Below are 130,352 nucleotides of genomic sequence, written 5' to 3'. Positions count from 1 at the left end.
TAAGCCCACCCCTTATGTAATATCCCCTAACCGGGGTGTTTAAGGTAATAAAGTGAAGTGATAAAGCCGAGACCACACGTACGCTTGCGGACGCGCGCAAGCTCGCGTCTGCGCGCCTGCCGCGCCTCGCGAGTAATGGTGGTTTGCATCCACAAAGACACGCGACCTCACTGCATGGGCTCACTCACACATGCCTTGGTAGGCGCCACTTCGTACTTTGGTATCGACAGTGTTTCGAAATGCTCCGATATCTATAAACGTGATTTTTATATTTTTATAGCTGTTAGAGCAGCGCAAAAAAAGGAAAGAAGAACCACTTTCCTGCACGATGTAAATCTGCTTCACTGAGGGTTGAACGTTCCGCACCGCAGATGCGTAGCCAGGCGCGCCGACTCGAGGCAACCCAAGCGCGCGATAACAGAGAGGAGCTGTTCCCCGAGACCACGCCGCGTTTCGACGCGTACAAGCCATGCCGCACCGCCTGCGCACGCGTGGGCGCGTGAACGCGAGATTGCGCGCGATTGCAAGCGTACGTAGTACGTGTGGTCTGGGCTTAACATGTATGTGTCAGGTATCCCCGCACAGTGCATGCATTAAATGGTGGGGCAGGGGAGGTAGTACCGAACGTCAGATATCAATAGGGGAACGCGGCAGGTGTCTATATATATATATATATATATATATATATATATATATATTCAGTATTCAAATCGTTTGAGTAAGCATAATAATGATAAAGAAGCTGTCATTTTAACTTAACAGGATATTTGCACCATACTGCCCCTCGGCACACCCTCACATTCGCGGGGGCATCAAGGCATAGGGTGCCTCGATGCGCGCGCGCTCTCGGAGGGTGGAGCCATTCTGTGAAGGGGTCAGTGCCGCCTTCCAACCGCCGGCCGCCATTGCGCTCCCCACATTTCGTTACGGCCGGTCCAGAGAGACACGTGCACGACGTTTTCTTGTCCGAAATGCCCGGGTGTTGCGTGCCCCGGTGACCGAACCACTCACGGAATGACTTGAAAATGTTCCGATCTCCTAAAGAATCGAAAAGACGACTCCTCTGGCTGGTTAAGGTCAAGCGCGACAAGTGGCAACCCACGGACCGGTCGTGTGTGTGCAGCGTAAGTTATGCCATTTCTGCGTTCGTAGTTATTCGTTCATTTGTGTGCTTTTTCCCGTAGCGTGTTCGTCTTGTATTCTTGATATCTGGTACATATGCATACGTGTGTAACTCGTTTATTTCTGGATAACACAAAATGCTTTGTTTTTAATCGTTTGTTGCACACCGGCTGCAAGAGCGTCAAGATGCACAGTACGCGCACGTTGTGCGCTCTTTGTGACCGGCGCCTCGTACAATTTGATGTTGTACTTAGCTGGAAGTGCATACGCATGGAGCAGTAGAAGGTAAGGTGAGCTTTAATCTTGCCTTTCATGTAATAACATACGGATCGTGTTGACGTGTTTTCCCGGCGTTATTCTTGTGCCGCTGTCCAACTCGGGCGGTACTCGGTTTCCATGCGTGTGTGTGATCATGCGTGCGTTTGTGTGTGTGTGTGTGTGTGGGAGGGGGATGAAGCCTATGACCACGCATGACGCATGTATGGTCATGACAAGCTTATGTGTCATGTCACGACTCATCATGACTGATTTAGTGACAATTAATTGGTGGCTACTGCTATGTATAGAAGCAACGTAGTTGTGCATTGGACATGAATAACTTGATCATGCATTGTCTATGCGTTCGCTATTTTTTCCCCACCCAATGATCGGCGAATTATTCGAATATCGGATAAGAGATGATTGATGAGGATTTCAACGCTACGTGTCCGTTTAGCGACACAAATTTATTTTGGGCGGTGACAGAATTAGACGAAAAAGAGAGCTGTTGTGTTTGGGCTCCGTGAACTTTGTGGACAGCATGACGACAGTGTTGACCTACAACATTGCCTTTTTGAGCATACATATAACAGGGTGCCACTTTTTATATTTAGAATGATTTCTTAGCTCACTACCCTTGTTCCACCTGTCAGTATAGGCAAGAATCTTTAATATTTTAATTTGGAAAGCGCACACGCCTTCAGTTCATATTGTAGAATTTCCTCACACTGTCCCTGTTTGTTCAGAGAAAGCCGACAGTCTTTGGCTTCTTCCTGATTATATTTTAGCGAGCCCATAAATTTCACTTATCACTGTTCGTGAAAGTCCCTGTGTGTGTTAGTTATTTTGGGCTGTTTAGAAGGTTAGCGTGAAGCCTTTTCAATTTAAACACTGATAAGCTGGTGTCATCATTGCATGCTTCCGTGCTGCAGGCGCATTTTCAAGAAATCGCCTTTGAGCAGAACCGGGCGGACGGCTGGAAAAAATTGAAGCCCAATGCTGTGCCAACGCTCTTCTCGTTCAGAGGTAAGAAGCCACATATTTTTGCACTAAGTAAAGTTCGCGGAGCTTGTTTCTTAATTCTGTTCCTTCTTGCAGTCTTTGCCGGTTTGTTGCTCTAGCTTAACACTGTTATGACAGGCCATCCTTAGTCACTTGGAGCGATTATCCAGGTGTTTCTTCAGAGACAGAAAAGACGCAAATTACAGCAAGATGCTCTGCATACCACCAGTCAATGAAATAGCTCGTTTCCTCTATTTTTATGGAGCGATGAATCAACCGCGCCTGCCATCCAGAGGCATGCTACTGACCATTTCATATTTTGTTGAATTTCCATTCTATATGTACCATAACTCGGATCAGGCACGTACCTAGAGGGGGGGGGCGCACCCACCCCCCACCCCCGAAATCAAGTGGCATACCCCCCCCCCCCCCCACCCACGCCACCAGTCCTCACACATTCCTAAAGCGCCGCCAGATTAATGTTGCGACTTGGCAGCTGTTCATCGGTCAGCCTTATGCTGCCTTTTTCACTCCTTTTAGATGGCGGCAGTTATCGGCATCTCTTGTAATGTGAAGGACAGTTTTCTCATAGATTCCGCACCCGCGCGATTAACTCGAGATGCTTTCAGTTGTCACCATCTATTCAACCGTCACGCGCATAGCTGTTGCTTTTGTTAGTTCAACCTTCTTTCTTTAGGCTGATCCTGGGACCAGGAGAGGGATGCGGCTGTTACTCAGCTGGTCTGTACTCTCATGGAACCATATGCGGCCGGAAAAAACGCCAATTGCGTTTAACTTTTCCCTTTGCTTCATTATTTCCTTGAGTTACGGCTCGCCGCGACGCTGGAAGATGCTCGGAACCATACACACGTGATATGGGTTAGATAAGGTGGGAAATAAAATGATGTGAAAGAGCGTCCATCATGAAACCCTGCAATAACCCTTAAACCCACAAGCAAGATGACTGTCGCCCGTTACCTCGTCTGTTTTGCCTTAATTGTATAGCACTTTTCGTGCAAAATTGGAAACTGGAAACAAAAGTCGCAAGGAATTGAGAAATTAAGCGATCTACTAAGGGAGAGAGCCAACGTAACAACAAAACTGCAAGCAAAAGCGAATAATAAAAATGTTAACCGTTGTTTATGAGAATATTTATGGATCAACATATTTTTATTTAAAAAGGAAGTAGAGAGAACGCCGCCGGAAGTGGAGAATAATTACTTGCTTTGAATGACGCTTCTACAGTTATCGGTCGAACCGCCTCACGTAGCCACTTCTCTGCTGTGCTTATGTGGGTGTTTTTCTAACCTTTCTCGGTGAGCGCAGTACGTCTAGAATCGCAGAGTCCTGCGCTCTACGTGGTTGTATGGGACTGGCGGCCGCACAGCGTTACGCAATTCGCGGAACTGTCAAAACTGATCCACAAGGCGAAAATACCTGATATTCGAAACTATAACATGAGAAAGACTGAAGAAGCCGTAAAAAAATGAACGCAGCCTGAAATCAGTAAAAAAGAAACCTGGCATAGGACAAACCATGATGTATGCACTAAAAGACAAGAGGGATAATATCATAAGCAATCTCGAAGATACAGTAAAAGCAGCGGAAAAATTCTAAGCTGACCTGTATACAGTACCCAGAGGAGTCACGATACCTCACTTAGAAACAGTAATGAACAGGATACAGAAACTCTCCTACAACTAGCGATGAGGTCAGAAGGGCCCTGCAAGACATGAAACGATGAAGAGCGGGAGGAGAAGGTGGAATAACAGTCCATTTAATCAAAGATGGAGGAGACATAATGCTTGGAAAACTGGCGGCTCTTTATACGAAGTGTATATCGACTGCAAGGGTCCCAGAAAACTGGAAGAATGCAGACATTATACTAATCCACAAAAAAGGAGACGTTAAAGAATTGAAAAATTATAGGACCATTAGCTTGCTCCCAGTATTATATAAGATATTTACCAAAATATTCTCCAATAGAATAAGGGCAACACTGGATTTTCTCAACCAAGGGAACAGGCTGGCTTCAGGAAGGGATACCTTACAATGGATCACATCCATGTCATCAATCAGGTTATCGCGAAATCTGCAGAGTACATTAAGCCTCTCTATGTGGCTTATATAGATTACGAAAAGGCATTTGATTCAGTAGAGATACCAGCAGTCTAGAGGCACTACGTAATCAAGGACTACAGGACGCTTACGTAAAAAGCTTGAAAAATATTGCTACATGCGTGTGGTATTTGTTTGTTTGAAGGAAGTGCGTCGGTGCCATCACTCCAGAAAAGAGGAGGAAGAACGAACTGGGCTCGCGCTGTGATTCTAACCGGTCAGCGCTGCAACCGTTGTTGTAAATATAATCTGTAAATAGTTTCTTGTCTTACTGGCTCGTCCTTCGCGCAAGAATATATACAGAGGTTCTACAGCTACCTTAATTCTACACAAGAAAAGCAGGGGATACGTATAGGGAAATGGGTCAGACAGGGAGACACAATTTCTCCAAAGCTATTCACTGCGGGCTTAGAAGAATTCAAGCTATGAAACTGGGAAGGCTTAGGATTAAAGATCGACGGCAAATATCTCAGCAACCTTTGGTTTGCCGATGACATTGTTCTATTCAACAACAATGCAGACGAGTTACAATAATGATTGGAGACCTTAACAGAGAGAGTGTAAGAGTGGGGTTGAATATTAATGTGCAGAAGATGACGATAATGATAAATAGCCGGGCAAAGGAACAAGAGATCGGGATCGCCAGTCGGCCACTAGAGACTGTGAAGGAGTACGTTTACCTAGGTCAATTAATCACAGGGAACCCTGATCATGAGAAGGAAATTCACAGAAGAATAAAAATAGGCTGAATCGCATACGCAGACATTGCCAGCTCCTGACTGGAAGCTTACAATTATTATTAAAAAGTAAGGTGTGCAATCAGTGCATTTTGCCAGTGCTGACATATGGAGCAGAGACTTGAGAATGAGTTAAGGACCGCGCAAAGAGCGATCGAACGAAGATTGCTAGGCATAACGTTAAGAGAGAGAAAGAGAGCGGTTCGGATCAGAGTGCGAACGGGTATAGACGATATTCTAATTGACATCAAGAGGAAAAAATGTAGCTGGGCAAGTTATGTAATGCGCCGGTTAGATAACCGTCGGACCATTAGGGTTACAGAATGGGTACCAAGAGAAGGAAAACGCAATCGAGGACGACAAAACACCAAGTGGAGCGATGAAATTTGGAAATTCGCGGGCGCTAGTTGGAATCGGTTGGCGCAGGACAAGGGTAAATGGAGATCGCAGGGAGAGACCTTCGTCCTGCAGTGGACATAAAACATGATGATGATGATGATGATGATGATGATGGAGGTGGTGCCCCCCCCCCGAAAAAAAATCCTGGGTACGTGCCTGACTCGGATCATGTTCGTTCATAATGATAAAAGAATGTACCCGCTGAGATGCAACGTCTGTGGTTTCTCTTTTCTTCAGCGATGCCTAAGCACAGGAAGCCGCCAAAAGAAAGGCTTTTACCACAAGGGGCACTTGCGGCAGAAGAAGGAACACATACTCTGCAGCATCGACCCAGTCCTTCTGATACCTCACCGACAGACATTTAAGACCAGCATGTCAACGACGTGGCTGATGGCTGATGTGGCGACGAGGTGCTGAAAAAGAAAGTGCGCTGAAGATGTTCAAGAAGAAATTGATGATGGCGAAATTCTTTTCATTGAAGCACTGACTTCAGTTGAGTGCAGCATTTTGCACCATATTGGTGGCTTTCTTGTGAAAGGAAATTAAAAAAAAACGAAAAACTGCGAGCAGTGCAGGGCTGTAATGCTGAGCTCGACGAGCCATGAGCATGCATATTTAACTGCACTAAAAGAGTATGTTCATGATGGTAAGAACTTATGTTATCCGAGCGGTGAAGTTATGAGCTTGCTCACATCCTGCGAAGAGCACTTTAAAGGAATCACGTCCTGGTCTGACAACCTGTTCCCCCTAATGTCTCCTCTAAAGGCTGTGACAGAATATTTAATCATGGGGGCTCAGTGCAGTCTGGAGGCATGCCAGTGACACAAGGATTTTCTGGAACACATATTGATATCAAGTTATGCAAGAGTAAGGCTATGCATTCACCTGCGCCAGCTCGAAGCTGCGAGAATTAGTGGGCATAGAAGCAAGACATGCGCTGCAGTTAATTTGCAGTGAGTTGTAGCGCTTGTTGTTTTTGAAATCCTCAAAGTTCCCGACCAAATAAACAAGCTATCACATCGGAAATTGCTATCTATTGAATGCACTTTTTCTCAGTGTTGAGAAGCCGTATGGCCACCTTATTTTAGCCGCATCGATGACCGGTTTATAGCAATTACCTGTTGACAATATATTCGTGCAGAAAATATGCTAAACAATCCTTTATAGTCAGTTACTACGTGAGAGTCGTGATTTAGTGCTACATACGCCACATAAAAGGCACCAAATAATCTGGTATGCATTCAATATATTGTTTACCCTCATCTGCATATTTACAGTAAGGTAAAAGAATTCAAAACCAAATTAAGAATAACTATGGAAGCTATGGGGCTGGGGTGCCGAACGCACCCCAGCCCATTTTTATTTTTCTGAAATAATCAGAAGAATAAGAATGGGCCGGCGTGCGTTCGGCAGGCATTCTCAGATCATGAACAGCAGGTTGCCATTATCCCTCAAGAGAAAAGCGTATAACTGCTGTGTCTTACCAGTACTCACCTACGGGGCAGAAACCTGGAGGCTTACGAAAAGGGTTCTACTTAAATTGAGGGCGACGCAACGAGCTATGGAAAGAAGAATGATGGGTGTAACGTTAAGAGATAAGAAAAGAGCAGATTGGGTGAGGGAACAAACGCGAGTTAATGACATCTTAGTTGAAATCAAGAAAAAGAAATGGGCATGGGCAGGACATGTAATGAGGAGGGAAGATAACCGATGGTCATTAAGGGTTACGGACTGCATTTCAAGGGAAGGGAAGCAGTAGCAGGGGGCGGCAGAAAGTTAGGTTGGCGGATGAGATTAAGAAGTTTGCAGGGACTACATGGCCGCAATTAGTACATGACCGGGGTTGTTGGAGGAGTATGGGAGAGGCCTTTGCCCTGCAGTGGGCGTAACCGAGATGATGATGATGATGATGATGATGATGATGGAAGCACTGCTAAACAGAATACGGCCACAAAATAAAATAAAACGTTCAATGAAAGCGCATGCTATATACTCAAGCTAAACATAAAAAATGCGCCAGAAATGATTCATTTCGTAGTATTAGTGTGTAATATCCCACATAACAAGTATAAATTACGTTTCGAACTACAATGAAGCAATACAATCGGCCCGGATGTATAGGCTCCGTAGTTATCGCGCTCGAATGCTGATCCTGAGGACGTGGGAGCCAGCCAGCCGCGGCGGCCGAGTTTCTATAGAGGTTAAACGCATGGTGCTGTGTGCTAGTTCGGTATCGGTGCATGTTAATAAAACCTCAGGTGGTCAAAATTTCCGATGCCCTCTACCACGGATCCATCACACCCGATGCTACGAAATCGCAAAGAAAAGCTGTGGATGTGATATTGGTTGAAATATGCGAAGTTAAAAAATTCGCAATTATCAGAACAGGTAGCACAGACAAAAACAGATAAGACAGACAGGTAACACAAACACAAATGAAAAGCTGCCACATTCACTACAGTTTCCATGGCCCCGAAACAACCATTCAACATTGGTAGAACATCACTTACACACGGCCTCGTTTCAACCGCAGAGTGGTTATTTGAGTGTTACGACCATTGCTTTCTACTCAGCGTTGCAGCATTCAGCCCGTTAATGGGCTAACTGATGACTGATTCGAAAACAAGATTTGAAAGTAGGGTGTGCGATGACAATTATTCGTTTGTCCCGTGGCGGCACGTGGTTTGTGAAACAAATTCGGGTTTCAGTTGGCAGCCAAACAGTCTTTACGCTTTGGTTAAAGGCACGAAACTCACGCACAGACACAGCGAAAGACGGCGGGACTCGTGCTTGCGTATGTTTCGTGCCTTTGACCAAGGTGATCCAAGGTGAAGCCAAACAAGACGTTCTTTTAAGGTCTGCGCGGCTGGCGTGGACGGCAGTTTTCTGCTGCCAGCAAGTCCAGTTGGAAATTCCGCTTTAAAAATACGAATGACAGAATATTAAATTGATACCTTCACACTGCTGATGCGAAGATTTCGTGTTCTCGACATATCATTAAAGCAGCACACGCTATCAAAGCTAACTGTACATGCAGCTGCGCGACGCCCGTTGACTGCCTACGGAACGGGCATCATAATGGCGGATGCCGTAGAAGATGACGTGGTTGTATTCACCCTGCACGGCGGCGGAGGGAAGCGCACGCATCGGGGCATTCTACTTTAATGCGAGTAGGAGTGCGGTTACGTGGTAGTTTCCATATTTCACGGGGTTCATTTATCAGTCGGGAAAATTAGTACGCAATTTGTACGTCACTGAAAACATCGCAGTTAGATGTTTCTTGATTGTGCCTACAGATGCCTCATTATTATTATTATTATTATTATTATTATTATTATTATTATTATTATTATTATTATTATTATTATTATTATTATTGCAATACTGCCGCTCTCAGCCCAGAGCTAGCCTAGCAGACGGGCATGAACACTTTCTTTTCCGTGCATAAATACACGTGCGAGCTACACAAAGAATGAAAAAGCAATGATATTCAACAAAATACAAAAGGTAAGGTAGATAAGGTATACAATAGAACACTAAACAACGCAGAATAAAATGAACAACAACCGGGGCACATCATAGACAAAGCAAAAATGTGAAATATTTGGGAACAAACAAGTGTTCAATTTTTTTTTCTAAGTACTGTCAGTTTAACAAAGAGAATAGGGAACAAACATTAGAAGTCGTTAATAATCACTTGTGATGAACTCCAGCTGTGAAACGAACAGGGATAGAGAGTTTGTCGCTGTTAATGACGAGTTAATTTCATTCCATTCTCTGATTACCCGAGGAAAGAATGAGTACCTGAATGCGGAAGAAGACCACATAGGGCGGACGTGCTTCGTGTCGGCTCCGCTACTTTCCTATGTTTTTGGCGGATTACCGAACTTCTCGTGGAAATTCTTCTTGCCAGCGACAGGCGGAAGCTTCAGGACTCCCTCGACATCAAGTTCTGCCAGGTGGGCCCACATTCTGGCCGATAGGCAGCGCCTTTTGCCCGCCACGCAAGCGGGGCAAGCTAAGCCTATATAGCATCTCCACGTACGCCACCATTGCCCGGCCGCCACGGCGGCGGGGCTTGCAAAGCCTAACTTGTCGCCGAAGCTCATTGGGGCTCCCAGTCGCCGACGGCAACGCGCCAGGCCTTTCCCGGCGTTAAATGGAAGTTGTCCAGGTAGACGGAACAGAGATCAGGCCGGAAGATTTCGGCGAGGGAGCAGGGTGGTGCGATGTCAAGAGGAAGAAACAGGCCGACGGTGTGACCGAGTCGGCGTATAACCAGCATGGGCACATGCAGCGACGGACGGCAGCCACGTCGAATACGGGAACCACCTCAGCGCAGTACAAAAGGAAGTACGCCCGACAAGTGCATCAGATTGCCATGGCAAGCCGAATGCCAGAGTTACCGCCGGACGATTACAAAATCGTCGTACGCCCCCGAGGCAGTTTCAACGTACGCGATTACGGGACGGATCGCATTTACTGCTGCCTACGTAACGCGGCGGGTGTAGGCAGAGAAGCGGCCGGGGAAGATAGCATCTGCCTCAACGTTAAACAGAACGTTGTGGTGCTCAGCACGCCGTCTGAAGACAGAGCTAAACGTTACGGAGCTATTAGCAAGCTTTACATCGGAGACCGAGAGTTCGAGGCGAACGCCTATCAAGCCGCCCCGGAGAACACTTCCAAGGGCCTGATCAGGAACATTACAAAGACCGAGAGCCCGGCAGAGGTCATCGCTAATCTAGTGACGCAGCGCCACCCCGGTGTGCTGCACGCCAAGCGCATGGGCAACACAGACAACATAATCGTTTTGTTCGACGGTTTCCACGTACCGAGATACGTATATTACGGACCTATGCTCGTCAGATGCTCCCTCTACAGGAAGCACATTGACGTATGCTACGAGTGCGGGAGGATGGGACACCGCGCCGACGTGTGCCCTAACCCCAACGACAAGATTTGCCGTGGTTGCGAACGCAACAATTTGTCGCCTGACCATCGATGCGAGCCGCGTTGTCGACTATGCGGCAAGGGACACTTCACGGGAGACCGCAGGTGCAAGGCGCGATACAAGACCCCGTACATAGTCAAGCGCCGCCAACTAGAACGAAAAAGACAACAAGAGGAAGAAGCGGCCGCAGAGTACGGCAGCTGTTACAACAGCAGCAGCGACTGTAATGGCAACGGATGCTACTACCTGAATTACCCAGAGATAGACCGTCACTTAGTCACCGACAACCGAAGAGGACGCTCGGCTAGCCGCGGCGGGAAGGGCGCCGTGGGAAAATCCCGATCCCGATCCCGCTCTCGCAACCGGCCACAGCGGTCGAGAAGCACGTCGATGGCGCGCGGTGGTGCCGGTCCGGGCATCGCAGCTGTCGGCCACATCAATCAACAAAGTCAGCAGCAGCAGCCGTGGCAGCAGCAACAAGGTCACAGGAGCACTGGGCAACAGGTGAGCTGGGCGGCTGTCGCCGCTTCTCCCGGCGGCGGAGGCGCTCCGGTGGGACGCCCTGGCGGGCCCGCCGTCGGAGGCGGCGGTGGGAACGAGCTCGAGCGAGCGATAGAGCGAGTACTACGACAATGCCTAGAACCATTAGAATCGATGATTGCCGAGCTTAAACGCGAAAACGCGCTCCTTAGAGAGGAAAATTTCAAATTGAAAGGCGAGCCTACACAATCGCAGCAACCACAGCAACGTCACACGATGATGCCGCCATCCTCGGTGCCTCGATCACCGACTCCATCTCGGCCTGAGCCGGCCGGGTTGGACACGGATGACGAGGGTAGCTCGATGGAGACGGCGGATGAACGGGATAATCGCCCAGTTACCGCGAAAAGGATCGCACTAGATCCCGCAAGACCCGACACCAAACAGCCATGCGGCCGTTACGAGAAATTAGAGAAACGAATAGACAGCATCGAGAAGAGCCTCGAGGAACGTTTTGCAAAACAGACGGCACATATGAACGAAATGGTTAATAACGCGGTGGCTAAGCTCTCTGAGCAAATAACACAAATGCTCGCCGCGCACTTGGCGCGCATAGACGACATAGAAGCGAGGCTGCCGCCAGCTGCGGGTAGACCAATAAGAACGATGAGCAAGCCGTACTCTAGACAACAACAACACAATCAGCCGCAGCAAAGCACGCTCACAGACGTAGAGACACAACCGCAGCAGCAACCAAGTCGCCTCGATGGCGACGGGTTAAACTAAACACAGGCATCATCATGGCTACACACGCAATGAACCACACTAACACTGGGAAACAACAACAATACACCATCTGGCAGTGGAACTGCCGGGGCTACAGGAGGAAGCGCGCTAATCTCCAGCAATTCATACGCAGCCGCGAGACGAAACCGGACGTCATCCTTTTACAGGAGACAAACCACCCGGTCAAACTAGCTGGCTACAAAGCCATAGATGCGACCGCGACGGACAACAGACAAAGAAGGAAACGGTCTACACCCCACGTGGCAGATGGCTTGGGTAAAGCCCCTCAATTTTCCAAAAGTAGCGCCATTCTTAGATCTTTCCGCCACCCCGCTCACCTAGGCGCTTCCTCCTCCACCCCTCCTGTCGCCCCAGCCTCCTCCGCTCCCCCATTGGCCAATCTGTGTCACGTGAAAGCATGCCCCGCTCTTTTGTATATTTTTTTCTTTCCGGCGCAGAGCAGGCGCCCCGCTTTTGTATATCTTTTCTTTCCAGCGCGCTGCGACCCCCATTCTTGGGCCTACGCGACGAAAGTACGGCAGGCGGTTTGAAGGAGCGCGGTAGTTTTATACAATGTGTTAGGGCCGAGTGCTTAATTGCGATGCCGTGCTGCTGCGCCTACGGTTGCCACAACAGACCCAGTGACGGCAAAAAGCTTTTTGCTTTAGCATCCGCCGGGCACAACGCAAAACGAAGAAAAGTGTGTATTCACAAGATCGGGCGGGCTGACTTCGAGCAAGTGGCAAAGAACGCGCGGCTTTGTGAAGTAAGTGCCACGGCTCCTCCAACCTCTTCTTTTGACGCCCGTGTCAAAACGGGCCCGTGTCCAGTGCATTGGGGGTGCGTTAAAGAACCCCAGCTGCAAAAAAAAATTAATCCAGAGCCCCCATTATGGCGTGCCTTATGAGATCGTGGTGTTGGGATGTAAAACCCAAGAATCAACTTTTCTTCTGTCTTGTGTGCCTTGACTGTTCCAGTTAACGCAACACTGCTTCCTTGTGAAAACTTACAACGCAAAAGAATACAGACGCACGTAGTATACAGAGATAAAATTAGCACTTCAACAAAAGTGTTGCTGGTGCCAATGAGGGAGGGGGATAATTATTTTCTGAACCTCTTTCCAGTTGTCCCATCAAGTTCCTTCTTTCTTTTCTATCAAATTCTAACCATTTGCACTGTAATAAATAAATAACGATTTCATATGCTGGTAAGTTGTTAAAATTATCTATACCGCCTATGTGTGAAAACGTTGCTCATGGCCACCACAACCTGTGCATGAGCTACGTACATCTGTAAAAGGCGCGGAACAGAAACGGCCCTGCTGCCAGGCATTGCTGACCGCAGACAGTCGGAATCTCTCACGCGCCGGCCGAACAAAAGCATCCTGCAGGTACGTAAATTAACCTACGAAACCACGTGCACATACTTTCACGCTGTAAAAACCTGAAACTCTGGTAATTACTCGCGTGTCTGAGCACACCGCGTGCTTGTGTCGTGTTTCAGCAACACGAACTTTCAACGTGCGCGCGATTTACGCCTTAAATACGCCTTGAATAATGGTGCTTTTCTCTATTTCTTCCGCAAATCCGACACGACATTCTTAAGGCCAGTTACCGACTGACAAAGCAAGATCTAGATTGAAAAAACTGCTCCGCAGGACTCGAACGAACTTTTCCGCGGATTTCCTCCCGTAGCGTGTTAGCCGTCGTCTGCTACGGCAGGCCCACTGCCGGCGGCGCCACCGTCGAGGCCGCGCCGAGCGGAGGAGGAGAGAAGTGAATGGCGCTACTTTGGGAGATTGAGGGGTTTTAGCCCCGCCCGTTGCCGGTCGCCGCCGTGCTCGTTCGGCGTAACGTCACTGTAGCGCAGCGCGAACTTCCCTCCGTAAAAATACCTCACGTATTCGTAGAATTCATTCCTAAGAGTGGCCGCGGACTCTTCGTCCTTAACGTGTACAGTAAACCCACGCTGCAGCACAGCTTCGCGGACCTGCTCCGGGGCGCGCGCGCGGCTTCCGGCGGCGAGCCTCTAGTTGTTGCGGGCGACTTTAATGCGCCCCACGGAGCCTGGGGCTACGCCCGAGAAACACCCAAAGGCAAACACCTTTGGGAAGACTCTCAAGACCATGGGTTTGAACTGATCGCGAATCCCGCCGATCCCACACGCAGAGGGAACAGCGTGAGTGTCGACACGCTACCCGACCTCGTGTTCGTTTCGAATGTAACCACAGCAGGGGCGTAGCCAGGGGGGGGGGGGGGGGGCTTATGGGGCTTCAGCCCCCCCCGAAATTTTTTCGTGCTGTCCACGCACCGCCGACCAAAGCGACCCCCGGCGCCGGAAATCACTCTGGATTTTGTCTAGAATGTCTTTTTGACGCTCGATAAGACATTTAACCGCGAAGATTGCAAACTCGGGCTGGATTTCGTGGCAACGCCCATACACCGGGAGTCACATAACGCCAAGCAGTCCCATCCGAGCACAAAGTTTCAAGGGCGCTTTGATGGTGAGCGGGCTCGCCGCGGCATCTCGCTGAGGCCACGGAATCTATGGAGCGCATGGATATCAATTGCGAAACTTTATGGGTATAAATCTCATAAGCTCTTGATGTGAAAGGCGCATTGACATTTCCAAAGTTGTGCTTTAGATTTTCAATTGCGGAACTTTGTGGGTTTAATGTTGTTATAAACATTTGACGCCAAAGGTCTATTGACTTTTCTAAAGTCTTACATCGGAACATACAACGAGACAAGCCAAATCAACACACTAGCAGACGAGTTGACAAAGTAGGCAGCGAGGTACAATGAGACGAAGCGTTGGGGTGGTTCATTTGTGCCGTCATGTCACATAAAAAAGATATCAACATTTTTTTTAACCTACGCCAGAACATCCATGTCAACACACTAAAGCCAGCCAAAGTGACTACGTTCTCATTTATTTTTCCTACTTTGACTTTTATTCGCGAAAACACAATGAGCCTCTTCTTTTTTTTTTTTTTTTTTGTTCTCGCTACCCTACCAGCGGGCTGCCAGAGCCAGCCAGAGCGCATACGTTTTTCTCGTATGGCCCCGACCACCGTGCGATGCACTTCGGTGCGCGTTCGGTTTGCTCTGGCCGAGTGGATTTTCACCTGACAGAGTTTTGGACGCCTTCTGGCTAGCAGACGAGAAAAAAAAAAAACAATGGTCGCTCGCCGCCATCACTGTGGGGACTCGAAGGATTGCACCGCATTCCTTGAGCGGAGCCTTTCCGGAAAATCTTGTTTCGCCGCTGTAGGATACTGAGCAGTATGCGTATGGTTCTCAGTGGACCAAGCGTCTCATGTTTTCTTCGGTATTCCTTCCGTAGCCCCATTAGGTGCCCGAAGTAGGCATTCGATTCTGGCCAACATACTTTCCTATGCGGTTTTTTTTTCATTTCGGTGCCTCCGCCTCACAGAAAAAAATACATTATTGCAGCGCAGCGAATTGTCGCATGGTGAAAGTTCGATTTTGATACTTCTTTTGCGGAAAGTAATGGGCGACGGGACGCTTCAGTTGCCGGATACGTTTATTATATTATTGCGAAAGCAATTATATGGACACTCCAGGCGCATTCCTGCCGTCGCCGTCGCCCTCATGTTCCGTATAAAGTCCAAGGGTGATAACATCGTGACCACGCGCTGCATGCTGTATGTGCGAGTGAAAGCGTAGGAGGGGAGGTGGAATGGGTGAGCCGACGATGGTGGCTCAGTCTTGTGTGCGCAAAGGAGAAAAGCGGGGAGCAAGCGCGCCGCCTTCCGTCGCGCGCAATACATCGGGGGGAGTGGATGGAATGGGTGCGGAATCTAGGATTCTGTGAACCTATGATTGTGCAACATGTTTATTTGCCTTTTTTTGACGCATTATATACAGTTACTTCTTCTTACGTACATAGACTCATTGGAGACTTATACGTATACCTAAATATCTTGTTGCGAGGTTTTGTGTATACATGCAGTGAACTTTGTTTCCAGTGACACTTTTTGTCCTTTATCAAGCCGTATTTTCGCATTTGTATATCCCATTGTATCTTTGCATTTCTAATGTAAGAGGGCGAGTCAAATGAAAGTGAGCATACCCTAACCACGCAATAATGGTTCGGTTCACTATCTGCGAGGCATGCGCGTAGGAGAACGGCATGTCTCATTTACAAAAAGTGACACGCAGGTGTGAAGATAAATGTTCTTTAATGCTCTCATACTCTGGGTTAAATATGGTTGCGTCACATAATGGACACTTCAAAAGTTGAACAGCCCGGTGCCGCGAAGTTTTTTCACAGCTGAAGGTGTTTCCAAAACAGAAATTAATCACCATATGACTGCCGTGTACGTTGAACACTTCATTTCATTAAATAAATAAACCAATAAAGAAAGAAAGAAAGACTGTGAAGCGTTGGAGCAAACGGTTCAAAGGACGTTGCAAAGGCATTCCAAGACCGGGCCAAAACCATCGTTTTGGCCCGGTCTTGGAAGTTACAGAAAGTTAAATCCTAGTGTCTGTTGGAAACAGAACTTCGATTTAGGGCCTGAATTTTGTTTAAAATATTTTGAAAAATTCGAAAGTTTGAAAAAATAGAAGCACGACGTTTACAAACTAATAGCTATGCATGAAGAACAGATATTGTGGTTCTGTAAATGGCATTTATTATAACAGTCAAAGCAAACAAATTTGTTATGTCAATTTGTATCTTACGTGAATTGGTTACGTTGTGTACAAGGGTTCTGCAAAAGCCGTATTTCCACAATACTAAATTTTTTTGAGATTCATGTGTAGCATATCTATTTTGTCCGCTGTAGATGTACTATTAGATGCAATTCACAGAATTGTGATATCATTTTTCATTGTTGAGTCACGGAGATTTATTCTTGATAGTTTCGTTTTCTGAAGATTTTCAATTTTGGCCAATTTTAAATAAATAATTGACCACCTAAATGAAAAATTCGAAACCAGTAGTCACTAGAATTAAACTTTTTCTTTTAAATGCAACAAACCTCCTCAAATTTGGTGAAGTGGTTGCAGGGAAAAACGAATTCCCCTGCTACATGTACTTAAATGGGAGCACCCGAGCTAAAGCTTCCTCTTAAGGTGGAGGCTGAGCTGCAACGTGCAGATGTATATATATATATATATATATATATATATATATATATATATATATATATATATATATATATATATATATATATGGATATATATATATATATGTATTGGGCCAGTGGCGTAGCCCCCCCCGAACAAAATTTCTGGCTACGCCACTGAACCACAGCGCACTGGCAAAACACGCAAGAAGATTTAGGAAGTGACCACATGCTGATTGAGATGACGATAGGCACGGGCCCGAGTGGTCGTGGGTCTAACCCTGTAAGCAAAGGCCGTAAACTCAAACTTGTGAAGTGGGACGCGTTCCGCAAGAAACGAGAAGAAGCGGGGCGAGGCGACGAGCCGATTACGGACATAGACAAGTGTACCGAGACGCTCAGAAGGGATGTGGACGCGGCAACGAGCGAAGTTCCGCCCGAGGCGAACCTTGAGATAATTGACAGCAGGCTGCTACACATGTGGGAAGCAAAGCGAGCACTTCTAAAGAGATGGAAATGTCAAAGACACAATAAGGCTTTGCGCAAACGCATAGCACAATTAGACAGAGAGATCGAAGAACACGCACTCCAGGTATCCAGGGCACAGTGGGAAGACACGTGCAACGGCCTCGAGAGGCAGATGGCCGGGGCGGGGCGAGGCCTATTAGATCCGGAGGAAACTAGGGCCGCTCAAGGCCACAAGACTCGTAGACTAGTAAGAGATTACAAAGGTGATAACTTCTTCGACGCAATACGTGATCGTTACTTTAAGAAGGCCGAAAGCATCCAACATGCTGAATACGACGGCGTCGCAAACGAGAAATTGGACGCGGAATTTAGCGAAGCAGAAATTCGGATAGCCCTGTTCGAACTAAACACCCGATCGGCGCCTGGCCCGGATCGGGTTACCAACAAGACTCTCCGTAACCTAGAAGATGAGTCGATCTCCCGCCTCGCGACCTACGTCAACGAGTGCTGGCGAGGGGGCTCCCTTCCCGAAGCGTGGAAACGGGCCCGCGTTATCATGATTCCAAAACCCGGCAAGCAAGTTACCCTCGATAACCTAAGACCGATTTCGCTTACGTCTTGCGTCGGCAAAGTCATGAAACACGCAGTTCTCACCCGCGTGACCGACTTTCTCGAAGATCGTGACGAGTTCCCGCACACCATGCTAGGATTCCGCCGCAACCTCTCCTCACAGGACGTATTGCTTCAACTTAAACACCAGATCGTAGACGACACTACCAGCTCCACCAAGGCAATCCTCGGCCTAGATATTAAAAAGGCCTTCGATAACGTTAAACACGAAGCAATCCTAAAAACAATTAGAACGTTAGGACTTGGCCAAAGAACATATAATTACGTTAGAGATTTCCTCGCCTGCAGGCGTGCATGCATCGTCGTTGGCGACGAGGAATCGCCGGAATTTGAGACGGTTCCGTCCGGCACGCCGCAAGGATCCGTCATATAACCATTACTCTTTAATTTAGTTCTACTCGGTCTACCCGAGAAATTAACAGAAGTTGAAGGATTGCATCATAGTCTATACGCGGATGACATCACCCTCTGGGTTCCCGGGTGTGGATGTGACGGTCACGTCGAGCGAACGCTACAGGCAGGGGTAGATGCGGTCCAGAATTACTTGCGTGGAACGGGCCTCGAATGCTCGGCTACCAAGTCCGAACTGTTAATCTACAAACCCACAAGGAGAGGTCGTAAAACCCTGCGCGACGAAGAACGGGAATACTCCAAAATACGTATTATATTGGCAGATGGTACTCCCGTACCGCACGTAGACAAAATTAGAATCCTGGGGTTACACCTGCAGGCAAATGGCCATAACGGAGAGACGGTGCGAAGACTTCGTCTTTCGGTAGATGACACGATCCGACTCTTGCGTCGCATTACGAATAGACGCAATGGTATGCGTGAAGACTGCGCGATCCGTCTCGTGCAGGCGTACGCGATAAGCCGCATAACGTATGTTGCCCCCTACCTTAAGTGGATAGGGTGCGAAAAAAACAAGGCCGAATGTATGATACGAAAGGCTTTTAAGAGGGCGGTCGGCGTTCCACTCAACGCGAGCACCGACAAGTTTCTGGAGCTCGGGCTCCACAACTCACTTGACGAGTTAATCGAGGGGCACGACATTGCGCAGTACGAACGATTATCTCATTCAAAGACGGGTCGATGCATCCTCGAGACACTCGGCATCGCGTACCACACTCAGCATGGAGAAAAGATGGCGATTCAGGCCTCGGTCCGCGACCGCCTGATCATCCCGCCGCTTCCAAAAAACATGCACCCGACGCACCACGCCGCGAGACGCAACAAACGAGCCAGAGACCTTCAGAAGAAGTTTGGCAACAACAACGAGGCGGTGTACGTAGACGCTGCGCGATATGAAGGAGAGAAAAGCGCACACGCGATTGCGGTTGTTGACCGCACGGGTAAGTGCCTCGCGAGCGCTACAGTGACCACAGGACACACGGAGGCGGCCGAAGAATCCGCAATAGCCCTAGCACTGGCCACGGTGCCTAGCGATACGATCGTGATCAGCGATTCGCAGGCGGCAATCTGCGGCTTCGCGCGCGGTCGCATCTCGCGGGAAGCGGTCCGCATACTCCAAATTTGTGACGACGGCGGCTCGTCATCGCCCTCGCAACCCCGAAATTCTACAGTCTTCCTCCTCTGGACCCCGGCACACACCGATGTCCCGCTCGCGGGCAACGAGGCGGCCCACGCCACGGCTCGAGGTCTCACACGCCGAGCCGCCGCTGATTATGTGGCCGCCTCCGCCCCCGAGAGCGGGGCATCGGATATGCCGGATCGGGACACTACAACAGAAACACAGCAACAAGAATCACAATGGGCGTGGGGCGATCGCCTGACCACGTTCAGAGATCTCACCCAACACTACAGACTCCAAAGACGCACATTCCCGCCACCACACGATAAGTTAAACAGGAATGAGGCCGTAACTTTACGCTTGCTCCAGACGCACAGCTACCCTAGCCTCGCGGTCCTACATCACTTCTACCCAGGTTTATATCCCACAGATGCCTGTAAAGCTTGCGGACAGCGAGCAAGAGCAAAGCTGCGACATATGCTCTGGGAATGTGCCGGCAACCACGGTAATGGGACCACATCCGTTCGCGACGCGTCCGTAATCGCGGCCGTTACCACAGTAGGGGAAGCCTCGAGCTCGCTTCTCCCCGACGCCGCCCCAGCTGCGCGGCCCGCCGGGGACCTTCTCCATCGGCGTCGCCGCCGCTGGGAGGCGGCTCTCAAAAGTTCAGAGTTGGCAGACCAACTCTGGGCCGTCCGGCAAGCCATAGATGCCGCCCAAGTGCAAGGACTTGGAGCCGCCACCTGAGGCCACCACAACGAAATTGCCGGCCATTCAATAATAAAGTTTCTTCACTCTCTCTACCTGAATGCGTCATTAGAAAAGGAATACTAGGTTAGCGTAGGCTCGTGTTGATGCCATGTTATTCTAGATTCTAGATTGCGAATATGAAATGTACTGGGTGATATCAATGTTGTACTGACGGTGCAGAATTTGAAACAGGAATTTTAGTCGACCTTCTTTTGCTCTCGTCGATGATGTGTTGAGGCCTGAGGAAGCTAAGAGACGTGAAGGTGAGTCAGTAGAACGATATTTGTTATGAATGAACCTTGCAACTTTTCGTTGTACAGCTTCAATTTAGCTATGTTAGTTGCTGTTTAAGGAAACCAAATTGTGTTAGCGTATTCTAAAATAGGTCTCACAAATGTTTTTTTAGGTCAGAAGCTTAATGTTCGTTGGAGCGATCTTTAGGCGTCTTTTTAGATAAAATAGCTTTCGCAGTGCAGTAGTTGTAATATTATTTTTTTGTGTTTCCCAATTGAGGTTTGATGTCAGCGTTATCCCTAAGTATTTCTGTTGCTCAACCATCGAAATAGGCGCTCCATTAACGATATAGGTGAAATGATAGGGTTGCTTTTTTCTTGTTAGTGTCATTGCCACTGATTTTTTAGAATACAGGCCCCAACAGTTTGGGGCCCCAAAGAGCTTTGCGGGTGTTATCGTCGGGGCACGCAGGAGTGAAGAGTTTTAGAATAGGGTATTGCGTTTGCTGATAGCGTGTTGCGCTGACAGCGCCACTACGGCGTCAAAGAAAAGCTATTACGAATAATTAAATAAACTATACCATTTTATGATAGGAATAGTAATTATGACTTGCGTGTATTCGCATTTAATTACAATTTAGAGGGTATTGTGTAAGCAGCAAACAATTAGTTGCGCTTAGTTTTGAGCAAACCAATTTTACGTGCCTTCACAAGCCAAGCTTAGCCGTGTTAGGCCTACGAGCCATAAAATCCACAATCGAATTAGGAATCAGCGGCGTCTAGAATCAATCTTCATAACGCACGCTAGTTGAGAGAAAGCGATAACCGCAGTCACTTCTCCGAGCTTGCGAAATTCACGCGTTATACCAAGAATCGAACCCAGTTTGGTGCTAGGTTAGAGCCGTCGCTTCGATGGGTGCCGCCATATTTGCTGACGCAAAGCTTTTGGGGCCGTTATTTGGGCTCCCGCTAAATCGGTGAAATAGCGTTCCCAACGCGAAACCCAAACGCAGTTTGCGTCTCGCGCATGCGCAGTGGCTTCGACGCTATTTCTTTGGGGCCCCAAAACGTTTGGGGCCCCTATTCTAAAACTGACATTTGCCACTGGGAGCACCACTCGGCTAGCGTGTTAAGGGAATCGGAAAGATCGAGATGGTCGTTATGGCTGTTAATTTCTTTATATATCACGCAATCATCCGCGAAGAGTTCGATTTTGCGCGCTATATTATTGGTTATATCGTTAATAAAGATCAGAAATAACAGCGACCCGAGTACCGAGCCTTGTGGTACTCCAGATGTGACAGGAGCGACATCATATGGCATATGGTCTAACATAACAAATTGTGAGCGGTGTGTTAGAAAGGCTGTTATCCAAGCAGAAACTTTTCCCTTCCCCGTGGCTTGCTTGACTTTTGCAAGCTTAGTGTGACTCACGCTAAAACACGCTGGCGGGCTAGTTGGTTAGAATCCATGGTAGAGTGCATAAGCGCGACTGGACGAGGACGAAGAAAGAAACAGATACACAGACACAGCGCTTCACTTTCAACTATATGTTTTATTTTCGCACGCATCGATAAATATATACCGTGCGAGCGGAAACAAACGTGACAGCAAAAAAGAACATTGAGTGGTACATTTCGTTGAACCGGACACGTGTGCAAGGCAAGGGCTTCTCTGCCCCTGAGCGTCTACAGAAGCTATGCAAACAGGTTAACACAGAAAATAACAAAAGGCCCTCATGTTCTACCCAACATCGCCAACAATTTGTAACCTGTACTCATAACGTTGTCTATGCCATCCCACTTTCATGCGGAAATACGTACATGGTCAAACCGGCAGATGCATCAACGAGAGATTAAGGGAGCATCAATACAATGTCAATAAGGTAATCTCGGGTCACTTGGGCATTCACTGCCGAGATTGTTCCTGCAAGCCCATGTTTGAAAGCACTTCCGTTCTGTATAAGGCTCATAGCAGGATGACGAGGGAGATTGTAGAGGCATACGAGATAGCAAAATTACAGCAAAAGTGCGTAAGCAAGCCTTCGGTATCACTTTCGGAAAAGGAGATACGATTCCTTGGTTTGTCTTCGTGACAATTGTAGTAGATGTTTTTTTTGTTTTTTTTTCCCTTTTTTCCCTTGCCTTGCACACGTGTCCGGTTCAACGAAATGTACCACTCAATGTTCTTTTTTGCTGTCACGTTTGTTTCCGCTCGCACGGTATATATTTATCGATGCGTGCGAAAATAAAACATATAGTTGAAAGTGAAGCGCTGTGTCTGTGTATCTGTTTCTTTCTTCGTCCTCGTCCAGTCGCGCTTATACACTCTACCATGGGTGACTCACGCAATCAAAAGCTTTAGATAAGTAAAATCATGTCAATTTGTTAACTATTATTAATACTAAGAGCAAGGTCATGAACTACCTCTGCAAGTTGAGTGATGGTTGATAAGCCATATCGAAAACCGTGCTGGCGAGGTGATAAGATGTTTTCGCGTTCTAGAAACACTGTCATGTGTTTTAGAATGATGTGTTCTAGTATTTTGCATGAAGTTCTGGTGAGAGATATGGGTCTGAAATTGGCAACATTATTTTTCTGCGTTCTTGTGGATCGGTATTATTTTAGCCTTTTTCCAGTCGTGTGGTAGATCAGTAGTTGCTAGTGACTTACGAAAAATCTGCCCCATATATCTACTACACTACTCAGCACATTTTTTAATGAAGTCGTATGTAATTTCATCAGGGCCGTTTGCTTTCTTAGGGTCAATGTTGAGGAGAAGATTGTGGATTCCGACGTCCGTTATTATAAGGGATCAAGCACTGAGGTACAGGATGGTGGAAGAGGGGGAAGTGTACCATTGTCTTCCGTGGAGTCTGACTTGAAGAAATCGTTATATTTATTTGCCCTCGCACATTTTTCTTCTTCGGGTAGTTTGGTTGTTGTCTGCTCGGTATATATAGTGCGCAGATGTTTGCAGAATCTTTGTGGGTTATTTTTTAGGAAGCTAGCAAGAGTGACATGTAGTAGTATTGTTTCGAATCTTTTATTTTCTGCTTGAAATGCATACCTGCAGATTTTAACTTCAGGGTTGTAGATGGTTTTGGGTTATTCTTGTTTGCCTTACGAAGCCGATTTGCGCGCCGTTTAGCATGGATAACTTCGATCGCGTGTGATCCATGGATTCTTAAGGTCAGTCAGTCAGTCAAGAACTTTATTGAAGTCCTGAGGAGTTTCAATCCGTTGGAGATCCCATGCGGGGAACTCCTCCGGCAGAAACCGTAGGCGACACCCAAGTCGGGACGGGAACGTGGTGACGCTCCGCCAGTTCTTGGGCCCTCTGGACGGCCTTGAGTTGTAGTTTGAGGTCCGGGCTTTTGAGGGCTTCTTCCCATTCGGGCTCACTGGAGAGAGGGCCCTTTGGTAACGCGGTACATTGCCATAGCATGTGCGAGAGTGAGCAATAAAGTTCTGGGCAGTCTGGGCAATTTGCCGGGATTTCTGAGTTATAGTGACTTAGAAGGCCTCGGGACGGATACGAGTCCGTTTGTAGCATTCGAAACGCAGCCGCCTGCGCGCGTTCGAGTTTGGCGTGTGGGAGCGGGAATTTGGTTCTGCCTTTCCGATAGTGGGAGGTGATCTCTTGGTATGTGAGCAGCGGGTCATTAAACTGAATGTCCAGCCCCTCGTAGGCCGTGGGACCGTCGCGGCGGGCAAGTTCTCGCGCACGGTCGTGGGCCGTTTCATTGAGGTTAGCTTTTTGCGGGTGAATGTCTTTCCCCATGTGAGCGGGGAACCAGGAGAGGCACCGTTTGCTCTCCTTTGAGCTCGCTAGTAGTATACGCGCTGCTTCTTTAGATACGTTGCCGCATTCGTAGGCCCGAATTGCGGCACGCGAGTCCGTGAAGACATAAGTAAATGTGGGGTCTGCCATGGCAATGGCTACGGCTATTTGTTCCGCTTTAGCGCTGGTGCTCGTTTTAACCGATGCGGATGATCGTAGCGTTCCGTTGCCGTCCACGACCGCTATTGCGAAAGTGGATGTGCTGCCGTACTGGGCTGCGTCCACAAATGCGGTGGCTTCACGATCCGCGTCGATGCGGTCGAGAATTGCGCGGGCGCGGGCCCGGCGCCTACCCACGTTGTGTTGTGGGTGGACGTTTCTGGGAAACGGTGAGACTTTGTATTTGTCTCTAATTTCGCTCGGTAGGGTAACCGCGTGCTCGAGATAGGGAGACGGGGAGACATTGGCGTCATTTAGGATTAGCCTACCGGCTTTGGACGAGGATAGGCGGAGTATTTGCGCCATAGTCTGAGCCTCGATCACTTCGTCGATGTTGTTGTGCATACCTAGCTGGTCAACCTTTGCTGTACTTGCTCTTTGTGGAATTCCCAAGACCTGTTTGATGCTTTTGCGCATGAGTGTGTTTAGCTTCGTCTTTTCTAGTTTCGTCCAGTTGTAGGCAGAGGCGACGTAATTAATGTGACTCATAAGGAACGCGTGGTATACGCGCAGAAGGTTATCTTCGCGGAGACCCTTCCTGCGCCCCGAGACTCTGTGGATGAGTCTGATCATGTTTTCGGTTTTGGCGGTCAAGTGTTTGATCGTGAGTCCGTGGCATCCGGTGGATTCGATTAGGAGCCCAAGAATGCGTATGTGGTTGACTCGCGGAATCTGTTGTCCGTCTCTTGTGTGTAGTGCGAGCGGAAGTTCGTCTAGAGGTGTTAGGTGGCGGACTCCTTGGCAAGACTTGCGAAATAGTAATAGTTCCGATTTCTTTGAAGATAGTTTCATTCCTGTGTTTAGAAGGTACTCTTCCGTGGCATCAAGGGCAGACTGTAATGCCTGCTCCATGTCTCCCAGGGAGCCTCCCGGGCTCCAGATGGTAATGTCATGAGCGTATAGTGCGCAGTTTACGTTTGGGATGTGTCGTAGTTTGTCTGCAAGTCCCTTCATCACTATGTTAAATAGTAATGGAGAGATGACTGAGCCTTGTGGTGTTCCGACGGAGCCCAGCGCGTAGGGGTCCGACTTAAGGTGCGAGACTCGCAGTCGGGCTTCTCTGTCTTTTAGGAAGGAGCGTACGTACTCCTGAAATCTCTGGCCGAGGCCGAGGCCTGCCACAGACTCCAGTACGAAGCGGTGCGAGACGGTATCGAATGCTTTCGTGAGATCGAGGGCGAGGATGCCTCGAACGTCTCTTGTTTTAACGTCGAAGATCTGTCTCTTTAGGAGTAACATCACGTCTTGGGTGGATAGGTGGGGTCGAAACCCTACCATGTTGTGTGGTAGGAGTTCGTGTTCTTCAATGTAGCGTGACACTCGGTTTTGAATTACGTGCTCGGCTACTTTACCCACGCATGACGTAAGAGAGATGGGTCGTAAGTTGTCGAGGCTAAGTGGTTTGCCGGGTTTTGGTATGAGGACCACCGTGGCAGTGCGCCATTGCGTTGGTACCTCTCCTGTTTCCCACACGTGGTTGATGTCTTTCGTCAGTAATGTAACGGCTTGGTCGTCTAGGTTACGCAACAGTCGGTTGGTTACACCGTCGGGTCCTGAAGCAGACCTGCTGTTTAGATTGTGTAGCGCCTCTCGGACTTCTGCTTCCGTGAAGGCAGCGTCTAGTTCGGGAGTGGTTTCGCACTTTATGATCGGGTAATCATTGGGGTGAGCGACGCCTAGCGGAAGATACCGTTTGGCAATTTCTTCCAAGAAGGACTCTTCCGTTCCCCCTTTCCCTTTATGTGAGTGTAGAAGTCGGTCTAGCGCGTGACTTTGATTATCCTTCGTTTGGCTGTCGTCTAACATGCGTTTCAGGAGGTTCCACTTACCTCCTGTCCGCATGCGGCCGTCTACTGCCGAACAGAGTTCGTGCCATTGGAGTCTTGTGAGCTCCGTACAGTATTCGTCTATGTCTCGGTTGAGGATCGCGATGCGTTTGCGCAGGCGTCTGTTGAGACGCTGCTTTCTCCATCGCGCAAGTATCGAAGCCTTGGCCTCGAGTAAGTGTGCGAGGTGAGGGTCAACCCTTGGGACTTCCAGTTCCGTCTCTATGGTTTTCGTGGCTCTGGTAACGTCGCCCTTTATCGCAGAGAGGAGTTCCGCGAAGGAGTCATACGTATTCGTATCTTCCTTCCGTAACTTACGGAAGGTATCCCAGTCTGTGAGGGTGAAAGATCGGGGTGGGGCCGTCGTGTTCGGTATTTGTGTGCGTATGACGAAGTGATCGCTGCCCAGGTTCTCTTGCGTGTTCGTCCATATGTAGTTTGCAACATTTCGGAGTAACGTGAGGTCTGGCGTAGTATCGCGCTGCGTCGACGTACCCAATCTGGTGGGGAACCTGTGGTCCGTCACCAGGGTGAGGGACAGGCCGTCTATTGCGCGCGAGAGGTTGTTGCCGCTAGGCCTGTTTATGGGGTAACCCCACGACGTTTGGGGGGCGTTGAAATCACCTGCTATAATGAGCGGTGAGTTTCGTGCCAATGACGTGGCTTTAGTGAGGATCGCGTGGAAGGATTGGTTGTAGTGCGCGGGGGAACTATAGACGTTTAGTACAAAGACACTTTGTTTTAAGAATCGGTTAGGGACGAGCTCGATTAGGATCGCCTCGATGCGACTGTTTTTTGGTGGGACGTCGTGAACGATGTGCGCGAGCTTTCTACTAACGAGCGTGGCGATGCCTCTCCTGGCGTCCCCTTCTCTTTTTGAGACGGTGCAGTAACCTGAGAGCGTGAGGGTTTCGCATAGGGTTTCCTGTAATAGTATTACGTGCGGTCTTTGGGGTTGAATTTTGAGGTACTGTTGCAGCGAGGATTTGCGTTTCGCGTAGCTAGCGCAATTCCACTGCCAAATTTCTAAAGTATCCCGTGTCGTGTTAGCCATGATGGTTTTGTGAGGAATTTATTGGCGCCGAAGGCTGCGAAGTCGTGTCCATTTGTTGTGGCTGGCTAGCTTTGTTTTTAATTTTTATGGCGACTTTGTTTTCGACAACCTCTACACGATTTGCTAGGGTACGAATACTTTGTAGGTTCTCTCGCGTGAGGCGCAGAATTTCATCTAGGGTGTCTTGCGGTACATTACACTCTTCTTCCGTCTCTGGGAGCGGAGGTGGTTTGCGTTTCGCTGTGCTTACTTTTACATTTGTCTCCTGGGGTGGTGCCTGTTTGGGAGATTTAAGGTTTTGAATCTCCTGTTTCGCGTCATTAAGCTGTGCTGTAAGCACTTGTATGGTCTCTCGGAGACCCGCTAGTTCCTGTCGTAGGGCTGTGACTATCTCGCTCTCATGCTCGGGCAATGAAGACCGCGTTACCTGTTTCATAGATGAGGCGTCCTGTTGCTGCTGCTGGTGGTGTTTCCCTCGCACTCGGTCGGCCCACGTCAGTTCGGTGTGGCCGGATGTAGGGCGCCCCCTGGAGCGGGAGCGGCTGTTGCGTCGTCCCCTGGAGCGGGAGCGGCTGCTGCGGAGGGCGCTGCGGCGCTCGGGTGTCGGCGTGACTGAGCGACTCCTTGTGGTCGCTACGGGAATTCCCGAGGTGGCGCTCGAATCGCGGTGACTGGCGCCGCTCGGTCCTCGGGAGCGGCTGCGGCCGCGTTGGTTGCGTCTGCGGCGGCGTCTCTGTCGCACGATGTAAGGAACTTGAAACTTGCGTTTGCAGTCCTTGTCGGCGGTGGGGTGTGGTCCACCACACAGAGTGCAGTGAGGAGTACACTGGTGATCTTCTGGTGGTGTTTTGAGGCCACACTTACGGCACCACGTGGTGCTGGGGTTAGGACAGACATCTGCGCGGTGACCGATGTTGCCACAGTTGTAGCAAATTTCGGTGTGCCTGCGAAAGAGCGTGCATCGAACAATGCTTGCTCCGCAGTAGATGTAACTTGGTACTCGCATTCCTTGGAAAAGGATTGTCACGGCCGTGGTGTTCTTGATTCTCTTCACCTCCAAGGCGTTGGGGTTGCGCTTCGTGACGATCAGTTCTCGGAGTTGGGAGTCGTTGAGCTCGAGGTCAATGCCTCGGACTACGCCTTTGCAGGTATCATCGGGTGGGGCCGGGTATACCGCGACCCGATACGTAGAGTCTTTCATGCGAATCTGTTGCACCGTGGCGTATGCTCTTGCGTTACGTTCGCTGGGGGTGCAGATGATGAAGATATTCTGAGTAACGTTGGGGCATATGGAGTCTTCCGTGAGGTCTTGAGGAGCCAGGGCTGCCGCCATTGCCAGGGCTTGCTCAACCTGCACTGGTGTGGATTTGGCCACGTTGAGACCGTCTCGGGGCCTTACGATGATACGGAACGTGTCCCTCGGTAGCTGAGGGAGTCTCGAGGTGGCGACGAGGCGCTGGTATGCGCTGTTCGGTCCGGCGGTGCGATCGCCGTCCCTTCGTCTGCCACGTGTACATGACGAACTTGCTCCTTGGGGTTGACTGGCCTTGCCCTTGCGTGGTTTGCGGTTATATGCCGCGATCCAGCCCGGGTCATTCGCGTCTTCCGGCGATATCGTCTCACCGGGGACGATTTCCATGTCGGTAGTGAGTGACTTGCGTTGGTCGCCCTAGGCCTACCTGCCTTTGCACGCCGAGGTTGAAAATTCCAACGCAGAAAATGTTGAGAAAGGGTCCACCCACCGAAATAAATCCGGTATCCACGGAATCCGTGTAACTTGCTGCCTTCGTTGGTGCGCAATTCACGTCGATTTGGGCTGAATAACCTCGTGAAATCATTGATGATATCGGGAGCCGATGTTTGCTTGTCCGCACTAGTCGGCGCCCCACTACATCATCCATTCTTAAGGTGCTATTTTTTTCTTTTGCGTTGGAATATAATTAGTTATACAGTGCAGGACAATGCTCTTAAAATGTAGCCACAATGCATCTACATCAGTAGATTCCAGAAATGCTTTTTCCAAAAAGGAATCGAATTCATGCGACAGATGAGTTAGCATGCTGGCGTCATCTGCTTTATGAAAGTTTAAACATTTTTTTTACTGTAGACAGGGTAGTAATACAATGATCAAGCTGGAATGTGCACATAGGTATGCTGTGATCAGATATCCCTTCAATAATGTTTATTTGTACTCGACTTGTAGAAAAATGGTTGCTAAGAGGTATGATGTCGAGGATATTTTTCGTTGAGCCTTGAACGCGAGTAGGACGAGTGACAATTTGATGTAGGTTAAAATTTAGCGTTAAGTCTATTAGCACTTATGAGGCTTCTGATGTGTGATGCATTAATTGTGGGCCAGTCTACGTCAGCAAGGTTAAAGTCGCCCGCAAGAATAATCCTGGATCGATAGACATGACGCTGCATATATTCTTGAATTGCTGAAACCCTAGCAAAAATTATAATAGAAGTTTGTATTAGACTAATACAGTTTGTATTAGTTGTATAAGTTTTGTATTAACCAATAGAAATTTCTATTAGTTGTACTGATTTACCTATAAGACCAATAGAACCTATGTATTAGACGTATTAGTCTTACACAAACAGTGTTGCTTGTCTGCTAGTTTCTTTATTAGACTGATACGTCCTATTGACTTTATACAGATTGTTGCTGGTCTGTTATCCAACATGTATTGTTGAATTCCGTTGCCCCTGTTTGCTGCTTGTTTAATGCGAGGGTGAAAGTTTATGAAAAATTAAGTCTGTATTGGGGACCATTAGTTTACACCCTGATTCCGTAATGCCTCCATGACTGCTGAGGTTTCGACAGAATCAAACGCTTTCTCGTAATCAATGAAAGCTATATATAAGGGTTGGTTATATTCCGCACATTTCTCTATCACCTGATTGATAGTGTGAATATGATCTATTGTTGAGTAGCCTTTACGGAATCCTGCCTGGTCGTTTGCTTGACAGAAGTCTAAGGTGTTCCTGATTCTATTTGCGATTACCTTAGTGAATAGTTTGTAGGCAACGGACAATAAGCTGATCGGTCTATAATTTTTCAAGTCTTTGGGGTCCCCTTTCTTATGGATTAGGATTATGTTAGCGTTCTTCCAAGATTCCGGTACGCTCGAGGTCATGAGGCATTGCGTATACAGGGTGGCCAGTTTCTCTAGAACAATCTGCCCACCATCCTTCAACAAATCTGATGTTACCTGATCCTCCCCAGCTGCCTTCCCCCTTTGCATATCTCCTAAGGCTTTCTTTACTTCTTCCGGCGTTACCTTTGGGATTTCGAATTCCTCTAGACTATTTTCTCTTCCATTATCGTCGTGGGTGCCACTGGTACTGTATAAATCTCTATAGAACTCCTCAGCTACTTGAACTATCTCATCCATATTAGTTATGATATTGCCGGCTTTGTCTCTTAACGCATACATCTGATTCTTGCCAATTCCTAGTTTCTTCTTCACTGTTTTTAGGCTTCCTCCGTTCCTGAGAGCATGTTAAATTCTATCCATATTATACTTCCTGATGTCAGCTGTCTTACGCTTGTTGATTAACTTCGAAAGTTCTGCCAGTTCTATTCTAGCTGTAGGGTTAGAGGTTTTCATACATTGGCGTTTCTTGATCAGATCTTTCGTCTCCTGTGATAGTTTACTGGTATCCTGCCTAACGGAGTTGCCATCGACTTCCACTGCACACTCCTTAATGATGCCCACAAGATTGTCGTTCATTGCTTCAACGTCCTCTTCCTGAGTTAAAGCCGAGTACCTGTTCTGTAGCTTGATCTGGAATTCCTGTATTTTCCCTCTTACCGCTAACTCATTGATCGGCTTCTTATGTACCAGTTTCTTCCGTTCCCTTCTCAGGTCTAGGCTAATTCGAGTTCTTACCATCCTGTGGTCACTGCAGCGCACCTTGCCGAGCACGTCCACATCTTGTATGATGCCAGGGTTAGCGCAAAGTATGAAGTCTATTTCATTTCTAATCTAACCGTTCGGGCTCCTCCACGTCCACTTTCGGCTATCCCGCTTGCGGAAGAAGGTATTCATTATCCTCATATTATTCTGTTCCGCAAATTCTACTAATAACTATCCCCTACTATTCCTAGTGCCTATGCCATATTCCCCCACTGCTTTGTCTCCAGCCTGCTTCTTGCCTACCTTGGCATTAAAGTCGCCCATTAGTATAGTGTATTTGGTTTTCACTCTACCCATCGCCGATTCCACGTCTTCATAGAAGCTTTCGACTTTCTGGTCATCATGACTGGATGTAGGGTCGTAGACCTGTACAATCTTCATTTTGTACCTCGTATTAAGTTTCACAACAAGACCTGCCACCCTCTCGTTAATGCTATAGAATTCCTGTATGTTACCAGCTATATTCTTATTAATCAGGAATCCGACTCCTAGTTCTCTTCTCTCCGCTAAGCCCCGGTAGCACAGGACGTGCCCGCTTTTTAGCACTGTATATGCTTCTTTTGGCCTCCTAACTTCACTGAGCCCTATTATATCCCATTTACTGCCCTCTAATTCCTCCAATAGCACTGCTAGACTCGCTTCACTAGATAACATTCTAGCGTTAAACGTTGCCAGGTTCATATTCCAATGGCGGCCTGTCCGGACCATTTGCAGAGAGGTCTCGACTATTCGCTGAATAAAAGAATTTTGCTGTACAAAATGTGCAGCACACAGCATTCGCACGTTTGTGTTAGTTTCATCGCACTAAGCTAGTGAAACTGGCCCCTATCTCTCAGCGATATACACGAAAGCGATCGACGCGCGCCTACATGGTTTGCCAATTTTGCTTCACTGGCGACGTCTCACAATACTATTATAGGCCTCTGTTCAGCCTCGTCGCGATGAGTCCTGAGGAAACAGCTAGCGTTTACAAGACAGCAAATACTTCGCCACGAAAAAAAAAACAACGGAACGAACAACCAGCCGTAACGTACAAGGCGGAGTCGCGATGCCGGGTGGGTTTACGAACGATGGTGCAATCGCAACAACCATATTTGTTTGCCACTGAAGTTTCGTTAGTCCCGTATCCTCTGTTGAAGTGCGCATAAACTTGTTAAGTATAAACCCCATGCAAGCGATCTTGCACGCGACAGCGACAAGCGACGCGATGGAGATGGCTGTCGCGTTCGCTCGTCGCCTACAAGTTGCACCCCATGCGAGCGACGACTTCGAGCGACGTCTCCCCAGCGTTGCCGGTATGAGGGCAGCAATATAGGCGCCGAAACTAGCGTGACGCGTGCTTTATTAACTTAAGTTGATGTATTTTACTGTAAAAAGCAGCATAAAATATTTCTGAAAGTCTTGCAGTAGGTTCTTATCCTTGCACGTATAAAAATTCAATCGTTTGCTCGTTCCGTGCGACAATCAGAAGTACTGAAGTTATGTACATCCAGTTCCGGCTTTGCGCTATTGGCTAGTCGCTCATAGCACTTCCGGACGACGAGCGACGAATTCTAGATTTGCAAAACCGAGCGATCGCGCGACAAGACCGAGCGATCTGTTCAAGCGACGGCCCGATCCGTCGCGCGAACCCGTCGCTCGTCGCTGTCGCGCACAAAATCGCGTCAATGGGGTTTAGCCTTTACCCAAATTGATAACTTAATACCGCATATAAAAGGCCGTAATATTTATTAATATCAAAGAGCAGTATCGCAGAGAAGGGAACACGGCAGGCGGGAAGATCGCAAAAGTGCGACCGTAGTCAGCCGTAGTTGCGCACAGCACGTGTGCATTCGCGGCTGCCACGGAGAAAGGAAACTCAGGAGAGGCGCTGACGTCACTCTTTGTGAAGCTAAAGTGAAGCCGGAAGTTGGCGTTGCTCATGGCGTTGCTCCGCCTCTCGGGCCAGCTCTCCTCTGTTGTTTACATTTCTCGCGAAACCACGCCGCGCTGCGCGCAACCGTGCTGCTGGGACCCGCGCGCTCCGCAGCAATATCAAACAATCGTTAGCACGTTAGCATGATTCCGCCAAAGAGGGCAAAATTTACCGCGGATATTCCTTCGTCCGTTGCCATTGCCGTGGCGCCGTACATTGCGTACAGCATTGCATGCGCGTTCATTTCACGAACTTTAGTACCTCCTTTCCCACCTGGCCACAGCAACATCCGGTAGAGCATGGTACAGATAACGCAGCGCAACAAAACACGGAGACCAATGCAAACCGGCCCGCACGGCGCCTTTGCCACGGTACGAAACCTACGGAGCAACACGTGTGAGCGCACAGAACACGGAGGAAGGGAACTCAGGAGAGGCCCTGACGTCACTCTTTGTGAAGCTAAAGTGAAGCCGGAAGTTGGCGTTGCTCATGGCGTTGCTCCGCCTATCGGGCCAGCTCTCCTCTCTTGTTTACATTTCTCGCGAAACCACACCGCGCTGCGCGCAACTGTGGTGCTTGGACGCGCGCGCTCCGCAGCAATACTAAACAATCGTTAGCACGTTAGCATGATTCCGCTAAAGAGGGCAATATTTCCCGCTGATATATTCCTTCGTCCGTTGCCATTGCCGTGGTGCGGTACATTGCGTACAACGTTGTATGCGCGTTCATTTCACGAACTTTAGTCCCTCGTGTCCCACCTGGCCACAGCAAAATCCGGGAGAGCACGGTCCAGCTAACGCAGCGCAACAAAACACGGAGACCAACACGAACCTGCCCGCACAGCGCCTTTGGCACGGTACGAAACCTACGGAGCAACACGTGTGAGCGCACAGAACCAAAATAAAGCCGCCATTGTGGCCCGAAAGGCGTGGCTGCAACGGCAAAGAAATAAAAAAATCAGCAAAAAAGAGGTGAACCTACTGCGTCATTTCTTCCACATTTTTCTCCTAGCGTGCGGAGGGGGTAGAGCCGCTGCTCAGTTTCCTTCCTCCATGGCACAGAAAATATAACAAAGCCGCCATTGTGGCCCGAAAGGCGTGGCCACTACAGCAAAGAAATAAAAAAGACAGCAAAAGAAAGGAGAACCTACTACGTCATTTCCTCCACACTTTTCTCCTAGCGCGCGGAGGGGGTAGGGCTAGGGTGGCTAGAAGGGCCTTCTAGCCCTTCTAGCCACCCTAGTATATAGGGCCTCTCCTCAGTTTCCTTCCTCCATGGCGGCTGTCATGTTGCAGTGTACTGTAGCCACGTCAAGGCGAGGTGTGCGAGATTTTTAGTGAATGAACGATGTCTTTTTAAGGAACCCGAGGGGTTGGCGTCTGCGCAATCTTATTCCTGCAGTGGTATATTTGGACATAGATGTTAATTGTGTGACTTCAAAACAACGGCAGGCAATTTTTCTACCCCTGTACTTCGTGGCTTTGTGTATCTATCGGCGTGCATCGATGTGATGTGTTTTCACCGGCGCCGATTCCCTACCATTCGGGGGTAATTATTGTACTTATTTATGCTTCTATAGTGTTGTATAAAGTTGTTTCTTTCTTTTTATCCCAATGGTGGATTCACTTCAGTACAGTGTCATTGGGCCGATTGTTGTGCGCATAGCAGCAATGACATGCCTGTTTCCGGCAATGCTGTGCAAGATTTCTGTCTAGAGTTGTTCCTTACCTGCCTACAGTTTTGATGTAACACACAGAACATCTTAGGTTCATTTTATGTGCTGTCTAATTGTTCTGTCGTATCAGCCCCTAGCAAAAATTCTAATAGAAGTTTGTATTCGTCTAATACAGTTTTGTATTAGTTGTATAAGTTTTGTATTAGACCAATAGAAATTTCTATTAGTTGTACTAATTGACCTATAAGACCAATAGAGCCTATGTATTAGGCGTGTTAGTCTTATACAAACAGTGTTGCATGTCTGCTAGTTTCGTTATTAGACTGATACGTCCTATTGACTTTATACATATTGTTGCTGGTCTGTTATGCAACATGCATTGTTGAATTCTGTTGCCCCTTTTTGCTGCTTGTTTAATGCGAGGGTGAAAGTTTATGAAAAATTAAGTCTGTATTGGGGACCATTTGCAGAGAGGTCTCTGATTATTCGCTGAATAATAAAGAACAAAATGTGCAGCACACAGCATTCGCACGTTTGTATTAGTTTCATCGCACTAAGCTTATCTCTCAGCGATATACACAAAAGCGATCGACGCGCTCGCCTACATGGTCTTGCTAATTTTGTTTCACTGGCGACGTCTCATAACTAGGCCTCTGTTGAGCTTCGTCGCGATGAGTCGTGAGGAAACAGCTATGTTTACAACGCAGCAAATACTTCGCCACGAAAAAAAAAGCACAACGAACAACCAGCCGTGACCTGCAAGGCAGAGTTGCGATGCCCGGTGCGTTTACGAACGATGGTGCAATCGCAGCAACCATAATTGTTTGCCACTGAAGTTGCGTTAGTCCCGTATCTTCTGTTGAAGTGCGCATAAAGCAGTGTTAAACTTGTAACCTAAATTGATAACTTAATACCGCATATAAAAGGCCGTAATATTTATTGACATCAATGAGCAGTATCGCAGAGAAGGGAACACGGCAGGCGGGAAGATCGCAAAAGTACGGCCGTAGTCAGCCGTAGTTGCGCACAGCACGTGTGCATTGGCGGCTACCATGTTGCAGTGTACTGTTGCCATGTGAAGGCGAGGTGTGCGCGATTTTTAGTGAATTAACGATGTGTTTTTAAGGAACCCGAGGTGCTGGCGTCTGCGCAATCTTATTCCTGCAATATAATACTTGGATATGGGTGTTGTGTGACTTCAAAACAACGGAAGGCAACTGTTTTTACCCCTGTGCTTCGTGGATCAGCGTGCATCGATGTGATGTGTCTTCGCCGGCGCCGATTCCTTTCCATTTGGAGGTAACTATTGTACTTATTTATGCTTCTATAGTAGAGTATAAAGTTGTTTCTTTTTATCCCAATGGTGGATGCACTTCAGTACAGTGTGATTGGGCCAATTGTTGTGCGCATAGCAGCAGTGACATGCATGTTTCCGACAATGCTGTGCAAGATTTCTGTCTAGAGTTGTTCTTTATCTGCCTACAGTTTCGATGTAACACACAGAACATTTTTGGTGCATTTTATGTGCTGTCTAATTGTTTTGTCATCAGATGGCGTCATTTTTCTTTATGATAAACATATCGAACTAAGCATATCAAACTTTGTCCTAAAATTAGTTTGGAAATTACGGGGCCATATTATTCCAATTTAGAAGCAAATATTGCCTGCTTAAACATTTAGTGGTAGAACTAGCACCCCTGCTTTTAAATGTTTCTATATGTGTATGTTTCTGTCCGGGTTTTTTTAACCTATCAAAAGGACGTTCTCTGGTCGAAGTGGTGGAGTAAACGCTCTGGCAATCAAGACTGCTGACCTGACGAGGATCTCGAAAGAGAAATCTGTAAAAAATATTTAATGTGGTAATAAATGCTTCTAGCAATTATGCCTGTTTTTCATTCTGTAACTGGTGCATTTCAAACTTTTCTTTCACACCAATATACCTAGCTATTAGACTAACACGCCGATAGACCAATACACCAAATACATATCAGACTAATAGGTAATACACCAATAGATCTATTACACTAATGCACTAATAGACATAATAGATTGTATTAGTGTCAATAACCTCATAGGCTATTAGTTTTTGTATTATAATTTTGCTAGGGTAAGGCATGCACTGCCAGAGGAAGGGCTCCGATAAACGGAATCGGTTACAATTGACGTCCCATCGCACAAAACTTTGCAGAAAACGGCTTCAGCGTTGTCCACCTCTGGAAGAAGGACAAAGCGGAGGCAGTTTTTTATTAGTAAGGCCACTCCTCCACCCCGTGAAGGTCGGTCTTTTCGGATGATTGTGTACTTTGGTGGAGCTAAAGCCCCTCCATCCACGCGCCACCGGCGGAAACGTGTATGGAGGGGCTTTAGGTGGAGCAATCTCGTGGTCGAATATAGTGGGTGATAAATATCGGGCTCGTAGTCGACTAGAAGGCTTTCCAAGGCTTCTGTTTTATTTAGGACACTGTGGGCGTTTACATTTATCAATGTTAATCTTTTGGTTGTGCCGCTTGTGCGGCTCGGTGGGTTATTCGCCGGTTTGTTACTGTGTCGTTTTTTTTTTTTTTTTGCATCGGTACTTTGTCCTTCTTCTCTTCGTCCCAAATATATGCGCGTTTGTTAATGTAAAGCTTGTCAAAGGAAAGTGATACTTCTTCCTTTTTTTCACGGTCTGATTTTTGATTGAGACTTTGATAATTAGGATAGCACGTCTATTCGTACCGTGACGGGAGCCATGATCAATTTGAAAAGTGTGCTAAAACCTCGCTTAGCTGGCTCTGCAGACAAAGTGCCACTGAGGCATTTTCCGCCGGAAGTGACGATTTTATCGCCATTTTTGCGGCTTTGCATCCAAAAGGCCTGAAGTCGTGCCGAAAGTCAATCCAAGATTATCCCATGCCAAGCCGCGCGCACAGCCGCAAATCTCGAAATGCGCCAAATGTGCTTGTGTTTTATGCCTGCGCCTACATGACAGATCGCTTTTTTCGCAGGCGTTGTGCTAGTTGCGCATGTCAATAGCGCAAGTTGGTCATAAATCCTAGTTAGAGAGAAAGGGCTTCGTTTGTTCTCTTGTGCGAAGCGCGTCCGCCGCGGACGGGAATGATGTTCCCCACACGTGACGTGCCGGTGTAGTTGGTGTAGTTGCGGATACCTGCCAAAAACAGTCACCATTTGACGTTCGTGTCATATTTCAGGTGGGGAAGCTCTTGTATAAACGCACTTGTAGATCAGCGTCTGTGTGTGTTCTCGTCATTCATGTTTGTGTGAACATCTCTCCAAGTGCACGGCTTCAGCAAAATCATAGTAACTTGTCAGTGTCATAGCCCCCTATGTAATATGTCAGTGTGTACTTGCCGTGGTGGCTTAGTGGCTGCGTTGCGCTGCTAAGCCCGAGGGTGCGGGAACGAATCCCAGCCACGGCTGCCGCATTTCGATGGGGGCGAAATGCAAAAACGCCCGTGGTACCGTGCATTGCGTGCATATTAAAGAACCCCACATGAACAAAATTAATCCGGAGTCCCCCACCACGGCATGCCTCATAATCATATATGTTGGTTTTGGCACGTAAAACCCAAAAATGATTTTTTTTTACTTTGTCAGTGTCGGGCCATATTGTGCTGTCAACTTTTTGAATACCGTAGTGCGATTTTCTTATTTATTTTGTATTTCCGTCAAGGCCACGGGTATGCAGAGCGGAGTGGTTTTCGGGAGGAAACAAGAATGTAGTATGTATTAATAAAAAGAGGAAATAATTTTTGCTGCAGCTATACAATGTTAGCTACAAACAAAATAAACAATGATGTTCCCTTCAAGCTGTCGGATTTCTTTCCCCGCACTCTCAGACGCTCGTGTCACCGAAAGAATGGAGGAAGTTTCTGCTTGATCAAGAATAAATGTCATTCGATTACTATCGGCAACACGCTGTTATTCTGCCTTGTCCCAGCATAGCTTGCTTTCATGTTCACTTTACACTTGCATTATCCCATTAGCATACTCAGTCTCCGAAAGGGAAACGGAGAAACCTACGTGTTCCTGTCATTCCCTTTCTTGCTATAGCAATGCATATATTTAGGACCAGCGTCCACTTCCCTCTGGTACACATGGCTTCTTTGCATCAATATTGCTGCTGAAAGCAGCAATGCCATTTGCTTTGCTTTGTGCATTTCTTAGTGTGCAGGCGGGGCATTATGTCACATGCTTGCTGTTGTAACATCCTACTTAATTTGTTGTTTTCAAAATGAACTTTTAACTGCGAGTCAATGCTGTGTTTGTCACCTTCTTTTCTGGTCCGGGTCATTTTGTGTTTTTAAAATGATGGTAACATACTCTCATGTCCATTGCAGAGTGCTCACAAGGTGTCACAATAGCGGAGCCCCTGTTTGCATCCAAGACCATTCTCCTTGCCCCTTTCATCCTAGTTGCTTGCCTCATCATCGACTGTACTAAGGTGAGTGGCAGCTGCTTCCTTTTCTTTTTTTCAGAGCGCTTTGCCCTTGGCTACCAGCTGACTGCCCTGACACACAGCCCGAGCACCTAAGAGACGTAGTGACTTCTCATCATCTTAGAAGAGGAAGAAAAAAAGGGACACAATCCACTTGCAGCCAAGCATTGTAAGTGTGATGTTACTTGAGGTTGCAGACACATCAAGAGCCTTGCTGGCTGAACCACCACGTACAACTGAAGAAGAGTTACAACTGTAGTATTCAGGTCTTGCTGATGCTCTTGTGCTGCACCAGCTTTCTTCATCGTGCTCTTACAGTAAAGTGCTAGCTTCGAGCCACTTGCAGGAACATGGTCCAAGGACTTGGAAACACTGTTTCAACGTGGTGGCAACTTCCTTGCTGAGTATCACATCAGTCAAGAAATGGTGGACCACGTTGAAGGCTTCACAGAAGGACAATCAAGTTGTCCAAAGTGGCTTGCATATCGTGCTGGCAGAATCGCAGATTCTGTGACAAAATGTGTTAAGCCTGTGGGGATGTCGCGGCTAGCGAAGGACGAATCCCAACATAAAAACGCAACGCGTCTTTATTCGGCGAACGATGTCAGCGGACGGGCGTACCAAGCTACGTTTGTCACAGTAGCTGGTGGTAGAAGGCGGCTTTTATCATCCAGGCAGCCTGTTCTTATAGCCACCGTCGGTGACGCATACCTCGGGTGACATGGCGGTGGCGCTATGCTTTATCGACCATGCAATCCAGCGTGCAGCTGTGGTATGCTTGGCCAGATGATAAGATGGCAGGTGCGCAGAAATATGCGCAGAGTGTGTCGCCACAAGCCATAGCAGCACAAGTTCACCTCTGCATCGACAACATAGGGACTGGAGCATAAGCATGGTGCATTCACGAGCTTTGTTTATGAAATCGTGCTGCATCATATTGACTTTCAATACTTTGGGCCAAAAATTCACTAGAGTACACAGCATTTACATCTTGCAGCAACACCAGATGCTTCCCTTAGCTGTATACGTTGTGGCAAGGGTGTTGAGGTTAAATGCTCTTACACACTGGCCAAGAGAAGCATACAAAAAGTGAGAAACGGCCCAGATTGTTGTCTAGAGAATGTGAATGGAAAGCAGACATCGAAATGGGCACACCCATACTACTTTTAAGTTAAAACACAAATGGCAGTATGCAACAGAACATCGGGATTTTGTTGTTTGGATTCCATCATCAGGGTTAACAAAGGGTTACTAAGGATGATACCTTTTTGGATTCCATGCCGACTTCTACAGAGAAATTTTTCACGCAAGTGATCATGTCAGAACTACTTGCTGAATATTTCGCAAGGAAAACTATTGAAAGCAGCCAAAACAGCAGAGATAACGACTTGTACTTTTTCTGCAGAGGGCCTGAATCTGGCAACTGCTGGCATATGAAGGCCAAAATTGCAAGTGTAGATGCTATCACTGCGTTTGTACATTTGAAATAAAAATGGTGGTTTTACTAGGACTGTGTCACTGACAAGAGCCTACAGAGACTGCTTAGCTTGACATAGCAGCAGCCCCATTCAGCTGTTTGTCAAACATGGTCGAGACCGCCCCTGGACTGGCTTGTGCACTGACAAATGTAAGCACTTAATGCTTGATGCAGCGACGTCTAGCCAATCATTCTTGAAAGTACAGCAATAAATTTTGTACAGGGAGAGTATCTATAACTGACAGCGTACAGTGACTTTTAAACGTAGAGCTAACTACAAAGTAATTAATGCAGAAAGTTTGGCTAGTTGGTGTCGATGCAAGCACATAATCCTTCCTAAATGTAGAATAGCTTTACTTGAACTTTACGTGTGTGAATATTGATGTGCTAATGTGAAAGCGAACAGATTATAAATGGCATTCTCAATGTGCAATTATCAGGAAACATATTATGCAAAGTGGAGCTGTCTCATAAACAAATTGCCAGGAGAATATTGTTCAATTTTATGCATCTCTGCCTGCTGCCACTGCTGCGCAGAGCTAATCGATGAAGTAGTCTAGGCGACGGTGAGTTAACGAAACATTTATGTACAATGTGTACAAGGGCATTAAATAGTTGGCCTAGAGGCTGAGAGCAGAACGGGCTTGCACTAAGGCACGCTGTGATGAACGGCAGGGCGTATAGCTTCGCTGCCTCTTTCTGTCTGTCTTCCCACTTTGTGTGGTTTGTTTTTGGTAGCTCCAGGATCCATTGAAGCAGCCAGCAGCTTGGTCATTGTTTGAATTGGACGAATGGACGAGAGGGCTTGACGCTGGTTGCTTCACACACTCCGCTGTAAAGATGACTCATTAGTGTGGTCAACGCCGAAGGAGATCATAACTTTGAAGGAGAACGCTTTGAAGGAGATCTAAAGCTTGCACACGCCTTAACACCAGCCCTTCGACCAGAAGGATAGTCATATACAGAATGTTAACTTGGGCCAAACTTTAAAAATATGCAGATGCTTCGTAGCTCGACATAACCAAGGTAATGTTGTTTGCCATAGTTTGTAGATACTCAGGTTATTTTTTGCAGTCTGCCTAGTTAGATAACTTGTCTTAATTAATTAATCAGCTTCTAAATTATTATAATTAAAAGAAAAGTGTAAATGAGAAAGTCGGGGAGCAACATGAAAAACTCCCGATACAGCTTTCTGTTGCTCAATACGTACTACATATAAGTGTTTTTCCGAGCGTGAAGCAAGCTCGCGAATACACGACTACTTGGTCTATTTGAATTAGGAGATAGGTTCATGGTTGACGAGGCATTCAAGGTAGATGACTTTCTGCCACTTGGTGTTGTCCTTCATGTGCCCCCATTGTGTATTCCAGAAGTGCAGATCAGCACTAAGTACGTTGAAGCTACAAAACATGTTGCAAGTGCACGGGTGCACATTGAAAGGGTCATAAGAAGAATCAAGAAGTTGCATTTATTGGACAGACCCCTTACCTATAAACATGCTAGACATAGCAGATGCAGTTTTCACAAAATGTGCATTGCTCTCAAACTTTAGACAACCACTAATAAATAATTGGAACCTGCCGTGGTTGCTCAGTGGTTATGGTGTTAGGCTGCTCAGCACAAAGTCGCGGGATCGAATCCCGGCCACGGCGGCTGCATTTCGATGGGGGCGAAATGCGAAGACACTTGTGTACTTAGATTTAAGTGCTCGTTAAAGAACCCCAGGTGGTCTAAATTTCTGGAGTCCTCCACTACGGTGTGCCTCATAATCAGAAAGTGGCTTTGGCACTTAAAACCCCATAATTCAATTAATCTTTTAAATAAATAACGGGACGGCAGTGGAGACAGACACCATGTAACAGAACGAGAAAGCGTGTGGTATATTAATTCAGAGCACTTAAGAAGTGTCATGCAACAAAGCTTTATGTTGCAAAGGAACAGTGTACCAAAGAGCATGGAGCACATTGTCATAAGGAAAGGCAACTTTTACTCTTGGTTTCAACAATGCTTCTTTTGAAATGGGACACTAAAGTGAAATATGATTTCTCTCGTATCATTAAATTACCCTTTTGCCACCCTTCTTTTTCGCCAACCTGTTTCAGCCTGTATTGTCACTGTGCGTGCTGTAGCTTCTGATATTCATCTTCAAAGTGTCCGCGTCGCATTGCTAAACCAGATAAAACCCCAGAGCATACTTCTTGTAGGACACCTAGCCTGCACCTGTGGTATAAAGATATCCAAGTCGTCGGATACGTCGTGTCATCAGTTCTGGAATAATAGCAGCCTTATAAAAGTAGGCCAGGCCCTGAAGGATGTCTTGCCAAATTTCTTCGTCAAAATATGTGCTCTCCTCTGATACGGAGTGTTGATGGTCAGCGTGGTCTGTGAAGATAGCAAAGTCGCCCCGTGGCTTCTTTGAGACTCCCATTTGTCCTCGCGCTTGATAATAATTATGGTCTTTTATTGGGGCAATCTCATCATTGGTTACCGCTGAGTAGAAACCTTTATCAGAGCATGCATCAACAACTCTTTGGCCAGCTTTCGAAGTGGGGCACTTCACTTCTAGAAGCCCATTCTCACTGCCATCTCTCACAAGGTGATCGGGTGACGCGGCAGTGAAAGAAGGTAGTTTGTGAATGTGCAATCCTGTTTTCGGGACATCAATATCTTTGTCATACAGTTGCATCACTTCTACGTATTTATCAACTGCTTTTGATTCATTTTGTATACCGTAGAGTCTGGGGTCACTATTCTTCATTGTTTTGCTGTGAGGGTAAAATACTTCTCTAAAAGCGCTTCCGGCTTCAGGCTGTGCAGTATCTCGCGGAACTTTGAAGCAGTTAGCCTGCCAGATCTTTCTGTGAGCAATGCAGGGTTCTGATTCTGGCCTACAGTTTTTGCAAAGATGTTCACTCTCTGGGTAGCTGTGAGTGGCACCTGGTTCTTGAAATATTTATTGAACAATGCGACACACTTCTACAAATTCATGCCCTCTTCATTCGTAATGGGGCTGACATTTCTCACTGGTGCTGGCCTCGGTTTAACAGTTTCACACCAGCTCAGGTGCATGTGTGGCAATGGTGCTCCTAAACTTCAACAATCTGGACTGCCCAGCTGTTTTCAGATGAGGAGAATGCTCTCGTTTAGCCTTAAGGTCCACCGTCTTGTTAATCCGCACATGTTTCTTAACGGTGATGTCTGCCAAGGGTTTCGTCATCAGATGGTTTTGTCCCAGAAATAACAAAATGTGAGGACTTGTATACAGATTATACCACGTTGTACACAGATTACTGGCCTAGATCTGTTTTGACATTGGATTCTGTATGCAGTTATGTTGCACTAATGATGGACGCTGCAAACTGTTGTAAATCTGATCAGCATGCTAGCTCACCTCTCTTCAGATAGATTCTTTCTGTATCAACATGCTTACATTTACGTTGAGGTATCATTACAAGGAAAAGTACCAATACCAGACCAAAGCTACTTTATGAAGTCGTTTTTCACATTGTCCTTTGTTCTACTGCAAACCTCCCTATTCTGTTTGCTGCAATTTACCTACTTAACTTATAGTGTTCTGAATAAAAAAATATACCTTGTGTTTATGCCATCCATCTGCACGGGACACTCATACAAGATGCCCTCTGGATGCTTCGAATGGCAAACAGCAGTGCACCTACAGTCAAACATCGATATAACATACTTCAATATAACAAAATTCTCGATATAATGAAGTATTGAACTTCTCAAAACCTCTTGTCCATAGAACACGATGCATTTAGAACCTCGGTATAACAAGGTGTGTTTGTATGCAATTTCAGTATAACGAAGTTTCATTGCCACCACAAAGGAATGCCGAAACAGTAAATGGAAACTTGTGCCGACGCAGATGGTTAAATGATATAATTACGAGCGGCTGCTTGCTGCATGTACAAAGAGTGGGCGTGCCAAAACAATGTGGCACCATGTAACATGTCTTACCATGCGTGTAGTATTAAAGGTTGTGTGATTTTGAATGAGTGTGGCCCTCCTCTTAAACTTAGTGTCATATTGGGCATCGTACAACATGTTGCCATTATAGAGGAGAATGTAGACAGCACAGAGAACCGTGGCCACATCACAAACGATGCTACAAGAAGAATGCGCAGTGCCAGTACAAATGAAAACAAAGAAAAATGTTTAGACTTGGGATAGAATTAGGCTCAGCACATGCAGCCAATATAAGCCTCGAGATCACTGTAACTGAAGTCTGCTATTCAAATTGCGCACATTGCGGCATTTGTTTAGGCCACTCGAATTTCAGCGTTGATTGTAATGTGAGGGTCAACTTCAAGAAACAAAAATCTAGAAAAAAAAGAAACTTTTGTTACAGTTAACTACAGTACATAGTTCACGTTTTTCTCATACAGTACATAGTGTAGCTTTTAGCCTTGAATGCCTTATGTCATTTCTGGAAGAGAAACACTGCTGTCTTTACTAATAACTCCTTTTTCAGCAGTACTCATCTTTAGTTTTATATGTACTTTTACGTTGGAGGATTTTGTCATGCTCAGTTCCTCCTCCACTCGTTTTCATTGTTTTGCCATGTGTTGAGCTTCTTTCTGAGCTCTCTTTTTTTGCGCTCAACCGCTAGCAACGAGGGTGCAGTGAACATTGAGTTCAAGATGTCAGTTGTCACGCCAAGTTCAGAAAACATTTGGAAATGTGTAATCACAGAAGGTATTAGTTTATCTTAGAGTGCATTCTTTAGGAAAACCTGTGTTATATGGTGTCTAACAAAATTTTTAATCAAGGGGGACATAACTCTTAAAGCTATCTTTCTTAATTTTTCAGCAAAGTTGATGAAATTGGGTATTCTGATTACCTTCGTTAAACTGATTTCACATTTGTAGCTTTTTTCCACTAGACCATTTAGTTCTGATGATAAGTGAAATTCATTGTTCATCATTTGCAGAAACAACAGAAAAATGACCGTGCTACAAAAATTCATGTTGGAACTTGCCTAGGTACTAGAAAACAAGGAATGCAATGTTAAAGTACTTTTTTGATATAACAAATATTAGGAATTCTTCACTGTTCGAAATGTGGGTACCCTACAGGCTGATGTAAAGCAGAAATGAAAAATGTTAAAACATAAATTCCAGTCTGTTCCTAACATTGTGGGCTTTGCACATTCAGCTATAAGCCATAACAAAAATGGCTCTACCTGCGTTGAAGGCAGAGATATTGCTGCTGCAAATCAGAAAGAAGTAAAAAATTAGTGTTTTGAGAAAACGAGAAAAAATAAATAAATTCACTTTAAATCAGAAGTGCAGAAAAATATTTGCAGTATTTTGCAGTGAATGTGGCTAAAACCCACCAGGAATGTAGTCACTCTAACTACAGCCACTCAAATAGTGTTTTCTGAAAGCATTCTGCATGTCCGTAATACTTTTGCGCTTGTTTGCAGATGCCACTGCTTAGCGGTGGTCTTTTTCCACCATGTGTTTCATGCTTGGTATTCCAGGGTTAAGGTGCAGCTCTTTCAGTATTGCTGCAGAGGTTGTCTCGCAGCCAGTGTTAAATTTCATCACTGCCTCAGCCACTGCGGCTTGCACAGTGAACAGTGAAGCATGCTGTTCCTTTGGAGCCAGTGCCCATATCAGTGAGTGGAGAGACTCGTTGCTGTTTTGAGTACTGCCCCATTGGAACTGCTCAAGGGGCCTTTCATCAGACAGGCTAAATGGGCAACAGGGCTTCGCAGACATGTGGAGGCAAATTGTAGCACCGTGGAGGCAAATTGTAGCGGTGCTTAGGGGCCGCCTCATCCTTAGTGCTTGCTGCATTTTGCCGGCACCATGAACTCAATCCTGCTGGGCAATAGCTGTGGTCTGACCCCAAGTCATTTGGCGATGTGTGCTGGTAAGCGGGCATCACTGCCCTTTTCATTCCCTGCACGTCATCCTTGTCGGTGTTCAAGGCCCAGCCATAGTATTGTGTCAGCTTTGTGACTGGGTCAGTAGTCAGTTGGCCTTCGCCACCAAGGCTCTCCAATCCAGGTCCCTTATGCTTTGTGATAAGGTTTTGCAAGCTTGTGCCCATCCGTTTCTGTGCATGGTTTATACAGTCTTCCTTTTCTTCTGTAATGTGTCCATACACCCTGGCCTCCTGCAGTGCAAGAAAAGCGCGGCTGTCACCATCCGAGAGTAGGATGGTTTATCTTAGGTTATGCTGTTGCAATCACCTCTGGAAAAGGGTGAGAGCAGCTTCAACTTCCATTTCGTCGGCCTTCTTGGAGGTGTTTTTCGGGCAGGTGTGGCTCTCCTTCCATGCTTTATCATTTCAGTCATCATCCTTCGGTCCACGCTCACAATTAGCGCAGAAGTTGCTGAGCACTACATGGTCGATGACTAGCCCCATAAACAGCTCTATGACGGTGCCGCTGCCAATGTGGGATGAGTGGCCGCACGTTATCCAGGAACCATCACATGACGCAACAGTGTTTCCGTCATTTTCAATCTCTGCTCATCATACAGTTCTCGAACCAATTGCACGCACACTGTTGTCTGCTTCTCGGCAGCAAGTGTCGCCGCGGGCACTGACTTTTCTTCACATACCTGTGCTATGTTTTGGTGTAAAGACTGCAGTGGGAGATGCTTATTGTATCAGAATCATTGTTTAGCGTCGTTTATCGATTCCTGGTGGCTTGTATCACACGTTCGGCAAGAGCGTTCACGACGATTTGGTTGCTCTTCTAGTTGCAAATATTTTCTTGTCTAGGAGTGTGCACAGCAGAGGCAGCTACATGAAATAATTGTCAAAAAATAGCTTGTGTCCCTTGTTGCAGGGAATTCAATGAGCCACCTGTGACACTATAGCACTTGTCAAACGTTATTGTTGCTTTAGGTTTTCTTCTATCCTTGTTGTTAACCCCTGATACGGCAGTGAAGAATACACGATGCTAGACTCTCCACAAAGCTTCAAGATCTATACACCCCAGGGGTGAGGTTTTGCTTTCACATACAGTTTTATATCAAGCTTTCCTTTGAAAGGAACAACTTCTTCATCGATACACAATCGTTCTTCCACCTGCAGTGCCTGACACCTTTCTTCGAATTTATCAAGAAGCAGTCTCACCTTCCAGAGGCGATCCTCTGGGTCAGGCCGATAAACGTCAACAATCTGAAGATTATTTCTCTGCTTTTCAAAGTGGTTGTGTGAAAGCACGGTAGATGTGACCAGCCTAGTCTTCATTTGCAGCTTCCACTATAACTGCAGCCTTGGTATAGCACGATGCCCATGATGAGGTGGATTGCAATGAGTTGTTGGATCTCTTGTTCGTTTGTGTTTACAGATTTGCCTTCTTTCAGTATGGAATACTGGCTTGTGTTTTCTTCCAGTTAAGTAAATATGTTCTTTGGAATGTAGCAACAGAAATACTCCCACAGTGAGTGCATTTCTTCATCAGCATTCAAGGAAGCAAATTCTTTGCTCTCAAAAGTTGTGCCTGGTTTTATGAACTTCTTCCTTGTTAATGCAGCTGTCGATAGTTGGCAATCGTCTGCACTTCCATCTGCACTTTTCACCTGTTCTGGCTGAGACTGTTCAAATTTGTCACTGCTGTCAGAAGACCTGTCAATTTCTCCCTCCACATCAGACAAGTTTCCATTATGAAATTCCTGGAAAATTGCATCCATGCATTCTTCCAGATGCCTAATGCACAAGTCTTGGTAGGAATAGAATGAAGCTGTCGGAATACAGGATATAGGCATGCCAGCAAACAACCACAAAAAAAATGCACTGAAGTCAGACACAATGGCAAGCTGACGGCACGCCATGCACAACTACAAAGCCCTGCTGTCGTCAAAACTGCTCATGGAAAAATATCTTCTTACAAGTAATATCGGCATGCAATGATGCTAATTTGAGTACATTCATTCTCTATGATCTGTTTAGACATTATAAAGAAAACGCAATGTAAATTAGGGAGGGGTTATTAAATTATAAAAGAAATAAACGTGCACACACCTGACGGCGCATCTGCCATGTTTGTTGTTGTCGTTTCTTTTTTCGAGTCGGCCATGGAGTAGAGAGAGAGAGAGAATAAAACATCTATTAGTAAAAAATTAAAGAATCGGTCTTATGGTCGGACCTCCTAGTCCGGAAGACCATTGCCTTTTGCTGCCATCTGAGCTCGGTTGACCAGGGCTTGTTGCTGTTCTGGGTCCGGGCTGGACAGGGTTGCCTCCCACTCGACTTACGTCAGATTATGTTTGGCCAATATTGTCAGATTCTGTTGGCACGCCGACACCATGTGGTATAACGTGGCAGTCTGGGGCAGAATTTACATTGTGGATTGTACGCTGTAGGATTTACATTGGGCAGGATATAAGGATTCAGAAAGGACAATGTAATCATTGCCATCTACTTCGGTTATCTTCCCTCCTCATTACATGTCCTGCCCATGCCCATTTCTTTTTCTTGATTTCAACTAAGATGTCATTAACTTGTGTTTGTACCCTCACCCAATCTGCTCTTTTCTTATCCCTTAACGTTACACCAATCATTCTTCTTTCCATAGCTCGTTGCATCGTCCTCAATTTAAGTAGAACCACCATAGCATTCCCAAGTAAACTTTACTGGATTTTGAATGTAGAGAAGGCAGAATGTAAAAACAGACTATCATTTTTCTAATGCGCCTCACCCCCTCTTCTTTCTTGTGTCATTACGATCAGTATATTCCACCTAAATGAAGTAAAAATTAAAAAAAGTTGTGACACTAATTTCATTTCACTGGCTCTTTTTTAAAGGTATAGCAAGATTTTTTAATTGCATTACGAGGTGTTACTTATGTTTCGATCTTAATGTTCATTTCTCATGCTTAAAATAGGGCCACAACTGTTCCCTCACCCACAGCTATCAAGGCCTTATTGCAACTTTGGAAGCTCTCTGAATTGAGTAAATGCTATGCATTGCATAATTTCTTAATACATTTTTATGGCTGCTTTTAACGTCTATTAACGTCTATAGTTTCTCATTAAAGCCAGCATCTCTCTTGTGACCGCCTTTAAAGAGCTTGTGGTTATGTATGCCTAACATGAAAGATGGGTGCTTTGCAGTGCTGTATGCTCTGTCTTAGTATAGTGTTTTATGCAAAAATTGCTGACATACAAGTTTGACAAATACAGCATCAAGCATTTGTGTTTGCTATTTTGCCTTCTGTTTCAATTTCACTGCATGTATACATTTTACCAATACACCAGTAGAGAGGGTTCAAGGGGGTTCCTTAAAATGCTCACGAGCACTTATCACAATCAATTTCCCATATAAGTGGTTTTTCTGAAGAGAATACAGGAATACGAGCATAATTAGACAACGAGGAATGTGGGTACGAACACTTTATTTTCAGCACAGACAGACATACAATTAACTTTTATTGACGTCCTGAGGGACTAGCCGGCGGAGACCTGTTGAGGCCTCCGGCTCGCCGCTGGCCGCTCCCATGTCGGAATCGGGAGGCCAAGCCTCTCCGCTCTTTCACGGGCCCTCTGGACGGCCATGGACTGGAGCTTGAGTTCCGTAATAGATGTGGCCTCGTCCCAGTCCCGTTCGCTGGTGAAGGACGTATCCCGTAACGCAGGACACTGCCAGAGCACATGAGATAGAGTGCTAACCTATCCAGGCCATGGAGCAAGAAACATTTAGGAGTGGAAACTCCGCTGTTTGCGGCGACCAGAAAAGGTCACAAGCCGGCGGAGCCGTTATCGTGCTGGCGGCCTGGAAAGAAATTACCGCCGTTGAGAGCGCGCCGAAGCTGCCTGCCCGGGCGCTGCATCTTTTTTTTTTCTGCTGTGGCTTCTACGACGCGCCGCATGGCGTCGCCACTGTATATGGCCCCGTCGGCGCATACAACAATTGTGACTTTATCTGGTCGCCGGCGCTCGCTCGCGCTGACGGGAGTTTCACCTCCTAAATGTCTTACTCTGTGATCCGGGCATTGTGGGTCAATTTCTGGCTAAATCCTGCTTAAGAAACCTCGTGAGGGATATGACCTCGTCTGAAGCATCCTAAGCGTGATCGATTGAGATCTGCATAGATTCGAGTGTGGAGGCGGGAAGCGCCTGCGTTCCTCTTTATAATGGGTAATTTGAGCACACATTTTTTTTTATGAACTGTTGTTACAGTGCTAAAGTCTGTGCATTTAATAAAGGTACACCACTCTGCTTCATCACTCCATGTTAAGTGCAAGTAGCCTGTACCAGGAAGTCAAACCAAGATGTGGGATGTTCAGTCTGTGAAAATAAAAGCGAGTTTGAAACAGTAATGTGTAAAAACTAAAGCACACCCAAGAAAACAAACAGCACAAGAACAAATCCAATGAATCAGAATTACCTTTGAAAGCAAACATATGGGTTTTTTTTTGTGTGTGAGAAAAGATGAAAGCGCATGTGTTTTGTCCCATTTTGTGTATCTGTCACCTTTTCACACACAAAACAGATGTTGTCTCAACGCACCCAACTGTCTTTGCAAATTCATTTCTCTACTCTCATACTATTACAGTCCAGCCCACATATAACGAACTTGATCGTCACGTGGCATTTGTTCGTTGTATCCAAAGTTTGTACTAAGTGGACCACCTATAATACGGGAAAAAAGAGCAAGTGAGACGGAAGTTCACTTTATTTTTGCAAAAAGTCTGTGATGCATGTCTGCTTCTTCAAAGCTGATCGCATCACTGCCGTTTCTAATTTTTCCAGCACGGTAATATGTTCATCGCCAAGGCCTCTGCTGCACACGAGTTCCTTAAGCGACGCGGTGTAACCGATCGCGGTTGAAGCGTTCACAGCAACCGGCGGTAGAGCAGTATCCTCGTCATCGTCCTCGTCGGTCTCTGGGCAGTCAGGAAGGGCTCGCACTTCACGCACAATAGCTTCGTCAGTGCATGGCTCCGCAATGTCGGCGTCGTCATCAGCAGAAACGAAATCGTCCCAGGCAACATCAGGTCCAGCCAGCTGCGTGTCAACGACGCGTTGCCACAAGTCCTCATGCGACCGGCCTTCCGGTGGGTGATCTATGGCGTCCTCGGTACCTGGGCCCATAAAACCCGCCTTGCGGAAGCAATTTGCTATGCACTCCGCGGTGAGTTCTATCCACGCCGCTTTCAACATGTCCACGGCGGCAAGCAAGCTGATGCGAACTGGCATGGCAGCATCAATCGCGATCAACAAGCGTTGGATGACGCGCCGCCGGTAGCACACCTTGAACGCATGAATGATGCCCATATCCAGCGGCTGAATTTTGCAGGTTGCATTGGGAAGCAAGAAGAGCACTGTCACCGCACTCAAGGAAGGCTGCACATGGTGCGCCGCACAGTTATCCAGCACAAGCAGGACCTTCCTGTTTTTTCGTGCCATGTCGCGGTCGAACTCGACAAGCCACTCGGCAAATAAGTCACGACTCGTCCAGGCTTTTGTATTGTTCCTGTAGCGTACGGGCACGTAGCTTCCAAAGCATCACGGCTTACGTGACTTGCCAATGACAAAAGGCAGCCGCTGGTCACTGCCGTCCATATTGACCCACAGAAGAACGGTTATGCGCAACTTGCTGTTCTTCCCTCCTGCGCACTTGCCGCCTTTCAAGGCATTCGTTTTAGATGGCAACATCTGATAAAACAACGCAGTCTCGTCGGCATTATAAACGTCCCGTGGAGCATAGCTCGTGATTGTTGGGAGGTTGTTGGAAAGCCACGCATCGACGTCCTCGTTGTTCACAGACGCGGCCTCATCGACGACAGCCTTGAAAACAATTCCGTGGCGAGCCTTAAACCGGTGGAGCCATCCATTGCCTGGGCTGAAATCGGGAAAGTCCAAAAGGAAGGCGAAGTCTTTAGTCTTGGAGAGCATCAGTGGTCCACTGATCAGAACGTTGCGAGACCGCGCGTCAGCGAACCACTTCAGCAGTGCGTCCTCAACGTCCGCGTAGGCCGCCTTCCGAAGGCGCTTTCTAGTCGTCGGGTCGGCATTCATGGTAGCACCAAGGATCTTTTCCTTGCCCTTAGCAATGGTTGAAATGGTCGATTTTGACAATCCGTACTTCTTGACCAGTTCGCAGTTTTTTGTACCTTGAGCAAGTTCACTAACAATGGCCATCTTCGTTGCGATGTCGACAGCTTTCCTTTTAGCACCTGAAGAGGTCGGCGTATAGTCCTTCATCACACCAGGCGCAAGTCAAGCAACAAATGGAGAACTGGTTTGAGCCGGTAGAGCAGACGCCTGACTTTTAGGGTTGGCCGACGCAGATCACGTGGATGCATCACAGCGACGCGGGCGGCGCCACTTTCTCTTTCGTCACCGCGCGCGCGCTCTTTTTCGTTTTCATTTTTCAACACGCGCTTTTTCTTTTTTTACTTTATTTTACCCGCAAAGGAGCGCCGGGGGACGCTTTGTGTGCTCTGTGTTCGCGTCATGTCAGGGGAACACAAAGTGCGCGAAATTCGCCTGCCGCGGCTTCGCAGTCCAGCAAAACCGCACCAAACACCGCCGGCTCGGTCAACTACAGGGGCCCGACAGCTTCGCGTTCGCTCTAACCGAGTGTTGAGGCCACAACAGTTCGTTCTATGTGAGACACTGTGCCATCTCCCCAATATATATTTTGACAGTCGCGCCGCCCTCGTTCATACTAAGCGAGCATTCGTTATATCTGCGGCTGTTATAAGTGGGCTGGATTGTATACCTACAGTTAAAGTGCAACTCCGGCAATTTTTTTACCATGTCAAGGTAATAGAATATTCAGATTCCCAAGACCCCTCTGTCACGCGTCTGATAGTAGAATTGTCTTGCAAATTTGAAAATAATTTTAAATAAGCAAAAAAGTGCAAAAACAAAACCACAACCTGACTAAGCAGCCGAGCGAACCTCATTGTGTGACATCACGGGTGTCTCCACCAAGGAGGTTATACTAATACTGCTAGAGCGGAGGTCCTGCATACCCGCCTATGCAACCGGGTGAAGCCTGGCGGTGCGGCCGACGGCCATCTTCTTGGGGCAAAAGGGGCTTGCGCGGCTTGGAGAGCTGGGGTGGCTGAAGCTTGGAAGCGTTCGCTACTGCTTGTTACGGTGATCAAAGCATTTTTTTTACATTATGGCTACACTTAAGGTTTTGTTTTTCTTGGCTACCTTGTCGCGCTGTAGTTTTGTGGGCAGCTGCGTCTGACAGGTGGCTAGGTGAAATCTTCGCTTGCATGCCACCACCAAGGTTGTGGCTGTTGATACAAATCGACAGGCATTTCTTTTTTGAGCTAGTAAAGAACAAAAATGTTTCATGTAAAGGAGAACACTCAGATTATGACCAACAACAACGAAAATACAAAACAAAGCTTTATTTTCTTTCTCTTGCATGCGCAAACTCCTGGCATGTTCAGTGTTGTGGTCGAAAACATTTGTCGAATTTAGTATGGAGACTGTAACAAAAATTAAGTAAGATAATTGGCACAGCAGTTGTCTCAATAAGCTTCTGCAGAGAAGAAAAATAATCTGCAGAATGGGCCATAGCTACAGAGGAGGCGTGTATTAAAGAATATTTTTTCACAGATATGTAGCCAGCAGCGTCGAGCTTTGTCATGTCTCCGCGCTATGAAAAGGCACTGATGAGTAGCGATAAAAAAATGTGGATGTTCTTTATTGGTTCTCGAAGATTATCTCCCTGGTGAGCATTTGCCTCACCTTGTTCTTCCAGCTCATTTGACTAATCATCTTAGCGATGTGATGGACTTTGATCTTCAAGTACATGTTTGCAGTCTTTTTTGGACAGGACGTAAATGTGGTTGTCAAGGGGGTCGCAATCCATGAGGTGAGGTTCAAGCTCTCGAAAAAGCACTTGTTCAAAGACAGCGGCCATTACTTACACCAAAATACTTTCACTTCTCATACGCAGGGTTTTAACATCTTTGCACTGATGTTGAACTCGTATCCCCTCTTCCACAATATTGCATATCTTGACAATATCCTTGGACGATGCCAGAAGACCACCTTGGTTTTTTGCAGCTACCAAAGCCGGGCACTCGGTCGACTGCAATGCCATGGAGCACTCCTCACTTGAAGTGGCGCACTCACATTACGGGCCACGAATCCTGCTATGTAAGGAACCACTGCTAGAGCGAACTCCGACAGGCTTTTAGGAAGATTCACGTGATCTGTATAGTCGTGATCGTCATCCCAGGCTTGGAGCACAGATGATCTCCTTTGCATTGTAATCGCTGTCGACGATTCTGCAAGAGTTACGCCACTTGACATGTTAAGCACAGTCACTACATCCTTGGAACAGTTACTGGTGTCAGATGAGGTGACCTCTGTCTGTATGAGGAGCCTTTTGTATGAAGCTGCGAACTGAGAGGCAGTGGAGTTGTTATTGTAACCACCCTTTCCTCGCACGCAGCCAAAGAAGGTCTCCAAATGGTCCTGTAACATATTGTGTGTCAGCAGGTACCTCAGCTTCCCAGTGGCCACCAGTTGAAGAGCTGTAATGCTTTCCATGCAAATTAGCAGGCCTATCAATCCAGTTTCCTTCAGTCCTTCAATCACCGGTCGCCCCATTACATCCTTCAGCCCTCTTATGTACGCTTCAGCTGTGTGAAAAAAATGCCTTCCAAGTGGCTGCATTCTCTTTGCGAACGGGGGCTTGTCAAAAAGGTGGTCAAAAATACGACTGAACTCTGCTGTAGCATGTGCGCCGTAGAACTGTACCAATTAAACGTGAACTCGCAGAAGTCAAGTGCATCTGCAACGGATGAACTCGGGGTTTGGACGGCCAATTTAACTTTCGTCTTTTGGTTCATCCATTCAATGTGAACTTTTGATAGTTTGTTGCCAAGGTGAAGTCCTTCTTGTCGTTGCAGTGCTTCTAGTTCTTCAGTATATAGCGATTTCACCTTTGAGCCATTTGGGTGTACGAGGCAAGTGACCGATCCTAAGCAGTTCCATGCCAATTTAATCATATTACAGGCATCCAGTATGATAAATACTCTACTCGCACATTCTTCTGTGCACTGGAAACTGGTGTTGAAAGCCCTCGAATGGCAGTTCAGCTCAGCTCCAAGATATTTAGCCATAAAAAAGTTTGATGCTGCTCCATCAAAGGTCGGTGACCCTCTTGCGAGATCAGCTCTCTCAGGTCCTGAAAGGGAAAAATGAAATAAGCAAGAGGCAATTTCAACCTCGTATTCATGGCCATAAGCATAAAAACACAAGCCTTCGTAGCTTCCGGTAAGCTGTCGCCCGTGGTTTTTATTTCCACGTCCACATAACCAAACACTTTATTGCCCACAAGCTGCACATGCATATTAATAGCCATGTCAACGATCATTAGTGCAGCAAGCAGTGGCTTCCCTTGGCTCTGTGCTATATTCTTCAGGAAGGCAAAGGCTTCAGAAGTAAAACCTGGTTGGCCGTTAATGGACTTGTACAATTCACGCAGTATGCGTTGAGATGGCAAAGCATTGTTGAACTTAAGTTGCACGTACTCATGTGCAGCTGGGGAGGAGTAATGAAGCGTTAGGGCAAACACGCGAAGTTCAGGAGGATACTTCACGTTTGTTTTTTCATGGGCTCGTGCAAGGGCTGTGCAAGAAGCTGCTGAATATTAGTTGCATGTGTAGCTTGAAAAACCTCAAAGCCTTTATCAGACAGCAGGTTTTGCTTCTTCAGCTCCTCGATAAAGTCCTTTAATTCACCACAACGCTTTGTTAACCTTCGTTTCGACTGCTGCAACGTTTTAACTTCTTTCTTCAACTGTAGAACCTCATCAGCTGACTGTTGTGCCTTTTGCTTTAAAACTCTTGTAGGAGAAGAGGGCTCTGAAAATGATGTCTGGTTCTTGTTTGCTAACATCAGGCACAGCTGATGGAGGCGCTGCCCAGGACTTAGGAGGAGCTCGCTTTCGTTTTTGCTGTCAGGAAGAGAGTATGTTAGAATTCCTTATATCGCTTGCTCTCTTCATATCCACATCCATGTAGAGTAACTAACACTTTCCTGATCGCGAGAAAAGTAGTAGTTTTTCAGTAGTGTAGCAAATATTTTTTTCCTTTAAAAAAAACATGCTTGATACTAAAGAGTATATATCAAAGTTTGGAGGAGGAATTTCTCGTTTCAGTGGTAGTTGTCCCAATCAAAATTTTTTTCCAAGCAGAATACGAAAAAAATATTACCAAAAATGTGTGACCAGAAAAGAAAAATTATACAGAAACATCAACATTTCATCACAAAAAGCGCAGTAATGGGCAGCTGTAAGGCTGGTTTAATCTATTTTTAAATCTATTAGATCTAAATCTATTAAAATACAATTTTCACTTACTGGCTACTGAAGATAGGCCGGGAACTCCAGAAATATGGTGGGAATCCTGCCTGCTCGCAACCTTTTTGTTTGACCTGTTGTCGAAGCAGCTGGCTTCGAAAGGAACGGAGCACAGAACGTCGGCTTTCTTGGGTTCCCTACCAACTTGCCACACTGCATGCTCCCAGGCTCCATGCTGGGCGTCATCCTTCGGAAACCTGTGATTCGCGAAAAAAGGTCCATGTGCAATATGCATCTCCAAGGCATCTCTTTAACGATGCCTTCATGTGCTCGTACGGTCTGATGCATAAAACACAAAAGGGAACAAGTCACAGAATGTGTTCGGTGTACTTGCACGTGAAATGTTATTCCTGGCGGCTTCTTCATGCGATTGCTACACCCGAACGCAACACATAAGCCCACCATCACCTTCAGGAATGCTGCAACAATTGCGCATGCACAACTCAACCTGCACTAACGCGCTACAGTCATGCTATGCCTGCGCACGTTTTGATTCATGACGACACATAATCCATGGGACAGCGCAAGCAGAAGCAAATTTATTCTTTATGAGAAGCTAAAACATGTTGCCAACTGGGGTTTTAAAGATACTTTGGCCACTTTTAGTCAGAATGAAAAATTCTGTTCTTGTTTTTTCCAAAACCACAATATAATTATGAGGCATGCTGTAGTGGGGGACTCTTCATCAATTCTGACCACGTGGGTTTCTTTAATGTGCACCAAATGTACAGTACATTGGTGTTTTTGCATTTCGCCCCCATCAGGGTAATAGTGTGGCATGGAAAGCATTAAAAAGGTGCTTCGTAGGACATACTGCACGAGAATTGGAACTTTGCAGAAGATGTCCGGCCTATGTGGGTGCTTGGAATCAGCATTTATGGTCTGAGTAAGTGTTGTAAATGCCAAAGAAAAGTGGAAAGGGGATAGCCCACAGGCATAGTTTTGCTGGTAAAGTACTTTACTTGAATAATCTGAAGGAGCTAAGTAATTTTTTCTTAGTGCAAATATTGGCTTGCATAGCTGTAACTGGCACGAGAATTGTTGAAGCTTGAAGCAGCATCGACTCTGTCATGGTCACTCAAGCAGTAGGCATTTCTTCTCTGGACAAAGCCCTAAAGTAGAGGGGGGGGGGGGGGGGCTAGAACTGAAGAATATTGTTGCCGTCCAGCATGAATGCAAGGATATACTTTACATTATGCACAACATACGGTATCAGTCAACAATAAACTTGTGCATAGTCATAAAATACAGATACGCCTGCTGGTGAATAGACATAAATGGCCGCATTATATAAATGACATTTACCACATACAGTGTTTCTATATCCACCACCTGAAAACACACTACGCAGCCATCTGGCTTTGCCGATGTATGCGATAGTGTGACAGCCATGGAAGTGTTGGCAAACTGTATGGCAAAATCTCTGCAAATAAAAGTGCAACCTATTGCTTCCTGTCAAGATAATCTGTCTCAGTGCAACATCAGTGCAATATTTATCTCGGTATTTCTGCCTAAAATAAACCCTGTTTACACACTGCACTTCTACCCACATAAACTCTCACACCACTGCACACAAATGTTATTTTCTTTCCTACTGCCACTTTTCTGTTTCGGTCACCACTATAGAAGTTTAATTGATTAATAACCTTTCTGTTAATAACCTTTATGCCAAGCCAAAACTGCACATGTTCAGCCTATCCAAGCCACACATCCTTATTTGCTCAGAAGGAACAAATTTTATTCCATCGATTTCAGGCTTTAAGGCCGAATTTGCACAGTTATGCAATTTTGGAGCTGTTTATAACGTTTACTGTATTGTGCGGTTGGGCAGTGGTATTTTAACCTTGTGTTTGAAAGGAAATTCTTGTTTTTTTGTTTAACACAAAGTATAATTTTCACTCTTTCTTTGCATTCGGGGCTTTGAGTTGTTTCGAGCAATCTTTCTGCATTCAAGAGCGTGATTCTGTCTGTCCAAGCTACCAAGTGCCTTCACTTCATCCTTGTGCTCTTGAAGCCTTCAGTATGATGCCTGTTCGTTTGGTCGCACACAAAAGTGCAAACTCTCCTTTGTCTTATCATTCTGGTTCTGGTGGCTGATCCCGACTTCACAAGTTTCTGTGGCCAGAACACAAGCTTACAAGCTTTGGGTCTGAACTTGCAGGCAGTGGCCTAGCCTGGACACATTCTCCAGGTGTTCCTGTTCAAGGTTCCCCATATGGTCCCCGTTTTTTGGCAAAGTGTAGACATTACGTTGGTGTTGTCTTGGACCCTTCGGTCAAGCCTGTAGTTTCTGGGGCGAGTGCATTGCCGCTTCCATCATCGAGTGCATTGCCGCTCCCACCTTGCTTCAATGAACTGTTTCTTTTTTTGGCTGAACAGTATTTTCTTAATTCGCTTTGTTTTGTGCTACTGTTTTATTTGTTGCAGTCTGCTATTACTTCACGTCAGGACAAAATGCCTCTTAGCTTCTCATTTAAATCTTTACGATGTACTTTCCCTTCCATGTGTGCATTAAACTTTTTGTTGCATGTATGCAAATGGCTTTATTTTCTTTTGGGTGCTGTGAGGTTTTGGCTGAGTCACCCATTCCAAATAAGTAGAACCTGCATCACATCTACTGATTATGAGTAGCCATGTGGAAAGTAGGCAAAGGCAGTGAATATGCGCTTGGCTAAAAAATCACTCCACATGGTTAGAGATATTTAGGCCTGCCAACCTTATAGGTAAGGACACGACAGTACAAGCCAGAAAATACTTAAATTTAGAAAAATATACTACTAAGAATTATTTGATTGTTCATTATGTTTACTGTTTATTAAGTAAAGACTGGCAGATTTCGTTCCCTAATGATGCTGTGAACAGCCATGCAGCTCAATATAGTCGCAGCCGCAATGGGTCTATGCTGCAGACATGCAGAAATGTATATGAATTTTATTAATTAAATATTCACGTAACATCTGTCAAAGTCAGTTGCCATATACATTGGTCCTATCAGTTGCAGCCGTGCAGGTAGGTCTGCATAATCAATGAGTGCAAAAAATTAGGACATAAAAAAATCACTCAGTGAATCTTGTTTTATTTCAAATCGATTTTGCCCAAACTACAAGCAAATGAAAAATAATCAAATAGCTGTGTCAATATGACAAGCATAAATGAGGGGGGAAATGGCAAGTGGAGGCGAACAAAGCCAGAAAGCGATTGGGCTTGGTTCGAGACCTGAAAGTAGTTTCAAAGGATAGCCAGAAGGTTATCCCAGCATACTAGATGGGAGATGTATGTTGGGAAGAGTTCGAGGGCATTGTGGTCAGCTCCATGCTTGATCCATAGTACTGTCTGCAATGTGTGTCAACAATTGTCCTCCTTAAAGTTGTTTCCTGCGGAGTCCATTATCAAAGGAATGCGCATTTTCTGGGAAAAATAGATTTATTGACCGGACCTGTACAAATGGTTAAAATTCTTCAAAATACTCTCCGCCTGCATCTATACACTTGCAGAGACTTGTCTGCCATGCCTGGGAGGCACCCTGAAAGTCCTCGACGGGAATGTCTCTCAGAAGCGGTGTAACATGCTTCTGGATGTTATCCACGGTCTCCCAATGCTTTCCTTTCAATACTCTCTTCAGTCAGGGAAACAAAAAAAAGTCGCAGAGTTAGGAACTCCTATTTCGAATCAAATCCAACAATTCTTGACAGCACAAAACTCGAAGTTTTTTCTGATCTTCTGTCAACGCTTTCGACACAAGCGGCAAAAACTTCGGCACAAACTTTCAGCACAAACTGGGGACTGGCTGCGTTGGCAGGGCAGAACCCTCGCCACATTTCCCGAACGGTTTTACCGCACTGCCATGGATAGTCGCGTGATAATAAAATCATGCGCAATACTTTCATAATGGACCCTATATGTAAGCATGGTTTATATTTCAGCTCAAGAATAGAAGTTTTAGTTACCTGCTTCTGTGCCCGACTTTACAGATGAGCATGCTTAGTAAATCGGCATGTGTCAATAGTACACTGAGTAGGTTTATGTTAGCAGGCTAGCATTTTCTTCAGTTATTTTTCACATCATCATTTTACCTGTTGCACAACAAAGACTAGTGAAGGCCCAAGCACAAGAGGGAGGATGAAAAAGTGAATGCATACATGACGTTCTTTAATTACAAAATTATTATTTCCTGCTTCGATGTTGCAATACATACCTGCCAACTTTTACAGTTTTATCACAAAATGTCAGATTTCTTGAGGTTGCTTACAATTGTTGTATTGACCTCAATAATTATAATGTGGGCACTTCTTAGGCACTTCTTCATCGTCTACACATGATCATCATCACATCAGGTTTTTCATCTTTATATCTTGTGGGGACTCATCTTAAGATTGATCTGTGCCTTCAGCGTGATCGGTCCGCCACATCTTCTGGGCGTAATAAAGGTCGTGCTAACTGCTACGTCACAATAATATTTTTTCATTCACACTCTATTAAGGGCAAAAACTGATCTCAATGGAATGCAAATATGGTCAATGGGCAATTTTTATAGCCAGACTACTCAGACCCGCTCGGTTATTCTGACTTGCTGGCAGCAGTGCCACAAGTAAAATGGCAGGTGAAATGTTGGCTGACATTACATGAATATTTTGCGAATAATTATCACAAACACTTGTTTTTCTATGACGTAGATTATGTTTGCTGCAAATATGTAGAGCAATGTGCCTTTTCATAGCGCCTTTACAGAATGAAGCCAGGTAAGGGTCCCAGAAGCGTAGCATAATTCAGTTTCCTAAAATCAGCTTTCGTGCAATACAGTTTCGTTACGCGGTGAAGCATATGCAATGTACGGCGGCGAAGCATATTATAAAAGTTGAAAGGGGCCGTTGCCACGGGACTTATAATGTGTTCCTTAATTATACATGCATGCACCAGCCGTCCCCTGTCAGTAAAAGCACCAATACACCTATGAAGTGTACGAGCAGGCCATCAGAGCTACTTTGGACATGGCTGTGGCAATGTGAGCTCTTGTTTGGACCGCCTTGCAAGGATGTAGCTAATATTCTAGAAATAATGAACACTTAAAAGAACATGACCACCATGAACTTCGGCTTGATAAACAAAATATTACTTTCCTACAGCTAGGGCCGCACTTTTCACCCCAGAACACGGGCCTTAAATCTCCATATAAACAGCTTTGAATGGCTGCTAGTACAGTTATTTCATATCGATATTTGTACTGTGACAGGAGATGGCAGGTACGTGCATGTGTAATTAAGGAACACACATGTCCTGTCAGCCTCTTTTTACTTTTGATATGCTTCACTCCGCAACATGGCTGTATTACAGAAAGACTGACTTTAGGAAACCAAATTATGCACCATTTTTAGAGCCTTGCCAAAAGCCAACCAGATTTCTTGAACAGAAAACAATTCTCAGACTTTCTCGCCATATTTTAGTGTTTTCTGTCTTCGATGGTAATATTTTTTGCATTTTAAGGTTCAAGAGTCTGTACTAATACAAATGGTCTGTAGGTAAATTGTCTATTGGCGTATCTTAAGCGCCAACTAAAACACAAAATGAAGATAACATTCAACGCAAAAAAACTGAAATTTGGCCTAGTCTGCACCAACTAGCATGAATTTTGGTTCTTGTGTAAGTGTATCGACCATGATTTGAAAAACCCGGTTTACCTAATGTTGAAAATAAAACCATGGTCATTCAATACTTTTGTTCTGCTCATGAAACCCCTGCTGAAGTTTCATATGGGTACAGAAGCTGCCACGAGAGGTGCCGCGGTGAGTAGAAGGGCACCGACCTGCTGCGCTTGTAAGCGCAATCTCGGGTTCGCATGGGAGTTTGCCATGAAAAACATATGGCCCATATTTCTTTCTTCGCTGTCTTCACTAACTGAACATAGCAGTGATAACTCTTGACCAAACAAGATAGCATGCCAGTTGTTAAGTAGTTCAAGTCATTGGTTGTTAGCAATGGTTCGAGCAAGGCTGCCCGTCAAGTGATGCAATTTCGCTTGTGCTCGTATCTGTGTCTATGCTTCTCGATTCCTGTTTAGTTGGTTAAAATTGCGCTTAAATTATACAGTACACCATGACTAAGTCTAGCTGACCCACAGATTAACGTCGCTGGTGCAGGAACTTATGGTGGGCCCTACCGCGCGCTGACAGCCCACAACGCTCATTCTCCTCGGAATTGCCTGTTTATTCTGGGCATCATGAAGCTGCCACTGAGAATTTTCTGTGCAGAACAAGCAAGTCCTAAGATGAAGCCATCTTGGCAATAATTGTTGCAGCAGCTGTGAACTACACCTGCTAGGTATAGGCATATCACATATCAGGTTTAGGCATTCACGCATATCACTGATCACTTCAGACCTGTGTGACTGTCTCTTCTTTCATCCATTCACATTTAATGTCGCAGTGGCCACCAGTTCAAGGTTGGCGCTTTACTTAGTCACCCGAAGCACCACCCAAGCCTTTTCTTTATTTTTGTTATTTATTTATTGTACCTTCAAGGCCTGAAGTCGTTACAGAAGGGAGTGGAACAAAATACAGAGCATGTACGGATAACAGTTAAAATATACTACCAGCACAGATTGAAACCAACTCTGACTTTCCATCATCACTAGGCTAATCAAGACTACATTTACCCATCAAACTGAATAACTATATTACTTTTCGCATGTTTCTCTTGTTTGTCTCTATATGCCCAGTTCGCTTTTAATCCAACTAGACGCTAACATTCTTTTTGTGAAAATTTTCTGCTTAATAGCAAACATCTGCCTAGGTCTTCAATTAAATGTAGATATAGCATTTTGAATTATGCTAACTAGGCTACTCCTTACAGGACGGTGTCTGCTTATAAAAGGGCGGAATGAACGGCATGCTATACGATTATTAGGCAGTAATTACTAGCAAGTGTCAAGAATTCAAAACTGCCGCAAGCACTACTAGCACATATGGTTGTAATAAAGACAGTATTTGATAGACTGTGGCAGCAAAATGTGGTGGATGGAGGGAATGAGACAAAATTGCCTGCAGAAATAATTTTTATGTCACTGCTTTCCTTCCTCCTGTGGCTGTACAAGATGAACACGCACCAGCACGAAATAGCTTGTTCCTTTTGCGTGTAAAAAAATGCAAACGGCACTTAATAAAGAAGTGTACAACTTCAGCCGTAGTGCTGAGAAAATGTTCCCCACAGCCAACACTGGCCAAGGAAGTATGGTTGTCCAGCAGAATGTCTTCTACAATGTTCATGTAAACATTGGCCCAGGCTATATCATCCACGGTGCACACTTTAATGTGCTCTTCCACGATTTACAAAAGGCACAGCAGCCGGTCAGATGGCACTTGCAAAAATCCACTAGTTTTCATTTCAGTCAGTGGACTTGGCTCTCGGGAGGTGCTCTTTGGTGTTTGAAGGCAGTCCTTGCAGCTTACTTTAGCAAACTTCCTTGCAACATAACCACCAAGGTAGCCCAAAATGCAGTCCATTGTTTTCCCACTTTGTCAGTCTTTCGGTTTCCCACTTTGTCGTTTAGGATGGCAAACAAATTTTCGTCTAATCCAAAGCCTGGGGCACTTAATTAAGTGTGGAAAGTCAGACACAAAGTGAAGTGAACGGCTTGCGTCAACTGGGTGCTGCACGTTGCACTTTGTGAGTGAGGAAGTCGCTCCAATTCCCATCAATGACCACATCTTCCTGTTCCACGTTGCACCATCACTAGTCATGAAGTCAACAAATAATCTTGCATTTTCTGCCAGGATAACTGCCTCTGTTATAATTTTCGTTAGCAGGCTTCCTTTTACATTTCCATGAGTGGCAAAAATGGCCAGGGTCTATGTCCACTTTCTGACAAATGGCACGAAACAAATGACCATTCCATGGTCACACACAGTGTGTTCGTCAGTGTTAGGTGTGAAGGAGCCCAGGTCAACGAATCCTTCAATAAGTGCACCAGAAGTAACAGCAAGGTTTTCTGAAAGCTTTATCTCATCGTCAAGCAGTCCGCCGTGTGTTTTGAAACGGTCCATCATGCTTTGTTTTTCCTTAAAGGGACACTAAAGGGAAACAATAAATCAGTTTAGAGTAATGGAGCATTGTTTGAGAACCCTGCAGGCAGTCATTTCAAAAAAATAGTTTGATTATTAGATGAGAAAATGAAGGTCCAAGTATCAGTATTTGAATTTCGCGCCGAAACCCCAGCCCCGGTACGTCAGCGCGACGTCAGGGATTCCAAAGTATGTTTTCGCATTTGGGTGGCGTTGGCTGAATAAAGGTTCCCGAAACTTGCCATGTTTAATATTTGATTCCTTTAGAACACAATGTAGTCAATCTGTACCTCTATATATAATTAGTAGGCCCTAGAAGATGCCATCAAAATCCATGACGTCACAGCCCCCAGGTGCGGGAACTCAAGTAGGTGTCGCCACTCGTACTTCGTTCTTGCGCTTTTTCTGGCTCACCAAACGTCTTATCGTTGTAAGAGTGGTGTTTTTGGTGTTGTAGAACGGTAATTTACTGATGCAGAAGAAATCATTTTTCACTTTAGTGTCCCTTTAAGGACTCCAAAAATTTTTGCATTAAAGCCAAATTCACTCCTATAAGACTTCAGGTAATTTCTCAGCGTTGATTTTTCTTGGAGTGCAAGAATATTTAGCTTGCGCATGTGCTCATACAATATAGGTTCTTTCATATTCATAATTATGCACTCGAAGATCCAGCTCTTTGTGTACGTCATTCCCTGCATACCTTTACATTTAGCTGCCGCAAACATATGATTAGCAGCCTCTTCTTGCTTTGATGATGATGTTTAAAGTTTGCTCTTGAGGGCTTCTTCAGCGATTTTTGAATTTGCATTTTTCATCTCACAAACCATCTGTTGAAGTGTTCAGGCGCGTGTGGCCAGGCGCTTTCTCCTTTGCCGAGCCAGCTTCAGGTACTTAGGAATGTTGCTCTTCAGAGGCTTTTTTGTCTTGAGCCGGGACTTCCTTGACTGTAGGCTCTTCCTTAGATAGCGCCACGCTACACAGGAGGCACCTAAAACACGCACACAAAAAAAAGGGTCGGGCTGGTCATTCTCATTTTCAGAGTATGTTTATTCAGTACGTGTTACAATATGTGAAAATAAAAGGACACATGAGCCAAATTTTTATATTTTGCTCGTGGCAGTCCAACATTATTCTTGCAGCCAAAACACCCATTTCACTTGTGCTTTCCTGTTGTGGGCTGCTGTTACCTTTATTAATTTGTAATAACACGTTAGATAGGGTGAATCCAAATGGATAGTTCCCTGTAGATGCTGTAAACTGTGCGTGACAGCATTTCTCAATTAAGCATTTAGTTTGTACTTGGATAGGTACGATGGTTTTATGATATAGTATTCTTCGGGATTGCTGAAACTTAAGGGCCTTGAAGATGTCTCAAGTTTGTAGCTACGTAATATGACATGCAAGCCAGTGTACAAGTGAAGCTGATTTGGCTTTTTTTCCATGTCTCAAGGAATGTTTTATCCCGCACGAAAAAAAAAAAAATCTAATAGTGCACCGTTGCAGAACAAGTTGAGTGCTTACCTTTTTTGCTCACTATTCCCGAGCAAAATCTGCTGACCACAGTGCCTTGTGCAATGTCAACAGAGTGCTTGAGGTGGCGTGTGATGTCCTTGCTGTAGTCGTTGTCAAACTCTGCTTGGTCCATGGCACCCTTGCAGAGAATAGCAGTATCTGAATCTTCAAAAGTCTCGTCTGCCTCCTTTATCTATCTTAATATAACTTCCTTGCTCCCTTTTCCGCGAAAGTATAGGCGGGCGGTAACTGTGTTTGCGCAGTCAGTTGTAAACATCTGTACTCGTGAAAAAGAGCAAATAGATTTTGTCTCGCACTTGTCTTGGCAAACAGAACTCCATTGAAGTCTACTGCATCAAGTCGTGCCCACCTGTTCGGTACAATCAGACTGTTTACGATAGTTTTAAGATCATGCTGGGGCACTGTCACATCCAGGCTGTCATTGCCATCCGCACCATCATCTTGGGATGATGAATCATGAACGTCACGACGAGACGTATGTGCAGCTGGGCAGAGTGCAATTTGTTTTCTCTCTGGTCTTCTCTGACGCATTTCCTTTGAGAGGTAGGATGGCAAATTGGGCAGCAGCGGGGGCACCGCGTCGTTGGTCAGCGCCGGTTTACTTAGACGAATCCTTACTTCCTCACCGTTGATGAAGTGAACATAGTCGCATAAAATAAAATGTGCTTCAGTGTGCCTCTCACATACAGTTGAAGTCTCAGAGAGTGGCTTATCTTTGCGGTGAAGATTCCTCTCCCATTGTTTCCGCGGGTCATTGTCTTTAAGCACTCCAAAAAGAGACAATGTGCGCCCATTTACTTCCCGAAAACCAGGATACCCGCTCTTGCATCTGGGCGTATTGCTTTTTTTCTTCTTCTCTTCCATTACCCAAAAGGTGACAACAGGGCAGCATCGAACAGAGAAACGGTCACGCTCGGCACTTTCAGTAGCTTCACTTGCGAAAACACGAGAAGCACGCTGGCTCGTAGCACCAAGAACGACATGGTAAAGTGCATGCAGGCAACGCGAGTTCCAACCGGCACAGTCTCCTCCGGAACACGATACCGGCGCCTCTAGTGGTTGTCTTCGCTCATGACTTGTGGCTGCCTGTGATAGAGGTTCAAGGCAGGCTGACGGAGCTCTTCCCACCAGTGTCTTCAATGCTTGTTCAGGCATGGACTTTACCTGCTGTGGTTGCTTAGTGGCTATAGTGTTGGGCTGCTGGGCACTAGGCCGTCAGGTCAAATCCTGGCCATAGCGGCTGCATTGCGATGGGGGCAAAATGCTAAAACTTTGTGTACTTAGATTTAAAGGCATAATAAAGAAGCCCTGGTGTTCCAAATTATTCCAGAGTCCCTCACTATGGCGTGCCTCCTAATCAGATTGTGGTTTTAGCACATAAAAATCCAATAATTTTTTGATCATGCCTCTTATCATGGAAGAACTTTCACTTTTCAATAAGTCATAGTTTAGGTACCTAGGTGACTCATCAAAAACCATGTGCTGGAGACATTATTTATGCAGACCTTTACAGCCGACACACACAGTCCTCGTTAGGCCCGACTCACACAGATGTCAAACGCTCCGTTGTGTCACTGTCACCTAAAAAAAAAATGTACAGCAGGCGCAACGGAGGAATCTATAAATAGGCAACTGCGGTGGTGAGGTTGACAGCAGCATACTTCTCTGTTATCATATGAGACCTGTGAGGCCTAACTCAATTAACAAAAATTATGCAGATCCCACGCACTGTGGGAATCGATGTAAGCGAAGCTTTTCGTGCTGAATGCTTTGATTGACGATAATTAGCGGTGATGTTGACGGCTAAAGCTTAATTTCTTCAACATTTAGGCTAACACGAAAGTGGTGAGTTGATGGTAAACGTTACCTTGCGTGCACCACTACTGTTTGTCTGTGCAGTACGCAGAACACACAGGGAGAGGTGTTTGCTTGAGGCGTTGTTGTGCGCCATATTTTATAACCTCTGAGAGGGTTGAGCATTGTCATTGCCTCACATGGCACATCACATTGAGACAGAAGTCTTAAACTTCGATTGGATTATGGGGCTGTACGTGCCAAAACCACACTCAGGTTATGAGGCTCGCCGTAGTGGCGGACTCCGGACTAATTTTGACACCGTGATGTCCTTTAACGTGTCCTAAAATCGAAGTGCACGTGCGTTTTCTATTTCACCCCGTCGAAATGTGGATGCCGCGTTTGGGATCAAATCCACGACATCTAGCAATGCCATAGCCACAAAGCTAACGCGGCGGGCACAGAAGTGTTGGGTTTAAGGTCGACTGCTTCCATAGTGTCTCCTGGACCCTGCGGTGCGCTTTAATTAATGCAGCTATGCTTCTGTACACTCTGCATAAGTTGCCCGCTTTACATATTTGCATGGCATTTATTTTTCAGAAATAGCAACAATGTACTGTACCGTATCTTGAACTTAAGCTTATCCTGTTTCACCGCAAGTGCTCTTGTATAGCAGAGGTATTTCCTAGCGCTTTTATGTCACCTACGCCCTTCTCTTGTATGGAAACTGCCTCTCCTCCTCCCTCTCCTTCTCCTCTCTACAGTTCAATCTGTATCCCCTCTGGTACAGTGTACTAGAATACTTTCCAGTGGCATAACCGTGCCTCTCCGCTGACGTGCGCGGTCGCACCTGCAGCGGCGGCGCTGCAATCGACTGCTCTTGAAAGCTCGCCCTGGTTTGCCTCTGCAGCGTATGTGGCACACAAAAATATAAAGCATGTTTGGTTATGTACAGCTGCTGTTTTAACGTAATTCAGCTTGGGTTTGCAATTATTTTTTGGGTACTTTATGTGTGTAGAGGTGTTTGAACTGGCCATAAGATTTCAGGTGTGTCTTACAAAGCAATGCCAGTAGCAGGCGAAGGACAGTCTATGCACTGCAATTTTTTTAATTTCTCACGCTTAGTCGCCAACTCTGGCTACATGGCAGTACTGGAATAATTTGCTAGTACTAAATTTTGCGAAGCAATACTTATTCGCAGGACCAAACGTTCGCATGATGTTCGCGATTGCAAAAGACACCTTGTTTACAGTATCTGCTAGGGTGCACATGCACAGAAATCCGGCCGATTAAGGCCGATTGAATATTTACACGAGAAAGCACTTTATTTTTAAAGCATGTGCTACGCAAGACGAAATAAGACGCGCAGAAATAAAAAGGAAGAACGACTTCGAAACTGCTTTCTTTGTCCCATACGATTTTATTGCAGGTGCTCTGCAATAGCACGAGAATCATCCTGAGAGCTTTAATGCACATAACAAGCAGTGTAGAAATTGAGCTAAGTCAGTCTGCTTAGCTTCAGGTGCTGTGCTGCCTTTCTTTTTGACAGCATATGTGCTTTGTTCAAACCTTTGATAAAAAAATGGAGCCATATGGTAACACAAAGGCTGATTATGCCAGCAGTCAGGCTCTCTGCATGAGCTTTGCATCCCACCTTCAAGGGAGTGGCACAATGAATTAGGTGCAGGATGTCCACTACACTTTCCCAATGAACTTTTTGTGCACTAAAGCAATTTGTGAAACTGTCTTCGAGCCTTGTGATAAAACGGAACAGTTCCACCGTGGGGTAGAGCAAACCTCCTTCACCATTGTGGTGCACAAATTCTATAGCATGCAAGTGGCGCCCTTCTTCTATTGGAAGTAAGAGGCTGTCATTACATGCACAGCATTTGGCAGGCAGCACACACTTTTTCGCCACATATCCGGAAATGTAATACATAAGCTTTGAGTCGCTCCTCTGGACATGGTACTCGTGTTCCACTGCTTCATTGCCATGTGAACTTGAACGTACTGCTCATTTTTCTGTGCAAAGCTTCATCTGGTCAATCAGCTGTTGCTTTGAAGTTTCTTCCCGGTCTCCAACATCAAGAAGAGAACTGATGACATCTCCCTCTGCATTCCTGCCGGCAACACTGTGCGCCAAGCTATAAAAAGAGAGACAGTGAAAAGTTAGCAGAAACTGCTGTGGCGTCAGGTGTGAGTTGCAGCCGGATGAGAGTCTAACAATTCCAAAAAAGTTTTCCACTTTATCCTGGCTCAGCAGGGATCTCAACAAGTAGCTAAAGCCAACTTAGTCATGCAAATAGCGAAGGAGCTCAAGAGTACTTGTTAGAGTAACTCTTATGCCTTCTGCTGTGGACTTGCTCAGATATGTCTTCTTATCAGCATGGCGCTCCCAGACGTCCAGGAAACAGCATTTCCTTAATGGTTTCTTCACCTGCAGAATGGAGTCGGAGAGCTTTGGCTGTGTACTTTGCAGTCATCACAGCAATCAGCGACTTCGTTCTCATGAAGACCTTCTCTGTCGCTTCAATTTTACCGCTTTCCAACAGAGTATGGTAAAGAAAGAATGCCCGCAAGGGACCATGCCCAAACAACTGGAATGCATAACTTGCCCGCATTTTTTCTAAATTGTTGGGGAATACATTGGCGCTGGTTATTCCAGGCATTGCTTTCATTGTGACAGCATTGCTATCCAGTTTGAGAGCTTCTCTTGCAAACTGCATTGAAACTGCACCATCAGGGGTGTGAAAAGTTGTGGTGAGAAGCCTGTTTCGCACGTTTTTGATGAGGTGAGGAAAATCGGAAAGAAAACGTAAGAACTGACTGCTGTCAACAGGATGTGGCTTCTTGCAGACCACTTCCTTCAAGGACATTCGAATGTTAAAGATGTGCTAACTTTTCCTGTTCTAGGCCACTGCATCGCACGTTACGAAGTCCACAAAGAGGCTAGTCCTTTCTGCTAAAATTGTGGACTCAAGCACAATTTTGGCCAACAGGTCCCCTTTCACATTCCCGTTGCTCCCGAAAACACCAATAACCTGAGTCCAGCTGCCAACCAGTGGCACAAACATCACAACAAGGCCTTGAGTGCATGGCAATGTTTTTTTCTTTTTTGGGTGTGTATGGGCCCAGATCCACAAAACCTTCAATCTTCGCACCTGTGGATTAGCTTCATTTCATCCACGACTATTCCACTGTGTCGGTGGAACATATCCAGGTGGGCAACCTTTTTTTCCAATACCCTCAGCATTTTCTTATTGAACCCATAGCCATACTGTACTGTACTGTACTGAGCAGTGTACTTACTCGGGTTGTTTTACTTGGGAGTACCAAAATGTTCTGCCTCGGCATATACTGATATAGCTTCGGGCTTCTCATTTTGAGCAAGATGCATTCAAGGATTCATTCTTTGTCGTACCTCATGCCCCGCGGGCTCTTCCTTCTTGATGCCTCGAAGCACTGCCTTACAGCGAGCTGCTGCTTTGGCGACAAAAACCTTAACTTTTCAATTGTTGCAGCACACTCTCTTTTGATTTTCTTGAGGTCCAAGGCAAGCTTGTCTACCTTCAATAAAAGCCAGTGGTTCTTACGGGTACATGCTTGAAGCTTCTTCAAAACACTGCCGCGCCACCGCAAGCAAGCGTTATTGCTACTTTGATTCCGACCATGACGCCTTTCGAGGTGCCACTGCTGCTTAACAAAGGCTTTTCTTAGATACTTGCAAATGACACAAGCCATTCCTTCTTTTGTTGTCTTGCCTTGGCAGTTAATGCTATAAACTGCTCTTGCCTCAAGCTTAATTTGGCCTTGCAATCTTATTGTTAAGCTGTTAGTTAGGCAGCTTTCATCCCATGATGCTGCACCTTTGCAGATATGCATATCATGCGCTTCCTGCAGAGTGGTTAGAGCATCTTGAGTAGTTGCCACTGATGTGCTAGCCACCTACTTACCCAGCACGAACGTCTTCAAGTGCATAGTACCGGCACTGTTTGCAGTGAAGAACACGGCCTTTTCCACTGTCACCTCACCTGAGAGTTGGCGTAGGAAGGAGACTGCACAAACCCATCAGAGTGCAGCATGTGGCGGCGGCAGAGTTGTGCAACATGGCCAGGAATATCACAAGCATAACATATGGGCCTGTTGTCTTGTGTGTGCCAAGGATTAGCAAACGCAGGAGCAGGTCGACGAACGGGATGATGAACGGGTGGTAGCGGCCATGGATGTAGTGCAACAAGTGGTTAACGAGGAGCCTGCGCGGCCCCGGATGCATAAGTAAGTGGCGTGGCGACAGGGTACTGCTGATGCTGCATTGGTAGAGCCTCAGCAACTTGGTCTTCAATAACTCACCGGAGCATAGGGGCGAGCTGTGTAGGTGGCTGTTGCGGCAGTGGCTGCTGTTCAGGTAGCTCAGCGAAGAGTATTAGAGAAAGCTGACGTGCAACTTCCTCTGCCACGAAAGCTTGGATTTGTGTGAGCAAGGGGGAGCGATCAGAGAAGACTGTCATAGAAGAGAGGGCCTCGTCAGCCACTGAGGGCCGCCTGGTCAAATCACGCTGCCTCCTCAACTGGTCGTAGCTTTGGCACAAGTTTATGAGCTCTGCTATGGTGCGCGGACTCTTGGCGATCAACATTTGGAAAATGTTATCGGCGATGCCCTTCAAAATATGCTTCAATTTGTCATTTTCGGGCATAGAAGCATCCACACATTTGCATAGGTCGAGAACCTCTTCGATATAACAGGGGAATGCTTTACCGGGTTGTTGCGCTCGTTCTCGTAACAACTGCTCGGCGCGCAACTTGTGGACCGCAGAGTGACCGAAAAATTCAGAGAAACTGGTCTTGAACGCGGACCAGGACTGAAAGTCGGCTTCGTGATTTTTAAACCACAGGTGAGCCACACCCACAAGGTAGAAGATGACGGCGTTTAACATGGTGGTATCGTCCCATCGATTGTGCAAGCTCACCCACTCGTAGGTAGATGACCAGTCATTGATGTCCTGCTCATTCGTACCGCTAAAAACCGTTGGATGGCATTGCGGGACAGCGCCAGAGCAGGCAACTGGGGGGTGGCAGCGACGTCGGCTGGGGAAAGTCAAGCATGACGGGAGGCAGAGTCCGAGACCGAAGTTCCGGGTTGTAGGTGTTCTTGAATACTCCGCACGTCGACCAATTGTAATGGGGCGTATTGAACAATTCAGATGGTAGCGCCTGTTCATAACCGAGAAGGCAGGTGACACAGAGCAGGAACAGCTGGTTGCCTGAACGGCTCACACTCGTGCTAAGCACTGGCAATCCGGCTGGCCCACTGGTTGGAATGCAGGCATGGAACAGACAATCTGCCTGGCCTTGTCCTTGTGCTCTTCTTCTTCATTACAGCCCGAATAATGGACGAATACAAAACAGTGCTCTTTAGGAACTTAGCAGTAATAAGGTCAGAGCCGGGACTTGACACTTTCAACGATTCAGTTATTTTGGCAACGCCATGTGGATCAATTATCATGGGATTCATTGGCAGGTACTCATAGTTGGCCTCACAAGGAGGCAAATTACTAGAAGATGTTACAAAATTTTTGCAGAAAACACTTAAGTACAGATGGGCAACCGACATTGAGTATAGGTGAGCCACGGGGATTGACTAGCTGAATGGAGTTACATTTGGGAGGATTAATAACGCACCAAAACTTTTTAGGATCGTTAATAAATATTGAGGGCAATGTGTATTGAAGCAATTATTTTTCGCATGTTTTAATTCGTCAATGTAAGCATTGTTACCGAGCTTATAAGAAGCCCAACACCGTTCGGAGGGAAAGCGCTTAGCTGCCCTGAAGAAACGTTTCTTATGATTAGATAGCCGTTTAAGGTGCATGTTGTACCATGGTGCTTTCAGGTTAGAACGAAAACTGCGCAAGGGAATGTATTTTGTCATCATCTCGTGCACTTTATACCTTAACTGGATCGTTCTGTCACCATAAATGGTAAAGAAATATGTATCCTTTTAATTGACTAATCAATTATGTGTGTCTCAAAGCCATAGAAGAATTAATAAAATACACTTTATTTGGAATAATGGCACAAAATATCTTTCTTTCTTTTTTAGAAATAAGATAGAAGATCACCTTTTTGGCACTGCACAGCGGCGAATCCCTCAGTCACTGCAGTCCTGAATATTGCTCTGTAGAAATTCAGAAGGCACTTTGAGAAAAGCAGGTCATACTTTTGTCAAGGGATGTCAGACGCTTAGTTAGTCAACTTCGATAAATTTCAAACTATAGAATAGTGCAGAGTGCCACCCCACATTCTTCACATCAGGTGTATATTTCCTTCTGGCAGGATAACTCGCCGTGGTTGCTCAGTGGCTATGGTGTTGGGCTGCTGAGCACGGGGTCGCGGGATCGAATCCCGGCCGCGGCGGCCGCATTTCGATGGGGGCGAAGTGTGAAAACACCCGTGTACTTAGATTTAGGTGCACGTTAAAGAACCCCAGGTAGTCAAAATTTCCGGAGTCCTCCACTACGGCGTGCCTCATAATCAGCAAGTGGTTTTGGCACGTAAAACCCCATAATTTAATTTTTTTTTTCCTTCTGGCAGGATGTTGTCAGATTTTTTTCTGAACGCTTCCAACAAACGAAGCAGCATCTTGTTGGTTTCCGATGTTTTGCTGTGGGAGGAAAGTACTTTATAAAGCGGCAGGCGACAAGTCTGTACCAAATTGTGCTGGGACCCTCAGTTTGAAAACTTTCGGCGATTAGCGCCTGTTGCGAATTTGTCGCGTGTCACTGATTTCGGGGGGCGTGCAGATGTTAGGAGAAATGGAGTCGATAGATGCAGGGCAGCGCAGCAAACAGATTTTAATTAACCCAACCTCAAAATGAAAAACTCAAAACTCGATTGACTAAAAATAATACTCCACTAAGCAATAGTAACACTTGCATAGCCTAAATGTGTACTTATCCCCATTTCCGTTCATCCTTAGCGCTTCCTAAGCGAAAGTTGGGCAACCCTAGCCTATGGTTGCAACACCATCGAAAAGTAGTGTTCTTACAAACTTCTGTCGTCTCACGTACCTTTGAGTCTGATGCCTGTCGGATCTTTCTCATCGCCGATGCCATAGACGTTGCTGCCTTGATGTCGGCTAGTCAACCTGTCTGTCTTTGATGCCTGTGTATGAAGGTCACCAAATAAAAATGTATCAGCTCAGCTATAAACTTCTCAGCTCTGGGCAGCCAACAATATTTGTGCCTTTCTTAATAAGGGCATCCAGAACGTCCCAGAAAAGGTCCCCAAATGTTTCCCCCTTGCACACTTGCCTGAATGTGTGCTCCACAGAGCTTATACAGGTGAACAGCTTGTTTGAAGGGAATACAAGGCTTCCCATGGCAAAAGCACGCTCACTTATGAGCACGGCTTCAGGAGGAAGGGAATCCTGTGACCCCAGGGCTTCTTTTGTACAGTTTTCATAATGTGTGGCTTTTCTCAATTTAGAAGCAACATAGCCAGCCAAGTAATATAGTGCTGTCATTCCTGGTGCAGGAGCATTGTAGCCATGGTCATCAGCAGCATTTCACAATTCCATGAATGGAATAAACATAAGTTTCGTCCAGAACTGCTCTTGGTGCACACTCTTCTGGCAGAATGTGTCTTGACACTTTGCTCCAAGGCTCTCAATTGCACTTAAGAGGACACGGTCACTACCATCACTACCTGTCTCACAATTCCCTTTGACAGCCATTTTCACAAGTGTGTATAGTGAAAGTATACTAAATATTTGGCTGAACTTCGTCACTGTCAGATGGTCTTCATTGCCTCCAAAGGATCTCAAAAGACTAAAGAATCTCTAAAAAGAAAAAAAAAGACATACCTTAACAATATTAAATGCAGCACTTCAACTTGGTTACCTCGAGTGGGTCCTGGTTCAAGCTTGCCGTAAGAATATAGTTGACGCCCTTGCTGTGCAAGAATTAAATTAGGGACAAGACTGACATCAGTGTGACACGGATAGACTCGACAGTTTGAGCAGATGCAAAAAGCTTTACATTCTTCTTTGATTCCATCCGATTCATAATCTCCAGAAAATCCATCAATAACTGCAATGCAAGAAACGGAAATAACAAGTAATGAGACTGCATAGCCTCATTCGCGCTCAACAAACCAGTCTCCGCTTTACTGCTGCAAGGCTCGCATATTTGTTGCCTGTGTTTTGTATATTTACTTTACTATGCTTACCTGAATCTTGGGGGATCCTTTCCTTATCCCAGCTGGAGGAACCGTCGCATTTAGTATGTCAAAAATATGAGCAATGTAAACTCCTCCATTCCAGTGCTGTTCGCGAAGCCAGGTACTCTTAGCTGCCGGTAATCCCTAAGTCCTATAGCAACGCTCCGGCTGAAAAGCTGAAATAGAATTTTAGCATTTTTTAGCATATCTAACTGCAAATACACACAGTCCTGCACAATGAGGCATAGCTTGTCCCGTGTGAATGAATGCACATGCAATGTGCTAATATGCAGTATTTATTTTGTACAACAGTGCACATGCAATTCGTAACATCAAAATGCCAACACCAGTCCCTAAGAGAGGTGATGGCCTCTAGAGGAGGTTATAGTGGCAAAATGGGCGTCACAAATATCCTACCTGAGTGGGCAGATGCACATTCATGGTTTCAAGCCTCTGTGGCTTCACATGGTGCTCCGTCAGTTTCGGCACGATTTTAATGTGGGCCTTCTTTTCTGCTTCAAACAGCCATCCATGATGCTGGTAGTTTGTTTGGTGCTCCCCAATTTGCAATGCAGATGGCCCACATTAATTCGATAACGGGAATGCTTGTAAGCAAGATCAGGTATTCCAAGTATTAACACAATGGTTTGATTAGAGCATGGGCACACTTACCTTCCCGTACTTGTGCTTCACCATGTGATTTCTGACACACTTGATAATGTGCGGTACATCACACATGAAATGAAGAAATGCACCATCAATGCATGGGTGTGCAATCTTGCACTGGGCACCTGCGAGTTTGCCACTGATGTCAAGGCAACGTTACTAGACTAGCTTCAGTTGTAAAACTCACCGCCCGCGCGCCTACAGCAGCTGTCACCACTTCTGTGACAGCCGCCAGATGGCAGTGCCGTTCCATCGAGCTCCACTGCAGACGCCTCGCCGCAGCCTTGAGTTCGTGTGGACGGGCAGTTTGTGCGTGTTTTACGCTCGCTGGCATTCTCCTTTGTCCAAATTAGTGATACCATGAGAAAGCGGTATCCACCTACAGCAATAAGATTTATCGGGCCAGTTGGTTCATACTGAAAGAAGAGTAAACTGTACGAAACGAAGAAACGTATACAGCAAAGCGCAGAGGCTGCGTTTCTAAAGGTCGTGTGTTTCTTCCTGTGGTCTTAACATTTCGCGCAGTTTAGGCTCAGGAGCCTGAAGATCTGGCCAAAATGCGTGATTGTAGGATGATCTTCATCCCCACCGAAGCTTCTCACCACGCCATAAAAGCGCTACAAAAAGAAAGATGAGGTCAGTCTATGAACACACAAGCCAAAAAGAAAAGAAAAAGATTGTCGGCTCTTCCACTCCGTGAAGATGGTTAATCAGCGAAGCTGAAACATGCTGTCCCTGTGTTTATCACTGGGGTTAATCCCGAGGGTTCATTAAAGTATTTCTCAATTATGAGGTAACAGACAATTGGCTGCGACGGAGAGAACGACGTCACTGACGGGTATGCCCGCAGTCCGCCGTTGTCGCTTGCGTTCGATGTCTCGAGTTTGCTCGGCGGCTTGGTTAGCAGCCTTCGCCCGCCATCTGCTGCTTGTGATTCTATGAAATTAAATTTCTTCAAAATTAAATCTGTCGGTTACGTAAGACAATGAGTGGCTCACACCCCGTAAACCTGGCCTCCCCATTACGACGACAGAAGTGAAATTCTATGCTGGAATGACAAACGGCAACGCAGCCAGCTGTGGAAGACGACGACGAACGTGGGAGCAGTGGCACGAGTGCGTGCCGTGGATTTCAGAGAGAGTTCCCGGTCGGTACGAAGAATCGCTCTGTTCCATGCCCAGTGAAGCGTCGAATTGCTGGGAGCACAGAAAAAGTGGCGTGCCGAACAGTCACCTATGCAGTCAGGTATGCAGCACGTCGGCATCGTCTGCTGATATTCTTAACAAACTCAGCTAAGGCTACAGTTTCGCAGATGACATGCTTACTGAAATTTGCCGTCAACAACGAACCACAGGATACACCAATGCTGCACTGCGTGCCTAGTCCGATCCGCCCACGTAGCCTGTTAGTGAGGAAGTTAAGCTGGGCGCGATTGCAGCGCCACAAAGGCGCGGCGGGTGGCGGTTTCACGCAACGGCACCAAGTTTGAAAACTGGAGCTAGTCTAGTAACGTTGTGTCAAGGTGTGTGCACATTGACTTATTGTTTCCTGTGCCATCACTGATCACTGCTACCACTTTAGCACCATGCTCATTCAACTCCAGCACCGCGTTCAAAACTATTTTTTCCAACACCCATCGTGGTGTGGTGCCTTTTGTTGCATAACTTGCAATAAGCTGAACTCATAACATAAACATGGGGTTAAACATGATGACCAGAACATGGTCTGCTAATTTGTTGGTGTCTGCTGTGGCCATAGTGGCCATGTCACCATAGTTGACAAAACCGTCAAACTTGCAGGAAACTGTTGAATTCCGTTGTTCCCCTTAGCTTGACCTCATCAATTATTATGGTTCCGTACGTATGATGTTCTGGCTTACCAGTCATATGTACCTTGATGCTTTCAAGGGCAAATTTGTTCAAGCCATACTCACACGGCAGCCCCTTCAGTAGCTCCGTCAGAGCACCATTCGTCAGAGTGACGGTTTGCAGCATGGTGGTGGTGAACGATCACTGACCGCGAGCAGCTGTGCTCATCAGTGTTTATTTGGTACGGGGACGAATGTTGCCTACCGAGCCTGGAGGCTCGGTGGGCAGAGGGGGCGTTACATGCCCGTCGCACCATATACAGCACATTTCTGTCCCATTGGCACACAGTATATTTGTTCTACACTCCTGTGTGACATTTCCTGATTCTTATGAAAATCTATGAAAGCAAACTCTCTGGTGACTTTTACAAATTCTCACTCCACAGTTTGTCGCCACCTGCTAATAGCCTTATTGACTAGCAATGCGACAACAGTCCTTTTCAGTGGCCCTCCGACTACCTTTAGAGGTCTGTTCTAATTGCAACTCTCAATATGCTTGAGCTGGCTTCATGAGTGCCGAGGTTGAAGCGCATCACTGCCTCTGCAACTGCTGCCTCAACTGCAAACAATGAAGAATTTTTGTCTTTAGGAGCAAGGCTCCAAATCGCAGAGTGCAGTGCCTCATTGGCATTCTGCGTTTGCCCTCGCTGGCACCGTTGTAGCAGTTTTTTGTCGGCCAGGCGCCCAAAGACTGGACGCAGTGCATTGGTGACCACTTCTGGCAAGTTGTGCCTGCTTTTTGATGGTGGCTCATTTTTTTGCCATGGCAGAGTCATACACCACGAGTTTGGACCATGCAGGCAGAAGTTGTGATTGGGCCGCTCATCCATTGATGTAATATGATAGAATGTGGCCCATACAGCATTGTGCATTTTGTCAACATTTCCAGCAAAAGACTTGATCGCCCATCCATAATAGCTGGAGATCTTTGTGATCAGGTCTCCAGTCAGCCGTCCTTTGCCACTAATGCGCTGTCCAGGTTCATCAGACTTGTGCTTTTGCACAAGGTTACGAAGTGCCGTGCTCGTGCGCTTCTGTACATGATCTGTGCTGCCTTCTTTTTTAACCACAATAAAGCCATAAACTTTGGCTTCTTCAATGGCATTAAAGGACCTGCTGTCCCCATCACAGAGCATGGTGGTATACCTGAGGTCATGTAGTGAGAGTGAACGTTGAAACAGTATCTTTGCTGCCTCAACTGCCATTTGGCCTGCCTTGCAGCTTGTGTTTTTTTGGCAAGAATGTTTTGCCTTCCATTCAGCATAACCTGGGCTGTCTGGTTTTGGTCCACAGTCGCAGCCGAGGCAGAAATTGGAGACGACCACATAATCAAGCACATACCCAGAGAACAGCTCAACTGCAGTGGCCACCCCAATGCAAGATGTGGGGTCTCTGGTGTGCCGTCAAAACAAACGGCAATGTTGCCCGGGTTTCCAAAATTCAGATCTTTGTAAAGCTCTTTTGCGGCAACGGCACACTTTTCCAAGTTCTCGGTGCATGCTCTGGTTGCTGCTGGGTTCAGCTTGCTTTTCAAATAATGCTGGTATGTCCTGTTATGCATACCTCTGTGGGACACTTCTATTGCTGAAGAAATGTTTAGGGCACTCTGCCCATTTCCCATGCTCTGCACAGCACGCGCCGCAAGAAGGTTTATTTCAAATGGGTTGCAGTTCGCCGATCCTGCAATTCATCGTGAGCTCCACTGCCAACGAAGTGCCCCACAATCGCTGCACAACACTTTCAGTTTCACGACTGTGCCGTACTCACGCGTGTCCCTTTCAATAGTCAGTGCTCCACCGCACACTTAGCAAACAGCAACTTCCAACAAGATGTTCACGGCGTACATGTCTACAATCGTACACGTTGTGGGAGAACTCTCTGCACTGCACTCACCCGTGAGGCACTTCGTTTTTCGTTCCGTTGCCGAAACCGACGTGAGTTCATAAATTCTCTGCTGAGCTCGCTGCTCCGGATGGCACAATCTGCACTCGTCAAAAAAGTTGAATCAAGCCTTGTGCGTTAGGGCCGCACGGCTCCGTCGTCCTGCAGGGCCGCTATCGCAACTGCCGGGGTAACGTCCATGGCGTCTGCATCGTTTGCCAGCGTGCCTTCCGTCGATGTCGAACTCTCTGCTAAGACCATTATCGCAACTGTCAGGGCAACATCCAAGGCGTCCGCGTCGGCTGCCGGCACGCATTTTGTCGATGTAGAGCTCTCTGCTGCTGTTTCGACGCTCGCTATCGTCTTCATCGACGGCAGTGGTACAACTATTCTCTTCACAGCACATTTTCAGTTTTTTGCTGAAATTGTGCATGGTGCGGAACTTCTGATAGTTGTTAGGAACAGCGCTCGCCAGTGTTCGATGACAGTCTATGACAAGATGGCGACAACCTTGTTTGTGCCAGGTGCCTGAGATGCCCTCGAAACTGCTAACAGCCAATAACAAGCCACTGTTTTGTTACATGCCGGTTGCGGACCAATCAGACAGCAAGATTTTGTATTTCTTTCCTGTTTGACAGCCCTGCACAGTGTAGATTTGAATGCTCACGCTTGGCGGGAAAGAAAGCCCAAAGGATGCCCTTTCGAAGGAGACCAATAATGCAGGGCTCCGGTGAATGGTTGCAAAGTTACGAACGGTGCGAAATTGGCTACTTTTGGGCGTTTCTCGTGCATCAAACTCGCGCAGTCGTGTAATAAAGCTTACTTTTTAGCAAAACTATGCGTTTTTAATCGCTAATTTTGCATAGTGCATAGTTTTCTTACCTCTCGCTCTCCTCGAACATATAAGCTACACAGAAATTTTGGGTACTGTACCTGGCCAGACGGAGTGTTGAAGCATGATCTCAGCAGACTGTTTCTGAGACATTTCGATAGATGCAGGAAGCTGGAGACAAAATACAGTGAGCCAGTTGTATTCACAGGGTACTGCACGCTGCTCCTGGTGGACTGTGAAGTCGCTTGTATGCCCATGACATACCACAACCTTCTGTTCCATCCTGCATCATCATTGGTGACGAAGTCAACATATAAGCTTGTTCCTTCTGATAGAATAACTGCCTCAATCATGATTTTAACAAGCAGGTCACCTCTCACATTTCCATGTGTGGCAAATGCAGCAAGAATTTGCATCCAATCGCCAACGGGCGGAACAAAAGCAATTACCATTCCATGGTCACACACTGCGTGCTTTTCATGCCGGAACGGAAAGAGCCGATATCAACGAATCCTTTAATGTGAGCCGCGACCATTACAGAGAGATTTTCCACGAGCTTCATCTCAATGACGAGGAGCCTGCCGTGCCTCTTGAACCTATTCATGTTCTGCGTTTTTTTCCTTCAAGACGCTTTATCATTGAAGCCAAATCCTGTTTTGTATGACCTGATATAGCTTTGCAGTGCTTCTTTTGTGGCCTAAGTGAGAATTTGGTGCCTACACATATTTTTGTAAAGCCTCGGTCCTTTCATCTTTATATTGGCGCGTTCTAAGATGCAGCTCCTCAAATACGTCATTCCACGCATGCTCTTGCACTTTTGTGAAGTACTGCTTCCTTCTGCTTTGGGACAGGCCTTGGATTCTCGTCCAAAAGACTTCCTCAGTCATTCGAGCGTTTTCAACTTGTATCCCGTGGATATACTGTCTAAGCGCGCTTACATGCGGCGATAACCATTTAATTATTTTCCTTGACAATCTCTGGTGTTTTGCAATGCATTTCCTTGCTGTATTTGTCATGCATGACTTTCTTTTTTGAAGCGTCTTCAAGTATTAACATGCTATGCAGATGGTACCGGCAAGGAAAAAAATGTAAAGAAAGGTGGTTCTTATATGTGTGCTAATAATTCAGCCCTGTTCACAAACAGTTTAATTGTAAGTGTAACGTTCTATCTAGGAAACTTGGTTCAGTTTGAGCTCTAGGAGAGGAAGCTTATGACAACCTTCTAGCACCTAGCAGACCAGTGGTCTTATTCGCCAAAGCAGGTCTTCCTTTCTCTCATCTGTAATGTCGAGTTCGTTGACAAGCTGAAGCTGACGTCTGTGCTTATTCTGTGCGACATCATTAGCAAGAAGAGGCACTCTCGTTTATACAAGTACATCTTTATTTGTGGGTAGGCGAAGTAAGACATTGCTAACGACGTCCCAAAAGTGATTAAAGTTCAGTATGTTGCCAGCTTTTTAGAAATCTTTTTAGGTTGTGATCCTAAACTGATTCCTTTGAGTTTGCCTTAACAAGGGCTGTTTAAGAAGACCCTTCAAGTATGTTAGACAATAAAAGTGAAAACTAATCACAATTTAATTACTGAATTTGCCCAAAATATGCCCATCACGCCAACAGTCATAACTACCGATCCTGTGGTACAAAACAAAAATGGCTTGCCAGCAATGCAGCTGTACATGCAGGCTGTGCAATGAACTAGAATCTTTGCCCTGTCATCAATATTAAGCATGGTTTAGCAAAAAAAAAAAACGAAAATTGCGTAACTTGAGGCGGTAGCATTTCTGTGGAAATCTTATAACATCAAAGTTATTCATGGTCTTCAATTATCCTAGTTTATTGTGCAGAGTAATGTTCCAGAAAGAAGCATGGGAAGTTTCATCAGAAAATATTGGTTTATTCAAAAGTTATGACTTCCTGTGCAACAAAAAAGAACTGAAAATGAAGTTAAAAAAAACAAGAAATAAGTATTGCAAGCATGCCATATACATCATTGGAAGATTGTGGGATGCTAATAGCCATCAGGCTCATAGTTGGGCCCTTCCTTAACTGCCACAAGTTCACTGTGAGATTGTTTAGCAGCTTGTCGTTTTTTTTTTTTCGGGCTTGTTTTTCGTCCGCCATTGACTGGTGCTTGGCATTCTTCAAGCGTCTTCGGTTCCTGCTGTGATAAGCTGCTTTGGTGTACAGTGCAGTCCACTTATAACGATACCACATATAATTATATATTGGTTATAATGATGGGTCGACATGAGAGTGTCATTTTATGCATTAGGTCTATGAGGAAAAACACTATTTATAATGATAGGTTATTCACCGCATATTGGATATAACGATCAAAATTTTGCCGTGTGGTGGCGTTTTCCATGCCAAATAATTTTAACATTTGCATTGTTTAGTTCCCTGAAATGAACGATGTCGAGACAAGGCGATGTTTACCTCTCTAAGTTCATATCTGCCGCCATTACCAGCACCGCGTCCCGTCCCGCCCGCACACCGGAGAGTACCTGAGTAGGCGCAGCGCGCCACAAGATGGCGCTAGCTGCTTCATGCGTGTTGGCCTCAGTTGCTCCGAAAGAGAGAGAAAGAAAAAAAAGCGACAAGCAAAGCGGCGGGGTGGCGCCCTTCCAACACCCTCTAGAGAACTTAAGACCTTCTTGCTGACCCTCTCTTCTTAAGCTATGTCACGCAAAAGAGACCTACATAGAAGTTCCGTGCAGCATGCTACGAGCGGCGCACCTTTGTTGAAAAGTTGAAAATGAAGCGCGTAAGATATACAATTGTTAAGTCTGGCTTTTTGGAGAAGACGGAGGGGACAACGGCGGCGACAACAATTAGATTAGTTCCGGGAGCCGTGCCGCTCCTTGAATAGCTTCGGGGTTAACCAAGTCCTGGCATGCTCGGCCATGCTGTTGCATGCTTCCGAACGGATATTTTTTTCTAGACATGACCAGTACATGTAGTTTCAACACTTGTGCTGTGAGCAGGCACGTACCCAGGGGGGGGCCCAGGGGGGGGCCCAGGGGGGCCCGGGCCCCCCCCCCCCCCGAAATCAAGTGGCATACCCCCCCCCCTCCCCACCCACGCCACCACTCCTCACACATTCTTAAAGCGCCACCAGATCAATGTTGAGACTTCGCAGCTGTTCATCGGTCAGCAATATGCTGCCTTTTTCGCTCCTTTTAGATGGCGGTAGTTATCAGCATCTCTTGTAATGTGAAGGACAGTTTTCTCGTAGATTCCGCACCCGCGCGATTAACTCGAGATGCTTTCAGTTGTCACCATCTATTCAACCGTCACGCGCATAGCTGTTGCTTTTGTTAGTTCAACCTTATTCGACACTGCCCTGGGATCTGCTGATCCTGGGACCAGGAGAGGGATGCGGCTGTTACTCAGCTGGTCTGTACTGTCATGGAACGAGTTGTGTCCGGAGAAAACGCCAATTGCGTTTAACTTATCCCTTTGCTTCATTGTTTCCTTGAGTTACGACTCACCGCGACGCTGGCAGATGCCCGGAACCATATACACGTGATATGGGTTAGATAAGGTGGGAAATAAAATAATGTGAAAAGCGTTCATCATGAAACCCTGCAATAACCCTTAAACCCATAAGCAAGATGACTGTCGCCCGTTACCTCGTCTGTTTTTCCCTAACTGTATAGCACTTTTCGTGCAAAATTGGCAACTGGAAACAAAAATCGCAAGGAGTTATGAAATTAAGCGATCTACTAAGGGAGAGAGCCAAGGCAACAACCAAACTGCAAGCAAAAGTGAATAATAGAAAAGTTAACCATTGTTTATGAGAATATTTATGGATCAACATCTTTTTATTTAACAAGGAAGTAGAGACAACGCCGCCGGAAGTGGAGAACAATTACTTGTTTTGAATGATGCTTCTACAGTTATCGGTCGAACCGCCTCACGTAGCCACTTCTCTGCTGTGCTTATGTGGGTGTTTTTCTAACCTTTCGCAGTGAGCGCAGTACGTCTAGAATCGCAGAGTCCTGCGCTCTACGCGGTTGTATGGGACTGGCGGCCGCACAGCGTTACGCAATTCGCGGAACTATCAAAACTGATCAACAAGGCGAAAATAACTGATATTCGAAACTATAACATGAGAAAGACTGAAGAAGCCGTAAAAAATTAACGCAGCGTGAAATCAGTAAAAAAGAAACCTGGCGTAGTACAAACCATGATGTATGCACTAAAAGATAAGAAGGATAATATCATCAGCAATCTCGAAGATATAGTAAATGCAGCGGAAAAATTCTAAGCTGACCTGTTTACAGTATTCAGAGGAGTCACGATAGTTCACTTAGAAACAGTAATTAACAGGATACAGAAACCCTCCTATAACTAGCGATGAGGTCAGAAGGGCCCTGCAAGACATGAAATGATGAAGAGCTGGAGGATAAGGTGGAATAACAGTCGATTTAATCAAAGATGGAGGAGACATAATGCTTGGAAAACTGGCGGCTCTTTATACGAAGTGTCTATCGACTGCAAGGGTCCCAGAAAACTGGACGAATGCAGACATTATACTAATCCACAAAAAAAAGGAGACGTTAAAGAATTGAACAATTATGGGACCATTAGCTCGCTCCCAGTATTATATAAAATATTTACCAAAATAACCTCCAATAGAATAAGGTTAACACTGGATTTTGTCAACCAAGGGAAAAGGCTTGCTTCAGGAAGAAATACTTTACAATGGATCACATCCATGTGATCAACCAGTTTATCGCGAAATCTGCAGATTACAATAAGCCTCTCTATGTGGCTTATATAGATTACGAAAAGGCATTTGATTCAGTAGAGATACCAGCAATCGTAGAGGCACTACGTAATAAAGGTGTACAGAACTCTTACGTAAAAAGCTTGGAAAATATTGCTACATGCGTGAGGTATTTGTTTGTTTGAACGAGGCACGTAGGCGCCATCACTCCAGAAAAGAGGAGGAAGAACGAACTGGGCTCGCGCTGTGAATCTAACCTGTCAGCGCTGCAACCGTTGTAAATATAATCTGTAAATAGTTTCTCGTCTTACTGACTCGTCTTTCGCGTTAGAATATCTACGAGGTTCTACAGCTACCTTAATTCTACACAAGAAAAGCAGGGAGATACCTATGGAGAAAGGGGTCAGACAGGGAGACACAATTTCTCCAAAGCTATTTTCTGCATGCTTAGAAGAATTCAAGCTATTAAACTGCGATGGCTTAGGAGTAAAGATCGACGGCAAATATCTCAGCAACCTTCGGTTTGCCGATGACATTGTTCTATTCAACAACAATGCAGACGAGTTACAACAAATCATTGGAGACCTTAACAGAGAGAGTGTAAGAGTGGGGTTGAATATTATTATGCAGAAGATGAAGATAATGATAAATAGCCGGGCAAAGGAACAAGAGATCAGGACGGCCAGTCGGCCACTAGAGACTGTGAAGGAGTACGTTTACCTAGGTCAAATAATCAGAGGGAACCCTGATCATGAGATGGAAATTCACAGAAGAATCAAAATAGGTTGGATCGCATACGGCAGACATTGCCAGCACCTGACTGGAAGCTTACCATTATTATTGAAAAGTAAAGTGTGCAATCAGTGCATTTTGCCAGTGCAATATGTCCAGTGCCAATGCATATTCCATTGCATTTCCCAGTGCATTTTGCCAGTGCATATGGGGCAGAGACTTGAGAGCAAGTTAAGGACCATGCAAAGAGTGATCGAACGAAGATTGCTAGGCATAACGTTAAGAGAGAAAGAGAGTGGTTTGGATCAAAGAGCGAACGGGTATCGACGATATTCTAATTGACATCAAGAGCAAAAAAATGTAGCTGGGCATGTCATGTAATGCGCCGGTTAGATAAACGTTGGACCATTAGGGCTACAGAATGGGTACCAAGACAAGGGAAACACAATTGAGGACGACACAACACTAGGTGGAGCGATGAAATTAGGGGATTCGCGGGCGCTAGTTGAAATCGGTTGGCGCAGGACAGGGGTAATTGGAGATAGCAGGGAGAGGCCTTCGTCCTGCAGTGGACATATAACAGGCTGATAATGATGATGATGATGATGGACGTGGTGGGCCCCCCCCCCCCGAAAAAAAAATCCTGGGTACGTGCCTGGCTGTGAGTGCGATTCTGTGTACCGCGAGTCTTCATTGCCCCGAAATGTGGAGTGCCATGCCAAGATATGCCTAATGCGTGCTGCGTGCCCAATTGCGGGAGCAATTACATGTACAAATCAGGGCAGAAAAATCATGCCTTCAAGTTTCCACAAGATGAAGAAGCCCAGAGTGCCTGGATTAGGGCGCTACCACGTGCAGACTTCGTTATATTACCGCACTCCAGGGTAAGATGTTGAAAACTTAATTAAATAGTTACTTTTGAAAAATATGGAAAGGTTAATTGCTCAATTACAGAAAGTGCCTTTACACAAAGTGATGATTCCTCAGAGTTCGACGCCTGCGAGGATGAACACAAATGTGAATTTGTGTTAAGGCACCCTTTGTGGTGTAGCACGAATATTTTATTGAAGAACTACTGCTTCAAGATGAATGACATTATATTGGATGCCAATGCTAAGGCAAGAAAGAGAAAAGCTGAAACTCTGCGCAATAAGGCAGCTGTTTCCTTGTAAATAGCTGTACGAATGCTTTATGTCCCATTTCTAAACTTATTTGAGTTGTTGTAAGTTAGTGGACTGCGGTAATTAGTACTTCGAAAGCAAAATTATTCGTTTAAGCATAATCTAGATTGGAATAAGTACATGTGTCCCAATAAAATTGTTCATATGCAATTGTGAAGCTAATCGAGTGCGTTACATTCATCATTCCCGCGCCATAAAAAACATAAGCCAGGGTGTCTAGCAACAGGGAAAACCGGGAAAACTCAGGGAATTTGTGCCTCTATCAGGGAAGATTAGCTGTTATTTATTGAAAGGGTCGAGAGTCACGGTAATGCTGGCTCGAGTAACAGACAGGAATTGTAATGAATCGTCTTTGACGCCCTGTCGTTGGCTGGAGCAGTTGCCAGTGTACAGTCAACGACTGACTTTCCGGATTCCCGATAATTTGGACGGCTTCGCGGCACCACCACGTACCCCATAGAGTCAAGAGAGTTTTAGTTTAGGGGACACAAGCGGCTTGCGTACGCAAGAACTAGGGGCGACGGTACTGCGCTTGCTACGTCTACTTGCATCCTTGGGTTGTTTGGCCGGTCGAAAACAGTACTGCCCCTAAGGGGTTACGTTACCCACATGACTCTCGCCGTGTAGGAGAACTTACGAGTAGCTAGTGGGTAGATAATCTTATAACTCTTTCGCCAAGTGTCGACAGACGTCGTTTTTATATATATATATTAGAGAGGTTTAGCGTGTCCGGTATTCGGATAAACGCAGTTGGGGTGGAGCCATAAACGGGAGCGGCCTGCAATTGTGCATCCACCTGGCGGCGCAAAGCTCAAACGGACAAAAGCAGCTAATATAGCTGTAACGAAGTCTATTCTACTTCGCTGCTGGTGTAAATTTTCAGCACTGGCGTAATTGTGTTGCTACCAAAAATTTATACCCGCAGCAAAGTAAAATACACTTGCTTACTGCAATATTAGTTGTTTTTGTCTGTTTGAGCTTTGCGCCACCAGGTGGCCACACCATGCAGGCCGCTCTCGTTCATGGCTCCGCCCCAACGCCCCAGCCTGCGTTTACCCGAATACCGGACACTCTAAACCTCTCTATTAACTGCTTTTAATAAGAATAGTTTTATGTGCTTTACGTCATATGCTTGATTTCATGTTTTAAAAAATGATAACGCAGCAAAGATCAGACGTTGATGGCGCTGCGAGCGCATGCGACCTCACTGCGGCTTGCGTTTGGGGCCGCTAACCTATAATGTGTTTCTGCTTGCGTACGCAAACGCAAACGCACCCAAGTGCTAGGGGCCCCAACGCCTTGCGTCCCCTAAACTAAAACTCTCTAATAGAGATTTTTAGTATTATTTTACATTTTAGTGCAGCTGCCATGACGGCGTGACCATAAACTTGTGTTGCCATCTGCCGGCAGCTACAGTACCTGCTATAAGCCTACGAAAAAGGACCATGTTGCCAAAATGCGCAAATCTAAGCTTGTCCGCAATGTAGAGAGTGAAGAGTGCAACAATGAACTCACTTTGTGTCATATGAACCACAAAGAAGGTCGCAAATAAAGAAGAAGCAAATGTCAAATTAGCTATGTGCAATGGCACGGCAGTCCCTACGATAGGCGTCATGGATGTAAAGGTGCAATACGAAGAGCAGTGCTTTGAATTGCCACTGGTTGTAGTGAAAGAAGCGCAAGGGGAAGAATGCCTACATTCTGTGGCTTTCTAAAATCAAAATAAATTGGCCCAAAGTCTTGTCTGTAAAGGCTTTGGAGAAGGAGACATCGCTTGCTGAGAAATTTCTCAAAGTGTTTGATGCGGGTTTTGGTACCATTAAGGAGTTGAATGCAACATTGAATTCAAGGATGAAGTGTGCCCTGTATTCATCAAAGCACAACCAGTGCCACATGCTTTGCGCAAGGGAGTTGTGCAAAAATTGGTCAAGCTAGAAACAGCTGGTGTCATATACAAGGTCAGACACAGTACTTAGGCAATGCCGCTCCACCACTGCTTGCAAGCGTGCAAGCAGTGGTGGAGCAGATACAGCGCAACATGCCGAGGACCGCCTGCTACTTAGATGTAGACATTGCAGGTGACAATTGCAAGGAGTGCTACGACAGAGTGGAGCAAGTGCTTCGACACCTAAGTGAACACAGCATAAAAGTGAACGCTAAGAAATGCAGTCTCTTCCAGCAGTGCGTCACATATTTGGGGCACAAGATTGACAAGAATGGCTTGCACCCATTAAGCCATTAGAAAAGCACGAAGGCCTTCTACGTGACCCAGCTTAAGGCTATTTTGGGTTTGGTTAACTACTACGGGAAATTTTTGCCAAATTTGGCCTCGGTCTTGGAACCATTGCACTACTTGCTTCAAGAAGAAACCAAATGGCACTGGTCACGTGAGTGTGATGAGGCATTCGGCAGATGCAAAGAAATGTTGACTGATAAGAGTATGCTGCAACGCTATGATGTGGAAAAAAAAAATCAATCACATGCAATGCATTCGAAAAGAAACACTTAGTAGTATCGTGTTTGCTGTAAAAAAATTTCACAAGTACCTGCATAGACGGTCTTTTGATATAATTACCGATCACCAGCCTATGACAATTTTGTTTGATCCTGAACAGTTGGGCAGTGCAGTGGCCATTGCAAGAGTGCATCGCTGGTTGACACATTTGGCCGACTACAGCTATAGAATCGAACACAAGCCAGGATTGGCTATCCAGCATATCGACGCATTGTCCTGCTTACCCCTACCCAACACAGGCAGCAACCCCGAGGAAATCTTTTACTTTTCGGCCCTAAGTGACTTGCCATTAACATCAAAGGATGTCAGCCCAGAAACGGGGCGCAATGAAATGCTGAGAGCTGTGCGTGACATGATTTGGCATGGATGGCCCAAAGCAGTGTCCAGGGAGCTAAAGCCATTCTGGATATGCCAGTTGGACCTGCAATTGATCTTCTGCAATTGCTGTATCAACAGCACTTGGGAATAACCCAAATGAAAGTATTAGCAAAGTCAATTGTATGGTGGCTTGGAATGGACAAGGCCCTCAAAAACATTGTGCACAAATGTGAAATATGCCAGACTGTACTCCTTGTAGTGCCAACCATACCTTTATCGCCGTGGAAAGTGTGTGAAACACCATGGGAACAAGTGCGTTTAGGTTTCACCCAAGAAAAAGGGAAAACATTTCTTGTGGCTATTGACACGTATTCCAAATTGTTGGAAATTAAGATCGTGAATGGAACAATCACCTCGAAGACAGTTGAAGACAGTAGTGCACTCTTGGTTCGCAGCGCATGGCCTTCCTCTGGAGGTAGTTGTAGCGGCGGGTGCCGCCCAAGTACACGAACTGCTAGCAACCAAACAATCCCGGTTTATTGCCACATACAGTCATATATATACACATCGCGACACTGGTGCCTCTGGCAGCAGGTGATCCCCAAACCGGAACCGAAACTACACATACAACATATTCCCTTTCTTATAAAAAAAAAGACAGCTACATGGGTTAGTGATTTAGTAGTGGTAGTACGTTAGTGCTCTTTTACAGAATTATATTTACAGTAACAACAATGTGCTTGTCTTATGCACTTAATACAAAAATATAAAACAAAAAGAGGAAAACAAGATACAACTCCATTTATGTCCATATTTCACAACGTCAGCAAACTCAACACTCGTGCAGATTGTGACAGGTTCATGTTCACTGCAAAACGTGTCTTTCTGTACTTAGTGTCCATAGCGGTCTGGAGGTCGTCTATTCCTTGATGGCTGTACCCTACGCTGAGGTCCCGATGCTTCTGAGAAACCACTGGCGGCAGCCAAAGTCTCTTCCGGCTCACAGCCGGTCACTGGTGGCATAGGCGGCTGCTTCGCAGCAGCCACAGCTGAAGTTCCGGTTGGGGCTTCTGAAACGGGTCTCTCCAAGGTAGGCGGGGAGCTGCTTTCCCTAGCGATGTCATTTGTATCGCTCCTTTCCCCCCACCCACAGATAGATGCAGAAGCTCGTGGCATCCTTGACAACTTTGAAGCGTTCCACGTTTTTCCATCATCAAGTTGGAAAGATGATTGCCCCTGCTTCCTTATCACTTTTTTTGGGTGGCTAAAAGCCAGGTCACCTTTAAAAGCAGCTGTTTGTCTGCGTACTCGTACAAGGTCACCAACATTCACTTTGGTTTCCCTTGCGGCCCTGCGAGCGTCTGTGTATAGTTTACTGGATTGCTGCTTTTGCTTCACCTGCTCGCATAGGCGGTGGAGCTCTGAAGTAGGGTCGGTTGCAAATATTGCTGACAGGTACCCAACGACATCGAGCCGAGTCCTTGGCAGACGTCCAAGCAGGAGAAGTGCTGGAGCAACTGCAGTTGTGGCATGCGGCGTACAATGGTAAATGCCCAAGTATTCTGTTACCGTTTGGCGTAAGGGACGCTGCTCGAGTGTAGCCACTTGAACAAAGCTTTTAAAAACTCTGTTGAACCGTTCTACCTGTCCGTTTGCTTGCGGGTAGTATACGGACGAATGCCGCAAGCGGATGCCCCGATCCTGCAGAACAGCTTGGAACTCTCGAGATGCAAACTGTGGCCCGTTATCGCAAACAATTTCCTCTGGGTAACCTTCACTTGCGAACACTGACACTAAGAAGCCTGTTACTGTGCGTGTTGTGGCTTGGTTGCAAAAGTATACTTCGGGCTACTTAGAAAAGTAGTCGACCAGCGTGATCGCATATCGGCAATCGTGTGGTGCTCTCTCAAATGGGCCAACAATGTCCATGCAAACCTTTAGCCACGGTTCCTTTGGTAAGGGGACCGGGTTCAATGGTGCAGCCATAACCTTCGTGCTCTTGTCCGCTGCCTGGCACATACTACACGTTTGAATAGCTAGATCGACTTGCCTGTCCATGGCTGGTCACCAAAATTTTTCTCGCAGACGGGCTTTCGTTCGTACAATTCCAGGGTGAGCCTCATGAGCAGCAATAATTATCCGCGCTGTAAGTGATGCGGGAACCACAAGGCGTTCGCCACGCAAAATCAAATTGTTCACCACTGACAGTTTATCGCGAAGTTTGAGGAAAGGTTGAAGCTCACCCGGCAGAGATTTTTGCGCAGGCCAGGACGATTCAATGTAGGCCTTGGTTCGTTGCAGTGTGCTGTCTTCCGACTGGGCCTGTTCAAACTCTTCCCTGGTTACGCAAGAAGATATAAGGGCAACTAATACAGTTTCATCTGGTAAAGTCTCTTCCTGAGGAGGTGACGCAGGGAGACGAGAGAGCGCATCTGCTACTCGATTTTGCGGACCCTTCCGGTACTTTATTGTATAGTTGTACTGCAGTAGGAGCTCCGCCCACCGTGTTATCCGCAAAGGACGCCTTCCTGGCCCTTGAGTAGACAGCAATGCGACCAAGGCTTGATGGTCAGTAAGCAACGTGAAATGGCGTCCCCACAAGTAAACATGCCACTTCTCGCATGCCCAAACACATGCAAGCGCTTCGCGTTCTCCTACTGAATATCTCCTCTCTGCAGATGAAAGCGCTCGAGAATCAAAGGCGGCAGTGTGTAGTTTCTCTCCCTCCACCTGTTGGAGAACCGCTCCAAGCCCACAGTTTGAAGCGTCAGTGGAAACAACAACTGGAAGAGATGCATCGAACATCCGCAGGACTATGTTGGACGCAAGTGCTTCTTTGATCTTTCGAAAACTGGAGTTTACCTCGCCAGTCCAAACAAATGGTTGCCCCTTTCGAAGCAGAACGCACATCGGTTCAACCATATCGGCAAAGTTGGGAACGAACCTAGAGTATTATTCGACCAGTCCCAGGAACGATCGAAGGCTGGCTGTATTGGTGGGTGCCGGTGTATCCTTGATGGAAGCAACCTTTTCCTCCAGCGGAACAATACCACTTGCTGTGATCCTGTGACCCAAAAATGAAAGTTCCTGCGTATCGAAGATACATTTGCTGTTCAGTTTGAGTCCTGCCTCTTTAATGCATTGAAGTACTGCTGCAAGGTTGTCTATGTGCTCCTGCTGGCCCCGCCCGAAGTCTATAATGTAATCTATATAGAAGAGCACGCCCTTACATCCTTGCAGGACTTTGGACATCATACTCTGAAATGCAGAAGGCGCGGAAGCCAGTCCGAAGCACACTCGTTTAAAACGAAAGAGGCCTTCGTGAGTTATAAATGCGGTCAAATCGCGACTTGCATGGTGAAGCATGACCTGGTGGTAAGCTGATGCGAGGTCTAGCTTATAAAAATTTGTAGCCCCCACTAAACTATGCAATAGCTCTTCTGTATGAGGAAGGGGAAAGCTGTCTATTACGACAGCTTTGTTTGCTTGTCGAAGGTCTACACAGAGGCGAATACCTCCCTCTTTCTTCTTAACGACCACAATGGGTGACACCCATTCAGATGCCTCCACCCTCTCTATCACGTCCAGATTTTCCCAATCTCGCTATCTCGAATCTCGATTTTCTCAATCTCCGCTCTCGCTACGACCAATGGTCGTAGCGAGAGCAGAAGGCGCCAGGCCACATTGTCGGAGCCCACTGCCTCTGATCCCGAAGGCAGACAGCAGAAGCACAAGATGAAGACCATCACGAGCATGACGGTAGACCACCAAGACGACGACGACGTTGTTGCCCAGCGTTGTCGGTGCGGCGGCGCGGTGGAAGACCGTCGCGGCGCCATAGCGGAGCCGCTCAGGGTCAAGTTTAAGACTTGACCAGGGTCAAGACTCAGGGTCAAGACTTTAAGAGGTGTTGGTTGCAAAATATTTCATTAATTTCAAATGTAGCAAATCGTGAATTTTCAGATACGATCAGTTTTATTTCCATTCGTTTTCAAAACTTCAGATATCCACACCATCAGGCTGGCTTATGAAAATATATACGTTCACTATCGCACCACTGCATAAACAGAGTGAGAGATTGCTCACATGCATAGATAAAGAAGCGATAGGTTTGCTTTTGTGTCATCAAGAAAGAGCAGATGTGCAAGAATAAACAATTATTAGTTTGTTTTTGTCATCTCTACTTCTTAATATGAAGTATTGTGAACTAGCTTAGTTTGGAGCCTTGCTATCTGTCACTTTTCCTTAAACCTCTTATAGCCTGAATTTTCCCCTTTGAATTGTAATTATCCGAATTTTAGTTACAAGTAATGTTATGCAAGGATAGAACATCACAATGGTGTCTCGTGCCATTTGCTACCTAGGTGTGATATTTGTAGATTATTAAATAACACTGAAACAGGCATGTAGCATAAGATAACGCCTTTGCATTCACATTTATTTTTGCACTGAACCAACAGAACACCATTGCCACTCTGCCATCACAGCAGATGGTAATTCGTTGAGTTAAAACTCGTGAATCTGAACGCAAGGTTTTCTAACCTGAAAATTATTGATGTTGCCTGAAAGCGTATTCTTCTGTTGCCAGGATACACTTTACGTCACCTTATGCCGTGGCCTTTGTGCATATGTGTCGTGTACAGAGAATTACTGTGGCAGTTAACCCTGCTAAGCATAATAGCCACCATAACCGTTATCAACTATAGCAACATGGCAGCGCCCTTACAGCACCGACTACCCGTTTCGGTCTGAATTCGCACTTTTTAGTGGCTTTCCGTCCTGTCAGCAAGAAACAAATGGTGGAAGCAGTCATTGCTGTCTCATCTCAAGCTGAGGTCAAAGCATAGTTGTTGAGATTGGCAGTTTATTTTCGCGCTGCTAAGACTACAGACACGGCGTCGAGCAGTAAAACTGGTTTGATTTCTAGTTAGCAGATGGTGCCATACCATTAACACTGGCGATATGTTGATGATGTGGAAACTATAAAGACCAAATTGTTCACTGCATCATTAATTTACTTCCCACTCTAGCATGGCCTGTGATGAGGGCAGCGAGGAAACGCCTAGTAGACGCTGTGCCGCAGGTGAACATTTATGAGGGCGTTCACCCTCATTACTTGTCCCCTACATCCCCCAACCATGCCTGTATGGACAGGATGGCAAGCGGTCGCTGAGCAGATGATGCGTAGCAGATGAGCACGTTTCGAGGGGCATTCGACCTTCCGATTGATTAATTCGTGTACCTTCCACACTGCTGCAAAGAACTACTGAGATAGAGTATAGGTACCACCTCGCCTCCAAAGCAGCCAGTTCACCACGCACAGACATACAGACAGACCAAGAGGGTACCAAAAGCATCAGACCAAGAAGAAACCAACAGTAGGATAGGGAGTCTCTCACAACTTACTTCATTCTCATAATAATATGTGCAATATAAAGCTCTGCTGAGCATGCAAAGAGGGTACCGGTGGAGTGTGGAGTCTCATGTGACCCCATGGCCGAAGCAGACATGAAGGGTGGTCCTGATAAGGACCGCTTTCTGTTGCTTCCCAGACCGAGGCTGCTGAACTGGTAGAACCGTTGGAAGACGTGGACGAAGTGTTCAACAGAGGTTGAACAAGGGACGTCTTAGGAGCCAGTGTTTCAACAAAGGGACTTCCCTTTGCCAGGGAAACAATTGCTTTCTTTGACAGTGTTTATGTACCTTTCTCTCTAACACCCCTTACGGGGGAGGAGAATAAAGAAAGGTGCACAGAGTAGCGTAAAGCACATCGAAAAATTGCAGTGTGCCTTACTATTCTCTATGGGCCCTTTTTATTCTCCCCCATAGGAGTTGTTTGAGAAGAAAGTACATAAATGCTCTCAAGGAAAGCAGTTGTTTCCCCGGTAAAGACAAGTTCCCTTGTTGAAACACTGGCTCCAAAGACATCCCTCATTCAACTTTTGCTGATCAACCAGAAGTTTGGTTTAGATTTGGTGACCATGATTTTATAATTTCCAGCAGAGCTTGCTGCTGACGGAGAAAGAGCTCTCGCTCCTCCCTCCTTTCTTTGAGCTGCTGGAGATGCTCTTCTTTTATCTTCTCTTGTGCCTCCTTCAACTCGCGCTTCTTCTGCAGAAACTGCTCTTTTTCAAAGGAGAGCCTGTCTTCTCCAAGACGAATGTGCCTCTCTTCAAGAGCAAGGCGGCTCCTCTCAAGGTCCATTTCTCTACCTCTCGTCCCTTTCTCCACCTGCAGCCTTTTTTCAAAAAACTCCAAATGAGGGTCTGCATGCCGTTTTCCTGTAAACAAAACAGATATGTAGATTATGGTTACATGCCAAGAGGGGCAAATAAAATGTTCTGCACATCAGCAGTCACTAAGAGTGGGTGCCGCAAAACCTCTCTACACAGATCATCACCACCACTTGCACTCATCAAATGAGCTGTACAGCCTGTGTGAAAGTGACCGAAAATAGTTTCTTGCTTGCCTTGTGGCTGGATACGAGATATGGCCTTTACAAGTGGGACATATATGTTAGTCATTGCATGCGAAATGTCCCAGACATGCCGCTTGGTCTCAGACTTTCTTCTAGAAATTCATGCCATACGACTACTTTGAATGGGTGCATAGCTGAAATCAGCGCGAAACATGATGGCAACCCAAAATGGACACACAGCGCTCATCTTGTGTCTGGTTTTTTTGTGTTACTGTCATTTGCCGCTCTAATATCAATTATGTACGTATGCCTGTGTCCGAAAACATCACTGTGGGCCAGGACCCATGATTTTGCGGACAAATGTGTATGCTTTAAAAGCAATAATACATTTTTGATTTACGATATCTCTCGGAGGAGCTATCATGCTTGTCTGTCCACTTCCCCAGCGTATGTATAGTTGCGGTACAGGCAGTTTACACCTGACCAAGACATGTTTGTTAACCTAGGTAGTCAAATATTTGGTGTTTCTGCGGACTTTTGGTAACTTTTTAAAAGTCATCGATGGCAGATAGCACAATTATAATCATTGGGCTGGATTGGCCAAACAGGCGGACACTATTGGGGGACTGGAAATCAAAATGCATTATTGAATAATTCAAATAATACACAAAGTTTTTCACCGATTATCACACATACTGCAATTTGCAAATTCAACCCTGATAGTTCACAAGGTAGATCCAATTGTAACAAATGATCATGATAACAGCAGTTTTGAGACAAATTCGCGAACGTTGCAAAGAAATGCATTAGTGGTGCAGTTACTTTTGTGCTTTAATGCACAAAATGGAGTTTCGTTTAAAATTTAAGTGGAATGACAGTTCTACAGCAAGTTTGATGGTGCATATCTTAAAAATGATGTTATCCACAGAATGCCAGTATCACAAGCTAAAATTTGTAAATTGCAACATGAGGTGCAAGATTTTAGTCAAAATCTTCATTCGTGAAGTAGATCAAGCACTTCGATTTCTTGTGCAAGTAATGTCTGCCCCTTCGAGTAGATCAGCTCAAGGGCTAGAATTGTGCTATTTGTCACAGGCGCAAAATTACTGGTAGTACTAAACCTGGTGAGACAAGCCCAAATGTTACTTAGGGCTAAATTCACTTTGGGCAGACTACAACGAAAGTTTGATAAAAAGGCACAGAAAAACACCAGAATGTATCACACAGTGTACAGAACAGCTGAATCAAAACAAAAACCCTTGCACATGAAAGATACTGCTACAATCGGTCAAAATTCCACGCCCATACAAAGCAAATTGTAGCACACTCAGCGCCGCCAAAGAAGATGCTCCACCCCAGCATGTTGTGTCCTTGCGGCCAACAGCTGGTGGCTGGTGCACACCATCTCATGAAGGTCTATCAATGGTTTACTAAAACGTACGACTTTGCCGGTGCGTGCCAGTTGGAGTCATGGTGCTTGCAGGGGTGGTACCCAAGAGGCGGACAGGGGTGAGGTTATGGATAGGGACTGGGGTGAGGTTATGGACAGGGCCTGGGCTGGGGTTATGAACAGGGCCTGGGCTGGGTCCAGGGGTAGCGTCAGGTGTGGGTCCAGGGGTAGCGTCAGGTGTGGGTCCAGGGGTAGTGCCAGGTGTGGGGCTAGTGGCAGGGCTAGTGGTGGGGCCTCGGATGGGGCAAAAAGAGGTTGTAGAGGTTGCCCTCCATGGTGACATACCGAAGCACTGGCATGTAGCTCTGGAGCTATGGCCAGCACCTCGTAGTCGCCGTGAAGGGGCTCTGCCTCGGACCCCAGTGCTACGTCATTGCCATTTGCAGACCCTGAAAGAGACGGTACATATATATGTAATGAATAGGGTGTACAGCAAATCAAACAGATATAAAATGTGACCTACAGACACATGCAGGCAACGTGAATGCACATATGCCTTCGTTTGTTTTTGGCGCTACCTAATCGTTTCCAATGGCAAACCAACTAGCCCAAGCTTCCATCCATACTGACTATATGAAGCCTTTACCACAATCTTTTCTTTTTCGTCAATGGGAGCATGGAGGATGAGCTGCCATTAGCTCTATAATCAGGCAAAAACAGTGGCTCGACCTTGTTCACTAATTAAGGAAAAGACCGCTGCAATAGTGGCAGTACAATCTTTGTTTTACATGGAGCACGACGGAAAGGTAGGCTAATAAGTTCAAAATATATGTAGTACCGTGACACTTGTGCACAGCGCGGCCATTTCATCACGATATTCTAGACTTAACAAATACAGGCCTTTAACTGCCAGCATATAAGCTAAACAACCCTTAGATACTACACTAGAAATACTAGGGTTATGTTGTGTCGGCAGCGGCAGGCAAGTGGGGGCCCGCGCCCAGCGATCGCCGACGCAGAGAAGGATGACACGGAGCCAACTGCTGATGAAAACCGGACAAGGACTGAGCCGGCTCGCGGCCGTATATTACTAAAAAGGACTTCACACGCCAGATGACACCTCCTGATTGGTCCCAGCTCGTCACGACAGAAGAGGGGTGCGCCATCTAGCTAAACTACTATGAAACATAAATGTATGATAACACAGAGATCTGGCAGGGGGCGACACTATACTACATCATCCCCCCCTGGAAACAAAGTAAGCATACAGTGAAATGCGCACACAAGACTCGCACTTAAGTCCAAGGACGAATTCAGTTCGTTCCCCCCCCCCCACTTTCACACACAGACGCACCAGTCGCCACAAGGCACGCACTTAAGTCCACAACGATTAAGTTCGTTCCTGCCCAAGTCCACACGCGCACCAGACTTGGGGCACCAAAACACAGGCAGTCACTCAAAACAAAATCTGACAAGGAACACGGCACAACACTCACTGCTCCGCAGCAAGGAACACATTTTATACCTGTGTTAACGAAACATGTGAACTGTCACAGCGAGGCCCCTAGCCGTGGCATTTCAAAGACGGCAATACGCTTTACACTCAAACAAAATCATCGAGCCATGGGGGCCGTTTTCTGTCACGATGAGGACCTGTGCGCACCTCAGAAGAACTTTGGGGGTTGCGACGCGTATCGGTTGACTTCGAAGACCCAGTCGTCCCACTATTATTTCCCTCCCCCTGGTTGGACAATTGAATGTGGGTGTCGCTCAAAGCTGGAGAGGGTTGCCCAGGAAGCTCCTCTCGAAGTCCCAACAAATCCTGGGAGGCTACCGATATTCCCCCACGGAATCAGAGACAACTGCTGACTGTGCAGACTCGGAAGTGATACAGTCAGGCGTACTACTTAGCTGATGCTTATGACTATGAGAAGACGCTGTCACTACAGACGAGTCATCGGAATGACTATCCAGATTTAAATATGAGTACAAAAAGTCTCTATCACTTGCACACAATGTACTACCTGCTGGATCCTTCATCACTAGGGTTAACTTAGACACATGCCATGTCTTCCCATCACTGAGTACAAAAATAGATGGTCCTATCTGGGCCTTAATCGTACGAGGTTTACTGTACTTAAAAAATCCTTTCCTGTTAAATCTTATTCTTACGGTGTCTCCCACCTTGACACGAGTTGCCTGAGCCCCTCTACATTTGTCTACGTACTGTTTATTCTGCCACTGTTTCTGCAAGACCGTTTCTGGAACTTGAGACACAAGACTGTCCTGTTCCCGTAGATCTACACAGAGCCGCATGGTTCCATCCTTCTTGCGCACCACCACGAGTGGAGACACCCACTCGGAAGCCTCGACGCGCTCGATGACGTCGCAATCCTCGAGACGTCGCAATTCTTGTGTGACCTGGACACGGAGAGCCAGGGGTAGTCGGCACAACTTTGAAGATACTGGTTTCGCATCTAGCTGCCGATGAATTTGGTGCACAAAGTTGTTGACGAGACCCAACTCGTCACTGAAGAGGTGATGAAAACCCGGAGGCACACCTGTGGGGCTCTGTACTGAATGAAGCGATGGTAGACGACATGTCAGCAACGTACCGTCGATCTGTGTGCCCAAGCGTTGGATGGCGTCTAAACGCAGTAGTGATGTTCCTGTAGTCGTTACGTGGAACGTGACGGAGCATAACCTTTGGAAAAACTGGACAGTGGCTTGAAACAGGCCTTGAATGTCGGTGCGTTGCTTGGAGAAATTTTTCAAGTCCACTGTTTGTGACAGCCTGTGCTGTCGACCAAAGTGATTTCTAAAATCTTCGGCTGTCAAGAATGACACAGACGCTCCCGTATCCACCAGCAGTCGCATGAAGACGCCGTTAACTACAACCGGAACTTCCAAATCTTTTGTGGTTTCCAAAGCGCTTACCGTAAAGACAGACGCGGACGGCTGCCCTGCAAAAGTTGAAGACAGCGTCTCTGCGGAAGAGACGTGTTGCACCACTGTTTGGGTCTTTCGACATACCGAAGCGAAATGGCCCAATGTGTGGCAGGCGTTGCATCGCCGATTTCTTGCTGGACATTTCCTGTAAGACGCAATATGGTTCCTGCTGCCACACCGATCGCATGCACCATGGTTCCCGGAGGAGCCATGTGCGAAATGTCGGCCCTCTTGGCGGCTTCTCGGAAGAAGTCGGCCATCTCCATGGCCTGCCGGGCTAAGTTGGCCATCTTGGCAGCTTCCCGGAAGAAGTCCGTCATCTTGGCCCGTCGACAGAACGCCAAATTGAGATGCCTCAATTCTTCGTACGTTTTCGGAGCCGAACGCGCGGTTCGCTCGATGCAAGGCTTCTAAAGAGCGTACAATTTCTTCTGCCTTGTCCAGGGACAGGGTTTCGCCATGAGCTAATAACTTTTCGCAAACGCTGACGTTCGCTACCCCATGTATTATTTGGTCTTGGACGCGCTCATTGTAGGTTGTGCCGAAGTTGCACTGTACTGCCTTCTCTTTCAGTGCGGTCACGAATTCCAGGAATCCTTCTTCCTAGAACTGCCTTCGACTGGTGAATTCGTGCCTCTCCGCCAGAACATTTGTTGACGCGGCGAACTTCCAGTCAAGCCGCTGCAAGAGTTTCTGGAACTCTGACGCTGGCGGGACCGCATCACTTGACGCTGACGCTGCGCCAGTCGACTGCCTTGCTGCTTCGCTTGACGCTGACGCTGCGCTGGTTAACTAACTGCCTTGCTGCTTCCTGCTCCTCGTCTGCAAAGTACTTTCGTTGTCCTTCACGCCCGAGAGCGCTGACGAGCATGGACGCTCGTCGCGTGTCCGTCCAGTCACTACCACCGGCCGCTTCGAGGTGGGCCTGAAAATTTTTTTTCCATCGATACCATGGAATTAACGGTGGCCCGGGCAATTCAAGAAAAACGGGAAGGTTCGCCGTAAAAGAAGCCATGCCCGGTAGCGTGCAGGAGACAGTGCAGGAGACAAGCCGGAGCTCGCAGCAGGAATGGGGCAAGGAAGAACAAAGGGGTTGGGAAGGCCTAGGATCGGAAGCCTCGCGACGCCAAGTGCGTCGGCGGCGTTTGCTTGCCGTGCAGACACAGGAAGGGACGCTTCACTTACGAAGCTCGTTGGTTTCCCGGGGCTTCGGTCGGAACCGCAGCGGGAATCCCATCCTCGTCGCCAAAAGATGTTGTGTCGGCAGCGGCAGGCAAGTGGGGGCCCGCGCCCAGCGATCGCGCGGCGAGCGCCGACGCAGAGAAGGATGACACGGAGCCAACTGCTCCTGATGAAAACCGGACAAGGACTGAGCCGGCTCGCGGCCGCTTATTACTAAAAAGGACTTCACACGCCAGATGACACCTCCTGATTGGTCCCAGCTCGTCACATGAGAGAAGAGGGGTGCGCTATCTAGCTAAACAACTACGAAACATAAATGTGTGATAACACAGATCTGGCAGGGGGCGACACTATACTACAGGTTACTAATACAAGCATTATTTCTTCGTGATTAACGAAAAACTTACAAAGGTTGTCGTCATCACAAGAGGTGGCCCCATCATCAGACTCGGTGCGTACTTCTGAGGCAGCAAGGTCCCGGGCAGCCGACGCTATGCTTTTATCCGTGGCCGGCCGCCGGGACTGTCCCTGCTGCTGTTGTTGCCGCCGTGTTGCCGCAACTTTGCGCACAGCGGAGTGCTTGAGTTTGTAGCCACTCTCTTGTGCGAGTTCATACACCTCCACTAGAAGTTGTTTTTTCTCGTCGTAGTCCTCCTTGGTTCCGGACCCAAAAGAACGTTCCACAGGTAAGGTTGCAACTTGGCAACACAAACTCGGAGAACAATTGCTGGAAGCAGCGGAGCGAACAGCACACTTACTTTCTTAGGTTCGCTCGGTCACGTGCGGCAAACTGCGGGAGAAGCATGTCTATGCGGTCCCGCAGGCTCCTGGCTGACAAATTCTTTTGAATCACCGGCAGGAGGTTAGTTGCTATCACCGACCACCGCGACACCTCCTCGAATGGGTTGATCGCCCTGACTTCGCGCAGAACTTGGACGCCCACGTCGGCCGTGAAGTACACACGCGCACCCGTCCTCGCCGGTGCATTTGGCGCAGTCATGTTCTCCGTCTGTCTGGCGAGATGCACATGGAGCGCGGCATAGAGATGAGCGCGGCTTGACTCGGCATACAGTGTTCTAGAAGGAGGTAGTGCGCTCACATGGTGGCGGCGCTTGATGCACTTCGTGTCGCCGCCGACAGGCGGCGCGGTTCGCAGCGTCACCTGAAACTCGCTGCCATGTCGGAGTAGAATGGGTACCGCGCATTGCTGCAGTTCCCGAAAGAAATGCAACACTCACAATGTGCATTGCGCGATACTTGTTCTGGTGCGTCTTATCAGTGTACAGAGAAAATAATTACCTCCACTGTGGCTGATCTACGGAGCGTAGGCGATGTCTTGTACCGGAAGCGCGGATGAAAGCGCCTGGCTATTAACGCCTATACAGGGCGCGAAGCAACGGACGATCCTCTTTTATTTCCTGCTATTAAAATGTGTAATGTCGTTTCGCTAATGTAGCAGTCATATTGGACATAATTTTAGCATTGCCTTTTTTTTTCGTAATCGGATATGCCTGCAGCGGGAATGCGCGATACAAAGCAAAATTTTTTCCACGACACAACATTAGATAATCGCTTTTTCGAGTGTTAAGCTCATGATTTATATGCATGACATCGTTCACTCTGTTAACACGACACAGCATATAGAAAGGAAATATAAAATGCAGGTACATTTATGCAATGTTTATTTACAAAGAAACGAGGAACGAATGTGGACCAGAAAAATCAGGCTCAAGAAGCAGGGTGTCTACCAACCGGGAAAACCGGGAATTCTCAGGGATTTTCAATAGTCTGGAAAAAGTCAGGGAAAACTCAGGGAATTTGCACTCCTATCAGGGAAAATTAGCTGTAATTTTATTGAAAGGGAAAGAAAGTCGCGGTAAAGCTGGCTCGAGTAGGAGGAGTTACCAGTGTTTAGTCAACGGCCGACTTTCCGAATGCCCGATAATTCGGACGGCTTCGCGGCACCACCACGTACCCCATAGCGCCTATGTATAATAACGTCTGAAATTTCTGATGCAAGAACCCTTCGCCATCCGATTTTCCGGACTTTTTGCCGTCATGGCAGGTCCGAAACGGCATTAATAAAACCACCACCAACGCCGCCGTTTTGATTACCTCGTCGCTCCTCGAACCGGCGCTCTCGCACGCAGATCCGCTGGCAGCCGTAGCCACCACCGCAGACGCTAGGCCTAGCTGCTTCTGGGTTCGCTATTAAGCTTCTTGCCGTTTTGTGCCGTGTTTTTGATTGAAAGAATTCGCCGCTGTCAGCAATGGCACCGACTCCGCCTTTGTGGTCCTCGCGATTGGCTTCGAAGCTCGAAAAGCACGACGCGTTGCATAATGCCGGTTGCCAAATGTGAGCTTCGCCTCAGTGCAGAAATATTGCGCGGTGAAGCGTGCGCAAATCATTGCGGTGAAGCTCAACAAGCGTGGGAAGGGGCAATTGTCACGGGATACAGTATGTATTCCTTAATTGAACACGCGTGCATCCGCTGCCTCCTGTCACAGGATGAGCATTGATTTGGTGAAATAACTATACTGGCAGGTCTTCAGAGCTTTTTCTGATGTGCTGCGGCAGTAAAAGACATGCAGTGGCGTACCAACTATTACTAGAGTGCGTGTGTGTGTGTGTGTGGGGGGGGGGGCAAACTGCAGAAATAGCCTGGAAATGCTTCTGTTATAAGTATATTTAACCGACAGGGACCTATTTATCACTTACACATGGTGAACCACGGGGCCAGAAAAATGAGCTGAATTTACATTTATCTCCTGCAACTATATATATAACATCTCGATGATACAAGGGCAAAAGGCAATGAGTGCACCCATAGTGGTCTCGGATCTCACCCAGTAGCAGCAGTATCGCGTACATAAAATGGCACATTTGCTACAAAGAATTTAAATAATTCAACAAAGAATTGTACTTGCTGTTTAAGTCTACAACATAAATGTATCGCTAGTTTATGTAATAGTACTGGCGAGGTTATAGGCGACGACGTACAAATAACATAAGTTGCTTGCAATATTCACACACACACACACAAAAAAATGGACTCGCCATCCCGGCCCTGCGACAGTGGACGTCCAGCAAAGCTGCTAAAAACCACCACTACAACTGCTGAGAGGGGCATGCAATGCTTTAGTGCTTTATAATGCCCCCCCCCCCCTTCCCACACACTCAATTTCCACCAGATTTGATGTCTGCAGAGTTCACAGTTATTCTAGGGCAATGGGATAAATTTTGTTCGCAAAACACATTCATAAAGCTCCGAATAGCTTACATGCGTGATATACTAAAAATGTCATAATTAGTTCTTTATCTTTGAAGTTTGCCTACATATTGGTGATAATGCGCCCTTTATTTTCTCCAAATATAAACAAAATCTATTGTTTAGTTCATGGAGGACATCGCTGAAACAAGGACGGAAGGTGTTATGACGCATGAAAATAAGGAAATAAAAATGACGGCTCATTATTGTTTACGCTTTTAACCGGACCACGAGCGTACAAATTTTGTCACACATTGCAGTTACAATGGCCCCCCTCCACTTTCCACAAAATATGAACCTGTTGTAAGCTACAGCTATGTCGAGACATCTGGAAGCACAGTTGATAGCGGCTATATCACACACTCTATTGCTTGAATAAGAAAATTTTTACGAAGGCTGTATTTGATCCGACCATTTCGCACAAGAAGTTTCCAGTGGGCACCACCAATTTTTGCTAAATTTGGTCTTGGCGGCTTTTACAGTGCTGCCAGAGCCCCGGGCTCTATTCTTCCGCTCTCGTTAGACACGCTCAAGCACGCTGGAGTGTTCGCATACATAATTTATTACGAAAGCCATCTACTTTGAACTTCACCTCCGCATCACCCATTAATTTGACCTTACTGTCACCAAACCTAACGAAGCTGCCTTCATTAGTTCAATGAGGACACCAACAGAAACTAATATATCACGCATGACAAAGAAAAAAAAGAGGGTTCAATGATTATTCGTAACGCTTCTCGATAATCCGGAAATATTAAAACTATGCGACACATTCTACTTGAAATGCTGCCTGTTCCTTCAAAGTATAAAGTATCTTAACCTCTATTGGGACAGTAGTAGTCGCGTGATAATTTCGAACACTTGTTCACAATTTTTTGATATTGTATTTGATGAACATGCATGTACCATCGCACATAAACTTGGCGTATTGTTCCCCTTATGTTCGCACAATTTTATCTCAGTTGTTATTATAGTTATGCACGCGCAGCAGTCTAAGTCTTACAGCGCTCTTAAAACAGACTAATAAGGCTGTGGGCCACTTGCATACCTATTCTAGTTGAAAATGCGCATTTAACCCACCCATTTGTAGCATTGCCTACACCTTATCCATACCATGCCCCTAACTTCCCCTAGAAATAAAGATGCCTTGTTTAGCTCACCAAGAACACCGGAGAAACAAACTGCGAATCTCGTAGTATCCCCTTCAGTCACAGCATAACATTTGCGAACGCAACTTATTTTTTGCCATTACTGTGTAGTAGTCACAAGGAATAGACAGTGAACATTAGGCTTTGAGTAAATTGCGCATTCGGCTTTCTTAAGGTACACCCATTCCACTTCTCAGTGAAATGTATCGCTTCAAACGACAGCTTACACGAAGGCATTGCCCTTTTTGACGTCCCTTGAAAGAAGCTAATGCCTTCGTGAAAGTGAAGCGGGGGATTTCGATAGTAACCGCAAAAGATTATTTCTTCCCTTGATGTAATGCTTGGGCCCAATAATTAATCTTTCCAAGTAATTTGAGCGGGCGATTCAATATATTTATTGACGAAACATAGCACGACTCACTGTACAATTAATTAATATTAGTCACTATGTATTTACGATGGGTCACTATAAAATTCAGAGGCATTCTCCCGCCTTGCCTTCATATGGAATCTCCGGCACCTTGGGATAAAATTGATACAAATAGCTCATCTTAGAAAATATTAGCTTCTCTATGCATCTCGTCTTTATTCGTATTTGAGAATGTCTCACTATGAGTTTTACGCATTTTTTCCATTATATCTTTTTTCACTGTGCATTTCACTAACTCCTCCCTTCTGTTTTCTTTTTGAATAAAATAAACACTACCCCTTACTAGTCAAGTTGGATTAAGTAGTTTTTTTTATTTTTTAACATGCCTACTGGAGAGTGACACCATCAGGCTACGTGGTGTCAACCCGCCTCTTGACATAAAACAAAGTTCTTAGTCGTTCAGGGAATTTTGCAAAGGCACTCAGGGAAAACCTGGAAAACTCAGGGAATTTGAAAACGTCAACTTGGTAGACACCCTGAGAAGGCTGAACGTTTATAAGTGGAGATGTTTACAAATTGATATAAACATGCACCTGCAGACTCGCCTCAGGAAGTTTTCGTGATCTTCCTGTGCATGATTGTTTTCGTTCTCTCGTGTTTTTCCGAGTTAATGCCCTTTGTAAAAAAATGGAGCCGCGTTGTAATATAAAAGCTTATTACATTTTTGGTGAGTTCGGCTGAATGCTCACTCCAACCAATTTTGTGCGAACGCTTTGCTTTCACCAGACTAAGCACATCCAAGATGCTATCAGCATGTAGTTGTTTTTTGCTGAAGCATTCAGTAAACATGTCTTCAAGCATTTTTACAAACGAAAAAAGTGTTCCACGTTGGTAGAGAAGCCCGCCTCTATCCCTGTGCAGTGTCAAAGCAGCAAGCCCAGGATTCTCATCTTCGGACGACACGGTTAGCGCATTCATGCAATCCTGGCAGTTGGTTTTCATTACGCACTTTCTTGCGACATATTCAGACACATAATAAGTTATCCGAGAGTCGCTCCTCTCTATGTGCTGGTCGTGATCGACCGGTGTCTTCTTCGTAAGGTACTGCGGCAAATTCGGAAGAATCGTGGGGACGGCATCCTTCGACAGCAGCGGCTTGTCACGAGGAATGCGCAGCTCTTTGCCGTCTATTATGTGCACGAAGTCCCTGATTACAAAACGCGGTTGAAAATGGAGCTCGCAGACTGCACAAGACTCATCTAGCTTCTTATCTGCACGGTGGAGATTCCTCTCCCACTCCTTTCGGCGTTCTTCATCATGTGGGACGCTGAACAAAGAGGCCTTTGGTGCATCCTTCGCACGACTGTATCCAGTCCGGCACCCGGGCGCGAAACAGTCATTTCGACGGCGGCCAGGCATTCTCACGCACACATACTGCACATTGAGCCAAGCACCAAGCATAGCACAGGCACAGAGAGATATTGCCACGCATACAACGCCGGCGGTATTTGCAGTCGAGCGCCGACAACGCCGAACCAACCGAGCTGTACCGAGCGCACCACCGCAACCGCAACACGAGGCAAGAGAAGTTTTTCAGGTGAAACATGCGTCAGCGCCCTTGGCGGGCATGCGGGAAGTCGACGCTGAGTGCGCCCACTGCCCCCTTCTAGAACACTAACTCGGCAGGTCTCGCTTCTCGTAAGTTCACGTACACCGCGAGAGTCACTTGTGTAACGTGACCTCTTAGGGGCAGCAATGTTTTCGGCCGCTCCAACAACCCAAGGACGCAAGTAGGCGTAGCGGTCTGCGCATGCGCAGTAATGTCGCCCCTAGTTTTTGCGTACGCAAGCCGCTTGCGTCCCCAACACTAAAGCTCTCTAATGTATGTATCTAATGTATCAGAATGACTTAAATTTCGGATGCAAGAACTCTTCGCCGTCCAATTATCCGGACGTTTTGCCGTGACCGCAGGCATTAATCAAAACCACCACCGCTGCCATTTTGATTACCTCGCCGCCTCGAACAGGCACTCTCGCACGCAGATCTGCTGGCAGCCGTAGCCGCCACTGCGTTGATGCTAGGCCTAGCTGCTTCGAAGCTTCTTGCCGTTGGGTGCCACGTTTTTTATTGAAAGAATACGCTGCTGTCAGTAATGGCATGGACTGGCGTTTGTGGTTCTCGCGATTGGCTTAGAAGCTTGGAAAGCACGATGCGTTCTATAATTCCGGTTCTTGAAAGTCAGCTTTGCCTCTGTACAGAAATGTTACTTGGTGAAGCATATGCAAAAGTATTGCAGTGAAGCATAAGAAGCGTGTGAAGGGGCTGTTGTCCCGAGACACGGTATGTATTCCTTAATTATACACGCGTGCACCCGCTATTTCCTGTCACAGTACGAGTACCAATATGCTTAATACGTGTACTGACAGGCCTGCAGAGCGTTTTCGAATGTGCCTGTGGTTTATTGAGCCCTTAAGGGCAGTAAATGACATGCAGTTCTTTTTTCCAACCGGCCGATTTTTCGGACGTTTTCGCGTCCCCTAGGGAGTTCGAAAAATCGGACTTGGTCTGTGCAACTCACCAAGAAGATGCTTCAAATGGTCCGTGGGGTGAACGAGTGGCGGAAGGCGGGCAAGAACAGAAAGGACCTACGCATTGGGGAATGAACGGGAAAGGAAGCATGCTGCTGCCGTTTTGAGCTTAGAAAACAAAGTGTTGGCTGATGCTGAGATGCAAATGTTCCTCATCCAAACCAAAATAAACTCTTTAAAGCAGTGAAACATAACACTGAGGCGTTGTTGCGTGCTGAGAGTATGTCAGGACAGTTGAGGTTGACTTACGACCTGTTGAGAGAGAATGTCAATTGTGACAAAGTTCGGTCCTCATACCACTGAGCTTGCTATCAGTTGATAGAAATAGCTCATATTCGAAAATAGTTGCCTCTGTATGCATCCTCTTTTTATTTGTATTTGAGAATGTCCGACTCGATTTGCATTCTTTTAAGGCATTTTATTTGCTGTGTATTTTACTAACCGCTCCCTTTTATTCTTCTTTTGAATAGCATAAACGCTACTACTTAGTACTCAAATTGCATTAAGTCGTTTTATTCAAGTTTTTTTTTTTCATATGCTTACTAGAGAGTGACAGCATCGGGCGATATGGTTTCAGCCTGTCTTGACATAAAACATAGTTCTGCATCACTCAGGGAATTTCGCAAAGGCACTCAGGGAAAACCTATAAAACTCAGGGAATTTGGAAATGCCATCTTGGTAGACACCCTGAGTACAAAAATACAGAAGGAAAAGCTTTTACGGATTCATTTTATTTGAAGTAATATGTATGAAGTATGGGGTATAATAATAGAGAGGTTTAGCTTGTCCGGAAAGCCGCCCCGTGGGCGTATTACCGGATTCCCGGTTACCGTTTTACCGGGTTGCCGGATGAGAGCGAGCAATCGAGTTTTAGCATGCTTTCCGTACGCCCGCACGCCCCCAACGCCCGCGTAGCTACGTTCCTAGCTCAGATTTACTGCCAATAACTGACACTCAATGAGCCATGCTAAGTCGTGTTTTTTTTCTTTATGAAGTAAGTAATTTGCCTGCTTTATTATTTGAACGAAGCAATAAACAAACATTTGTCTCGCGTTTGCTACGCGCCAAAGTAGCCAACATGAAGCCTTGCCAAGACAAGCCTGAGCCACGTCTAGACGCTGATCGCTTCTTTGTGACTTACCCACGCTATAAGCAAGCACCCTCAGTAATTTGCCTTTGAATTGTGCACACAATTGTGTCTGCGTTCATCAGCGATGCCGTATAGCGTGCTTCACGACGAACTGCTGCTGGGATCTCTGCACTGGAACGAATTAGAAGATGTGCACTTGCTCCCAGTGGAACCACGGCGGGATCTTCGGAAGCATGGCCTGCTTAATTTGGATGCCATGGACAGCACGTTGTTCTACCGGTCGTTCAGGTTCGAGAAATCGGACCTGGACGATCTTCTGACCGGCCTCCTGATTCCAGAAGAGGTACAGAGTGCTCAACGGGTTCGAGTTCCTGGCCGCGAGGCGCTGTGCATGACGCTGCGGCGTCTCGCCTATCCGAACCGCTTGTGTGATCTGGAGGTGTTCTTCAGCCGCCACAGTTCGGTGATATCGAGTGTGGTGTCTAAAGTTTTATCTCACATTGAATACTACTTTGGACACCTCCTAGCGGACCTCACGGCGCACAGGTGGCTCAACCTACAAAACCTGGAGCTGTTTTCCCAGGTAAGAGCACGCTTTCAGCAGAAGTGTAAAATACACATCCATCCTGTTCCCCCACCCCCACTTTCCTTTGTGCGTACTTTTTCTTTTCATTTAAGGGAAACCACCTTTGCTCTTCCTTCGACATTCCCGCGGGGATAGCTGTGAGCGTGCAGAATACACATGAGCAGCAGGCTAGAGGGGCAAAGGCGATGCCAGGAAGCATGCCCTGTTTGGGGTCTCTTCAGTTAAAGGGGGAAAAAAAAATATGAATGTTCAGTTAAGCCAGCGACGCATTTTTTTTTTTACTCTCTGAAAACGGGTAACGAAACGACCTAATCAACAACATTGGAAAATGGAACGCGGTAGCTTCTCGAAGCAAGCAACTCGGGGACATATGGCTGAAGGCTTTAGGGTTTGACGAATTCGCTGTCGACGAGCAGAAGTATGCCTGCATACATCGCGAGTAGACGTCGTCGTGCCAATGCACAATGCGGCTTGTCCACATGCCATATAGAACTAGAAAAATTACAGCTTCATAAGGTATGCCATGTTCTTTCTCAGCAAAGGAACCTTATAGCTTATAGATGTAAAGGAAAGCCTTGTTCTAAATTTCGCTGTAGTAATCCCAAAGAACATTGCACTACAGCTTTTGCCTCCATACAGGATTTAACCAGCCGTATGAGACCGCTGCAGGTGAACAGTGTGCGTCTTATGCTTGTCCTGTCACCGTTGCTAACACGTGTCGTACTATGGCGTGAACAGGCACACCACGTAATCAGTGTGGTCGTCACTTTCAACCATGTAGTAATGAAATGAGTGAACAGCCGCTTTGTTCATGGCAGTTTACAAGGCGAAACTACAAATGTATGAATGCTTCAAAGCAAGTGAATGTGGGTGTCATCTGGAGGTGCTTTATGGAATTTCAGAATTCGACGCAACTCTCATTTCATCGGAAATGAGAGCTGTGAGAGTATTAATTTTAAGATGCGCACTGGGCAGTGCTAACTTAATGGACGGCAAGGAAATTGTATTTAAGAAAAGCCGAAATGTCCTGGCTGCCGAATTTTATGGACGAGGCCATTGGTCTAAACATTGTGCGGTGACACTTGAACACACCTTTGCCTAAATTCAGAGCTAGTGGTGGTAACGATCATTGTTTTCACAAAGGGTACTTAAATGCTAAACCTCACACAGTATGTTCCATACTTTTCCATTACACAGCCTTTGCTCACAACCAGACCGTGACATCAAGGTGACACTAATGTGCAAGGTGCAGTCCAGCACATAAACAGTTGTGCCACGATGCAGTGCGCTGTGTGAGGTGGTGACAGTACACAACTTCCCACTGGATACAAATTGTGCAGGACAAACCTTAATAAAACATCTCACTGTGTATTCTTTCTACTGCGTAGAAAGAATTTTGCACCCAAGATAATGTTTAATATCATTTCAACACCGTCATACTTCACAAAACTGTGAACATAAAAATTTGGCACTAACTAATGGTCAGGCAGTGCCAGAATTAAAGGAAGCTTTGCTTCAACTGATTGCCATAGCATGTGGGATATGCATGCTTTTTCACCTATGTTGTGTGCTTGTATGGGTTTGTGTTTAAGAGAGCGAGGGAGAACCTTGCTTTATTCTGTTGTAGTGGTGCTAAAGTTTTAAGTAATGTCAAAAGTGCAGGCAGTGAGGTATGCTTGTTGCATCTTGAGCAGCAGTGCTGGCTGAGCAATGAAGTCTAATTCATGCTGTAAGGCATATGTACACTCTTTAGGTGTGTGCACATAACAAGGAATGTAGTCACGAGTGCTCCCAGCTAATGTACAGTCGACCAAAAAAGTTTACGGACCAAGAGATCTGACTCAAAGCTGAATATCTCCTCAGTCTCAAAACACAGCCTGTTATTCCCACTTTTAGCCTTTTGTGGCATATGCGAACAACATTGTGATGCACAATTTTACTGGCTGCATTTAAAGTCTACTCGTATATTTTGAATTTTCTGAGATCCCGTGGTCCGTAAACTTTTTTGGTCGACTGTACCTTCATGTTGCGCTTGTGCATACCGGTCAAAGCATCATCCGGTGAGAAACCGGTACATTGCACTAGAAAAAAAAAGAATGAAAGGAAATGGTCTTGTTGCCATGATAACTGGTACACAGTCCGCTCTCTTATCATGCACAGGACCAACGTGGATATTTCTGCCTGGTCAGTGGCAGGGTGTTATTCATTACTTGTGGAAAACAAAATAGTGAGCCAAGAAGATATTCACGTGTTTAAATGCAACAAACTTTTAGTTGTGAGTCAGCGCTCGTGTTTGTCTATTCTTCATCCGTGTTCTTTAGTGCACGCTGTGTAATAGTTATGAAGAAGTGTGTCGTTTCATTACCTTCTAAAATAGTTCTTTTTGTACTTCGCACGTAACCATGTGCAGATGACGAAGATTTGGCAAAAGAACAGTCAAGTAAATTTGTTGCACACAGGTGGTGCATGCATGAAACGCCGCCACAACAGCGGACATTTCTACTATACAAGAATTGCCACCTCTGACATGACACACGTACGGTCAGAGATACATCTTCTGGCACGATTTCGAAACAGGGACATAATTCGCTCTTCCTGCATGGCACGATGTCCACACCTAAAGAGTGTATCTTACGCTGTAGTCTAATCCTCTTATGATCTTTTTCTCAATACGTTATGAGTTTCTTGATATAGATAGCTGTTTACTGCTGTTTCTTTTTCTTTTTTGATCAGGCCGTTCACCGGAAAGGCGCTCCACTGAAGAACTGTTGGGGTTTCATTGATGGCACAGCGCGACGAATTTGCAGACCATCAGTTGGACAGCAGGATCACTTCTCTGGCCACAAACGGCATCACGTGCAAAAATATCAAGCCGTGATGTGCCCCAATGGCTTGGTATGCCAAATGGATGGACCATTTCATGGTCGGCGCCACGATGCTGGTGCGTGAGGTTGCCTCTAAATGCTTCTCTAATGCGCCATGGCGATTAGCTTCAATAACTCAAATACCTAATCTAGTATGGTAATATTCAATGTTATAATTGCTACCAAGCTGCCTATGCATGTCCTGCCCTGGCGTGTTCCATATTTTCAGAACCACTTTACACTTACAGGACGACTTCCACCAAATATCAAACTATACATGTTTGTGTTGTTTGATTTTCTTGCTTACTTAGGTATGTCTGACCGAGAATTAAAGAGGTCGTGAACCACCTCTCGCGCATTGTGAAAAAAACACATTCAGCGGATAGTATACACTCCTCTGAACACTTCAGCTAAATTTTTCAGTCATGGACGCCGCATGAAGTTCACAAGGTTGCAAGGTTACCTTTTTCACAAACAAATTGTTTTCGAACAAAGGCTTTCTGCTCACCCATTTCAAAGCTACCAGCACCTTGCATGCTTAATGGTGAAAATGTATACCCTAATAAGGTCCCTTAACTTTTCTTTAGCTCACGCACCGCTTCTGTTTGTGCAAAACAAGTGCATTTGCATGAGTCTTTTTCTTCTACTCTCACAAGATCTGTAACTTTATTTCAGGAATCTTGAAGAAGACGGCCCTCTACCAGAACCTGGAGAAAGTCGCCCAAGGCCATGAATATGTTATCTATGGCGACCCAGCCTATCCACTCCGGCCCCTGCTCCTTAAGCCTTTTGGAGGCGCATCATTGCAGCCCTACGAGGCTCATTTCAACAAGCGCATGAGCACTGTGCGGCAGGCTGTGGAATGGGGGTTTGGCAAGGTGGCAGCGGACTTCGCATTCGTTGATTTCCACAAAAATCAAAAAATGACTCTGCAGAGGGTGGGGCGAATGTATAAAGTTGCAACATTGCTGTCAAACTGCCGTACTTGCATGTATGGCAGTCAAGTGTCTAGATACTTTGGCATTGCACCACCCTCTTTCAGAGAATATCTGGTACCTTCTGAATAAGTTGCCCGAGATAGTGTATTACAGATTCGATTGCGCAACATTTTGACGGCACACACAGAAGAGAAACACACTACAGAGCGCTACTTGCACCTGTCATTTTATTCCCTTGTCAATGGAATAAATGGGGCAAGATACTGGGGCAAGGTGGGGTAGCGACTAAAAACAAATAAACAAAAAAAATTTACAAACATGGCCCTCTACCAATGCCAAGCCGGCTTTGTCATGTGATAATTTTTTCTGCAGTCAATGTCCCAATAAAGGAACCAGGATACAAAATTTCAGATTAGCGCGTGAGGAAATCTATTTCCTTTGCACTAAGGGAGGCTGATGGCATGCTCACGCACATACTTCCCAAACGCACAATCCCAGCAGCTTTGATTATCTCTTGCGTCATTTGGCTGCCATCTTTGCTCACAATCTTGCATTTCTTAAAGAATGGCCGACATCCGCAGTCTCTACAATGTATCCCAAGGTGTCCGGCTACTGCTTTTGAAAAGTTATAATCATGCTCTTTTAATCTTTCATTCAAAACCAGTCGCCAGACACCTTGGGATACATTGTAGAGATTGCAGATGTCGGCCATTCTTTAAGAAATGCAAGATTGTGAGCAAAGATGGCAGCCAAATGACACAAGAGATAAAGCCGCTGAGAGTGCGCGTTTGGGAAGTATGTGCGTGAGCATGCCATCAGCCTCCTCTAGTACAAAGGAAATAGATTTCCTGACTCACTAATCTGGAATTTTGTATCCTGGTTCCTTTATTGGGATGTTGACTACAGAAAAAATTACCAGATGACAAAGCCGGCTTGGCATTGGTAGATGACCATGTTTGTAATTTTTTTTTTTTAGTCGCTACCCCCCATCCCCCTAGTATCTTCCTGCATTTATTCCATTGACAGGGGAATAAAACAATAGTTACAACTAGCGCTCTGCAGTGTGTGTCATCCTTTGCGCTGATGGTCTGTTTGCTTTATGTGGAGCGGTCCTGCAAAGTCTAGTCTAGTTCACACCTTGAGTCATAGAGAGCCAAGACAGGTTGTGAAGTCAAGGCTTTCTTAATTTGTTGAAAAGCCTGCTTTTGAGTGGCATCCCAAATGAAATGCAAGTTGGATTTATGCAAGCGCTCCATCAGCGGGTGTGTGGTGTCACAGAAGTTTGGAATGAACCAATGCGAAGTCGGTCCTCCTCTGAAAGTGCTTGAGCGCTATCATTTCATGTCATTTTAGCGATAGCTTCCATGTCCACGGAGTTGTTGCGCCGTCTGTGATCGCTCCCAGGAAGCTTGTACTTTCCGGAGATGTGCTTAAAGGGACACTAAAGGTTACCAGAAAGTCAAGTTAAAGTGGTAGAGCAATGTTCTAGAATGTCTAAGGCATCACTATAATGGCGAACAGAGCTTTAGTAACCGAGAAATTGAGGTAAATGCATGACACGATTTGAGACTCCCAGCGACATTCCGGTACTAGCCCGATGACGAAAGCACTCCTCATAATTTGTGTTACTAATACTCAACTACTCGTATTAAAAATATTTCATTCGATTATAAGACGGAAGAAAATGCTACTTGTCTACGTCTATTCGATTCTAAGAAAAAAATAACATTTTGACGGCCTTCAGTAGTATGGGTGGTCGAAAGGTTTCGTTTTCGCTCGACTCTGTGCCGCGCACGCTTTGGAGTTTCAGTAGTTTCGTTATCGCGTCATGCTGTGTGGGTTCTGCTGGCTCGCGAAACTTTCATTTGGAACAAGCAGCGAGAATGCCACGTCCATGTGATGTCGTGGGAAGCCTTCGTTGCTTTCCCGCTCTGGAGAGCCGGTGTCGAGGCCGCCGTTGTAATACGCAACGACGCCGGCAGCGCGAGCCCTCAGCAGCACGTCGCGCTCGTCTGTGCTCAAATCGAAGTTGAGCACAGCATCGCGAGACAATCTGTTGTTGTCAGGGTCCATCGCGACGAGCGTCGAAGTTTGCATCATAGAATGAAGTACCAGCTTATGGTGGCGCATTTCTCCTTCCGCCAGCCACCGTACTCCTGCTTTCGCTCTGCTGTCGGCTCTGTCTTGGCTCTGTTTCTGGCCGCGCATTTGCGTTTTGCGCAGAAAAGCCGTAGCGCCGTCTGCGGACACGATGCCGTTCTACTTACCGACGGCGCAACGTCACTAAGAGACCATGATGTCAGTACTCCTCCATCGGAGGGTGGGCGATTTGAACTGCGCTAGAGGTACGCGGACGCTTCAGAACGTATTTTCTCTTAAAATAAGTCTCTCCTTGGAATGAAACAAGCGTTTCGAGGTTTCTGGGATAGTATTTCAACAGTCCACGTTGACTTAATAGTAACCTTTAGTGTCCCTTTAATTGCAGATGATGAAGCATGCGTGATGATCAGCATACAGTGGTGAAACGTCCCTTTTTGCAGCACTTTTGATGCTGGACTCTTATTTGGGGTGTGTTCCTTGTCTACCGCACCAGTGACAGGAATGCTAGTCTGAGGTTGCTCAACTGTTTTGCGTTTCCTGTCGACACGTCGCGTTGGCCGAGCTGTATGCAGAGATCGATGGTTTCCAATGAGCCGGCAGCATGAATGTGCGGTTGCTGCTTAAGGACTTCCTCAAACTGCTTGCCACAAAGTACTACATTCTTCAATGTGAGGTCTTGTTCAAGCTGTAGTTGTGTCACGTTCCGATAGCATTTTAACCAGCTTACTAAGGCAAGTGAGAGCTGTATCACAGTTATCTCTGAATAAATGCTTGCCCTCTTCCCACAGTAGCGCGACAATACATTTGCCATTAGATTTGCTGTTAGTCTCATCAAATCCCTTCAGTGACTTGTAAGTGATTGAGTCGCTTTGCTGAGCGCTACCCATTGCTTTGAGTCAGTCACCAAAAGAACTGCAAAATCTCTAACTTTTCGTGATCAGAAAGACTTGTCACTTACAGTGCACAGACCATCAAGTTTGTATTGCGTTCGATGAATGCTTTGCTTTGACTTGGTCCTTGGAGTGTACATCCAAAGGTGGAATTTGCTGCGATTAATCCTCGGATATCTGTGCTCCATTCAAGTTCTCCAGTCAATACCTTCCAGAGATGTTCTGACCCGATGACGAAACAAAGTCCAGATTTGGCATTTGCTTCAAAGAAACGCTGCTTATCTGCAAGAAATTTGCCTTTAAGTCTTAGTTGTCCCGCAAAGTTGTTGTCGATGGATGGTGCAGAAACATAGTGGCATATGGCACCATGATTGCTTGCACTGTGCAGACTTAGGCATTGTACTAGTTACGCAAAGCAACTTTCTCGATTCTACGCCTTTCAGTGCCTGATGGAGTGCTGAAACGCACGGACCTGTGTTGAAAGCGATTCTTGTCTCACCAACAACCTTCGGTCGTAACCTTTTTGCGAGACTAAGTGAGCTTTACATGACAAGATCTTGACTGGTGAACTCGTGACATACATCTGAAGCAACAATTGTCCTAAACTAGCTGTTCCTTTTTCTCAGCCAGAGAGAGCTTAGCATCACAGGTTCGTGTGGAATGGTTCTTTGATTAGCAGAAGAAATGCACTTCTCACCGAAGGCGCATTATGCAAAAGTGGTGCTGCGGTCTCGTGACTTTTCGATGTATGTACACCTTTCGAACGCATGCCGCTTATGTGAAGCACTTCACCTGGCTTTCTAATTCTACCCTGGGAAAGTTGAGCAGCTCTTTCAACTTGGCTGCTACCATTTGTCACGAAACATTTCCCAGAGGGTTGGCAATGCTAATTCCCCTTAACGCCTCTCTGCACTTCTCTTGCACAAGATCAAGTACATGTTACATGACAAGGCGTTCCACATGACATCTGCCAGCATTTCCGAAAAACTAGGGCTGGTAGGTTCAATGCAGTAAGGCAATGAATATGCAGTTACGTGGCATCATACAACTTCTGGAGACCTTGCATCGTGTTCCCGACATGACATGCGGAAAGTTTCTTGGGTTGACAAATGACACTGTTCAGTCTTCTTTTGTTCACCGAACCTTTACGTAAGAAACTCGACGGCATCCACATAACATTCTGTGGTCAGTAAACCAGCAATCGACGCTGCTGCCTTATCTACAAGGTAATTTCACAAGTAGTGGAACTTGGTCTTGTGCAATAGTGTCGCACTGCGTTGGACAGTTTTCTTCAGACTGTTCCCAAAGTTCTGCTAATTGAGGAATGTCCTCTAAAAATGGGAATGCTAAGCTTAAAAGCAGTCGTAATCCTAAATGCGACAATGCCATGTAAGTTGCGGCCAGATAAGGCTGAGCAGAAACTGCACTGCGGGTCACATTCAAGTCGTTCCAAAGTGGCGGTCTGGCAGAGCAATTCAGCCAGCATACCATGACCTGATTGTCGTAATCTGCTGCAGTGCTGTATTCTGCCTCAAGCTCGTCAGGATTGTGCCCTTGAATACTGGCTTTAAGACTTGAATTTCAAGATTGCTGCAACTCAGGCAGTCAAGAATACGTGTGAGATTGGCAATGTCAGTGTTGCAGTTGTTGAGTAGCACTTGGATCCCCCTGCAGCTTCTTGCTGTTCTGGGCATGTCATGCTGCCCGCTTGTTCTTTAGATGGTCCATCATTGAAACTCTTCAGCTGTGAGTACACAGGCATCCGGCTTCCTTGGTGATGCTTGGGAGCGTTCGTCGGTCTCTTGATCCTCTCACCCGCAGCATGAAGTGGTCGAGTATAAGGTCCCTTGAATCGTGTGAAGGAACATAGTGTTGTGCATGGGGTATTCGGCCTCGAAAATATAAGGAAACTGAGCTGACACAAGAAGTCAGACACCGAGCCATTTTCCTTTGCATTTACAACGCCCTTTTTTTTTACCCACATGTTTAGTTGGTGCACAATTATTCTTTTTCTACAAAAATAGAACAGTGATATTATTAGAGAGGTTTAGCTTGTCTGGTATTCGGGTAAACACAGGTGGACGGAGTGTTGGCGAGGAGGCAGAAACGTGCGCGGCCTGCATGGTGTAGCCACCTGGTAGCGCAGAGCTCGAACAGATGAAAATGGCTAATATTGCAGCAACCAAGTGTATTTAACATTGTTGCGGGTGTAAATTTTTGGCAGCAACACGGTTATACCAGTGCCCAAAATTTACACCAACAGCGAAGTGGAATACACTTGCTTAAGGCAATATTAGCTGTTTTGTCTGTTTGAGCTCTGCACCGTCCAGGCCGCTCACGTTTACGCCTCCGCCCTACTGCATTTACCCAAATACCGGACAAGCTAAACCTCTCTATTCTCACATTGTGCGAACTTTTTTTTTCGCGACTCAAATTTATGAAATTCCTAGCTTCCATATTGAATTTACCACAGCAGTAAATTGTGCGCACATAAACAAGGAATGTGTTTCGTTCCCCACTTTTGAATTAGTTGCAAATTTCAGTCACTACAACATAATACAGTAAAAGCTCGTTAATTCGAACCGCAAGGGGAAGCCGCTTCAGTTCGAATTAACGAAAGTTCGAACTAACGAAAGTGAAGGAGAGCAACAGTACATTGCGATTTGGAAGCAGTAGGGCATGTCAGAAATTTGGCGTGTCAAAAAGTGATGGCGTGTGCCGGCACACGCCATCTTGAAGTCGAAGCTCTGGGTCCGACTGTGCCAAACTACCGATGTCCACCGAAACGAACGTTAGCCGAGGCTTAACACCATCACAATGAATCGCGATGGCCGATACCTCCAAAGCTGAAAACAGACGTGCACAACCGATGAAGACTGCCGAGACAAAGACGCTGAAAATGTGAAGGTGGCGAAGGCCCTGATTCGTTGGTTCTTGATTGCAAGCGCAGCTGCGACGTACTTGATTCGCTGTGTTACGATGGCGCTTGCCGTGCCATCTCGGCACAACATTAGCAGCTGTACAAGATTTGCAGAGCCTCCGCAATTCGCAACGGGCATGACGTCTCGGAGGTTACGTAGAACGGAGAGGCGGCAGCCGCCGCTGCCTTCTGGCTGACCCCGCGTCGGTTAGATTTTTTTCCGATTTTGCCTTCTCTCGCCGTTCTCTACGTTTCGGAGGCAATACAGCCTCGTGTGTAGGCAGTAGGCGCGTTTCTCTGGCCGTGTGCCAGGCGAGCGTAGTTCGAATTATCCGTGAGGGAACCTTCTCGCGTTCGAATTAACGGACTTTTTTATACATACACTTCTGTGGAGCTTGGCCAGACCAAATCGTACAGTTTGAATTATCCATAAATTCGAATTATTGAAGTTCGAATTAACGAGCTTTCACTGTATTCCTTTATTCTGACTGGGTATGATCACACAATAGTTTTCACAAATGAATGACTGCTGCAGTATATTTGTAAATTTGAAAACGTAACGTGCCTGCCATTGTTGCATTGCTCGCATGTTAAATGATGCGAATTTCTTTTATTGACCCTTTTCATGGCAGTCCCGTGGCCGCTGCCATGTTTTGATCATGTGGCGACGCATCTATTGCTTGCCTCAACTGCGTCCGTTGCCTCCACGTTTACAGTGGGTGTGTATGACGCTGGTGTGGCTTAGCAAACCTCTTTTTTGGAAGGTGTCATAGATGGTGACTGGGTGGATGACACGAAGCTTTGACTCCAGTTTCGGAGAACATGTAAAAATGCTTAGGAAGTTGATTATGTTATGTCCAAACAGCGTATATGGTGCTTGTGTTAAAAGCAAGGCTAAATACATATTCCAAGCTATCCAAACTTTCTGTACATGAATTGAATCAGGATTACTGTTTTGCTCTTCGTTCATTATATGGCAAATGTTTGAAGCAGCGACTTGTCACATTTCTGACTCAAATTTCTTTGGTGCGGTCACCATCTGATTATTTCTGCCTAAACACTTCTGGGTGTGCTCACTTCCGATAAATTTGTTCTTGCTGCGCGCGAGGCTTGAAACGTGGCTGTTTTGTACATTGTAATGTCTTGTAGCAAAGGTGTCTTATTGCTAGCAGCTCGCTTACTCTTGTGGATCGTCACAAAGCATTCGGCTTCGACCATTCGTGTGTTATAATTGTTATAATTGCAGTCCCTTATTTACTGTGCGTGTATGGCATGCATATTCAAGTGTGCGCCCATTCACTTATTAACACGTTGGCAATAGAGGGTGTAAGATTGCGTGCCAGTTGGGGTAGATGTTTGTAGATACTGTGCAGGAACGTACTATGACATGAAGCGGCGCTACTCCCTTTGTCTGTGTTTAGCGAGCGATACTGACTCTTGCCGACATCCCAGGGCTGAAGCACTTTCTTTGAAGGTTAGCGATACAACGCTGGTTGATGACCAAATTTCTGTATCCCCAAAGAAAGCCGTACATCTTGAAGTGCCGGTAACATGTGCGGACAATTGCAACAACAGTCCACTAATTTCGCTGCACAGATTCATTCCATTCCTTAGTATGCCAGCCACCACTTTTACAGCCAACTACTGCACGTCTTCAATCCACATGATTGGAGCACAGTGCACTAGCGAAGACTCAGTTCTATTTCCAACAGCTGATTGTACAGAAGCAAGGTGGAAGCGGTAATGGTTTCATATTCGTGTGCTGTCTCTGAGGAGACGTGCGGTGCGCCATCTCATTTCTCTACAACAAACTGCTCCATGAAAAGTGTCAGTATGTTCGTTTACCATACATATTGTGACACGCTGACGAAGATGATGATGTCAGCTTGGTCGGAAGACGACGATGCTGTGGACATCGCGTGCTGTCTACCATCTTGTCAGCCGCTACAATTATTGTAAATATCCCGTAAATATATGTCTCACTGTTTTTAACCCCGTAATGTTTTTGGTGGAGGTTGCGGGATCATTATCAAGACGGATTTATGCAGCAGGCGCTCCTTGGCTGCATCTACAATGCCAGCACAAGGTGAGGATGCTTCGGGCCCGTTGGCACCCATGCCCACAGTCATTCTAGCACAACCCCGCGACCCAGGAACCTCTTCTGGCACCGACGACAGTGATGTTAAAGACTGGCTTCACCTAATGAGCGGGTGAGCTCCAGCAACCACTGGGATCAAACCATCATGCTCGCTAATTTGATATTTTACCTCACGGGCACGGCACGCGTCTGGTTTCAGACCCACAAGGAGGAACTTACCAGGTGGGACATTTGTAAACAGAAGCTGAAAGATTTGTTTGGCAAGCCTGCTGGAGGTCAGCGCGCCGCCCAAAAAGACCTCGCTTCGCGTGTCTAGACGTGCTGTGAATCCTACTTCACGTGCATCCAGGACGTGGTTGCTCTGTGCTGCAAAGTGGATCCGAAGATGTCCGAACCTCATAAAGTTGCACATGTCATTAAGGGCATAGCAGATGATGCCTTCCACCTCCTTGTTTTCAAGAATTCTTCCACTGTGCAAGCCGTTATTACCGAATGCCGGCGGTTTGAAGAAGCCAAGAGTCGCCATATTGCCCAGCCATTTCCCTGCCTTCCCAACACGGCTGCTACGTCCACCTGCAAAGACCTCCGCAGTCCACCCACGTCTGATCGCGCTGATGACGTCCTACATGTCATCCGACGTGAAATAGAAGCCGCATCTCCTGTCACAACCCCAACCCATGGCCCCGAGAATTGCCAAGCGACCTTCTCACTGATACAGTCCATCGTGTGCCAGGAATTGGCAAACATTGGCTTGACCAACGTCTGCTCAGTTAATCGACCTGACTACACTCCGTCCAGCACTGTCGTACGCACCCGCAGCCTGAATGCCCGCCCCTATTTGTACGGCAGCCAATTCACAGTCATCACTGATAACAACACTCTGTGTTGGCTTTTGTCCCTGAAAGATCCTCCGGGCGCCTTGGCTGCTGGGCTCTGCGCCTTCAAGAATACTATTCAGTTGTATACAAGACCGGCCGGTTACATCAATATGCGGACTGCTTGTCGCGCCATCCTGTCGACCCTCCCGACGTTTCTGCAGCTGGCATACCTATCACCATTCTCTCTCTGGCTGCTTTTCGCGATATTGGAGCCGAACAACATCGGGACGCCTCCTTACAAGACCTTATTCAACGGCTTACTTCAACGACGCCCGATCCTTCCTTTCGCATGTTTGAACTCCAAGATGGTATATTGTACCACACTCTAACATGCGCCCGGACGGCCCTGCCCGACTCTTCGTTGTGCCCGAGCATCTGCGTCAGACTGTTCTCGCCCAGTTTCATGATGTCCTGACTGCCGGTCACCTGGGCGTGTCACGGACCTATGACCGCGTTCGTCGGTGCTTCTATTGGCCTGGTCTATACCATGACGTCTGCCATTATGTTGCTGCGTGTGACCTTTGTCAACGACGAAAAAAAGCCGACCACACTCTGCTGGTCGTCTTCAACCACTTGACGTACCATCAGAACCATTCTTCCGTGTAGGTGTTCATCTTGTAGGCCCTGTTCCTACGCCTGATTCGGGAAACAAGTAGATTGCTGTAGCAACAGACTACGCCACCCGATATGAAATCACATTGGCTCTTCCGACAAGCTGTGCAACCGATGTCACCGACTTCCTCCTAGAGAATGTTGTCCTTCACCACGGCGCCCCTCGACAGCTCCTCACTTACCGCAGCTGCTACTTTCTTTCTAAAGTTGTCAACGACATTCTGCACTTGTGCGCGACTAAACACAAACTTGCTACTGCTTACCATCCACAAACGAACGGTATAACCGAGCGCCTTAACCGCACCCTTACTGACATGTTGTCCATGTATGTATCCGCTGACCATCGCGACTGGGACGTTGCGCTGCCGTTCGTTACCTTCGCGTATAATTTGTCACGCCATGATACCGCCGGCTTCTGTCCATTCTTCCTCTTGTTTGGCCGCGACCCTACGCTATCTTTCGACACCATCCTGCCTGCTAGCCTGAATTCCACGTCCGAGTACGCCCGTGAAGCCATACTCAAAGCTCAAGAAGCACGCCATATTGCCCGACATCGACTTGTAGAGTCGCAGGACAATCAGCGGCTCTTATATGACGCCCGCCATCGTGACGTCCATTACACACCGGGCACCCTGGTTCTCCTTTGGTCGCAGTCGCGACGCATTGGTCTCTCTGAGAAGTTACTTTCACGCTATTCTGGCTCTTACCGTGTCTTGCATGAAGTAACTGATGTCATGTACAAAATCACCCCTCTTGAGCCAACCGTGGCTCAGCATCGCTCCGACGTGCTCCACGTCACGCGTCTTAAGTTGTAAATAACGTCTGACTGCTTTTAACCCCGTAACAGTATGTACAATTTTTTCTTTGTTGTTTGTGTATGATGTACTTCGGCATGTATAGCATGAGACCCTTTGCGTGTCATGTTTTTTAGTGTTACTCTGTTTACTGTGTGGCTTTTCTTTGGACGTTTGTTTTGTGCATTGCCTGTGTTTCTGGACCTGGTGAAGCTGCTAAAAAGCAGCTTTTGGTCCAGAAACCTTTGTCTCAAATGAAAATAAAGCTAAATTGAATTTATGTGAGTGAATGTTGGCAAGTTACTGAAACATTCATAATCTGCAACACAAAAGTAGCAAGAAAGTTCTGAATGTTGTATGTTGCTTGTATTGTGTCCACAGAAATTGATTAGAATTAAGGTTCACACGCGTGTTAACACAGAGAAGGCTGCATAGTAACATGTTGATCTGTAGAGGAAAATATAACGACTGATTCCAACATGACTTTCGCTAATGAGCTACTTCGTTCGTGCCCCACATGTTAGTACATCTGTGACATGCAAGGACTACAAGTTAGTGTTTTACATGTAGTTGTACAAACTCAAAATGAAGGGAAAAAACAGAACAAGAGATGGACTTCGCATATCATGAAAACAGCCTCCTGGCAACATGGCAGCACGACAACGGACAAGAATACTCAGACAAATATTTTAATAGAGATGTAATTAACAGTAAAAATATTGCACTTCAAACTGCAATGCAGTGTACACTTCACTGCCCTGCCTAAAGAATTGTACCATGATTTGCATGGACAAAGCACTGAACACATGGCACAATAAACAATTATTAAATAAACAGAACAGTTTACAGAATAACAGAACAGAATAACAGTTGATGAACATAAAATTTAACATAAAATGTGACTATTCATTCTCATGGCTTGAAAAACATCACAGCAAAGATATTGTACTTCAACCTGTGCAACACATTGTGCACTTGACTGCCATAACATTCTAACGCAGTGCACCATGATCTGCGTGAACTGAGATTATGAAAAGAGGGGAAAAAAATAAGCAGGGAATGAAAAATTGATGCATCGTGCATTCCGAAGACTAGGCATCCTCAACAAGTGAGCAAAGAACTGAAAACTTGCGATGACTCATAAATAATCTTTAAATAAGCAGAATTACAATAGCGTGGTCGACAAGGAACACGTGAATTCAACATAAAATGTGGCTATTGATTCTCATGGCTTGAAAACATCACAGCAATGATATTGTACCTCAACCTGTGCAAGGTAGTGTACACTTTGCTGCCCTGTGCATGCATTCTCAAAGTTTGCATCATGATCTGTATGAATTGAGACTCAGAAAACAAAATTGAACAAGACATTGGGGCATCGTGCATTCTGAAGACTAGGCATCCTTAACAACATGTCAGCATCCAACAAATTCATTCCGAAATTTCTTTTCTATGAAAACCACCAAAAGCTACGGTACACTGAGGCACTGAAGAGATAAGAAGGCAGAAAAGCAGCGCTTGTTTTGTGCTGCTAAGCTGAGAGCCTCATCTAATGCGTGGCAGTGGTATTATACTGCTGAGAATTCCTGCCTGATTGCCCTGCGCAATGATAAGCACAAAGTTTTCGACTGCGATTTGACAAAATTGTTAAATGATAAACCGAGGAAATTTTGGAAGGTCGTCAACCCTATTGAATCATGTTGTCACTCTAACGAATTCGGAGAAACCACTGGAGATCTCGAATGTGATAACATCTTCAACATCGTTTTTAGCACATATTTGCCTACGCCACCAGCCAGAACTCCGTCTACTATGCCTGCTATCACAATATTTCATGATGAAATTTTATCTTTGTTATATAACACTAATCTTTCTTCACCGACAACCACCATTAATATTAATTGCAAGCTGTTAAAGGGCACCAGACATACCATTACTACATATCTGTGTATTTTCTTTTATCATTCACTCTCTGTAGGTCACATGCCAAATGATTGGAAAGTGCAGTAGGTCGATCCTATCTTCAAATCTGGCAAAAGAAGATTGCCCACTAAAGTACTGCCCTATCTCATTAGAAGTTAAAAAGGCCTTTGCAAGACATAAAACAGGGAAAAGCGGCAGAAGATGGACTACCAGTCGATTTAATCCAATGATAAAGGAGACATAATGCTTGAAAAACTAGCGGCCCTTTATCTGACTGTCTATGGACTTCAAGGGTCCCAGAGAACTGGAGGAATGGCAATATTATACTAATCCACAAAACAAGACATTAAAGAATTGACACATTATAGGCTCATTAGCTTACTTCCGGTATTTTGTAATCGCCAAGATAATCTCCAATTGAATAAGGGCAACACTGGACTTCAGTCAACCAAGGGAACAGGCAGGTTCCATGAAAGGATACTCTACATTGGATCGTATCCATGTCATCAATTACGTTAAATCCGCAGAGCACAATCGGCTTCTCTATATGGCTTTCATAGATTAAGAAAAGGCATTTGATCCCATAGAGATACCAGCAGTCGTAGACGCATTACGTAATCAAGGAGTACAGACCGCTTATGTAAATATCTTGGAAAACATCTACCGAGATTCCACAGCTACCTTATCCTACACAAGTAGGAAGATACCTATAAAGAGTGGGGTCACACAAGGAGACACAATGTCTCCATTGCTATTTTCTGCATGCTTGGAAGAAGTATTCAAGCTATTAAAGTAGGAAGGCTTAGAAGCAAGGATCAATGGTAAATATCTCGTTAACCTTCGATTTGCAGATGACATTGTCCCGTTCAGGAACACTGGGGACGAGTTATAAGAAATGATTTAGGACCTCAACAGAGAAAGTATAAGAGTGGGGCTGAAGATTAATATGCAGAAGACAAAGATGATCATAAATAGTTGGGCAAGGGAACAAGAGTTCAGGATCGCCAGTCAGCCTCTCGAGTCTGTGAAGGAGTATGGTAACCTAGGCCAATTACTCAGGGGACACTGATCATGAGAAGGAAATTCATAGAAGAATAAAAATGGGCTGGAGCGCATTCAGCACGCATTGTCAGATACTGACTGGAAGCTTCCCATTATCATTAAAAAGAAAGGTGTACAATCAGTGCATTCTGCCAGTGCTGACATATGAAGCAGAAACTTGAGACTGACAAAGAAGCTCAAAAACAAGTTAAGGACCGCACAAAGAGCTATGGAATGAAGAATGCTAGGTGTAACGTTAAGAGACAGGAAGAGAGCAAACGGGTAGCCAATACTCTAATTGGCATTAAGACAAAAAATGGAGCTGGGCAGGCCATATAATGAGTTGGTTAGGTAATCGGTGGACCATTAGGGTTACAGAATGGGCACCAAGAGAAAGAAAGCGCAGCCGAGGCCGGCAGAAGACTAGGTGGGGTGATGAAAAGAAATTCGCAGGTGATAGCTGGAATCTATTGGCACAGGACAGGGGTCATTGGAGATCACAGTAAGAAGCCTTTGTCCTGTATTGGACATCAAATAGGCTGATTGATGGTGGTGATTGTCATTAAGTGTCCCGTGCAAAATCATTCAGCATGTCATTTACTCTCATATCGTGGCGTTTCTCGATAAAAATGCTTTTAATTGATCCCAGCGTGGCTTTCAAAAGGGGATTCTTATGCGAGACACAACTGTCCGTTTTCATTCATGATTTGCATGTTAACTTGACACCAACATACAAAGTGATGCCATTTTCTTAGATTATGCAAAAGTGTCTGACAAAGTGGCGCATCA

At 46.1% G+C, this 130,352-nt stretch overlaps 1 protein-coding gene, 2 long non-coding RNA genes and 1 pseudogene across 6 annotated transcripts; 2 read left to right on the top strand and 2 right to left on the bottom strand.

The window, feature by feature from the left end:
* The first annotated feature begins 803 nt into the window (after positions 1-803).
* LOC135905264 (uncharacterized) lies at positions 804-6,646 on the top strand. The gene is made up of 3 exons (XR_010565360.1): positions 804-1,124; positions 2,313-2,406; positions 5,874-6,646. It is a non-coding gene; the product is annotated as an uncharacterized lncRNA (long non-coding RNA).
* A 29,362-nt stretch (positions 6,647-36,008) lies between these two features.
* Positions 36,009-116,482, top strand: LOC135905230 (uncharacterized). 4 transcript variants are annotated; one of them, XM_065436239.2, is made up of 5 exons: positions 36,009-36,254; positions 39,296-39,399; positions 112,042-112,502; positions 115,239-115,446; positions 116,045-116,482. In XM_065436239.2, exons 3-5 carry the CDS (start codon positions 112,044-112,046, stop codon positions 116,434-116,436), a joined length of 1,059 nt encoding a protein of 352 aa, XP_065292311.1. In that variant the 5' UTR covers positions 36,009-36,254; positions 39,296-39,399; positions 112,042-112,043; the 3' UTR covers positions 116,437-116,482. The 4 variants fall into 4 exon arrangements, 1 of the variants encoding a protein (XP_065292311.1); XR_011507861.1 differs by lacking the exons at positions 36,009-36,254; positions 112,042-112,502; positions 115,239-115,446; positions 116,045-116,482 and adding exons at positions 37,852-38,146; positions 59,355-59,724; XR_011507860.1 differs by lacking the exons at positions 36,009-36,254; positions 112,042-112,502; positions 115,239-115,446; positions 116,045-116,482 and adding exons at positions 37,852-38,146; positions 54,889-59,095.
* Positions 51,526-52,509, bottom strand: LOC135905263 (tigger transposable element-derived protein 6-like; annotated as a pseudogene).
* On the bottom strand, positions 97,761-103,693 carry LOC135905240 (uncharacterized). Its single transcript, XR_010565357.2, has 3 exons — positions 103,458-103,693; positions 99,669-99,772; positions 97,761-97,796 (listed from the first exon to the last, which is right to left on the bottom strand). It is a non-coding gene; the product is annotated as an uncharacterized lncRNA (long non-coding RNA).
* Positions 116,483-130,352: the final 13,870 nt, after the last annotated feature.

Source organism: Dermacentor albipictus, chromosome 8, assembly GCF_038994185.2.
Source record: "Dermacentor albipictus isolate Rhodes 1998 colony chromosome 8, USDA_Dalb.pri_finalv2, whole genome shotgun sequence".
In the NCBI taxonomy this organism is placed as follows: Eukaryota; Metazoa; Arthropoda; class Arachnida; order Ixodida; family Ixodidae; genus Dermacentor; species Dermacentor albipictus.
The sequence above is the reverse complement of the archived record's forward strand: the minus strand, read 5'-3'. Positions and strand labels throughout refer to the sequence as shown.

Coding starts and splice junctions, on each gene's coding strand:
- LOC135905230 (XM_065436239.2), top strand. CDS start 112,044: ATGCCGTATAGCGTGCTTCACGACGAACTGCTGCTGGGATCTCTGCAC. Junction 112,503..115,238: donor ACCTGGAGCTGTTTTCCCAG/GTAAGAGCACGC, acceptor TTTTTTGATCAG/GCCGTTCACCGGAAAGGCGC. Junction 115,447..116,044: donor TGGTCGGCGCCACGATGCTG/GTGCGTGAGGTT, acceptor ACTTTATTTCAG/GAATCTTGAAGAAGACGGCC.